The sequence below is a fragment of the Schistocerca cancellata genome, chromosome 8 (genome assembly GCF_023864275.1).
Source record: "Schistocerca cancellata isolate TAMUIC-IGC-003103 chromosome 8, iqSchCanc2.1, whole genome shotgun sequence".
NCBI lineage: Eukaryota > Metazoa > Arthropoda > Insecta > Orthoptera > Acrididae > Schistocerca > Schistocerca cancellata.
Genome location: NC_064633.1, coordinates 172,991,664 through 173,135,842, shown reverse-complemented (window position 1 = coordinate 173,135,842; position 144,179 = coordinate 172,991,664).

The window sequence follows — 144,179 nt, the reverse complement described above, 5'->3', positions numbered from 1 at the left end:
TGACGTCATCAGTCCCATAGAACTTAGAACTACTTAAACCTAACTAACCTAAGGACATCACACACATCAATGCCCGAGGCAGGATTCGAACCTGCGACCGTAGTGGTCTAGCGGGTCCAGACTGTAGCGCCTAGAACCGCACGGCCACTACGGCCGGTACATAAAAAGAGGAACACTTGTCAAAGAGGGTGTTAGGACGGTGCCGCTGGCCTCAATACGACATAAATGTAATTTCTGCTAGCCGAATTACCGGTTCGTAGAAACAGAGATAGCAAACGCTAGCAATTCATGAAAGACTACTTGCAAAGATTCGTTGGCCGTATTATATGAGGATCTAGGAACATGCTACAGCGATGTACATCTCGCTCTCATATAGACCACGAATTTAATTAATTTCAGAACGTACGGAAGCCTTGAAGCAGTCATACAACTCGCATTTCATACAATGGAAAGCGAAGCAACCATAATACGTCTAACAATGTTAAGTAGCCCCCGCCATATATTTCATTATGACTGGCAGAGTATAAGCATAAATGTGGAGGCAGATGTCTAATTAATTCAAGTCGAGCATAAATATGAAGGCACACAAACTAGCTGTGTCGCATGTAATGTTTATCTCCGTATGTATCTTCACTGACGTATCGAGAGCAAGAGAAACCCGAATTATTTAAACCTCTTCTCATGAGAGTGGGTAACGTGATTTAAGAAGTAATCCATTCCCCTTGGTAAAACATCAACGTTTCCGAAAGCTAATGCAGGTTAGGGTGGTGCGTGATGGTGTATGTGCCGATACTTTGAAATACGCTTCAAAACTGTTTGAGCCGGTAATGACAGTCTACTGCGTCGTACAGCATGAGTGGAAACCAGTTTTCCGTTTAGAGGTATAAAGAGTAAGTTAAGACGTGCTGCGTTTCCTGTTTGTATGTTTGTTTCGTCAGTTTCAGCTGATTTCAACCGCATCGCTGTGCTAAGGGCGTCGCAAGGAAACAGCTGAAGGTGACGGCTGTGAGGCGGTTGCTGCTAGGGTACACTGGGAACTGGAGACACAGAGTAGATGTCAATATCAGTGACGGGCCGAAGTTGGCTGGCTGCTAAAAGTTCCCCGGAAAGTTTCTTCTGCATCCAGAAGTGATGCCGCCGTTCAGTGCAGACTTTGCAGAGAACTACCACCGAGCAAACAGGACTGTTATACGACTGTGGTGTAGTATTCACGATGAGCTGTGAAGAAGTCTCTACCGCACAATACTTGTGCAGCACAGCAAATGAGTGTTGCAATCAAACATGAAGGTGTACAGATTATCCTATTAACATAAAAATAAAATTGAGGTCTAGAGGATAAGCAAAATGAAACCGAAATCGTAATGAAAGCACAAGCCGACACTATTCATGAGAGAATCACATATAGCCAGCGCAATTAGCATATACGTATACAGTGAGGTGACAAAAGTCACAGGCTAGCGATGTGCACATATATAAATGGTAGGGTCGTGTACACAAGGTATAAGAGGACAGTGCATTGGAGGAGCTGTCATTTGTACTAAGGTGATTCAGGTAAAACAGATTCCGACATGTTTGCGGCCACACGACGTGGAATGGTAGTTGAAGACCGTCATGCAGAAAGAGACTACATCGTACACAGAAGCACCAAGTCCGCCACTGTAATGGATCAAACAGCAGCTTCGCCGCTAGAAGACAGAAGTTATAAGGTAATTGAAGACTGATTTTTACGTACCCTGGTGACTTGTGAGGACTGGAATGAGATGGCCTCACATCAGCAGTCACCTGTAAGCTGGGATGAAGATCTGACAGCCGAAGACTGGCAATCTGGAGTCCATAGTTCGAGTCCGGGAGACTGGCCTTCCCCCGCCGCACCGCTCCTCTGGCCGACGCACAACACTGACACACGCGGCCGCTTAGAGAAGAGAAACACTGGGACGCCACATACAAGGTATCACCGTCCGATGCACGACTTCGTTCTCAATAATTAAACGGGTCACCGCACGAGGCGCGTCTCCAGTCAACTGGGCGAGACGCCGACACGAGATACACACCGCCAGGAGAAATCAGGCGCCGCCGCTGCCGCAGCAGAGGCTTCGCAAACGACACAGCTGCCACTCTCCCAGCCAGAACTTAAGGAAACAGTTGCACAAAACCTTTAATAAAAGTTGTCTTACGTAAAAATGCTGTTCCATTCTACCCCATACCCAAGCCAAGGAAGAACCCACCCTGCCCACATGTTGTTAAGAAAGAAAAAGTAATTGATTTAGTATTTTTCACCCTGCAGTAATGCTCATCCTGACAGTTGACTAGCATCAAAAGAGAAAACCCAGTTACAGTACCTAAAGATATACCTAACAAGAGGGCATGCATTAATATAGAAAATCGAAACTATCTGGCTTGCTTTGCGTGGTCAATACTGGTTTGCGAAAGAAATTACAATTACAGACATCATCCTGAGCGGTCCAGTACATACCATGTAGGTGATAATATTGGTTCCTGATATAAATTTGATGGAACAGGGCTCCCCATCAAGATGCAGGACGTACCTAAATTTGAGGGGCCGAATACCGGCATATTGGTTCTTGTTTATGGCCTGGAGAAGAAAAGCAAGTCGTATGAGCCAGACAAGCATACTGTTATCGGCCTCCTCCGTTTGTCAGAATTTTCCAGTGAGCAAGAGCTGCATGTAAACATCCCGCTCTTCTTTGAAGGTGATAATTATCACTATTTTTGGGTCAAAGACATATCCCGATTCCTTTCCTGTGAACTATCAACAAATTGTCGTGTAAAACATGTCTGAGGAGAAATAAGTGAAGCACCGTAAGCAAATATGTTTTATTAGCAGCGCATCTAATATACTGTGCTTCCAAGGATCCCGTATTTGCTATTATGCCTACTGAAGAAAAGTACAATAATGCTCACCACCAGGAGCGATGACCGTTTGCAGTGTATGCCGACTATGAATGCCTCCTGACTCCTGTGACCCACTGTGAAGGTGACCCTACAGCCTCACATACCACCTTTACAGAGAAACACGTACCATATGCGGCAGGGTACCAAACTGCATCGTCATATGATTCAAGTCTTAACCGCTACAGATCTTATGTTGGGGATAATCTCGAAATGTTTTCAGGGGAGTTTTATAAGCTGTACAGCAAGAATGTGCCCATGACCAAATCGAAGGAGAATGAAGAGTTGTTTAATAACACTGTTGATTGTCATATCAGTGGGCTGGCGTTAGACAGAAAAGCGGAAACTCCTCGTAGGGACAACTTTTATCTTACAGGGAAGTTCCATGGCGCAGCTCACAACGTGTACCAGCTACCAAGGCATATACCCGTTTTGTTTCATAATTTATGCTCCCTTTCTAGTTGAGCACTTGGAGGATTTCAGCTTGGAGAAAAATAAGGTCAGTGTCCTGCCTGAGAGCGTCGAGAAATACATTTCATTCTCCAAACGAATGATGCCAAAAATTACGCTTCCATGATACTCTACGTTTTATGCAGGCGCCACTCCAGAAATTCGCTGAAACTCTACCCCAGGAGGATATGCATATCACTCGAGCTGCATTTCCTGAAGAGGAAAAGTTTCATCTTTTGACTAGGAAGGGGGTTTACCCATATGAGTATGTGGATAGTATGTATAGTTCAGTGGTGTCTGACAGATGAACATCAGAGTGTCCAAACACGTACAATCCTTTCAGGTAATAGGCTGTATGCAGGGGATTATCTTGTATGATGGTCAGCCACGGACATGTGCAGGATGTAGAAAATAGGGCCACGTTACGTCCTATTTTCTCTGTCGCTGTTTTCTGAAGATCCCCACCAGTAAGGCAGCTCCCAAAACGATCGTCGCATCTTTGCCAGATATCTATGTCTGAGTTGAGTGTAGCCAAAAAGCGTAACTTCAAGATACGCCCATTCTCTCTCGAGCACTCCCCTTCGAAAACGACGATGTGGACCTCGCTGGCACCACCTCCTCTGATGGTGATGAGACTGACAGCCCTCCAGAGCTCGATGACTGGCTTGTCCACAATGATGGACATCGAACAAAGTTTGGTCTTTACCTATGGTTTTGTTCGGATGGGCACAACTTTGGACGATAAATGTCTTCATTTCGACTCTCAGCAGCACCTCCAAAAAAAAAAGTTGTGGTCGCTTAAAACTGGAAGAGGTGAAGCTGAACACCCTCCGGTGACACCCTCCTCCATACAGTGTCACGGGTAGTGGACCAGATACCAGATGGTGATCTCACTTTGCGCGCCCCAACAACAGAAGTGGCCACTCCCACTGTTCCCCGTGATCCCACCCGGCCGGCCGTTGTGGCCGAGTGGTTCTAGGTGCTTCAGTCTGGAACCGCGCTGCTGCTATGGTCGCAGTTTCGAATCCTGCCTCGGGCATAGATGTGTGTGACGTCCTTAAGATAGTTAGGTTTAAGTTATTCTAAGTCAAGGGGACTGATGACCACAGATGTTAAGTACCATAGTGCTCAGAGCCATTTGAACCATTTTTTTATCACACGCAAAAATGACAGATTCCATTGGAGGGTGGTGACGTGGATCCCACGGTTACAGTACCACCACCACTAGCCCTCAATGAGCATAACAGTCACCTGCCACCTGTTTCGATTTCTTGGGCTGACAACGTCAATAACAGAGCAGATTGGGATGCTGGCCCTCCCACCAGTGAGAATGCCCCATGGTGGCCCTCGACCCAGATTCCACCCAGTGAGCACCGCCACAGTGGCTGCACGGTATGTTTCATGCCAGCTATATATCGCTGAAGGAACCTCTATGCCAAACGGGGCAGCACACCCACCGCACTACACCAGTGCAACAATAATTCATCTATACACCATTCAGGTGTGCAGAGCCACCATTTACACTGCTGATGTCAACATTGCCCTCCTCCCTGAAGTGATCGCCAGCTACACACTCCTCATCCATGGTTCTCAGAATGGTAGCAGAGTGGCGATCCTCCTTCATGCAGCGCTTCCCACTGAAGATGTAGTGTACCTCCCTAAATCTATGGATATGGCCCTAGTACTTGCCGTACATGCGTAAGGGTGTTACACGTAACTGTAACATGTTCAGGGGTCCCCAAGTCCCGACATACACACATGTCACTCTCGACTAATCCAACACGTGTTAGATGCACTGGGTATGGCCCATGGCCCGTTTAAAAGTGGACCATCCCACGGCTTGGATCTACATGTGTCAACCTCAGCCCCTCCTCGATATCCGGAAAGAAGGAGTAGACGCGACGACCCTTGTCCCAGGAGTCCCATTCCCTTTGCCACGTTCCATTACGCCAGTTTTTCAGTCCCAGTCTGTCCATGATCTCTTCCCCAGTAATCTCCCGCACCTTATCTCCACTTCCTTTTTGAAGCCAATAGGAGGAAGCCCTATATTTTATCGTGATGTCATTGGGGTAGATTCCCATGACCACACACAGAGCTTCCGCAGAAGTCGTGCTGAATGCGCCAGTCATTCTCAATAGCGTGCTTCTCTGTCCGCTTCTAATTAGAGTTTTATTGGTTTGCAGCACTAATCGGTGTGCCCAGGTACTTGCTGCAAAGCATGCTATGGCCTCGAAGATTGCTATGTGATATGTCCGTAGTATCTTTAGAGGCAATCTGTACTGCATCGAATACAACCTGGCCAACTTACGCATGATTTTATCTATTATGAGTATCATGTGTTCACTGATATTTTGTTTTTCATCTAAGTGTAGGCCAAGGTAACGCGTAACCTGCTTTCTCTGTATGTTTACATCGTTTAGCTTCAGAATAGGATATCTCTTCAGTACTCCTTTGAGAAGTATGTAAACTGTTTTGTTTGCAGCGATATGAAGTTTATTTTTCCTACACCAATCGTCGATTTTCATAAGGAGTTGCGTGCCGTTTTGTTCGAGTGCAGCTCGTGAGTTCGCCGACGTCAGAAGTAGGAGATCGTCAGCATAAGCAACCACACCTCTTACACGGTGATCTTGGGCCGTAATATCCAAGAGGGACTCAAAAACGATGTCCCAAAAAATCTGGCCGCATATCGAGCCTTGTGGGCAGCCTTTACTAATACGTTTAACTACCTTTCTGGTGCCTCCTCTCCACTCCACTACTCTATTGCGACAATAGTCTAGTAGACTGTTATATAGAGATGTAGGTAGCTGGATCTCTCTGAGGCGAGCAAAGAGTGATGGCCACCATAGATTGTCAAAGGCTCCATCTACATCAATAAGTTTAGCTATCACGTACTTGTCACATGTGCTATTCGTAATTTGTAGTGCTTGATTGATAGCATCGTCTATGCACTTGTCCTCTCTGAAGCCATACTGGAAGGGTGAAAGGCCCGTAAGACGTCTTTGTGACTGTAGCCAATCACACAATAGCCTTTCCTGCACCTTAGCCAGTGTGTTTAATAAGCATTTAGGACGGTATGTTTTAGGATCAGTCGGGTCCTTGTCTTCAGACTCTTTTATAATTACCGCCTCAGCTGTTTTCCACAAATGTGGGATTCTACCTACAGTCTATTCATCGAGAGCTGGGACGAAACATAAACAGTGTCACGTGAGCGACTACGCTCGTTTCCAGAGAAAGCATTCGGTGATCACGTGATACGTAGGGGTGTGGAAAATCCTTGGCGCACGCTTTGCAGATGGCGGCGTTCGGCTGGCTGCCGAGCTGTCACAGCGGACTGTGATAAACCTGGGCAACAATGTACGAAATAAATTTAACAACAATGTTAAAACAATGTTAAACTGATTTCAGTAAGTCCCCACAACCACACACTCCAGCGTGGTGACGGCAAGGCAGCAGTCTTCTTGGGAGACTTCAAAGAGTGTGTGGCCTTGTACTCACTTGTCCACACGATGCACTGAAGAACGTCCCACACCTGTAGCTGCAGCTGTTTTCGAAACAATGTCACTCATCGACTGCTCTGCATGTAAAAGTTCCGTTATATACACATTAAGACTCAGAACTGACACGTCGACCTCGCTCGCTGAATCCGTGGATGACATAATGAGGACAGCCGTATGTGATGCTAATGATATAAGTGAATATATAAAATAAGAAACCATGTGATGCTATTGGATGTGCACATAAACAGTGAATGCTCAACGTGACTACAAACACATATACTTACTCTAATAATCAACAACTAGTCTTTCAAGCGTCTTTACAGATGAACTTAAGATATCGTGAAATACCTGCTGTACGACACCCACTAACGAGCTCACACTTGCAACTGAGGCGGCCACACTGACTGAGCGCCACGCCTGCGAACCGCACAATGCATCGCTCATAAAGGACAAACGGTTCCACCCATCGCATTCGAACAAACTACAAAATTAAATTCAAACATTTCTGAAACTTTTCTCGCTTACAGCCCCAGAAAATAATGTAAAGGGAAAAAGTTTGTCGCTTACTATTTTTCGGACGATGATTTGGTAACAGTTCTATATCAGACGTGAGATTTTAATACATTGCTTCACTATTACTGACTCAATGAGCAGAAAATTTGCAGACGTCATCGACATATAGTACTGAAGGTGTTGTGTCTTGACAAGACAGTCTAGACACAAGGCGAGGAAGCCGAAAGGGCACGCGTCAACTCACGCAGGCTTGCTTATGTCTGAAACAGGATACGTAATGAATGCTATAAAGAAAAGTACGTAGCTCCATGAATACTTAACTTTAATCCATCATTTGTATACAGCATTCTTGATGATACAAGTGAGACTCTCTCTAGATATGGTTAATGGCGCCTTGCTAGGTCGTAGCCATGGACTTAGCTGAAGGCTATTCTGTCTCTCGGCAAATGAGAGAAAGGCTTCGTCAGTGTAGTCGCTAGCAAAGTCGTCGTACAACTGGGCGAGTGCTAGTACGTCTCTCTAGACCTGCCGTGTGGTGGCGCTCGGTCTGCAATTACTGACAGTGGCGACACGCGGGTCCAACATGTACTAAAGGACCGCGGCCGATTTAAAGCTACCACCTAGCAAGTGTGGTGTCTGGCGGTGACACCACAGAAGGCAATTATAAAATTATTTTGCTGTGTGACACACAGTTTAGGAGATATGGCGTGATAAATATAGAGTAGCGCGAAATAACAACTTTTCCTGAAAGCTTAAATATTTCTCTTTTTGAGTGACAATAAATTTTAATGTAATGTAAATAAAGGTGTCGGAAGGTAGTTCTCGGATCTCTTTATCATGTTCAGGTGCCAAATTATAAAAAAAAACACAACTTTCATTGTTTTAATTTCTGACGCCCCTGCCTTGTACACCCCTCGACGGCAGCGCTGTGGTCATGCGCCTTGCCGTGTTTACAGTACGTCTCTTGTTTCGGTGAACGGAGTATAGGCTTAAAGCATCATCAAAGAATTTTGTAAGAAATGTCGTAATTTCGGTGACTGCCTGGTTTATTGTTTCTGGAACGATTTTATCTGGGCCAGGTGCTTGGCCACTCTTAAGTGGTGACAGTAGACATGCTGAGGTTTGACCTCTGGCTTTCTTTGACCATGAGGCCTACATCTGCAATGTCGCCCTCGCCAAGCAATGGGTGTGGCCGAGTAGTCACATGTGGAAATTAAACGTTGCCCACTTGACTACTCCTGACTGCCGATAGATAGTTGAGGATGGGTGGGCGCTCTATTGCCGACGTCGTCTCAGTTATCCATCCACCCTATACTTGCGGCTATCTTTCATGAAACTGGGTCTTAGTCATTGATGGGATATGGCAGATGTCACGACTTGACATGCTAGCACCATTGACTTTTCTTATACTATCTTACATGACAGCACCTCGATGGCATTCTCTACCGAGCATCAGGTGACGGTGCATTGTACTAAATCACAGATCATTTCATTCATACGACAGTGCTCGGAAGGGACCCTTGTCGCGTCCTGCACCAATTACCATATGCCTCATGAAATGCCGTCGATGTATCACCTCCTTGTGGAATGCTTCCATCCTCGTCAAGCTCTCCTACACAACCTCAAAAATGTGGAAAGACAACAATATACTATGCAATGCACCATTGGTCACGCTTTCCATTCCCATTGCACGTGACTGCACGTTGTTGTCCCACGTCACCTGACCTTAACTGAGGAGGCCACAGCACTCACCATATACACTGTACCGGAGGACGTGGCTCAACGTCGGAAAGACATGACCGCCGATGAAGTATTAGACGTTATCAAAGCAGTAGGCGACAGTAAGTCCCCAGGTCCTTCTTGAATTTTACACGTCTTAGCTGTCTGTTGGTACCTACTTGGACATCTATTTGTCGACGTCGATTACAGGAGCTGTCCTTGATGGGGTCTTTATCTCGGTCCCTAAACTGAATGGCGATTGCACGTCTGTGATTACTGGCCCATCACTGTATTCGACAGTGACATGAATATTTTCCCTCATTTGTAGGCATCCTGACTGACGAAGGTATCGCTATACGTCACGACCCATGATCAGACTTGCCTGTGTGGAGACAGCAACATTCATATTGTCCTTTGCCATTACAGGGGCGTGTTCGCACTCACTGGGTCGCGACGTATGCTTAGTGCACTGGCATCAGTTAACGTCAGTCAGGCTTTCGACCGTGTCGATCACACCCTTTTGAAGGCAGCTCTCCAGCACATAGGTTTTCCGCCTCGTATAGTAACAGCGGCAATGCGCCTCTTGAGCGGCGTGACTTCAAGAATACCCTGTAACGGACGCCTCACCTCTCCCCTAGCATCGAGCGCGCCGTCTGAAAGGGCTGCCTGCTTTCCACGATACTGTATGCTTTCGCGTTAGACCGCTACTCCTTGGACTTCGCTGACGCCTTGTGGGTCAATCACTGCACAGCCATCGCTTCTGTTGTATGTCCTAGGCTGACGATCTCGTCCTCTACCTAGGCAGTGAAAATGATGCCTACACGGCTCTGAGATGGGTAATGCATCGGGCAGTTCTCTTAAAGTATCCAAATGGCACATTCTGCTCATTGGTGAGGGCCTACCTGAGAGATGCGGTTCGGCGGCAACAAACAGCAGACATCTCTGCCCAACGATCAGTGCTGTCCTGACTCATCTCTTTCTTAGATCCCTCGACATTGTACAGTGAGCTCGATTTGTGGTCGTCTGCCATGCCTCTCGCATCCCTCACGTGGTAAAAGCTTTCCTGGTCTTGATTACCCTCGCATGACATATTCTGGTGCTTGACTTCCCACAGGAGCGTGGTGGGTTTGGCTCATTCCACGAGCTGGACAGAGTAGAGCACTTTTTATTACGTATCAACTAAAAGTCTGGCTCTGCTGCCCGACGAGCCTCAGCAGACTGCTTTTACAACGCTTGTTCCAGTGTCCATGTCAGCCATAGTCCTGTTACCAGACATTCCACCCCCCCCTCCCTTTTATCACTTTCGGCATTTCTTCTTGGAATTAAGTTACGTCCAGGATCCTTCCCATTTCCACGAGTCTACAGACAAAGACGGTACGCTCTACATTACAAATGCAGTGGCCCCAATCACACAGAACACAAGTTTACACAGATCATATAGTATCTTATATGGAAAGAGGTGCATGAAAGGCTTTCTCGATACCTCCCCCAATCCGTCTGGTATATCACCAGGGCCCGGATTTTAATGACAAGTCATATTCTTTTCTGAACTTTAGGGTGAATTTTAGAACAATTTACACACAAACCTAGACATTTTAGTGTCGAAAATTGTATTTTGATCGTGCATATAAAGTCATATTTCAACAGATTTTAGTAATAGGTCATATTGCGGCTAACTTTTAATATAATAGGTTATATTTCCGTAAACTTTTGCCAAAAATGCATATACCGTTTTTCTCGTATCTTAAAGGACACACGAATACGAAAATGAATATGTTGCTCACGAGATAATATTTAACGTGCTATTATGAAAGATAAACAGATAAATTAGTACACGGCTTGATTTATCAGAACTGTAGCAGAAAATCGGTGTACCGCAACAGTCGTTTCGCGAACACAGAACATTGTAGGGCAGAGTCGACAACTCGCTCTCAGAGCCCAAAAAGGCGGCTTCTGCCGTAATAATCATCGCAGTCGCACAGGTGTTCCCAGTAACCAGTCTGAATACAGCCTTTGCCTTGTTCAATATGCCTAAAGCAAAATGCTCCGACAGCGTGAAGTTGCAAAGATATGTTCGAGAATTTGGTGAGATGTTCTTTAGTACTGATGGGAAAATATTATTTTGTAAACTGTGTAAAGTTAAAGTTAGTGCAGAAAAGCGCTTTAATGTGCAACAGCACTGTAATACTGTTAAACACAGCTGCTGTGTGAAACGAAGAGCTGAAAATAACAGCAGGCAAACGCTGTTATTAGAACGGACAGGTCAATCGTCAACCGTGCAATCATTCTCCAAGGATTTTTGTGAGATGATGGTGTCCTGCAACATCCCATTTGATAAGCTAAAGAATCCACGCTTCAGACGGTTCTTGGAGAAGTACACATCACGTCCAGTTCCAGATGAATATACACTGAGAAAGAACTATTTATCCATATGCTACAATGATGTGCTCAACAAAATACGAATTACTATTGCTGAGCAAAAGGTCTGGCTGTCGATAGATGAAACTACGGATTTTAGTGGGCGATATATTGCAGATGTTGTTGTTGGTGTTCTAAAAGTTGATAGCCCTGGAGATATGTTCCTACTTACGTGTGAAGCTCTCGATAGAGTAAACAATTCGACGATTGCTATTTTGTTTAACAACTCTCTGAAGCTACTGTGGCCGGATGGTGTGAAAAGATGAAAAGAGACAACGTTTTGCTACTTGTAACAGATGGTACTTAATATATGGTTAAAGCAACCAAAGGGCTTCAGATTCTCTTCCCCAGTATGGTGTACGCCACTTGCCTTGCATATGCGTTGCACAGAGTTGCCGAAGAGGTGCGATCAAATTACCCTGACGTGGACAAATTAATTGCCTGTGGCAAGAAAATCTATGCGAAGGCTCCGCTACGTGTGCAGAAATTCAAGGAACAAGCACCTTCAACGCCCCTCCCACCTAAACCTGTTCTTACACAACGGGGTTCTTGGCTTAATGCTGCTGAGTATTACTGCAGCAGCTACACCGAAATAAAGACAATCTTCTATGAGCTTGATAGTGATGAATCAAGTGCATTCAAAATTGTGAAAGAAGTTCTTACAGATACATTGTCTCGAAACTTGGCATACATCAACGCCAATTTTTTAGTGATATCAAAAGGCATCAAACGACTGGAAGCTGTTAGCACGCAGTTATGTGAGGCCCTGAGTATTGTGCAACATGTGCAGAGTGAGTTGGGTCGACTCGTGGTCATGTGGCTGAACAAGTGAAAACCAAATTGCAAAGTATTCTCCAACGAAATCTGGATATTCTACACTGTGCAAAATTAGTGACAGTATTTCAGGGAATGCAGCAACATTTGAAGATACTGAAACAAAGCTGAATTCCAGTAACCTGGCTGACTTCAAATACGGTCCAGTGACGTATTGTGAAATGGAGAGGAGCTTTTCCAGGTACAAAACTATCCTCAGCGACAACTGTAGATCCTTGACAATGGAAAACCTGAAAATGCACCTTGTGATCCAGTGCAACTGCGCAGATACTGAAGACTGACATACGGTATTAAATAATGTGAAACGCTTTAAATACTAGGTAGAAATAAAAAAATTACTGTATAGATAGATGATCTTTTCACTGTACTTCGTTTTTAGAAAATAAAACATTCAGACATTCAAAAACTAGGTGCAAATTAGCCACAAACCCTACAGAAAGAAACAATATTACTTACAACATTTTGAGAAGTGAATTTTGTAATATCTTATGGTGAATAAAAAATTAAATAAACAAACAAGAATCCTTTAAATAAACTTCTATTAAGTCATATTTTATTTTTAAGGTCATATTTATTTAAGTTTTAGGTCATAAATGCTTGCATATTTCACTGTTTTTTAGGTAATTAAAATCCGGGCGCTATACATCACCGTCAATGGCATAGGAGCAACCAGTATCGCTGGCACCGCATCCGCCTCGCGACACACTCTTATGTATTGACTGTTGTGTGGACGATAGAGACGCTCACCAGTTCTCACGTCGCCCGTCAGCTGATGCCATGAAACTCGCGCAGAGTATTTTTCCTTTCCTTAGCCGTCATACGACTGCTCAGATCGCTTTCCAGACACTTTTATTCCTGCAACAAAAACTGACGCTGTTAAATGTATACACGTCCATACAGTCCGCAACCTTTTTGGACTCGACGGGAAAATATACAAAAAAAAAAAAAAAACAGTCGGTAGAGAACTTGCCTGTGAAAGGCAAGGGTGCCAAGTCCGAGTCTCGTTCCGGCACACAGTTTTAATCAGTTAGAAAGTTTCGTATCAGCGCACTCTCTGCTGCTGAGTGCAAATCTCACTCTGGAAACATCCCTCAGACTTTGGTTAAGCTATGTCCCCGCAATGTCCTTTCGTCGAAGAGTGCTATTCTTGCTAGGTTCGCAGCTGAGGTTCTGAGAAGTTAGGAAGGCCGGAGATGATTTACTGGCGGATGGAATGCTGTAAGGTGGGGTGCTGAGCAGTGCGTGGATAGCACAGTTGGTAGAGCATTTGTACGTGAAATTAAAAGTTCCCAAGTTCGAGTGTCGGTCCAGCACACATTTTTAATCTGCCAGGAAATTTAATATTTTTTTCTGCTCAGGATCATTCTTAGGTGACCGATTTGAGACAGCCATTGTTGGTTCTGTAATGAATTGTCATTTCATTTCTTTTGTACATGAATAGGTCTAGTCGATCACTAGCTAGAGATGCAGGAGAATTTCTTATCCAGGAAAATTCAATGGAATCAAAGGAATTCACGTTGGAATTTTCTATGGGGAAGGCATCAGGGAAAGTTGCGTTGCCTGAAATCCATGAAACTTCACCGACAGCTAAGCAGTGTGAAACTAGCGAAACTCGTAAAACAGAGGTAACCGTTGCACAAAGTAGATCCAGTATCGGAAATGTGGCACGTATTTCATTCTGGGTTAAAAAAAAATACTAGAAAAAGACGACCAACATAGAAAATGCGTGACAGAGGTATGAAAGTAGAAACACATAGGATGGTTCAAATGGCTCTGAGCACTATGGGATTTAACTGCTGAGGTCATTAGTCCCCTAGAACTTAGAACTAGTTAAACCTAACTAACCTAAGAACATCACAAACATCCATGCCCGAGGCAAAACACATAGGAAGCAAATGCTAGAGAGAGATAGGAAACTAGAGAAAAGAGATTGGAATGCCAAAGCAGACAGAAAAGAAGGGCGGGTATAGATACGAAGGCGGAGGCAGACACGAAAAAACCGAAACAGCTCGGAAAACATTCTGCGAAAATATGGAAAACCAAGAAAAAATTTCTGTTCCCAACTGTAAACAGTGGACAAACAGCGGGACAATGTGAACAGTATCGCAACCAGGATGGTCCTGGCTGAGTCAGATTTGAAGCAAGTTAAGGAAACAAACTTCTCACCATCGCAGAAGGAGCAGGCACTAAAGGAAGCTAACTCCTCGACATCTCAAAGAGTGCAGGCTCTTGAGGAGCAACCAGAATCTGTAACTACAGAAGTAGGTCGACTCTCAGAATCTGATGAGTTTACGAGCAGAACAACTGGAAAAATTGACATCCTAGTGGCTGACATGTTTCAGTTCGCGGCAGGGCCAGTGTGAGAGAATCTGCCCTGCATCGGGAGCTGTGTCCGACAAAAGCAGGAGTTCTATGACAAACATTTCCTCTCGCAGAGAATATACCTTGCTTATAGTGTGGGCAGGGAGCTGTACATCAAATGGCTCTGAGCACTATGGGACTCAAAATCTGTGGTCATCAGTCCCCTAGAACTTAGAACTACTTAAACCTAAGTAACCTAAGGACATCACACAGATCCACGCCCGAGGCAGGATTCGAATCTGCGACCGTAGCGGTCACGCGGTTCCAGACTGACGCGGCTAGAATCGCACTGCCACATCGGCCGGCGAGCTGTACATCAAAACCTGGATTAGGCAGTTTAAAGACAGCCTGCGAAACTCTTGGCCAATTCGGTAGAAGCTTGAGTTCATGATTAGCTCAACGTGCGGTGATGTAATAGTGAAATCATTATGTCACAAGACTCTGCACGATCTACTCAAAATTTGAATCGGAAGTGATGAAGCTATAATGGTTCATTTCTTAAAAATTGTTTTGACTGTTGTGACGGAATGTAGTAGAACAGTGATTTACTGCTATTGCTCATTAAGTTGTGTGGCAATGCTTCACCTGCCAAGTTATACAATTTCTTGAAAGTAGGGCACTAGAACACAAACGTGGCAGATACTAAGATATAAACAATAACATTTATTTAAAGTAAGGTAAAAATGGTACTTATCTTTTGCAGAGTTTGATGCGGAACAATTTATGTCCTGTGGTTAATACAGTGACGTCTAAATAACATCAGTGCCACTTGGCAGTCTCTAATATTTTCACAATGACTGAGTGTAGTTGTGCGGATCTTCGTGATTGTCATAGCACGTCTCGGCTGAAAGCTCGTCTTTATCATGCTCAGAGTATAGAGATGGCCCTCGTCAATCCACATTTTTTGTACCATTTCGAAGCAAGTTTATTGACTCCATTTCAGATTCCTATTATTTTCACAACTCCATGTTGCCGCTCCCTCACTTTCCTACTGTGTCCTTACTCATACGGGGCCTCTTGTCATAGTGTCTCGATCTGATTTCGCCAACCAGGCCTCTGATTTTGAGGTCATATGCTACTGTTGTTTTCCCCTTCGTTATTGCTCATGCGCTCAAGGTCCTTTGAGTTAACATACTGTCACCTTCTGCGTTATAATACCCACTCTATTACCTTCCCTCACATAGTCATCTACAGGTGTTAGTATCAACTTCATTGTCTCCGTATCACCGTTTTCCACACACAACAGGCATCTTTTGCGTTCTATTGGCATGGTGTCATTCGTAAATCAATCAGCTCACTACTACTATATGGGTAGTGGAGACGGTGATTCCGCTTTAGAATCTCGCTGAAGTACCCTCCATAGGTTCGAAATCGCGTTGCTGCCAACAAAAGAGCTTTTATGACGCTTAGATGCATTCTATTTTGTACTTTGTATAAGCCTCAAGGGTGCACAACAATTACCACGAGAGCCCAAAACGACACCGACTCAAAAACTCGACTGCCATGTATCAGTTCCGATCAATAGCCCCCTGATGTGCTCACAGATTTGGACCTTTTACTGCTTTCGTGCCACGTCCATCTGTGCGTCGTACTTGTCTGGCGAAAGAGTTACCAGTCTCAAAGAGAGATGTATCAAGTGTGGACTGCATTGGTTTCACCTTGTACTGGTGGAGATGGAATTTCTGGTGCAGATTGGTACAAAACATGACGCACCGCAGACACACAGTTCCGTTCCAGCACTCAGACATTTTACTTCAGGGTCTCTAGCTAGCTCAGTACAGCTTCTGCAGTTACGCGATGGAACACAGATCCACAAGTTACTCTGAGATGACAACATTCTGACATAGCAGTCACTATTTACAATGAAGTTGATACTAACACCTGTAGATGACTACATGAGGGAAGGTAATAGAGTGGGTATTATAACGCAGAAAGTGACAGTATGTTAACTCAAAGGACCTTGAGCACATGAGCAATAACGAAGGGGAAAGCAACAGCAGTATATGACCTCAAAATCAGAGGCCTGGTTGGCGAAATCAGATCGAGATACTATGACAAAAGGCCCCGTATGAGAAAGGACACAGTAGGAAAGTGAGGGAACGGCAACATGGAGTTGTGAAAATAATAGGAATCTGAAATGGAGTCAATAAACTTGCTTCGAAATGGTACAAAAAATGTGGATTGACGAGGGCCATCTCTATACTCTGAGCATGATAAAGACGAGCTTTCAGCGGAGACGTGCAATGATGAATAATCGGCTTGTCCTGTCATATCTATTAAAATTGATGCTCATGAAAATTCCACAACACAGGATTTCGGCAATCTCGTAAATGGAATATTTAGCTCTCGAGCAGGCAAACTTTCCCACTGTAAAGAACATATAGTGAGAGAAGCAATTAAAGGCAAGATTTTTGAGCGTATATACAGGTGGGGTTTTCTTTCGTGTGTCAAGGTGTGACAGCTTTCATTAAGTGCCTCACTATCCCGTATTTGACAGATGCTATACTGGGGAGGGATATTATGCGACATCATGCCGCATTTATTGATGCTTTTGCTCCAAATTTTGTGTACCCAGGCGAACTGAGTCACCTGTGCTTCAAGTGAAGAAGCCGACCAATTGATGGTACACTGATCCATCCCAGTACCAGCTTCTTATTTGTAAAGGTGTGTTTTTTACGATTTGTTGTGTTAAGAATTCAGGAAAAAGATCGAAAACTGCCCTCACTCTTCTTGAGTAATGAAATATTTGTTTTACAATGTGCACTGGACTTTTACTTCTCGACTGGGATCCATAACTGTGACACTACTTTCATTCCGATTAATACACCTTTTTGGTAATGATAGTGAGTTACAAATATCAAATTAAGAAAGACATGTTCACTGTTATGAAATCCGCTATTTACTCTCAAAAAGCGAACATCTGAAACTTTCATGTACATTTTTAAGTTATATGTCTGGATAAAAGATGATTAAAATTATCACAAAATTATTATATATAAAGACATTTGCAAAATATCTAGCGTTGACTATGGCAAACATAAACACATAGGAAGGTTTCTGTACGAGTTAAACGTTTATTATGTTTAAACTAGGAGAGTTGTACTTTTGATAGTGGGTACGAGGAGTGTTGGGTGGTAATGGTTTCCATGCTAAGGCAGAAAAGCTTTACAACCACTTGCGTACTGTACGAGTACGAACCACTTGATGACCTAATGCTTGTTGCGTGAAAAGATCGCTACTCAAGTTCAATGCAGATTTTTCTTAAAAGAGATGCTCTTATTTTAAGACTAAAGTCCTGCCACCAAGGCCATGTTGATTAACCGCCGGCGAGCACCTCTGTTAGCTGGCCATGGAGGTCGGCTTCATCCAAAGTGCATGAAATGATAGCGTATTTCTTAATGCTGTACTACAGCATATCGTCACACACTTACATGCTGAATGCAACCAGTTACAGACTGTACAAAAGACAGGTGTCACCCATGGCTCATTGTCCTGTGTGACATCCGTCTATATCACTGTACTAAGGTTCACGTCGTTACCACTTTTCAACCGTCGCATTACAGCTTTAGTTTTTGTTTCTTTATGTATCTCTAAGTTTACTTAAATTATGGTTATCAGTCTAATTCGTGGCTTATCATATCAACTCAGTGAGATTTCAGATGCTCTTTTTGAGGACTATTTACGTATCGTACTTGTCATAGTTACTTTATTATACTACTCTGTTTCCCAGTGCCATATGGTGCGGGAAATTCGAAATAATGAAACTTAACCTGTAACAAAGTAACCACAGTTACATATACTGAAGATTACTTATTGCTTAAAGAAGGCCACCTAGAACATGAGGAGACTTTTATCTACAGAGTAAAACAGAAAGCTAACGAAGGTGTACCTTAGGCATCGAATCTAGAACAATGATGGTAAAATTGGTCAACAAGATGTTGTACCGTAAATAAACTTTAACAATTACTGCAGAAGATGGAAAGTGGTTAGGCCACACAGATTATGAGGAGACTTTTATCTACAGAGTAAAACAGAAAGCTAACGAAGGTGTACCAGAGGCATCGAATCTAGAACAACGATGGTAAAAATGGTCAACGAGATGTTCTACCGTAAATAAACTTTAACAATTATTGGAGAAGATGGAAAGTGGTTACTGGATTTAGAAATTTTGTTTTGGGGAAGAACGGAGAAGTCGGAGTGTCTTGAGACACTGAAAAATGAGGATGTACACACAAGTGTGGGAGGAGAAGGATAATCCCTGGGTGAACCACAGGAATGTGTGAAAGCTCTCGATCCGCTTATGTGACATGGCAAAGTGTTGCTTCGGTCTATGAGGACAGCATAGCTGCTCTCCCACACAGGCGGCTTGGGTTCGATCGGTAGCACGAGAGACTTTGAGGATACAGCCCGATATGGCTTTGACTTTTTGCCTAGGTAAACCTAGTGCGATTAGGTGTTGGCGGGGAGAATGGAATGAGTGGCTGAACGTTGTGGAAATGAGTGACTACAGTGATCACTACATAGATATAAATTCAATAAAAACTAACCCTAGACGGTTACTGAGAAGGAAAAAAAAATATCAAAAAGAGAAAAATAGGGCGATTGCATGGGTGAAAATGTGCCCCCAATCAAAAAAGTAGTTTTGTAGTTACTCGTTATCAAAGGTTATACAATTAAAACGGAATTTAAAAATCAATTTCTTCCCGAGTTCTGGTGAGATTATTATAAACTAAATGTCCACGGACAGAGCTCGTGGAGCTCTATCGGCACATACTAGTAGAATTTCTATAAACGTTATACATTTTAATCTAAATTCCAGAATATGTATTCCGAGCATAAAACGCCAATTTTACACAGAATAAATAATAATACAATGAACGTAGTGGCTGCATATAAATTTAAAATAATGTATTTCTTATAAATTAATTTAGTTATATTTGATTTTCGTTTATTAATGGCAAAAATAAGTAAACTAGTGAGCTCAGCAAAAAACTGAGGGAAATAGCGGAAAGCTGACATTTTATCTTATTCGCCATACATTTGCACAGAGTAAGACTAACGTTTTTAAAAATGTATGGAAGATGAAAGTATGAGAATTTTTGTACGGGTAGTGCGAGGGCGTAGAAGGGTCCTCTTCTCTTGGGTCTTTCGTTTACAAGAACTGGAGAGTAGGGATATATATATTAGCGAGGTTTGGATCCTGATTCTGTAAAGTTCAGAAGCGCAAATGTACAAGTACCGCACTTGCGTCAGCTGCGAATGGTTAGAAAAATCTACAGTCATATGGTCGTGTGGACTTATCAGTGTTTCGACGAGTAGGCGAGGTTGCGGACTCAGAATGTCTCACTCTATTTGAGAATGACTGAACTCTGATACATTGTTGCGCATCTACGAATGTTTCGGACTTCCGATTTTTACTAGTTAGCAACTGTGGATATCTGAATTTCAAAACGCGCTACTAAACTTGGAATACTTTCCAGTAGTTGTACGAATGCTCTGCCGGTATGGTAATGCTGGCGTTACCTGCTATTAATTTCTGCTTTGGAATGATCACTGACACAAAACCACTCATAGGATATACTACTAAAATCTGTGCGCAGCGGACTATCTGAACGCGTGTGACCCTAGTAGTACTTGTGATGTACCAATCAGTAAGATGAAATAGCCCACAGAACCATAATTATTAAATGAACAAGCAATCCTGTCTATTGAAATGAAAAATATTGTTCTTTGAAAAGATTTATTGCAACAGTACTGTACGTGGAGTATGATGTCCCTACATGACAATTCAAAACAAACCCAGATCCCATAAAACACCTGTAAAGCACAATCATGTCAATAGTAACGATTTGTTGGCAGTGTTGACTTGAAAGCTTGGAATTCTGTATGTGCGCCCATCTCTGTGAGTATGAACATTGATGGTACCTGACTTTATCTGACGTGACAGTGACTGTGAAACACTAAACTCTAAGGCTGTACTATGTGCATTAAGTGAGCAACTGTTGCTGCAAGTTGAACGAACATGCAGCTGAGGGGATAAGGCAACACAGAAATTTATCTATATACCGGAGCTGCCAATACTCTCAGCAGAAAAAGCTGCCGTCATGGGTGAACGCCATGCTCAGTGTGGCAATAAATTGCAAAATTAGGAGACCAGGACGCCCGCCCTCAGACTGGAACGTTGGCCCCTGCCTGACTAATCTCTCTTGGGCGAGTTCCGTGCTGCATACAACACGGCATACCTGAACGAAATTCTCGTACTTCCCATAAAATACTCCACGGGGAGCACTTCGAAACAACTCGGACTGCTACTTGCATGTGACAAACTTTTGTACCACACTAACGAAGCAATAAACAAGCGTTCTGACTCAAATGGCTCTGAGCACTATGGGACTTAACATCTGTAGTCATCAGTCCCCTAGAACTTGGAACTACTTAAATCTAACTAACCTAAGGATATCACACACATCCATGCCCGAGGCAGGATTCGAACCTGCGACCGTAGCGGTCACGCGGTTCCAGACTGAAGCGCCTAGAACCGCACGGCCACACCGGCCGGCGATGCAATAAAACATCAGCGCACTGTCTTCCTCCAGGATATGGGCAAAATTCCTTCCGCCAAAAGTTACAGACGTCCTCAGTACATCTTCTGACGTCACCATCTTATTTCCAGTGACGATGTTTATTTTCAGTGCAGTTCGGAAATTACTTGGCATCTGAACCAGGAAGTCTCGAAACATAAACTGGCGTCATCTGCTACATACTGTCAGGCACCTACCCGTGCGGGACTATCTCTGACTCCGAGGAGAAGGGTTTAACAATGCTGGCAGTTATGGTTCTCTGAAAAAAGGTCATAGGCCATCTGACCCCCAAGCACCTGTAGATTCTAAAAAACTTTCTCTCCAAACAGGGAACAATTTTGAGAGAGCTGGCACATCGCCTGAGAGGATCTGCACTTTGAAAAAAGCACTCCAGGTAACACTGAGAACCATCCGTCCTTTGGCACGGCTGGTCTCTGGACACTTCCCCGTCGTCTCGGCTGTTGCTGGAGCGTCGACATGTGAGTAACAGCAGCCACCTGCCCCGCGCGGTCTCTTCTATTCTACCAGCAGCCGGCTGCTTTCTCCTTCCCAGAATTCCGTCCCATTAACGCGGCCTGGAGGTAACACTTCGGCCAGTACAAACGGATCACAAAATATTAGTCAACAGAAAGATGACTCAACATCTCTAATGACATAGTGCATCTAGATGCCGAGGCACACAGTACACATCACTGTCAACCCATTTCATTTAATGTGATAACAGTAATAAAAGGCCAAGGGAGGCAAGCCCTCGGGACCTGCCGTCTTTTAGTGGACTGGAACCACTCGTTAGTTAATGCGATATACTGCTCTAGTCTCTTAATGTAAAAGTTTGGGCACTGTCGCTGTCTTTACCTTAATTCTACGTAAAAAAGAATCAACATATTAGATTGCTTAACTGCAAATCTCTTTGAGGTGTAACCATTATTTGTTTTTCGCCATATTGGAACAATCTGCCTGACACTTTCTGCTATCGAATTTTTATTGAGTATTGTGACTAAAATGTTGGTTGACCCCATAACAAAATAACTGAAACTCAGTACGCATTCTGATACCCGTGAACAGTTTAGCATGGTATATCATATTTTTCTTATAATTATTATAACACACAATAAAGTCACAAGACACATGACTTCGTCAAATGTGAGGGTGGCCACAGCAAGATAGATGGAACAGAAGAATCTTTTTATAGTTACATCAAGCTGGAGGAGACACAGGTGAACATTCACATCCAGTGGACACTGCCTGGCGTTGATCTACGGCGTATCAGTTTCTGGTGCAGTGGAGGCAGCTGTGCATGAAGACCATGCGTCGTCTTGAGGCATCAAACTCTGTAAATATAGCGTCAGTGGTCAGCTGAATGTCAGCTCATATGCAGGCCAAAGCGACTGGTTTTCACTGCTGGCGGCGACTTGGAGGTGGCCAGCACCGCATTGTTTGTGACACTCCAAGGGACAAGGGCGGTTGATACAGCATGGTGGCCATTTGTGTGTTGGGCAAAGTTATCGTTGCGTAATGGCTCCAGTTGCAAGTGGGTTGAGCAGCAGGCGCCAGCAGTCGTATTTTGCAGCGGCAAGTGGCGCTCATGGTACGGAGCTGCTGCACGTGCGGCGCAGCAGACATGCACCCCTGGGTTCACCACACCCCACACAACTGCTATGAATCTCAGGCAGAAACTTATCATTCCATTACTGTAGAATAACTTGTCAGGAAGGGAGCCTCTGCACATGACTGCTGGCAGCAGTGGTCAGGAGAAGGTACAGTCTCAACAACACTGGGCTCCAGAGAGCCATGTAGCACTACCGGGAGGGAAGTCCGCGGTGTTCTGCGTATGGCTCTGCGGTATTGTACTGGTCTGCAGAAGCAATTCGAGCAGCCGTTGGCACATCGATCTGTTACAAGTCGCTTACCTCAAGGCCAATTGCAAGCCACATACTCTGTAGCGAGTGATCCAATAACCAAAAACCACCGCCGTTTGCGACTCCAGTGGTGTCATGCGAGAGCTCATTTGATGGCCACGTGGAGGTGTGCTATGTTTTCTGATTGCTTAGAAGGAAGCCAGGAGAGTGCCTGCAACCAGCCTGTCCACGGCCTAGACACACTGGACTTAGACCTGGACTTACCGTCGGGCTTGCGATTTCGTATAATAGCAGTAGCTCTCTCGTAGTTATCCCACGCATCCTGGCTGCAAATGTATGTGGTGACGTGCTGCCATTCAGGAACAGCATAACAGGAAGTATTTCCGCCCACATACTGCTGTTGTAACCCAAAGTGCACTACAGAGAGTCGACATGTTTCCATGGCCTCCCAGATCACTAAATCCGTCTCCAGTTGATCACCTATGGCACATTATCAGACGACAACTCCAGAGTCATCCATAACCAGCACACACGTCCTTGTTTCGACCGTCAAAGTGTCACAGACATGCAACTCCATCTCACGAACTAAAATCCAACACCTGTAGAACGTAATTTTTTTTTTCATCAGTCTACTGACTGGTTTGATGCGGCCCGCCACGAATTCCTTTCCTGTGCTAACCTCTTCATCTCAGAGTAGCACTTGCAACCTACGTCCTCAATTATTTGCTTGACGTATTCCAATCTCTGTCTTCCTTTACAGTTTTTGCCCTCTACAGCTCACTCTAGTACCATGGAAGTCATTCCCTCATGTCTTAGCAGATGTCCTATCATCCTGTCCCTTCTCCTTATCAGTGTTTTCCACATATTCCTTTCCTCTCCGATTCTGCGTAGAACCTCCTCATTCCTTACCTTATCAGTCCACCTAATTTTCTACATTCGTCTATAGCACCACATCTCAAATGCTTCGATTCTCTTCTGTTCCGGTTTTCCCACAGTCCATGTTTCACTACCATACAATGCTGTACTCCAGACGTACATCCTCAGAAATTTCTTCCTCACATTAATGCCGACATTTGATATTAGTAGACTTCCCTTGGCAAGGAATGCCTTTTTTGCCATAGCGAGTCTGCTTTTGATGTCCTCCTTGCTCCGTCCGTCATTGGTTATTTTACTGCCTAGGTAGCAGAACTCCTTAACTTGATTGACTTCGTGACCATCAATCCTGATGTTAAGTTTCTCGCTGTTCTCATTTCTACTACGTCTCATTACTTTCATCTTTCTCCGATTTACTCTCAAACCATACTGCGTACTCATTAGACTGTTCATTCCGTTCAGCAGATCATTTAATTCTTCTTCACTTTCACTCAGGATGGCAATGTCATCAGCGAATCGTATCATTGATAACCTTTCACCTTGTATTTTAATTCCACTCCTGAACCTTTCTTTTATTTCCATCATTGCTTCCTCGATGTACTGATTGAAGAGTAGGGGCGAAAGGCTACAGCCTTGTCTTACACCCTTCTTAATACGAGCACTTCGTTCTTAATCGTCCACTCTTATTATTCCCTCTTGGTTGTTGTACATATTGTATATGACCCGTTTCTCCCTATAGCTTACCCCTACTTTTTTCAGAATCTCGAACAGCTTGCACCATTTTATATTGTCGAACGCTTTTTCCAGGTCGACAAATCCTATGAAAGTGTCTTGATTTTTCTTTAGCCTTGCTTCCATTATTAGCCGTAACGTCAGAATTGCCTCTCTTGTTCCTTTACTTATCCTAAAGCCAAACTGATCGTCACCTAGTGAATTCTCAATTTTCTTTTCCATTCCTCTGTATATTATTCTTGTAAGCAGCTTCGATGCATGAACTGTTAAGCTGATTGTGCGATAATTCTCGCACTTGTCAACTCTTGCCGTCTTCGGAATTGTGTGGATGATGCTTTTCCGAAAGTCAGATGGTATATCGCCAGACTCATATATTCTACACACCAACGTGAATAGTCGTTTTGTTGCCACTTCCCACAATGATTTTTGAAATTCTGATGGAATGTTATCTATCCCTTCTGCCTTATTTGACCGTAAGTCCTCCACAGCTCTTTTAAATTCCGATTATAATACTGGATCCCCTATCTCTTCTAAATCGACTCCTGTTTCTTCTTCTATCACATCAGACAAATCTTCACCCTCATAGAGGCATTCAATGTATTCTTTCCACCTATCTGCTCTCTCCTCTGCATTTAACTGTGGAATTCCCGTTGCACTCTTAATGTTACGACCGTTGCTTTTAATGTCACTAAAGGTTGTTTTGACTTTCCTGTATGCTGAGTCTGTCCTTCCGACAATCATATCTTTTTCGATGTCTTCACATTTTTCCTGCAGCCATTTCGTCTTAGCTTCCCTGCACTTCCTATTTATTTCATTCCTCAGCGACTTGTATTTCTGTATTCCTGATTTTCCCGGAACATGTTTGTACTTCCTCCTTTCATCCATCAACTGAAGTATTTCTTCTGTTACCCATGGTTTCTTCGCAGCTACCTTCTTTGTACCTATGTTTTCCTTCCCAACTTCTGTGATGGCCCTTTTTAGAGATGTCAAATTCCTCTTCAACTGTACTGCCTACTGCGCTATTCCTTACAGCTGTATCTATAGCGTTAGAGAACTTCAAACGTATCTCGTCATTCCTTAGTACTTCCGTATCCCATTTCTTTGCGTATTGATTCTTCCTGACTAATGTCTTGAACTTCAGCCTACTCTTCATCACTACTATATTGTGATCTGAGTCTATATCTGCTCCTGGGTACGCCTTACAATCCAGTATCTGATTTCGGAATCTCTGTTTGACCATGATGTAATCTAATTGAAATCTGCCCGTATCTCCTGGCCTTTTCCAAGTATACCTCCTCCTCTTGTGATTCTTCAATAGCGTATTCGCTATTACTAGCTGAAACTTGTTACAGAACTCAATTAGTCTTTCTCCTCTTTCATTCTTTGTCCCAAGCCCATATTCTCCTGTAACGTTTTCTTCTACTCCTTCCCCTACAACTGCATTCCAGTCGCCCATGACCATTAGATTTTCGTCCCCTTTTACATACTGCATTACCCTTTCAATATCCTCATACACTTTCTCTATCTGTTCATCTTCAGCGTGCGACGTCGGCATGTATACCTGAACTATCGTTGTCGGTGTTGGTCTGCTGTCGATTCTGATTAGAACAACCCGGTCACTGAACTGTTCACAGTAACATACCCTCTGCCCTACCTTCCTATTCATAACGAATCCTACACCTGTTACACCATTTTCTGCTGCTGTTGATATTACCCGATACTCATGTGACCAGAAATCCTTGTCTTCCTTCCACTTCACTTCACTGACCCCTACTATATCTAGATTGAGCCTTTGCATTTCCCTTTTCAGATTTTCTAGTTTCCCTGCCACGTTCAAGCTTCTGACATTCCACGCCCCGACTCGTAGAACGTTATGCTTTCGTTGATTATTCAATCTTTTTCTCATGGTAACCTCCCCCTTGGCAGTCCCCTCCCGGAGATCCGAATGGGAGACTATTCCGGAATCTTTTGCCAATGGAAAGATCATCATGACACTTTCTTCAAATACAGGCCACATGTCCTGTGGATACACGTTACGTGTCTTTAATGCAGTGGTTTCCATTGCCTTCTGCATCCTCATGTCGTTGATCATTGCTGATTCTTCCGCCTTTAGGGGCAATTTCCCACCCCTAGGACAAGAGAGTGCCCTGAACCTCTATCCGCTCCTCCGCCCTCTTTGACAAGGCCGTTGGCAGAATGAGGCTGACTTCTTATGCCGGAAGTCTTCGGCCGCCAATGCTGATTATTTATCAAAATTTAGGCAGTGGTGGTGATCGAACCCGGGACCGAATACGTTTTTGATTATGTATCAAAGACGCTACCCCTATCCACAGGTCAGACAGATGTACCTAACCTTAGGTAAAAAAAGAAGAAATAAGCAAGACCGCAAGAAGGTCTATATATGTATATCAATGTTTTGTAGTGATAGGAATTTCTTTCAGGTTGCTGTTATTGTACTCCATTACAAGTCCCAAAACCACTGCCAGTCTCTCTAACAATAGTCTGTTTTTCCTCACAATCATACATAAATTCGTGATAATCTTCTTTGTACGCGGGTCCACAGCCTCGAAATAGTTTTGGAAAGAAAACATTGTCCGTTACGGGCTGCAAAATATTAAATTTATTTACTATTGGCCTATTCCGACTGTACAGTCATGTAATATGCCGCAATGTCTATGAGATGCCAATTAGGCCATCAGTCCAAATGTGGAGTCACACCTGGATATTAACATGATGTGTTATGAATCTGAGTAGATAATTTGTAATTCATATGATAGAATCACATACAACACAGCTTAAGTACGTACTTGACATCCCACCACTAAAATTCCACATTATTCCATACATAAACCTCAATGAATTCTCTCGGTACATCCATATGCAGACTAGAGTTAAACGTGAAATACATAGATAAGCTATGTTTTACATGGTTTCTCGACACGTACTACAAAATTGCTGTTCATACTCCATTCAGTTAGTGTTAATATTTATGTGTGGTTCCATATGTGGGCTGATTAATTTATATGTCACAATTGTAGCGTTATGTTGCATGGACGTAAACTGTATGTTGTTTGATAATGACTATACAGTCTAAACTGTCTGGTAGCAAATAAACGGAAGATTGTAGAACCCTTTAAGGAGAGTGTTTTCTTTTGAAAAATATATAATTTGAACACCGAATTAACGGTTTTGACCGTTACATTGTGGACTTCAGATCATAAGACTGAAATGGTAGGTCTTGTCAGAGCGTTTGGAAGTGAATGACGGTTTCATTCCAGGATGTGAAGATAATTTTTTACCCCAAAAACATCTAATTTCTGGTTTAAATACTATGCAGTAGTGCAGCGAACATAAGAAATACGTGGAAAGGTACTGCAAAAGTCGCCTACGTCTGCGTGAGAAAAGAAATTTGGTTCTTTCCATTGTTAGTGTGACAGTGGCACTGGAATGCCGGGTGACATTTTCCGGTCAGAAGAAGTTGGCTTTGTCTCTGGCGGCCACAGGTAGCGTCGTACTGGGAGAGGGCAACAGCTGCCCGGTTGTCCGCGCTCCGACTTCCGACGTCTGCTCGCTCTGCCGGCACATTCGGGACACGTACCAGACTCCCGGCGGGCAAGCCGAGTCTAAAACTGCTCACGTTTCCCGTAACGATTCTACATGCTGCTGCCTGCCGCGGTAGCGTTCCGCCGTGGAAGGAGACAGTCGAATTAAGCTACGGACTGCACGACACCAAAGTCTGATTGCGGCAACGGCCGCAAGTCTGCGGCTCCGGGCGCGCATCGTACGCTTCCTCTGTTACCTGCCTCCAGTATTCTGCTCACCTGCTCCGCAGCGCACGAAGGTGGGCTCTGCGTTACGTCTGGACCCTCTTAGTAAACGCTGATGACAATGGGAAATAGAACACAGATTCAGGCGCTCACGTAATGTTTCCATACAAGCGGCTCATTTGGAAAGCGAGCTTAAATATCTCGTACCGAAAATTCAAGGCCCCAGTATTGTAAAGTACGAGCTTTTTGCTCACAGCTTCACTCGCGTATGTATATGTCACATACGTTTGAAACACACAGACAAAATGAGTTCAAGATGATCTCCAAATTGACAAGCCCACCTTGGGGAAACACTTTACCACACAGCTTGAAGTATACCTGTTTCTTTTGCTAGCAATAATCTCGCTTTTCCCCCATCCCTCGAATCCAACCGACAGATTTCCGAAGCGTCTTTAAGGCATATTACAACTGTAACTGATTGTCGTTATGAAATAAACGACAGTCACTGGCAGCTGTATGATTACCTGCTGTTTTACACCATGTGACTCCACAGTCACCGTCAAATGTCAACTAATCATAAAATCCATGGTAAATGCCACAGCGGCTGTTTTAAGGCAATCGCAAAGAAACTTCCAGAAAGCATTCTCTTTTAATACCCTTATATTTTATAGCGTAAACAAACGAAGACACTTAATTTACTAACATTTTTAGAGTAAAGTTACTGTAAAATATTTAACAACAACAACAAAAATTGCTGATGGAACAAAACAAGAACAGGGCCATGTGCCAACCTCTCTAACATAAGAACCAGGCTAATTCTACCACTTACATCTGTAAATAAAGGGGTGTGGGAAGAAGAATAATAGTAATTATTCTACTATTATAAATATCTGGAAACTACTGTTTACAGATTTCTACAATAACTATATTATTATGAAAAGTCAGTTAGGCCTACGGAATTGCTGTGTTAGGAAACAAACTAGTTCAAGAACAGAGTCAAAATCAAGCACGTTTTTGCGTTCTTACAATTTTTATGTCAAAATAAATGCTTTTTATAAAGCTTAAAAAGTTACATTTTGTTTTAATTTATCACTATTTCATAAAGAAAATATTACACTTTTACAGTCTATAAACAGCTTCCCTGTTTACTGAGTCAGATTTTGGTAGAACAGAGTGTTTTCGTGATTGCGACAAGGTATCATCTTTTTTAAATCCTCGTTCTTCTGAGCTTTCAGTCTGACTGTTAGTTCAAGCTAGTGTACATATAAACCTTTTGTGGTGTCCATATTCACTCCTTTCTTAAATACATTTATTTGGGTGCACGTTTCAACTTCATTGAGTGTTTTTTATTGTAAACCCTTTTCCTGGGTTGGTTTTGAAAATTTTGATCCAAACGGCCTTGGAAATTTCTAACTTATTGTGATGAGATGTTATTTAGCTACGTTGGTGAGGTCATAAAAAGCATCATCGTTCTTCATAGTGGTTAGAAAACGAGTTTTGCTAATGGCATTACAAAAAACTGTCACAAGATCCAAAGGGACTTCACGTTTTTCCACTCTTTTTCTTTCTTCAACTAGAGCAAAGTCTCGGTCATAGGTTAAGAAGTATGAGTGTCCAGAGACGACATACATGTGGTGAACTTCGTCACAGAAATCATTACAGACCAAGTATATCCGTAGTAACAATACCATCTGATTTTTGTTTTGGTCGCAGCTGTTGCAGACCACACTATTAACTTTTTTCTGGGTAATTTTACTTTTAACACAACTCGCTATTTCGTTGCCTCCCATGACAATCATGCCCTCGTGCCAAAGAAACATAAAACTTTTATTATTATTTGCCATATGAAATCCCAAATTGTAACAAGAAAGTGGAAGTAAATAATACATTTGGCAGTGTGACTATGTTGGAAAAGAGAAAACCTGTTTTAAATCTAAGAATACTGTGCATGTATCACCTATAGGATTGGTAGAATATACACGATCACGCTTCATCTCTTCTCTAGCATTTTCAGCGCGTCTATGATGAAATTCTAGTGAAGTACGATGTACACCTCTGTTGGTTGAGTCATTCAAGATTTTACTTTTAAGCACATCACATGTGTTGCAGGTATTTTTCCTTGGGCGGTGAAATCTCAGTTTGGCAAAGTGTTCTTTTAATACTTTTTTGTAGTACGAATATCTACTGTTTGCATTTGGGTAAAGCGTAACAAATCCTCATACATTCTGCCATAACTTAGATCTTGGCTTAAAAACAGAATGGAACTTTTAGCCCTTGTGTAATGGCTTTCAGCCTTGAGGAAACTTTTGATGTGTTCAACAATGCGTCTTACGTCAGGAGCTGTATATTTCATTTCAATGGTTTTATCTCCTCTACGTTCAATGTAGGTAACATCACCACTATTATTTTCGTTTACCAAGGTTTCCACCATTCACCTGGTAATTTTGTGTATTTTCAGAAAGGATTTTTGCAAACTTGAAAATGTCCGCCTTCGTTATCAGGAACTGTATAAAAAACACTAGCCTGTCGGCGACTCTCCTCGGGTTTTTCGTAAGAACCATGACGCCTTCTTCTAACATTGCACACACTTACGTTTCCCATCAAATAAGAGTTCTGCTTAACATTATCAACTAGTTCGTAGAATTTAATGAATGTGTTTCATTTGTGTTTCAATGCAATGTATCTACATTGACAGCGGCACCGGCAAGAGACCTACAACAAACAAACAAGGAGAATTAGGTGCTTTAAATAATATGTGACTGCCACGAATAACCTATTTGTTTGCCACTCTGCACAGTTAGTAGGTTTAATATTGTCCAGGAATCAAGTCAAACATAACCTGACGTGTTCTGCATAATCTAAACGTAGGTTAGCTTAAAACGCCACAGAAAATTCATAATCAAGCGAATTTCTTCAAAAAAGCCTTAGTCCCAAGGCGTTAAAGTTATCATATACACTTACCTCATCAGGTGGAGGTTGTGTTTGTGGTACAGCAAAACAAATGGCTCCAACCCCCATGGGACTTAGCAACTAAGGTCATCAGTCGCCTAGACTTAGAACTACTGAAACCTAACTAACCTAAGGACATCACACACATCCATGGCCGAGGCAGGATTCGAACCGTAGCAGCAGCGCGGTTACAGACTGAAGCGCCTACAACTGCTCGGTCACAGCGGCCGGCTGCGGTACAGCAACTTTCTTATCGTTCTTATGTGGTTATCCATCGGCTCTTAGCTTCTTATTTATTTGGGAAACACTACCTTCACCCAATTTCCGGCATTTTCTTGTTTCATCCATGACATAAACCACAATAGTAAACACAACAGACAGGACTAATCACTGCAACTTCAACACAATCGAATCTCAAACTAAAAACAACAGCACAGGCACGCAGCCCGGATTATGTTGCAGAACAGGTAGCACTTAGCACCAGTAGCATTTGATTCCAAGTATTTACAAGTTTCACGGCTTTTTAAAACTCCCCTCCCCCCCACACACAACAACCACCCCTGCTCGTGGTATGGCACAGTAATTTTGTACAATTAATTACAAGAATAATTAATCACGTATATCAAAAAAGTGTCTGAAATTTCTCGAGAAAATCCTGAGTTTTACTTCTGTATTGCCTCCTTTTGCCTGCAACTTCCAGCTGTCTGGAAGGTCGGTGGTTCTTACGCCGACAGTGGTTCTTTCAAGATAGGAAGTGGGACTTGAAGCAAGATTGATTGAAATCTTTGCAATGGTTTATAAGGATATTGCAATGTATATACAATGATTTTTATAAATTTATAGGTTAATTTGATTGAGTTGGGGGATTTTGTTTTTGTAGCGATCTTACATGACCACAAGAGTGCGTTGTGGTAATGAAAACCATTTTGAATTTCAATGAATCAGTATATTGTATTAAAATCTTAAGATTAAAGAAGAGGTAGAATACGGCCAATTGAAAGGAATATTTGTTCAATAGAACAGTAGACCTGTGGGGATCGACACTCAAAATTTTACTATCTTTGAGGCCAAATGTGTAACGGTGGTTGTTACAAATCAGCTGTACTGGACTAATCATGTTCTATGTTGCTGCGAGTAGCAATAGGGAAGTGTGGTTAAACTGATAGTCCGCGTCTGTTTCCTTCCTGTATTGCTCACAGACAAAACTATCAGATTCGTCAATATTAGTGAGTGCATTACACTTTTCCCATATATCGTCATTTGACGGCAAGCCCAAAATCATTACTCAGAGTGAAACCGCTCATCCTCGAAGAGTATGCGACCGCACTCTTGGTTGGTACGATCACAAAGCTCTTGGCACCGTGGCAAACGGTGCCGCCGATGTACGTGTGTCAATGAAACAGAATGTATTGTTCGTCAGGCAAGGAGACCACTCCCATGCATTCACCGTACCACAAGTCTGCTTGCCTTGGAGTCCTTTTAAACATCATTCTAGTTGCGGCAGTTTGAAGTGGCTGTAGCAGGATGTAGCGGTCATCTGCTGCCATAGTTGACCGTATTCGACTACCTCCTTCGGGCAGTAGTGTCTGTGTTTCGGTACGGTTCCTATGCACGTGAAACAGTGCTGTGAGCAATACATAACTACTGGACTACACTCGTTACGCTTTGTCCTCCTTCCAGTTTGTCGACTATTCTTCCCCGTGTAAAGTCATCCAAATGTTGTCACTGGCCATGTCGCAACGAAGAAAACCACAATAGTCCACTGTAAATCCTCGCTGATTGTCATACACTGTCTTATCCCACTCCTTCAGCTCCCTCGTGTTGCAGGAGCAGTCCCATCTTGAGCTATAGTTATGCCAACCTCACACTACTAGACGTCGAGTCCCCTGTGAACGAGCCTAGTCCCACATTTTCATTTATTTGCACCGAGTACTAATATGTTACCGTACTGTATCAATCTTGTTCTTCAATCTTGTACAGCGGTGTATTTATTCAAGTAAGTTCAGTAACACATTGTTTTGCTTGATACGCCTTTAAATTTTAGATGAGCATTAGTTTCATGCCGTATTTGCTTGCCTTTTATTTCTTAAGGATTTCGGAGCAAAGGATGAGCTCAAGTTGTCCAACCTCTTTACGCTAGATGTATTTAATTAAGGAATGCACGCGACATGGTTGGTTTGTGTCGGTCTCCTAACGGTGGCACGATCGGAGCCACAACGGAAACTCGGAAGTCTCATTTTCCAGCACCTTCTTCACTGACAGCTGGTAGCACATTCCAGTGTCCCTCAATGATTGAAGAGGTTTGTTTAGCTTTGAGTTTCCTCTTTCTCATTTTTCTCCATGGTGTCTGAGTGGCACTAGGCAGTTGGACTTCTTCGTAACTTCCTAATTGTAGCCAACAGATTACAACATGAGCAAATTCAGAATGCGTAAAACAGATTATTACTAACCGTTCATTAATGAATGACGTTCTGAAGGCATCTATGCATCTCAGGTGGGTTAGTATGTTGCACACATCTTCCAGCAACAGACAGCTTCGGTAAAGACAGTTCATGTTCTTAAGCGCAATCGTCATACTCCGCCGTTGACACCAGTAAACTGTTACGAAACAGCTTCAGTGAGTGAGCGGGTAAGTGAAACGTAACGCTGCCCTATAAATTATCTTATGGTCTGTAACAAGAGTGTTGTCAGCAAACTTATCAACATGAAAACTGTAGGAACGCCAACTACCGGGCTGGAATCAACCACTGTTTTGTCAAGGTGCAGACAGAGAACACGTATGGCGTCTTTAGATGCAAAAAAATGTATTAAAAATTTTTCCGTTTATTACTCAGAATACAAGTCGTGGCCGTGACACCTCAGACAATTGGTGGCTACGTAATCTGGAGAAGTAACAGCTGAATCCAACAGCGGCAACAAGGCTGCGAGGACGCTGGATGAGCTCCGAATGGAAGTTGATGACGCCATGACACGGCGGATTTTCGCTCACTGGCGATCTAGACATACCCCGTTGGTAACGCTGACTGGTCATATCGGTCACCGCGACGTGTGTGATTGATTCACACGATGTTTTTGCAAGTACTCAGTCGCTCCCTCATCACTACCCGCGTTCTCCCATCAGGTAGACTCCGACGTCGCCTACCGTGATGTGCTGAATACGGAACCTGGCCCAACGCTACGGTTGGCCGTCAAATTCTTGAGACGCCGGTGTCTTAGGGCAGCTTCTGACCAGCACCGGAGTCGTGTTGGTCGACCCATGGACTACCCATCAATACTGGCTGATGTGCTGACTTCGGTACTGGACGCTGGACCTCATTATCCGCAGCTACGGATCATTGATCTTCTCATACGGCAGAAAATACATGAGCAACACTAGAACAATCTCGCACACAAGGTGTTACCATACAATAACTAGGGAACCGAGTGCGAACCACATGAGCACTATCGATCTTACTGATCAAGTGCGCTGGGCTAGATGGAGTGGAGTGTTAACGTCGTCGCCGAGGGGCTCCGGTCTGAGACGTCATTTATAATGACTGAATCTGTACTGCTCGAGTAGTCAGCTGTCTTCAATTCCGTTACATTTCCTTAGCTAATATCTTATAGTGTCTTCTCTGTTTAGTCAAACCCCTGCTAGACTATGTGGCGTCCTACCTAGTATCTCTTCTAAAATGTGAATTCGAAAGGGGTGACGGGATGCTTGAGTGGTGGCTGTGGACCAAGGCTCCGGGCAGCTCATGGCTGCAGAGAGACGCTGGGGCAATCTCTAAACATTGTATTATCCTTTGCCTCAGGAAATACAGGTGTCCGTCTTATCGGTCACATCAAATTCGGCTAACTTTGCGGTTTGCTCGCTGTGCTTTGCTGATGACACAGCCGAATTGCTCGTGGCTCAGTTGCGACAGGCACGGCGAGGCATGCTACTCCAGTAGCGAACTCTTTGATGACGACCTTCCGGTGACAAGTGGCACTCTCCCCAAGCCGCCCCGTTTTCCGCGATCGCGAAAAGAAGATATTGGTGGGTGGATGTCGTCTGCAGCAGCTGGGACGCCACCTCTATGGCTATGGGCAGGAGTCGACCGTGCTGCTGGAGACCTGGACCGCTGCTGGCTGGCTGTGAGTACCTCGAAAGCTCGGAGGGTCCAACTGTGCTCCCACCGGAGACTGGAACTATGGTTCTCCATCGGAAGCTTCGTCATCCAAGGCAGCTCTTACACTAAAGTTAGCTCCTGACTGCCCCCTGTTTATACTCGGTAGTGTGCATGCTCCTTTCCAAGTTATGTAATGACAGGTTAGCGCCAGTGCACTGGTTTCGGTGGTTGTTTGCGGCAAGAGTTAGTCACGATACCAATGAGCACGCCGTTTCGTCAACTCTTGCGCTCATGTCAGCTCAATATACTTTGCTACTTCACGTTGCGCAAAGTTATTACCAACAAGCCAGCAACTAACTTACGGGTACGGCTGCAATCCATTGCCGTAAATTCACACTAAAACTACCTTAGGCGGTGATGCCACTACATTACTTTCCACTTGGAAAAAGCCAGTGCCTGAGATGACCTCTAACTGCCGTTCATACGCATAGTTACATGAGTTTCTCTTAAGCACTATCTAGTCTATTACATGTATTCTATCAGTCTTCATAATAACATATATTATTTCATAGTACTCCACGCGTCATCCTGGCCTACTGTTACGAAAGCACTATGCATCAAGTATTCTGGAGTTCACTTCACCTCTCACGCTCTTGATATCCAGTTCACTGGGATTTTTAGCACTGATAGTTATATTGTTTGCTGGCTTTCCGCCTTACAAGAATGAAAGCAAAGCATAACAGAGCCAGGGCCGCTATGGCCTCGGTACGCTAACCTTAACGCCCACTGGTGACTCGCCACCATCACATCCTCCTGCCTCATTAAAACAGTCCTCCGTCGAAGTGAGAGACCTGCAAGGCGTCTATATTGACGAGGGTGACGAGATGCACCACCTCCAAGATTCCCACGTTCGGTAACTTGAGAACAGGGGTCGCCATCACCTTTCCTCCATTTTTAAAAGGCTGCTACCATAGATTGGACCTGTAATACACTTAAAATCAAACGACGTATCTAAACTGCAACAACATGGAACGGTTATTCGTTACTAATAGAAAAAAATTGTACATACTTCAGACGACTTCCTAGACCGCAACGCACATAGCACCTCATGCTCTGGCCGAATCATGTCTTTCTGTTTGTCCCTAGGGCTTAAAATCTTTTATTTCTTCCCTCAATTATCTTGGGAATTAACCAGAATTATATCTGGACAACTCTTAAATGGACTCAAACGCCCAATGTACATAGCTGTCGTTCTGGTGGGCAACTGAGGATGAACATTGGCAGGCCAGGTGATTACTACTACCTGATATGGCCATGGTACTTGATGATGAATTTCTTTGTCTTCCCTTTCGGTGTACATGGGCTAAACAGAATCAGTCATTGCCTCACTCCGTACAGAGGCAAACTCGCCATTCGCCTCATTGATTCCCCTTGCTTTTCCAAAGCTCTTGTATTTCTGAACGTTTTCATACCTTCTGAACTGTTCTCACTAATTCGTGCACTGATTCCACATTTCTTCTCTTTTCTACCTTTATCACGTCAGATGAAGACGGCATTTTTTGTCCATATACTATCTCATATGCAGACGAACCAGTATCCGTGTGGCCTTTTGAGGTGTAAGCGCAGACGGTACACCCCAGATATTCGTCCCAGTCTTAATGATCCGAGATTACATAGTAATCGAGCATGTTAATAATCGTTCTCTGCACACATTCTGTCGCTCTATTTGTCTTTACTTTCAGCGACTGACAAAGTTCCTACAATTGAGGTGACATAAAATTGGTGCCCTGGACGGTAATTATCGTTTTAAGTACACCAAACGTCAGAATTCAGTTGTTCACCAGCACCTGGGCCACCGTTGTCGCCTTCTGATTCGACATGGTAACAATTTCTACATTCTTAGAAAAATTGATATTTTGTCGTCACCACGTGTCTGTTCCCTGTTGGTGTTTCAGTGAACGGTCCATGACGTCAAACCGCGACGTAGAAGATGGGTTTGACGCTTCTGGCCATCTCTGCAGTTATATCTGATTCTGACCCAAAGTAGCCCTTTGCGCACACTGCATACAACTCCTCACATATTGTCTATGTCACTCCACCTTCCTGTCTACCAGAATCTCTCCGCCACCTTAATAGTTCCTCCTCCAACACTGCCTTCAACACTACTCATGGTCCTGACCTCGTTTCTCTACGCCAGTGAAAGTGTGGTCTGGCGTCACACGAAACTTTTTCCTATACAAATAACACTTAAAATACGTAACCCTGTAAACTACGCAAAAAATTTTCCATTCTGTCGTCAATAAACCCTTTCTGTTGTATTCAGTTCTCTTCCAATCGATTTCCTGGCAAATAAAGAGCACAGTCCCTAACAAGATGTGGTACATGCTAGAATAAGCTCCATTCAAAACTTTGGAAAACCAGAACCAGATGCGAGGTCAACACTTGTTTTAATTTGTCAAATGCTTCCAGACACTTCACCGTTCACTCACAGTTCACTCCTTATCGTAACATCCATGACAATGGCCGTGCTATGTCGGTAAATGGCTCTGAGCACTATGGGACTTAACATCTGTGGTCATCAGTCCCCTAGAACTTAGAACTACTTAAACCTAACTAACCTAAGGACATCACACACATCCATGCCCGAGGCAGGATTCGAACCTGCGACCGTAGCAGTCGCGCGGTTCCGGACTGAGCGCCTTAACCGCGAGACCACCTTTCTACATAAATTCGAGTTCCTTATAAAGGACTGAATTTCATTAAAGGTTTTTAGTGATGGAAAATCCTGCACTGCCTGTTCCAACCTTAGATCCTTAAGCACTTTGTCCTTACTAATGATTTGGGGTAAATATCTCACTTCCTTCAAACCAAATGACACTTCTCCACGCACAACTTCAAATGTACAGCTCACTACCTCTTAGATGCTTCCCATAGATAATGCCTAAGCTGTTTCATGCTACTTGAAAATATTATGATGTCGTCTAGGTGTATGGGACACTACCATTCCGGCCGAAGTGGCCGTGCGGTTAAAGGAGCTGCAGCCTGGAACCGCAAGACCGCTACGGCCGCAGGTTCGAATCCTGCCGCGGGCATGGATGTTTGTGATGTCCTTAGGTTAGTTAGGTTTAACTAGTTCTAAGTTCTAGGGGACTAATGACCTCAGCAGTTGAGTCCCATAGTACTCAGAACCATTTGAACCATTTTTTTGGACACTACCATGGTTTCCGACCCCTCAACACTCTATCCAAGATTCTCTAAAATGTTACAGGAGCATTCTGTAGTCAAAATGGCATCCTTGTATATTGGTAGTGGCCTCTGGACATGGAGAATGCAGTTTTCAGTTGATTCTGACTGATGATGACTGCTTTTCAGATCCAAGTTTCACATCAGCGCACACTCCACTGCAGAGTAAAAATCTCATTCTGGAAACATCCCCGACGCAGTGGCTAAGCCGAGTCTCCGCAGTATCCTTTCTTTCAGGAGTGCTAGTTCTGCAAGGTTCGCAGGAGAGCGTCTGTTAGGCCGGCCGGAGTGGCCGTTTGGTTCTAGGCGCTACAGTCTAGAACCGAGCGACCGCTACGGTCGCAGGTTCGAATCCTGCCTCGGGCATGGATGTGTGTGATGTTGTTAGGATAGTTAGGTTTAATTATTACTAAGTTCTAGGCGACTGATGACCTCAGAAGTTAAGTCGCATAGTGCTCAGAGCCATTTGAACCATTTTTTAGAGCTTCTGTTATGTCTGGAAGGTAGGAGAGGAGGTACTGGCAGAAGCAAAGCTGTGAGGACGAGGCGTAAGTCGTGCTTGGGTAGCTCAGATAGTAGAGCCCTTGCCCGCGAAAGGCAAAGGTCCCGAGTTCGAGTCTCGGTTCGGCACACAGTTTTAATCTGCCAGGAAGTTTCATATCAGCGCACACTCCGCTGCAGAGTGAAAATCTCATTCCGGATCTGAACTAGCTATCAACACCCCTTTACTCGGATTAACTTCCATGCCATTATAATGATCCATTTTCATGGGTACTATTCTGCCGCCATTACATTCCTGTACGTGTACAATACTGCGTTTCACTAAACAATCTCATGGATTCTGACATCATTTTCTTCTAATGGTTCGACAATACACACCGGGGTCACAGGTAGATGCGATCCCACATTGAACGAAATGGCTTCCCATTGGCACCAGAAACACAATCACGCGAATTGACCCTGAATGCCAGTGTACGCGGTTCTGTTGATTTGTTCATTTCGTTGAATGCCCCTTGTGACAGTTCTTCATAGACAGTAGCTTCCGGTAGCTGAAACTACATTCCACTAACTCCAAAGTTCACTGTTCAAGGTCAATCTACTCCTAGGATCATGTCATAACCCTCACTCCTAAGTGGTACAACCTCTATGCACTGATAAACTGGACCATTCCCTATTCAGAAATCAATATGCACTGAACCCAGCGGTATGACCTCTCCACCCCTCAACTCAACGCAATCTATATTGCGGCAGGTTCAGCTTCCTCTGACCTACTAGACTCTTCCTAGCCACAGACACATGCGTCCCTGTATAAAAAAAAACTTAAACGTCCTGGTTATTAATCCTACCACTGAACATTCCATCTTTGTATATGAACTTGTAGCAGAGAAATTAAACGGAAACTCGTGGACGCTGGGCTCTCTCTGCCATTTAATTGCTTAACATTACAATATCCACCCCTCATCCACCACAATGCTGCTTACGACCTCTACTCCTTTTCCCTGATGGCTTGCGTCATTGCTTCTGCATATGTCTTTTACGACCACACTTATTACATATTATGCTAGTTGAGAAGACTGACCGCTTATCACGTACCCTGCTGCTGTGTCTTGCTTCCTCATACCGAATCGCCAACTGAATAGCAGAGTACAAATCCGTCGCACGCTCTTTTCTGGACCTATTCGCTGGCAACCCCTTCAAAAAGACATCGAGAGCTCTCTGCTCGGTCTCTTGTACCACAACCTTATTTGCCACAGCACTTGACCCAATTCATAAATGTGCTCGCTCATTTCTCTTATCCTATCTGCGAATTTATCCACTGTTTCCTCTTGCCTCTTTACCATTGCATTCAACCTTTCCCGGGAGTTCCGTACGGTATTCTATTTCTTATATCCCTGCAACAATCCTTCCTTCAACCGTTTAAACTCCATCGCCTTTCCCAAAGGCCTTACACCGTCTCACACACATTTTAGCTTCTAATGCTAACCGCTACTTAGCCTCGTGTAACAAGAGATTATCGGTCCACCCATTCATGACAGACGACTTCCCCAGATGCTCTAGAAAGGAACACGTATGCTCAGTATGCTCTACCTCAAAATGACACAAACAGCCCTGCGGAAGCCGGATATGTCTCCTGCTGTGATACCTGATGCAACGGCAACTGCTCGCCCCTGGCTGCAAACTGATTACTTAAATTCGTATTATCCGCTGTCAAATGAGATTTTTTTTTCAATAAAATCCTCACCGCCTCAGGTTCCGACATGACTTGCGTGCTTCACTCTGCCACGGAATTGCTTCACCCTTCAGCATCGGAAATCGTAAACCACACAACCACGAAAAGAAAAACTCTTCCGCCTGGGCATGTCACTACTTCTTACACATACTACAGTTAACCAGTCAAATGCACTATTGAAAGCCGGCTGCTGTGATCGAGCGGTTGTAGGAGCTTCGGTCTTGAACCATGCGGCTGCTACTGTCACAGGTTCGAATCCTGCCTCTGGCATGGATGTGTGTGATATCCTTAAGTTAGTAAGGTATAGGTAGTTCTAAGTCTAGAGGACTCATGACCTCAGATATTGAGTCCCAATAGCGCTTAGAGCCATTTGAATCATTTGAACCATTGAACACCAAAAATTAATCCATATGTCTCACAATTTAGACACTAAAAATTGTTTCGTATTGTGAAACTACGGCAGGTATAACGTGGTAATGCCACAAACTCAGTACAAGGCTCTAAATAGCCCATCAAATTACACTGGCCTTGTCTTACAGATACCAAAGAACCATTGATCTGATTCCTATTTCTGTGAGGGTGTGGAACTACAACAGGTTCTTCACACTACAAATCTGACTAAGGTTCACAACAAGATAATAGTTAAATGCTTCTTGGTACTCTTACTTAATAATCAACAACCGACACATCGTTGCAAAAAGAAAACAACCAGTATGTAACTCAGCACCTCGCTTATCTCCTACACTTTCCCAAACAAAACTGTTCATCACTCACCAAACTTAGCGACTATTGCGACTGCTGCATCCGTATAGCTCTGGTAGATTGTGCAGGCGGCAGCTCTGAACACTGAGCAGCAAAGGGGACGCACACCACTCTGACACCTGATGAAATCGCATGAAGTGCGGCAGTGCTGGTTTGGAGGCTGTGTGGCGGGGCATAGGGCAGATCACAGCTGCAGAGAGGCGCTTCGGCAATATGTAAACTTTCTTTTTTTTTTTTTTCTTTTGCTTCGGGCGGTACATGTGTCTGTCGTCCCGTTCACATCGTCGAATGCCGGTCACTTGACAGTTTTGTCGCTCTGATTTGCTCAAGACGCAGCCGCGGTACCCGTTGCCCAGTTGTGACTGACATGTCGAGGCACGCTACCTAAGCAGCAAACGCTTCCATGACGAGCCTCCGGTGGCAAGGGGCTCTCACGCCACGCCTACCCGTTCCCCGCGAAGGCGGAAGGCGGATGCTGGTGGGAGGATGTCCTCTGCTACAGCCGGGCTGCGACTCCCCTGCCTCCAGGCAAGAGTCTACCGTGCAGCTGGAACGCTTGGTCCGGCCCGCTGCTGGCTGGCACCTATTCTCTTGCGAACTCAGAGCGTCGAACCGCGCCCCCGCGTCAGATCGGAACTGTGGTCCTCCGTCGGAAGCTTCGTCGTGTTGCACAGCACCGTCGTCCAAGACAGCTGTGACACCAGAGAGACTGGTATCACTTAACTGCCCCTGTCTGTAATCAGATGCGAACGTATGGTTTACGGATGCCCCTCTTCAGGCCGCGTACTGAAACAAATTGGATTAGCGCCTGTGCGCTGGTATCGATGGCGTTTTGCGTTCGTGGATACTCGCAGTTACACTGAGCACATCATTTCGAGAACTTCTGCGCCCATGTTGGCCCGACATGCTTTGCTACTTCACGTTGTCAGAAGTTGTTATCAACAAGCTGCAATCGACTGAAGGAAATTCACACCAAAACTACCTTCAGCGATGACGTCGCTACAAATGTTACTAAGCCGTTCGGTCTTTTACCGATTCTTTGCTATGCTCTCTCGCAGTCTCGCTCAAGAGCTTGCTTTCTTCCTGACCGAGTTTCAATGGTGAAATGTTTTCGCTTCCCCGCTGGCGGCTTTTGATAACTCCACGTGATTGAGTAATGTCGACTGTTCCCACTTAGAAAATTTTTTCAATCATTTCGTTACTAATTTGTCAAGCAAAACTCCAGTCTTCGTCGGTGTAGAGACCTAAGTATCTATTCACAGTGTTCGGCTAATATTGGCAGTATCTGTTTTAATGATCTGATCAACCATACGCTTTCCATTTAGTAACATACAATTGAAGTATAAGGGAGTATTTTTTGTTCTGTTACAACAATTCATTACCTACTAAATTAGGAGTTTAGTTCTTCCCTCTACGTTGACGACTGTCCAACACCGCTAGGAGCAGATGATAGAGTGAATAAGCGCCACTCCCGATGGTTCAAATGGCTCTAAGCACTATGGGAGTTTACATCTGAAGTCATCATTCCCCTAGACTGAGAACATGTTAAACCTAACTAACCTATGGACATCACACACATCCACGCCCGAGGCAGGATTCCAACCTGCGGCCGTAAAAGCAGCGCGGTTCCGGACTGCAGCGCCTACAACCGCTCTTCCACAGCGGCCGGCGCCACTCCAATTACGGCAGCTTTGTGCCGTAGAGAGTAAAGCAGCGCTTCCATTCAAATATTTCAGAATAATTGACCCTAAAAGGAAATTTGTGAGTATACTTTGATTATCATTTTGAATACAGTCACGCCAAGTGGCGATATTCTTAAGATGTTGTCATTGTAGTAAGCACTTGATGAATAATACTCGTGTATGCCATGACGACATTTAATCTCCCGTCAGACCGAGAACACCCGTGGCTATCACAGGTTGTTGAATATACAGGAGATGTCGACCACAGCCCCGATAATGTCATGACCAGACGATCAATGCAGAATTTAATGTACTTTCTTTATAGCAATTTTTGTTGAATTTCCTTCGATATATCCGAATTGACACTCATTGATTCCATAAGGAGTTGTGCAGCGAAGACTCAGAGCAACTCTTCTAGGCTCTTCCCCGATATATCCAAACGACATATAGGGCGTTACGATTCAGGATTCATAGAGTACTTGTTAATCATTTCTTATTGACAGTAGGCTAGTTACATGAAATAACCGAAGCAAATCTAAATTTCATTAGTGCAACTACTCACAGGCACACACACACACACACACACACACACATATATATATATATATATATATATATATATATATATATATATATATATATATATATACACATATATATACATATGTGTGTGTGTGTGTGTGTGTGTGTGTGTGTGTGTGTGTGTGTGTGTGTGCCTGTGAGTAGTTGCACTAATGTAGTAATATATATATGGGGATGGTCTCTTTTGCTGTATCAAAGGATAAGTCGACATTCCAGTAGCAGTATGCTGGCCACAGCATTGGTCGCTGTCAGAGGGAACACTTCAGGCTGAGCTCTGCCCCTGTGGCACACAACAATTGAGTCCTCTCTCTGAACCTGAGAAAATGTAAAGATGGTTATAAATTCATGATGGCGGCAGAGTGCCGACCACCTCAAGCGTCGAGATGGTCAGGCGACAGTCTGTGGGTCCTGGCCCGGCAGTGCCAGCGGTAACAGCGTTGTTCAGCACTGTTTGGTCCATTTATATTCATTATGACACTACTTTAGTAAGACAATATTGGTCCCACGACAGGAACTGACTCACAGCAGGCGCCAAAAAATAGCCTAGCTGTGCCGATGAAGTACTTGGCTGGACTGGGGGTTTAAATGCAACTGTCCACCACTGACAGCATGGAAGATGCATTCTACTACGTCCCTCCATGTGGATGAATCCTCTGGCTTGAATGGTAGCTTCCCAAAAGTTGATCAGTGTCTCAGACCCAGCCGTCGTGTCACAAAAGGGGATGGCGTGTAAGTAGGCACAGGGCCAGGGGCCGCGCTGTTGAATATACCAATGACAGGAGTCTATCTTGCATAAAAATCAGCTGTGCTGATAGAGCCTGAAAGTAACGAGTAGTGGGGTTAGGTGTCCCATGCTACCAAGAGCATCAGTTGCTTTAACCTCATCCCGTCAGGGTATCGTCGTTCTGGAAATCTCTGCTGATACGAACTCTGAGTGCCACGACCGTAATTATCTGCTGATTCTTACAGCAAATGACAATCTGCCAACTCTACATTTGAATGCACCTCCATTGAATTGAACAGGAAGCCAAATCCTCAACACCAAACAATTGAGGTAGCGTGGTTTATGATAGAGGAGAAATGAAGTTAGTCGCATATGAACAAAGACAATGAAGCGACTCACGTGTCAACATGATATTAGTTCAACTGGAACAACAAACGATGTAGGTGAATCTCAGAATCACAATTTAATGTGCATTATAAGCAAACGTAGTCAAGAGAGTAGTTTGACCACCTCATGTTAGAAAATGTATCGTGTAATGCTGCCACGTTCGGTTTCTGTGTGTTTCCATTGATTAATATGATTATCAAGATATGTAGAAAGTGAACTCTAGCATGAAAGTAAAGTGTTTCTGTACCCATATCCATATTACACATATTATTCCTCTGTGTGTGAGAAACATTTCCCGAAATTCTGGTCGTACCTCTTTGTTACGCCCTATATGTTAGACTTGTTTTACACTTCACATTCTCCACATCCAGTTGTATCGCTGCGCTAATGCACACGATACTCTTAAAGCCTGTACTATGGTTAGTTGATGGGCTTCACCTTATAAGAAAGGATTTTGGTACATACGTTGACCGCGTGTACCTGAATGGAGGCAAATCGGACGTACACCCACTCCGTAAAAACAATGATACGTCAAGCAAGTCTGAAGTGCAACTACACATTAGGACGGACAAGAAACAACACAGCAGATGCTACCAATTTGTTAATAATACGGTCGCCAGCCTAATTAGGCATTAACTGAGTTTCTTTCCTGTACAAGTGGATGTATGTTCAAGCATAACCATCCGTAGTAACACTGCGCTATATGGTAAATTTTAGAACCAGAAGAATCTACTGAACTAATATTTTCACTTTCTGTACTAATATGGACAAGCTATAAATTCACAACAATACACTATAATGCTTACTACAAACATTGTATTGTCTATTGATCTGACTGAAATCGGGCATAAGTTACCCTAGAAATAGCACTTTCTAAATACACATACAAGGTCAATTTTGAGAAAGGTAAAATACTGATAAATTAAGTTTTATATTTATTTTAACTTTGCTGGTCAAATCAGTTCAGTACACTTCAGGATTCAAATGAATAGAAAAGAAAGAAAGGAGGGGGAGGGGGGACCCTGAAACTGTTATGATCACTGTAGTGAAAGTTTGATTATTGAAAGCATTAAGCATTCAAGATTTCCAATATATGCGTTACTACCCTTTTTGCCTTATTTCCTGCTCAATTAACTACCATTATTTTTGTCTCAAAATAATTAAGCTTCATTACTAAACCAATTTCAACATTATCTTCCAACTTTGTCAGACCTAGTTTATTTACCTATGTATTCGTTAACAACAAAGTTCTTTAAGCATCATTCTAACATAGATGGGCCTGCAGGTAATTATTATTAACATAAAATTTAAATCTTCATCTCGGGACACTCGGATTGCACAACATGTGGAAAGGACCCTGTCTAGGTTAATTGTGAGGATAATTAATTGACAGGACAGTTCTGGTAAAATTTAAGTTGTTATTGAACAGTATGTAACAAAGTAACACTGGTCCACACGAATACAGTACTAAAAGTTTCAACCTGTTCGTATCGATGCGGCGGTCGGCAGGCGGCGAGATGGCGAGACACAAAGCACACATACAATCACAGCAACGGCTCTTGAAATATTGGCACTTTTCATCTTCATAGCGTCGCAATACTTTTCCATTTAGTGCCTATGGAATATTGCCATGCTGTATTGGCGTCGGAAACGGCGCATCCGAGGCTCAACGAAATCACGTTTTCCTGAAGAGCCTCCTCGATCTAGAACGTGTTTCTCAGACCGATACCCAACTCCGACTACTACTGCTGAGCCCGTTATGCCGCACAGCGCCCGTGTGCATTTTCCCGCGCTCGCCTGCCTCCACCTTTTCCTGCTGCCCTACAGACAGGGTATTCACCAAAGGTTTTACATTCTACATATCCTAATACATTGCCTACGTATGGACCAGGCGTACAATTACAACTTTCACATCTTACAATAGTTTCAACATTAGTTACACTTCACTTTGATTACAACATTACTTGAAATTTGACATAAACATTACTGTTCACATCGAAAATTGTTTACAGTTTCTTTAACATAATGGCATGAAACAAAAAAGAAATGAAATCAAAACATCGATTATACTAACTTATCGAAATTCAGAAGAAAAAATTTATTATATGTACCAGAGTATAGCGTTGTTGTTGTTACACAGTCCACGGGAAACACACTTCAACAGCCACCATCTCACGGTGTATCATTGCCTCTAGACTTAGTTCATTACCTCACATCACTAAATTTTTATTCCTAGTTTGCACTACGTTGTTTTTACTTTTTAGCCCCGTAAGTAGTTGTGTTGTTTCACCTCATGAGAAGGGCAGTGGGTATCAGGGAGTAATCCTATCAGCGTAATCTTGGTAGTCTTCCCGAATGAAAATTTCCATATCTGTCGTTAAGCTACCTCTTGAGTTAGTCTACGCAAACAACACCTAATTGACCTATGAGAAGTCAGTTATATTAAGCCACTCTATTGCCCTGTCATACCCCATAGTAATTAAAGAAAAGTATTTGCAAAAGAAAGGAGCCGGTGCTAGCATTGCTGCTGTCACATTCTCAGACGTATTAATCGTGAAGAGCACCATTATTTTGTGGCTTAATGAAACTATTACATCTTCATAAAATAGATTCCCTAAGACATAGTTGATCTTCACAATACTTCAATAATGCACGAAATAATTCATCGTCTATTAAAATACATCATAATAATAAGCCTAAATCATCATTGCTGTAGTAACACCTCATAAGAGATCCTCAAAGTATCATAAGAAACCTTAGTACTTCAACTGTTAGTAACCAGTCACCCCGAGAGATTTGGCCAGGGGCCCCACCCCACAGAGCTCTCCAAAACCTGTACTATTACCTGGGCCATAGTCCATTTTCAGTTACCCTCCAGTACCCTTAGTTCACCCCTGATACTTTTTAATGTTTCATAATACCTAACACGTTCACCTTAATGTGAAATCTCTAGCTTGGACAGATATCATAAGTGGTTTTTATGCTATCATGTTCACTCTAGCTCGTGAGACCTGGAGCAGTTTAATGATTTCAAATCTAACGATCATTTCGCATCGGCATAGTATCTCAGCATATTGCCACTTTGAGTTAGCGTCGCTCAAAGGCAGGAAAGACAGGAAATCCTAAATATCCGATTCTGTTTGGACACTTAAATCATGTTCTACTTTGTCAGTACTGTACCATCTTTTGAATTATTCTCATCATCCACCTTACATCTGGGAATTAAGTAGCATTACCTAATTATTGCCCTGGTGGTCGTCTTACCATCAGACTATCCCACTTCCTTGCACATATTTACTAAATAAGCAAAATAAGTACAGCAGGGTATCAATGTTATCTACTAAATAGAAAGCTTTGAAGTTCATACTATTTATGTTGCCACAATATACGCTATAAGCAACGTAAGTCTCACATACAAGTTCCCGTAATCTAAGTCATACCTAAACAACGTATTAACTATTCCCTGTATTCATTCTATTTAGCAAATACCTCAAGAAAAATTAATTACAAGAAAAACATTACTGCTGTACTATTAATCTTTCAGTTTTCGGGGAATCAGTGGTTTCTCACATCTTAACCGCGCGCTCTCTCTCCACTGCTTGGCACAATGCCCTTTCTTTCAGCATAAGCAGCATACTAAACGGTGTGATACAGTGCCTGGCGCTCAGAGCCTTGATAAACTGCGCTGTGTGCTTACCACATGTGTTGACGTTTCACGCTTCGTGGTTTTGCCAAATGTTACAACAGAATAGATATCCCACACAGTGAAAAATAGGACAGCAAGGATCCCAGTTATACCCGGACACAAAGATACAAGGATCTCAGAAGCGAGAAATTCCAAGTCTGAGCTGGTACTTACATATGCTGCTGCTGTCGAGGTCGAATCACCACTGTTTTAGCCATCTGCTCCTGTTAGCAGAAAGATGAGGGCCTTCTTGTTCCCCATCGAATAATCGCTCTTCATCCTATTCCACTTCTGACTCCAGATGCATATAAAGATAAAGAAGATTAATCGCCGACATCGAGGTCTTTGGCAACAGAGCACAAGTTCGAAATTAGTCAAGGATGAGGTAGAAAATTGGACATCCCCTTTCAAAGGAACCATCCTGGGGTTTTCGTGGAGCGATTTAGTCAAGTTATAGATAACCTAACTCAGAGTGGAGGATGATAGGACATGGATCTGAAGAGTGGACTTCTGGAACTTCTCGAATGCCAGTCCACCTCACTTGGAATTCCACATGAAAGGCTATTTAGGATGTCAAACTGGAGACAGATGGATATGGGAGCAGCACAACGAGGCAACTCAGAGATAGATGAAGTAATTTATTGCCTTTTACTTACGTTCGTTATCTTCGATAATTGTAGCACTGTTTCCTGGCGATAACGGGAAATACATCAACATGGCATCTCCCGTTAGTTGACCTCCCAGGCTGGCACTGTCGGTGGTAGTGCAGATTGTGCGTTGACGTTGATGCGGTTTCAGAGGATTCATGACCTTCTCAGCTGCAGCAGGCTGCCTGCGGCCTTAGCCGCTACCATAGAGATTACGGCAGTGCCACAGTGACGAAGTGCAAAGGAATCCTTAGATTGAACCTCGGCTCATGGTCGTAGTCCCATGAAGGTGGCAGACTGCAGACCTGTCCAAGAGCCCCGGTGATCCGGCAGCAATTCGAGTTGCTTCGCCGTTTCATATGCTCTGCGTAATATATCAATGGATTTCCCTATTTGTAGACAATATCTTTATTAGGGTGATCCCTCCGCTCACATACTTTTATTACGCCACCAGGCGGCATCCAACGTCGCGGTGGGCAGTAGTGGTCACAATGTGTCATCATTGTACAGTGCACACTGCTTATACACTAAGCGTTAAACACAATGAATATTAATTCTGTTTTATCTTCGTTGTCAACATTTACGCTACGGCAAAAGAAAAGGGTAATTATTGTGGACATGAAATGAGTGGTAAATTTGATGGAACAGTAATTGCGGACAACTGTTTCAGAGATACTATAAACGAATCGTGGAATTCGCTATACTAATTACTATAGCGTCGAGTCGTGTTATCTATTTATCTATGCGCCGTCAACAAAAGATATGCAGTTGCCATGTTGCACGTGTGCTGCCCGCTCCAGCTTCAGTAGGGGTGAACATTTTTCCAGTCAGCCGGTGAGCTACGAATTTGGCAATTTCAGTGTTTTTAAACAATGAGTGCAATGTGTCTTATCAGTTAAAAATCTTTAGATGTATTCTTCCTGTATCAAAAATTTCAGTGCATGATTCATCACGGTGGACTGTACTAGACCATTGTCAATTGTGAGCAGGACAATTCTTCACACTGGATCCAATCACTTTGAGTCAGTCATCACATTATCTGCACCAGATTCATGAAGCAGATTCCTCTGGTGGGTCGCTTCTGAAAGCTGACAGTGCACTTTCTGATACATTTGATCCAGAGCTAATCACAAGGGAAGAAAGGTGCTGTGCTTATTGCATGTCTTCGGGCACATACAGCATGATGATAATCCTACGGTAACAAGGTACCTGGAACGGCTTACCCTTCCGTCCTTCTCAAAGCCAGAAGATGAAAACTAGACGTTGTTATTAAAGACGAGTATTATTCAGAACGTGGAATAGATGTGTTATAAGCTTTACACATAGATTTCGATTCAAGCATGGATTAAAAAATAAAATAAAATACACGTACGGCTAGAGAGAGAATAATGATATTCGTTAAATACAGCCTGGAGACAGCTACAGATAAACGCGCTGTTTGTATTGTTTTAAATGGAGCTATTTGCAGAATCATGTATAACACAAAGTACATTTGAAAAACCAACTTCAGTTAATACCTTTCATATTGAGGGATCCACATGAATTACGACACTTGTAGCTGCACACTTTGGTAAAATGTTTATCCTCTTTCACTTTGGTGCAAATATATTGGTACAAAAATACAAAATTTAGCTTTTGACAAGTCTGAATGTCACTTGTAATATGTAACAAAGTTGTATATAGTTTTCGTTAGGCTAGTCGTTGAAAGAAAAAAGGAATACGGACTCAGTGCTTCTTTCTTTCTTTAATAACCAGTTTATGGGATTAAATTATAAATCGGTGTTACGTGGGTCAATGTCGTAAATAATATTTAATGTAGAAAAAGTTCCTGTTCTAAATGTAATACTTGAATTCTGATAAAACGTGCTAAACTTCTTTCCGAATGAGTAATTCCGGCTTAATGTTGAAATTTAGTTACATGTTATGGATCAGTTACATCTTACGCTACGATATGTAGCTGTTTCAACCTTCGAAAATCACTCATAGAATATGATGTGCTGCAATTGAGTGCAATAATTTTCCCTATCGTAAGAGAAACAGATTGCTGGATAATAAAAGTGTCACTGCGTAAAAGTTTCGATGACGCATAGTTATTAACTATTAGCTGCTGAGTTTTTATAAGAGAACTACATGAAGGACTAAATGGGTGAGGAGCACAGACTTGCGAAACATCGACGTAGTTTCTGGCCCAATAGGGTACGTCTGAAAAGTTTTTTCATTAGGCAGACTATGGAAAAATTCCATGAATATGAAATTAGCCTGTGTATGCGGTATCACGAATCAATACAATTTCCACTGGTGAAACGTTCCAGAGATTTCTGCGGTGTTTCTCTCGGCTAGTCAGGGCTGAACGGCTACAGTGGGATTGCCGATAGAGGTGACTTACAGCGACGTGTTCAGTTGTGAGGCTCACAGCTCATACACTTCACGTGGCAGCGCCAAACCATCCTCTGCACCAGCACGAAACCAGTCATTGTGACCGACAGGAAACCTATGTTTTTCAAATACATAGTACTTCGCTTTTAATAAAAAAGCTGTTTTCGGACATGGAAACTTGGCAATACAATTTCATTTCTAACTCACATTAAGGTTTAATATAAAACGTGATCTTTTCTTGAACATGATATTTTATCCTTCGCTGAAAATCGTCGTATAATTGTTATAAAATCTCACAATCAGTTTTTTCTGATTTTATGCATGCTAATCACCTTCACTTCGGTTAAGGAGCGAGATATATCAGGGTAGTCACGTGATTTCTGATGTCCTCCCCCAATAAATTTCTCATATGGTCAAACAAAGGGAACACTGTGAGCAAGAGATGTAGCCCAAATGTGTAATCGCCCTTCTTTGAAACTGGGGATGACCCACGTCCATTGGCGTGATGGCAGTATGCGGTTGCACCATCCTGTTGGATGTAACAGAAAATTAGTTTCGGGTACTTGTCGACTTCTCCGGTATTGGTGCAACAAAGTGCTGAGCATGTAAATGTAACGTTGAACGATTACTGTCGCAGTGGTAATACTATCACCTACAAAAAAAATGCGGTCCACTAAGGTAGAGCAGGCCATTTGCACACCAGGCTGCTAAATACGAATTATATGAAGATTTTCATTGACCTCCCCATTCAAATTAAAATGATTCTGATCACTCATGTTGATTGTTGCAGTACCGTTAACGCATTCGAATGGCAACGTCCTCTCGTTGCTCATAATCTGCAGTTGAACGCAACTCTTTCACAGAACTGTACGCACCAACTCAGCACTTAGCCTTAATTCACTTATGTGTCTTCGTGCTACAAACCTCGGTCTCCAAATCACTTCTTCTCTAAGTATCTCGAAGTTTTCGAGCGGCCTTGCAGTCTTATTGGGACAGGGTAGCTTGTTTCTTTACGATTATCTCTTTTCATCTCATCTGTGAACCAATATGAGGATCGTATTGCGGATGGAAACGGCACCTCGGCGGCAAAAGTTAACATGCACGTTCGGAATGTGCTGAGTTGCTGTTGAAGATGCATCAGTTCACACATATATACCATACCACAGGTGAACAAGCATCTCCCGTCGGTCACTTTTTTTACTGCATTTAATTTACTGAACATGCTTCACCACAATATTTGTTACTCTACAAGTTTAGATACCAATATAAATAAAAAGGAAGTCTAATTACAACGAGTTGCAGTAGAATGAATGAAAAGCATTCAGAGGAGAAAGCTTTTGCATAATTGATGTTAAATCCCTTCGGTCACTACTTTCATTACTTTAGTTGCAACAGCTACTTGAAATACGTAATGTTATTATTCTTTTCTTTTTTCATGTGACAGCCGATGTAAGCCAGTACGAACTGCACTTATCTTTCTCTAAAATACATTTGTCTAATCTGTAGTTGCGGGTCCGGGGTAATTGTAGTCACTTTATTTACGAAATCGTCCTATACTGTACACTACAATTCCTGCGTATCTGCGCATAGAGTGATTGTGCTTCCGGGATATTCCCTTTTAGCAAGATTCAGAGATTGGACGGGCAATTAAGAACCATAGGAGACTAATTTAAAATAGCTTCATCTACAAAGTTCAGTGAATACTGATATACAATGAATGTACCAGAAACTGTCGTACATCCCTCCTGACCACAAACTCGTTTTGGTAAACTTAATAAAATTTAGAAAGTTATACCGGACCGCGATATTAAGCCATTGAGGTACCTAGGCACAACTAATGGTACGACATCACTATTCCGAGGGCGGAGAAATGATATACCCATAAACGGGATTTTCTTAATTTGGTTCCTTTCGATATTTTTGTGTCATGAGTGACACGTTCTATATTTCTATAACGTTCTCAATAGCAGTGCAATCTCTCGCTCCTTTTAATACTCTCTCAGTTTATGCTTCTTGTAGATGGACCGCTTCAATGCAATGCAGCGATTCTTTTTCCATATTCCCATGACTTTTAAGTCGTCGTTGACTTGTCTCATGCAAGTGTTCCGTGTTTCATATTTTGCGACCGTATATTCTTCTGTAATATGTTGTCGCTATCTTCCTATGGTACCCGAAAGTCTGGCTGCTCTTCCATTTCGTGCTTGGTACTAAGCAGATCTTCCTTTCAACTATGTATTCTAGCTTCATCTTGCGTTTTAGTGCACAGATGCACGTTGAAACCTTCCGTTCCTTTTTCTATAGGCAGATACCGGACTCATACACGAGATGATCGTTTCCGTTGCATTATCGCGATTTCTCTAATTATCACCTAGTGATGTTGCAATACGCGTTTTTCAGTCGTTTCTTATTTTCGCATATTGTTCTTGAAAATATTATTTCTTCTGCATTACTAGCAATATCTCTATTGAACCCTTGTTCGTTCATGGTTTACCTGTTATTTTCTGTCTAGTCACGGGAAGTTGTCAACATTCGTCATCAGGTGACTTTCAGTACACCAGTTGATCTCTGTTGAACAGAATCGTTGAAGATCCACTTCCATATGAACTCATGTTTCTATACTCAAGATTTCCAACAAAGAGATTCGGAACCAGACCACGTCAGCTGTGTCTTCCAATGACTCATTCACCAACCTTAAGGAAAACAGACGCCGAACGCTACTTCCACAATCGACAGAAGCATTAATCTCAGAAGTCATTCGATGGCCATCAAAATGTGAACGACAGCTGCATCCTGCGACGATGATAGCTGTCTACTCTAAAGTAATCAAATTGGAAGGAATCTTCCTCTGCACTGATGAAGTGGGTGGCAATAGCCTCTGTGAAGGATCTCATTGTGTACTGTAACAGTTTGTCATCCCTGTTGCCACCTGAGTTTCAATAATCAGCACAGGCAAATCGGAACCGGTTTTCTGCTTCCGATAATTTATCGTCATCAATTATGATATTGAGCATGACTTTTCTATTCGCCAAGCCCGCATTCTATAGCTGAGTCTGCTTAAGTTGATCGCTGACAATTGCAGTACGAGGGGCGCGGCACCTTCGCGGGCCTATCTCAGCCAATAACGTAACGCGATTTTGTAAACGTCTCTGTGGCGACGCCTTACTGTGGTCTGAGCTATGTAGACAACTACTGTTTGCATCTGGAACGTTAGCACTTCGCAATTGAAAGCCAGCAATAGCGTCGCAAACTGTCTAGGATCTTCCTACACCGTGTCGGCTATAGAGTTGTTGTGCCAGAATCTTTACTTCTTGCTTCTACGTCGCCTGTCTTTGGTGATCGGTCTAAATGCAATGTACCGTCAATGTATCTTTACCATTCCGTAAACCTATGAAAAAGTAACAAACAGTTATGCAATGCCACACACATGCACCATGATCAAATCAACTCCGTCACCCGAACTACACTCCTGGAAATGGAAAAAAGAACACATTGACACCGGTGTGTCAGACCCACCATACTTGCTCCGGACACTGCGAGAGGGCTGTACAAGCAATGATCACACGCACGGCACAGCGGACACACCAGGAACCGCGGTGTTGGCCGTCGAATGGCGCTAGCTCCGCAGCATTTGTGCACCGCCGCCGTCAGTGTCAGCCAGTTTGCCGTGGCATACGGAGCTCCATCGCAGTCTTTAACACTGGTAGCATGCCGCGACAGCGAGGACGTGAACCGTATGTGCAGTTGACGGACTTTGAGCGAGGGCGTATAGTGGGCATGCGGGAGGCCGGGTGGACGTACCGCCGAATTGCTCAACACGTGGGGCGTGAGGTCTCCACAGTACATCGATGTTGTCGCCAGTGGTCGGCGGAAGGTGCACGTGCCCGTCGACCTGGGATCGGACCGCAGCGACGCACGGATGCACGCCAAGACCGTAGGATCCTACGCAGTGCCGTAGGGGACCGCACCGCCACTTCCCAGCAAATTAGGGACACTGTTGCTCCTGGGGTATCGGCGAGGACCATTCGCAACCGTCTCCATGAAGCTGGGCTACGGTCCCGCACACCGTTAGGCCGTCTTCCGCTCACGCCCCAACATCGTGCAGCCCGCCTCCAGTGGTGTCGCGACAGGCGTGAATGGAGGGACGAATGGAGACGTGTCGTCTTCAGCGATGAGAGTCGCTTCTGCCTTGGTGCCAATTATGGTCGTATGCGTGTTTGGCGCCGTGCAGGTGTGCGCCACAATCAGAACTGCATACGACCGAGGCACACAGGGCCAACACCCGGCATCATGGTGTGGGGAGCGATCTCCTACACTGGCCGTACACCACTGGTGATCGTCGAGGGGACACTGAATAGTGCACGGTACATCCAAACCGTCATCGAACCCATCGTTCTACCATTCCTAGACCGGCAAGGAAACTTGCTGTTCCAACAGGACAATGCACGTCCGCATGTATCCCGTGCCACCCAACGTGCTCTAGAAGGTGTAAGTCAACTACCCTGGTCAGCAAGATCTCCGGATCTGTCCCCCATTGAGCATGTTTGGGACTGGATGAAGCGTCGTCTCACGCGGTCTGCACGTCCAGCACGAACGCTGGTCCAACTGAGGCGCCAGGTGGAAATGGCATGGCAAGCCGTTCCACAGGACTACATCCAGTATCTCTACGATCGTCTCCATGGGAGAATAGCAGCCTGCATTGCTGCGAAAGGTGGATATACACTGTACTAGTGCCGACATTGTGCATGCTCTGTTGCCTGTGTCTATGTGCCTGTGGTTCTGTCAGTGTGATCATGTGATGTATCTGACCCCAGGAATGTGTCAATAAAGTTTCCCCTTCCTGGGACAATGAATTCACGGTGTTCTTATTTCAATTTCCAGGAGTGTATACAAAATACGCATTTTTTCAGCAATGTGACGCGAGTATTCAGACACAATAGAGTCAGTTGACTGCAGCAAGCAAAATTGCTTCAGCCCATCATGTCAGGTCCTCCGTGGCGCTTCAGCACACATTTCTCCAAGTATATGAGCGTACATGCCTATTTATAAGACTAATAGTTCCACCGCACAGTCAAGTACCGGCACGCTGGTCGGGAACGTTAGAGCAGAGAGGGCTAGATGATGTCAACCATATGCACGTGGACCGACCTCTTTCTAGGACGACAACCCGACGGCAGCGCTCCCGACACGAAGAGGACATAAGTGCCGCGCCGCTGTTAAAGATTAGCGTGTTCTGCCACTTCGACAGTGGCATCAAGAACAGGCACTTTTATAGCAGCTGTTTAGGAACTGTATTACTTCTCTTGTGTTAAGAACTGTAAACAGGGTGTTACAAAAAGGTACGGCCAAACTTTCAGGAAACATTCCTCACACACAAATAAAGAAAAGATGTTATGTGGACATGTGTCCGGAAATGCTTAATTTCCATGTTAGAGCTCATTTTAGTTTCGCCAGTATGCACTGTACGTCCTCGATTCACCGCCAGTTGGCCCAATTGAAGGAAGGTAGTGTTGACTTCGGTGCTTGTGTTGACATGCGACTCATTGCTCTACAGTACTAGCATCAAGCACATCAGTACGTAGCATCAACAGGTTAGTGTTGATGACGAACGTGGTTTTGCAGTCAGTGCAATGTTTACAAATGCGGAATTGGCAGATGCCGATTTGATGTATGGATTAGCACGGAGCAATAGCCGTGGCGCGGTACGTTTGTATCGAGACAGATTTCCAGAATGAAGGTGTCCCGACAGGAAGACGTTCGAAGCAATTGATCGGCGTCTTAGGGAGCACGGAACATTCCGGCCTATGACTCGCGAATGGGGATGACCTAGAACGACGAGGACACCTGCAATGGAGGAGGCAATTCTTCGTGCAGTTGACGATAACCCTAATGTCAGCGTCAGAGAAGTTGCTGCTGTACAAGGTAAGGTTGACCACGTCACTGTATGGAGAGTGCTACGGGAGAACCAGTTGTTTCCGTACCATGTACAGCGTGTGCAGGCACTATCAGCAACTGATTGGCCTCCACGGGTATACTTCAGCGATTGGTTCATCCAGAAATGTGTCAATTCTCATTTCAGTGCCAATGTTCTCTTTACGGACGAGGCTTCATTCCAACGTGATCAAATTGTAAATTTTCACAATAAACATGTGTGGGCTGACGAGAATCCGCACGCAATTGTGCAATCACTTCATCAACACAGATTTTACGTGGACGTTTGGGCAGGCATTGTTGGTGATGTCTTGATTGGGCCCCATGTTCTTCCACCTACGCTCAATGGAGTACGTTGTTATGATTTCACACGGGATACTCTACCTGTGCTGCTAGAACATGTGCCTTTACAAGTACGACACAACACGCGGTTCATGCACGATGGAGCTCCTGCACATTTCGGTCGAAGTGTTCGTACGCTTCTCAACAACAGATTCGGTGACCGATGGATTGGTAGAGGCGGACCAATTCCATGGCCTCCATGCTCTCCTGACCTCAACCCTCTTGACTTTCATTTATGGGGGCATTTTAAAGCTCTTGTCTACGCAACCCCGGTACCAAATGTAGAGACTCTCCGTGCTCGTATTGTGGACGTCTGTCATACAATACGCCATTCTTCAGGGCTGCATCAGCGACGGAGGTTGGATGTATGTATCCTCGCTAACGGAGGACATTTTGAACATTTCCTGTAACAAATTGTATGCAGTCACGCTGGTACGTTCTGTTGCTGTGTGTTTCCATTCCATGATTAATGTAATTTGAAGAGAAGTAATAAAATGAGCTCTAACATAGAAAGTAAGCGTTTCCGGACACATGTACACATAACATATTTGCTTTCGTTGTGCGTGAGGAATGTTTTCTGAAAGTTTGGCCGTACCTTTTTGTAACACCCTGTATACTGAAAAGATTCCTTATGTTGCACGTCGCCCTTTGCTTGCGACACATGATTGTAAATTTTTCACAGTATTGTCATTTATTTTCTGTAAATAAAATTCATTAACAGTATTTACTTGAATTGTTGTCTAGTGAAGTGAGAAAGCAAGTTTTCTAGGCACCCCGTATTCTGCGAGTAGGCAGGATACAAGATAATATTTTAAGATACACCTATTGTTTGCGTAATATATTATTCACCTACTGTAGACACCTTTTATTTATAATATGAGCGAATCTTTCCGGCATACTTACAAGTCTTGCTTTATTTGCTACAGATATCACCTCTTCGATTCACCAAACTCATTCCCTGCATACAGTAAACACAACTACTGGCTTATCTGCACGTAATAGTGCCAATAAAATTAACCTGATTATATAGTAATTAAATTAAATTGAAACTACGCCAGTTTACGTATGTATTAGGAAGTTGAAAGAGGTCGCTTGAAAAATTTTAGAGATCGTCGTCCTGAGTAACAGGACTGGTATGTGAGTTTATTAGCAAATAAAATGTTATTTAATCCTCATCAGGTGGGTACCGTAGCGATTGGCTGTTGATTAAAACGATACTTTTATAAACATGTATTGTATGGGTAATACTTTAAAATTTCGATGCATGTAACAGTATATTCATTACGGCAAAAGAAAGCGTATTATTATCAATAAAATACAAGTGGTCAAAATCACAATACCAGGAAACACATTTCAGAGGTTAACTTTGAAGGATTATATGTTCGTAAGCTGCATGCCTAATTCATTGGCATAGCTTAGTCCAACGGCTGTTTGCTTGCTCCTGAATAATAGGGAAGCATGAGAAACAGAATGCATTGCATACACGAGTGTTACGAATCTCGCATTCGTGTTCTTAGGTAGTCGAACGGTAGTGCTGTCACATGACCCAACACATAAAGAAAAGTGTTACAAATCCGCTTAATTAATTATTAGCCTATGCGAAATCACTAAACAAAATATCCCCACGTTGCTTCAAATAATTGAATAAAAGCAGTTTAGTACTTTTTCGGATGTTACAGAGCAGGTAAGTTGATCTACGGACACGTGGTTCAATATGCAAGGAAAACTACGTTAGTTTACGTAATCAAATCGGAAACTAAAAAAAATCAATAACAATATGCATTATAAAAGTAAATGTAAAATGTGTGTCCTGCTAAAACGCAGAAACCAGTCCCGATACGATCAAGGGAGTTATAAGATGTGGTGGCCCTCCAACCCCCATCAATAAATAAGGTTCCTGGTTTTACCTCAAGGACGTGATTTCGAAGATGTAAAGGCTGGGAAGTTTCGCTCTCCAGAAATTTCCAGAACAGTCCACAACATTCGAGAGTATTTGAGAAAATTTCATGACATTCGCGAGTATTAGAGAGCATTCCACAACATTCCAGAATGTTCCGAAATGTTCATTAATGATCCGGATTGTTCTGGAATCTTCGGGAAGATTCCAGAACGTTCAGAAATGTTTTGGAATGTTCTGGAACACTGTGGACCATTAGAAGCCTTTTTACTGTATTCTGGTGTTCGCTACTGGTGGGGCTACCCGTTGGTAGGATTAAATAAGGCAAGATCCGCCATGGGTTCGAATGTCACTTCCATATCAGTGACGTAGGGAGGAATAGAAAATCTACTACAGTGAGTAAAAAAAAAACTAATAGTGAAGTGTGCGTACTCAAAATGAAACATTCAAAAATTATAAATAGAAACTAAATTGTGAAGAGTGGGTAAAATGTACGTATAGGTGGAGGAGATTTTTCCAGTTCTGAAGCAAAATGGCGAAAACAAAAAGAACAGATAAAACCCGACACAGACGAAGAGCGCAAAGCACGTTTAATTTCCCAACGAACGTCAATGAGCACCATGAGATGCAGAGAAGCAAAATGAACGGACTGAAGAATCGAGAACTGTGACACAGTCTTATAATAGAAGACTGCGCACTCAAGCCAGTCATAAAAATAGCACCCTACGAGAAGCGTGACGAGGACAAGTAAATAGTACAACTTAACGATTGGTGCATTCCACCGAGGGAACAATACAACTATCACAAACACGTCGTAATGGGACAAATGGATAATATCTGACAATTTTGTAACGCGAACAAATTCAGTACAGAAACATCAGAATTTTGTTCCATGAGTGAATAACTAGATTACCACCACTAGAAACACCTCCGCACGAATTTTTACTTTTCACGACCAGGGAAACTCCAGAATGAAAATCATAATAGCGTACAACGCTTGCTTCCAAGTCATTTCTTTCGGTGTCACTCCGAACAACACTAACGGAGATGAAACCGATTATGTTTTTTCAACCTGGATCAAATCTGTCACAACATTTACCATTACTACCACTGCCCTACGAAGACTATAAATTTCTGCAAATATATTTAATTGGAATTGATGAAATAGAAGTTGATCAACGGTACAGAATTACAGCACCAGTGGAATGAGATGAAAAGTAGTCCAAGGTGTACAGGGGATCTGAAAGAAATACAGTGAACTGATTCACATATTCAAAACATGCTAGACGGAATGAAAAATGGTTCAAATGACTCTGAGCACTATGGGACTTAACATCTGAGGTCATCAGTCCCCTAGATCTTGGAACTACTTAAACCTAACTAACCTAAGGTCATAATACATATCGATGCCCGAGGCACGACTCTTACCTGCGAGTGTAGCGGTCGCGCGGTTCCAGACTGAAGCGCCTAGAACCACTCGGCCACAGCGCCCGGCTCTAGACAGAATGATTTCTGATGACTATAAAGTTATAATTAGAGCCGACAAAAGATCACCTGGAGCATACGAATGTCGATTTAACGCATCTCAGATAGACGAAGTCGCCATCTTCATTGTGGTCAATGAAAACACGAAAATAGTTCAAAAGGCTCTGAGCACTATGGGACTTCTGAGATCATCAGTCCCCTAGAACTTAGACCTACTTAAACCTAACTAACCTAAGGACATCACACACATCCATGCCCGAGGCAGGGTTCGAACCTGCGACCGTAGCGGTCGCGTGGTTCCAGACTGTAGCGCCTAGAGCCGCTCGGCCAACCCGGCCAGCTGAAAACACAAGCCGTGACATTATAGCGTAACGAAGAAGAAAGGACTACAAGAAATGCAGAGACACATTGCTCATATGCTACGCGCCAATATTCATTAATGTTCCTGCACGGAGACGACGGATATCATTTATCATTTTAATGTGAAACAAATACAACCTGAAACTGGCGTAGAAACAACTAAAAAGTCACTTCGAAGGCGATCAATGCTTACCGCTTAAATATCAGAGACAATGGAACATACAATCACATTATCAACACTCGCCGTTTATCCGATCAATTCCTGGTAGATAGGTACGCATCGGAACGGATGCTTTATATAAGGCTGAATCAGAAGAAAGAACGCACGGAAGGAAATATCCAACATCGAGACACAATCGCAAATGACAGAAACATTGACGACACTGAAACAATCGTTATGTTACCCTCATCATACAAAAAAAGTCCGGAACACATACATGAATACATTCAAGATGCCGTGACCTACATAACAAATTATGGACGATCTGACCTTTTCATAACGTTCACATATAACTCCTCGTGGACAGAAGTCAAAGAACAGTTAAGGTAAAGAGAGCCCCATGCAGCGCCATGATATAATAGTCCGAGTTTTCCAACAAAAAGAGATGACATGTAACTGAAGTCATGAAATACCACATTTCTGGAACCGTTAGACGCTAGATGTACACAATCGGATGGCAAAAACGAGGATTACCTCACTCACACAATCTCATATGGCTATAAGACAGATATCAGCTCACGAATATAGACATCATCCGAGCTGAATTTATCAATCCACTAGAGGATCCGGAACTGTACGACATAGTAGTGAAAAACATGATTCGCGGACTATGCGGACCATTAAACCCCTATTTGCAATGTGTGAGTGATAGAAATACCAAAACCACACTTGGACGACACACACACCAGAATTAATGGCTATCCTAAATACAGAAGACGATCAACCAGATATGGTGGCTTCACAGCAAAAATACGAAAAATAACTGGAAGTAGATAATCAATGGATAGTACTATAACACACTATTTTCCACAATGTTGCAAGCACACGTAAACGTAAAATACTGCAATTCACTGAAAGCCACCAAATGTGTCTGCAAGGAAGTCAAGAAACGTGTGTATACAACTACAAAATAAAGACGTCCTCAGCCGGCCGCCGTGGCCGAGCGGTTCTAGGCGTTTCAGTCCGGAACCGCGCTGCTGCCACGGTCGCAGGTACGAATCCTGCCTCGGGCATGGATGTGTGTGATGTCCTTAGGTTAGTTCGGTTTAAGTAGTTCTAAGTCTAGGGGATTGATGACTTCAGATGCTACGTCCCACAGTACTTAGAGCCATTTGAACCATTTTAATTAAAGACGTCCTCCTCAATTCCATTTTAAAGTGGACGGGATTACTAGACGAATTCAGCTACTATTACCAGACTGATATTACGAAAGACGTGGGGACATGCCTTCAGTTCTATTAAATGTTCGTCATCTCTCCAATTTTTTTGCGTCTCGGGGAGCTTAAACGGCCTCAAATAGTGATGCCAGTTGGCACACTTTTGACTGATGCGTCTCACAGTAAGTAAAGAGGAAAAAATTTAGCAAAAGGAAAAGCTGTGGAATGGTCGTTATAGTGCACCATATTTACAGGTGTTACAATTAAATAAATTCGAGTTACGAGGTCTTTGTATTATTTGGTGAAAGTAACGGAAACGTACAAATGATTAAACGTTCCAAACGATCAATCTTTTAGGTGCAGAGGATTTTATTAAACCATAAGAAGTAAGATGAGAGACCTCTTGTGACAGTGGCCGGAATAAACTAAATGATGTGGCAACCGATGCGTTCTTATATCTGAACGTGTCACATGAACAAAAAACAATAGTAACACAAAGCTAAGATAGTTCTATTATTTATAGACAGTAGTCTATGGCGTTTATTTTCGTAGAGTTTTTACCATTTTGATTAATACAAGATGCATATGGACCTGGCATTAGTTTTGCGCTTAACTGTTGATTGCTTTACTGCATTATAAACAGATATGTCTAAAATATGTTTACCAAAAATATGTTTAAGTAGCGTCGTAGGGCTAGTGACGTAATTGGTAACAAATACAGGAAGATCTAAGTAGTAGGAGTCCTGAACCATTGACCGACGCTCCAAACACAAACCAACAGTCGTCGACCCCTGGTCCATTTGAAGATGAATACACAAATAAGAAGCAGACACTAACAGCCGCGCACTGACATAGTCACTCAGACTCCACATACGTACCAACAGTCGTCGACTCCTGATTTATCTGAAAATGAATATATGACAAGAAGTGCAGATTAACAAAAGAAATTTCGCCAGTCCTCACGTACATGAACATTCTCTTACGTGTGACAACCACAGCACATTTATTATATCCAACATGTCTTTTTCTTTATGCCAGTCCATCTACGAAAGAGATGGAGGGCTGCAGGAAAGCCCATTTCAGCTAGCAGTTGCAGTCTGTGCTATTGTGAAACCATTTCTTTAGGACAGCTGGGTGCTTATTTAATTGTGTAGCATTTTCAGTTGCATGTAGATGGATAGTTGAGAGAAAGATGTCGTCGGTTACGTTTCCTTTATTCCAAATCCCGGCATTTGTCATACTGCTGAAGGAAAAGTCTCTTTGTCGAAAATACCCAGCTGGGATTGGTTGCCTGTCCTGCAGCTTATATGTCTTCATGTTATCTCTATGGTCTTGATAACGTTACATTGTGATATTGTAATTTGTTGCTATAGAAAATTTCCGTCTAATTATGTGGAAAAATCTAGTTGATGTAGCGAATACTGTCTTCTTCTGTAGGCGTTGATGGAAGTACTTATGATCAATTAGCTATTCTTTCTATATCAGGCTCCTACATCATCGCAAATCCTTGTAGGTGTTCTTGGTCTGTTGAAGTTCCCTAGTAATGATATCCTCGTGGTTGTCGTCAAAATGTTCGGTGCTGCGGATGATCGTGTATTTTTTCGTGTAAATCGCGAAATATTTCAGCCTTCTCCGTTTCGTCCGCCGCGATGTCGTCATAGATTTGTAAAGCCGATTCTTCGGTGACAGTTTTCTCATGATTGTCTTTAATTTATTCTTAAAGAGAGGGGGTAGAGGGAGACAAGTTCTCATGACTCACGTTTCAAACTGTTTGCTCTGAACTGGTGAATCTCTAATCTAACTTGACTATTAAGACGCTTCCATTTCGATTTAGCCCATTCCTTAAGTTGTCGTTCCATTTGTCTATACAAATTTCTTTTATCCTTCAGTAGTTTAAAAATGTGTGTAGTAAGTCTTTCATTACGTATTGTAACGGTTTTCTTTGGTGCCTTGTTGGTGACAGCAGACTGTATCGTTTGGGCGATTACCTGGTTAGATTTGTCAGCGTATTTAGTAGCATTAATGAGTCTCAAACTGGGCTATTTACTTGAAAATTCTGTTCTGAAAGTCTCGATATTAAGATCTCTGAAGTCGATGGAAGTTTTTCTGTTGTGTTTGTCATTTTTGACGCGAGTAACAGCTGCTATCTTTGTGATGATGGAAAGTGATCGCTGTAAGTGGTGTTACATATTCCCACATAACTGCAGTGACTAGTAATTATCGGTGTGCAAATAACGTGCTCAGCTACGAAGGGTCCACTGTTACTGGTGAAAACAGATGAATTATATTCTAGGAGGATCAGATTGTCATTCACAAATGCCACGAGAAGACCGCCGATATTGTTGCTGGTTTTCTCGCTAAAAACAGTGGATCTGTCATTAAGGTATACTGCGCTAATTGCTGGGCCATGTGTAGGATGTAATAAAAGAGATGCAAATTCGTCACTTGCGAAGAAGATTGGTTTCCTATATTTTTGTACATTTTCAGGGCAATTACTTAGTGGGTGTGTCTTTTTTCTAGTAAATCAGTTAATCAGTTGCTATAGCGTGCAGTTATATTGTGTGGAAGATGGCGACCCCTCCCTTGCAGACATATTCCTCTGCCTGTTTTGGGTTTGTCTAACCTGTGGCGGCAGCCGCTGTGGCCGAGAGGTTCTAGGCGTTTCAGTCTGGAACCGCGCGACCGCTACGGTCGCAGGTTCGAATCCTGCCTTGGGCGTGGATGAGTGTGGTGTCCTTAGGTTCAAGTAGTTACAAGTTCTAGGGGACTGATGACCTCAGCAGTTAAGTCCCATAGTGCTCAGAGCCATTTTTTGTCCTTGCCGAAGGAACTGGTGTCGGCAATAGCAATAATTGTAATGTTTTTCTCTCGTACCGATTTTTCCGAGAGCTCTGTTTTAGCTCAAATACTATTTGTATTGATAAAATTTATTGTTGCAGTGTCTTTTTTGCACATGAAAGTGGAAAAATTACCAAATTTTCCGATGTAAATGTGTATGTTGTGACGTCAAAGGCGTCCACAATTTCTGAATACGGTCGGAGTAACTTTCTGAAAACTGTTTTTACAGTTTCAGTAATGAGGGATTTATGTCCTGGAAGAATACTGAGTAATGCTGTGGTGAACGCACAGAGAAAGTTTTCAGTTTGTGAACATTATTGCACCGGGTAAGTTGGTTCATCAGTGCTCGTGATCTCTGCTCTGTCCACGTAGATAGTTTGGTTCGGCCTTTCTGAGCAATTGGGATCAGTAGCGAACTGACTCAATTGGAATTCCTGAATTTAGATTTTCCCTTTCAGAATCTTTTTTGCAGCTGAAAATCAGGTAAGGTGCACTCTGTTTCCAACATCTGGAGTAGTAGGGAAACCTGTGCGTCACGACACGCTGCATTCTTGCCCAATTTATTCGAGATGGCGGCGATGAAGTAATCCAAGTTGTCGGCATGTAGACTTAGCAACAGCGCATGACGTCACCCAAGATGGCGGCTTTTGGTGGGAAAATAGGCCAATTGTGCTACATTCATTAACCTAACCCTCGAGAAAAAATGGCGGGAATTTTAAAAACTGGTTCAAATGACTCTGAGCACTATGTGACTTAACTTCTAAGGTCATCAGTCCCCTAGAACTTAGAACTACTTAAACCTAACTAAACTAAGGATATCATACACATCCATGCCCGAGGCAGGATTCGAATCAGCGACCATAGCGGTCGCGCAGTTCAAGATTGTAGCGCCTAGAACCACTCGGCCACCCCGGCCGGCCGTGGGGTTTTTGAATTTTCGCAGGAAAATAGACCAATTGGGCTACGTCCACTAACATAAGCCTCCAGAAAAAATAGGCGGAATAATTGAATTCCAGCAGGATAATGGCGGGCTTCTCATTATTATTTATTACCATTTATTATTGTTTACGTTAATTTATTGTCATTTATTATTATTTATGTTCATTTATTATTATTATTCATTATTATTGATTACCATTTATTAACATTCATTACCATTCATTATCATTTATTATAATTTCTTATTATTTATTACTATTATTATTGGCCTACCTCCACTAGATAGTTCCCACCAAATTCAAATTCCAAAACGATTTATTGTCATTCATTATTCATTATTAATTATTACCATTTATTGTTATTTATTATTCTTGGCCTACCTCAACTAACATAGAAAACTACGCCATGTTCAAATTCACACGCAATAATCTCTGGAAAAACGTACTTCTATTTATTATTATTATCATTTACTATTATTTATTAGCATTTATTATCATTTATTATTATTTATTCATGGCGGTCGATTTTTGTGGCAAGAAACCCAATTCCCTTACATCCATAACAAAAAATCTGTCAAATTCAAATTGAAACACCTACGAAAAAAAAAGAAACCAATTGGGCCATATCCAGTAACCTAAGTCCACCTCATCCTACGAAGTTTGAATTTTTCGCTGTCTCTTATTGTTTCACTCCTAAGCTAAGAAAATCGAGTCAAATAATAATAAAGTGCACTTTTACTAACGTAAAGCACCTCCTGCGAATTCGTGGAAAAAGGACTGAAGTCATAATTTCAAACAGTACCGTCATCACTTGTTTCCCACAGAGTTATTACACCTGCTAAAGGTCGCAGTCCAGCCGCCACGAGGTCCCCAGTCCAACTGAATTAGTTCATATGGTCGCCGCCGACCCGCACCGGACCGCGCGCCACCGGCAAGCGAGTGGTCGCCTCACGTGACAGCCGTAGGGTGCGTCAGAGACCGCTGCCGGTCCAGCGGATGCTCACGTCACAGCCTATTGCCACCGACTCGCTTCGCAGGCCTGCGTTGGTCCAGCGATGCAAACATGTTTTCGTGGACAGTGGAGTCCGCCCCCACCGACCAGTTGGCGCCAAAGCTGTTCGCTGGACAGGTTGGAACCTGCCAATGTAGCCTTCATAACGGTCGGGTGGTTTATCCAGCACCTGGTTGACAAAGAATGCCCCGCCGCACGTTTGGCGCCAAAGTTTGCTCGAGAGTAGAAACCGTCACAACAAGTGGTCCAACACATGCGCTCGCCACGACGTCCCTCGCTAAGTTAATTGATCAACACACTCTCATTATTCAATCCACATTCTGCACTTACCTAATCGAAGATCGTCGCGAAAACACACGCCCATACATGTGAGCCTTCGCGCGCGCCGTGCTTAGTACCTCCGCAAGTGAATGTAACGAAGTCCCCATGACTACTTAATTAAATTGATCAATTAATTAAACTCTCAGATGCGGAAAACTTCCACATCCACCTAGACTGGGAATCAATTTTCACCAGTGCCACGCCCACTTGGACTTGGAATGAAATAGTTAAAGTCGCTACCAACCACCATGGTCCCTTAGCGACCCATGTTCGTCCGCTAACATGTACCAATGTGTAATGCCGTTTACTAAGGTCCACCAACCTAAATTAACGTATATCACAGTTTTTCAATACAAATAAGCCAAGTTTGAATTCTGATGGTCAGTTCGTGTTTCGCTAGCAACACAAGAAAATTGTGGCAAACGAATCCACCAACCCAAGTCACCTGTGATGATTCAAAACCGTTGGCTTTGCCTCTCTCACACACCACGAGCGCGAGACCGCTCACGTCACAGTCTAGACCTTTATACTCGCATCGGACATACTCCTCTGTAAATATTCTAGCTCAACTATTGCACGAATACTGCTGTTCAATCGACACGGTCTAGGTCGTGGGCAGAGCACACCCCCAGTACCTAAGCCGAGAACATGGCTTGCCCCAGCTGTAGTTAACCGCTGAGAGACGGAGATATGCAGCGATCACATCCCTCTCGCTCTCGTAGCTACTTGCCTCAGCAATTCGATCTAACAAAACCTCCAAGTAGAAGAAATAATAACCAACTCGAACTCTCTCATATTCTACATCGTCCCACAAATACTTAACGTACATTTTATTTATGCATCTAGTATATCTATCACCCTCAGACCAAAAACACTCGCCCTGACGGACCTAGTGTCATGTTGCAAAGTCGGCAGACACGCAAACTGAGGCGTGCATGTACACAGATATACAGAAAACAGAGCAAGCGCTCTCCGAATGTGGAGGTGACTGGATAGGCCTGGGTTACATTTACAGGCAATTTTAGAACACAAAACGATAGCTTGTGTCACTGTCGCATGGATGGATGGGACATAAAATCGAAAGAAATGCGAAAACTGATTAGCGCATAGGTATAAACTAACCTAATATACACCGATATGCGGTGAAAATGAGTACATACTTGCTTATCTTCTGGTTCGCAGGCAGCAATTTGTACATGGTGTCAAGTATGATGCAACAAGAGGAATGTAGGAAAACGATGACATCGAAGTGAGCGGAATAAGGAAGGTAGTCAATTTTTTCTCGTTGAGTTCGTATTATAGTGAATGTTTACTGAGGTAGCAGTGATACATGCGAGTTGAATTCTGTATTTGATGCTTTTGAGGAGGACAGAGAATCATTTACGTCTAAACTTACTCACCTCTGTGTTAAAGGATAACAGAGAGTGTACAAGATGATCGATTGAGACAGAGCTATAACTAGGTACGATTTAAACGGTGACTCATTTATTCTAGAGAAAGACAAGTTGCTGAAGGTCGATTTTTTCCCAGTGTTCTATCTGGAAGCTTTAGTCACGTGATATAGACTGCAATCTAGTCGTATGCAGCTACAATGCTTTACACATGATACATTGGATGATTTACGTCAAATGTGTGGAACTACGTTGTGTGTAAATATCACTCCAATATCGTTCTTCTTAACTGTATGCTATTAAATTAAGGCACTTTGAGATCTGTTACTGTAGATCGATATGGTGTGCTAAGCTCCAAGACTTGGTTACATCTCGAGAAATGTGGTGCACTTGGAGTGGTTAGGGCTAGAAAAGTTCAATTCAGTCAAGAGAGGTGAAGCGTATCTATATACTTCTGCTCGGTTGAGGATTAATTGGGTAGCGATGTTGCGGGGCAGGCTGGTCAATGCTGAGGTGAGGACGGTCTTTTAACATAGGAGTGAGAGATTGCTCTGTGACCGCCATACGCAGAGAGATTGATCGAGTACTATGAGCAAGGCCTCAGAAATATGTATTGCGTTGTCTGGTATAATTGGATCGTTTTTATGTGTTCAAGAATTAAGTGTGAATGGAGGTACTGAGCAGTCATCTATCAATGCTCGCAATGATACTTGCAAAGTAGATGAGGTATGGTTTAGCTATGATACTGAAATTAGGAAAACATGCTGTCGCATGATTGGCCAGTGTCGGACTTGCTGTTAAATTTTTCGCGATATCAGCTGTGATGGATAATATTACAGTAGATCTGTGGTGTATTATCCATACCATCCGTGCATTGGATACCACGTTATGATTGAGTGACAATGCTTGTATGAGTTGGGGAACCAATTTTGGTTGATGGACCGCAACTTCTGGGGTTGCTAGCACCGAAAACGGTGATCCCGTACTTGTGCGCAAAATGAACAATCACTAGGGAAGGAAGGCTGAGTTATCAACTATTGGGTCATTGCGACATATGAGTTTAAATGTACAGGCCGTCAATCACTTTCAGGGGGTATGTTTTTCCCGGACTTAAATTGCAGATATCAGATGCGTAAAGATCTGGAAATGGGATCAGCTGAGCGATGTGTAGGGTGTGACTAAAGCCAAGTTGGAATTTTACTATAGCCTGCAGGTTCGGGAAAGGCGACACGTTTCGCAATGGGTGCAGCCATCTTGAATAATGGTAAGTGCGTAATCATCTGACGTGATGACAGAGCGCTCTTGTGCTTGTGATATTAGCTAAATACGAACTTGGAGCCGTTTTTGTTAGGTAAACGAATTCTATGATCTTCTGCCAAAATTCAAACTCCCTACCGAAATCGGACATCTTGAATGAGGTCCTCTGCTGGTGGTGATGTGTACTAACCCAATTGGACTCCGGACCTCGTGGCGAACACATGCACATGATATAAATAAATAATAAATTGTAATAAATAATAATAAATGATGATAAATGATATTAAATAAGAATAAATAACTGGAGCAGCTGTCCGAATGCAGAGAGCTGTTGGAGTGTATCGATCTGTAAGTGTTAACTTTGATGTCCTCTAGACGACTGAACAGCGAAGTAATAGTATGTGTTGAGCGGGTTTGGTGATCACGTCAGAATTTGAGAAGATGATTTTGGAGTGTTATTCGATGGGATGTAGATTGTTCGGTTGACTACTTCTACACATTTGATTCCTTTATTTAGTTGAGTGAAGATCGATTGTGGTGTGTTGGACACACGCTTGTCTGTTCTCTAGACCTTGGACAGACCTTAGTTGACGTGTAATTTATAGCCAAGATCTCGAATATGTTAGATGACTGAGACCGGTGTTCGAGAGTGGAAATATCATTTTGCGTATGTTTGTTTCTAGTTAGTCAGTGGTTTACACCATGCTGCACATAGATGAAGTTCAGCGTTAGTAGAGAAAGAATTTGAGGTCTATATCTTGGGTATTATGAAGAACTAATGATCGGTAGGGTGTAGCCTAGTGCATGATATTGAGAAGTACAGATAAAATCGTGTAATATTATGGGGAAAGTACATGTGCTCTTGCAGTCTATGAGTCTGAGGTTGTTTGTAGAAAGGCGAACAGACAAGGAAGGAGAGAGAGAGTAAGGCGTTTGTGCTGAGAGGGGGAGGGGAAGATACTGAATTTGTAAAAAGAGTTCTGAGGGTGACTTAGGTCCGTTGATGTAAGAGGGAAGATTAGCTCTGAGTGTCGGGTCTATAGAGAGAAAGACCAGGTTGACGGTGCTTTCCTAAGACTGGAGAGCATTAGGGTGTATAGAAGCTGTGGGTATATGATATTGTTTTCGCATGCTGTATATATATACTGGATAAGTACACTGTTTTGTGTCAAATGTGTATATACTGTATTGTAAAGTTAATGTGGTATCCATTGTGTAGCGTGTGTATATATGGCATTGTAAAGTTAATATTGTTTATGTTATCTGATGAGTAGAGAGGAAGTCGTAAGGACGGTAGAGATATTTCCAGAGTAACAGGGGTCAACAGAGTGTATTTCTGATACTTAGCTCATTGTCGAATGACAGTCAATTGAGACCACGATTGTAACATTTAACTGGAAGTATAATGAGATCAACGACTTCGGTGTTTGAGAGAGCGAATATCATTTTATGGTCTGTATGTTTCTACTTAGTCAGTGGTTTACAGGATGCTGTACTTCGAAAAACTTAGGTGTGTTCTTGTAGACTATGAGTGTGGAGATATTTCTAGAAAAAAAACGAGAAGGCAAGGAAGAAAAGAAAGTAAGGCATTTGTGTTGAGGGGAAGCGATCATCGAATTTGTGGAACAATTCTGAGAGGGACTTCTGTCCATTGATGTAGAAGGGCTGATTACCGCTGAGTGTCTTGTGTGTAGAATGAAACAGCAGGTTCACAGCGCTTCCTTAGGAATGGAGAGCATTGGGGCATATAGTCGGTGTTGTAAAGTTACTGTGGCTTACATTGTGTGGGGTTGGTATATAATGGATTGCAAAGTTACTATTGCTTGTGTTATGGGATGAGCAGAGAGGATGACCGTGTGTGTGTGGGGGGGGGGGGGGGGGGGTAAATAGAGTTGGCTGTTGAGGTAATTTAGCGATCTCTGTAAAAGTAAGCACAGAAAGCCTCAGAAAGAAAAGCAGGATGGTACTTCGATAACGGGTCCTTAGGAAATTAGGTCTGTAAATTCGATAAGAATGAATAAGAATGATTAATCCCTTGTTCTGGGATATGGGAGGAATGAGAAATTTTGCGTACGTTGAAAGCTGGAGGGGTAGGAGAGAACAAGAAAGCGAGCACTAACTATTTCTGGGAGGGGGTGGCACTGTACTATTGGGGAGACGTTGACTAGGCTCTAATTTTTTTTTACATAGTATGATGATCGTTTTAGATTGTGAGAGGAGGGCAGTACTGGGATGCGTGTGGACGGTGTGTGTGTGAAGTCGCTCTCGGCTATACTGACAACAGACGTGAAGGTGGAAATGTGTCGCAACTAGGCCGGTAAGCAATGGAATGCGGCCTTAACATGTGTGTTGGACCGCACTGAATTAGGACGGTTACAGACGACGCCCGCGGCCTGACTTCGATAACCATGTTCGGCGTCTAGGTGATATGAAATTCTCAGGTGTTAGGTGTGAATGCGGCTGTCATCAAGTCATGATTGAGGGGTCGGACAGAGACCTTTGAGTGAACTGAGAGCTGTCGGACGTGTGACTTGGTGTGCGACAGGTTGATTGCGGATGTCTATTGAGTTATTTAGCTATGCGTTACTTGGACCGATTACGAGTACTGGAGATGTTTACAGTTATGTGTACTGAATTATTTAGGAGCAGTTTGATATTGTGCACTGAAATTAGGAGCTGTTTGCGTCTCTGCCGACTGTGCAACATGACACCAGGTCCGTCAGGGCGAGTGTTTTTTGTCTGAGGGTGATAGATATACTAGATGCATAAATAAAATGTGCGTTAGGTATTTGTGGGACGATGTAGAACATGAGAGATTCGAGTTGGTTATTATCTCTTCTACTTGGAGGTTTTGTTAGATCGAATTGCTGAGGCAAGTAGCTACGAGAGCGAGAGAGATGTGATTGCAGCATATCTCTGTCTCTCAGCGGTTAACTACAGGTGGGGCGAGCCATGTTCTCGGTATAGGTACTGGGGGTGTGCTCTGGCCACGACCTAGACCGTGTGGATTGAACAACAGTATTCGGGCCATAGTTTAGCTAGAATATTTACAGAGGGGTATGTACGACGCGAGTATAAAGGTCCAATCTGTGACGTGGGCGGTGTCGCGCTCGTGGTGTGTGAGAGGCAAAGCCAACGGTTTTGAGTCATGACAGGTGACTTAGGTTAGATGCTTCATTTGCCACAATTTTCTTGTGTTGCTAGCTAAACACGAACTGACCATCAGAATTCAAACTTGGCTTATTTGTATAGAAAAATTGTGATATACGTTAATTTAGCTTGGTGCACGTTAGTAAACAGCAGTACACATTAGTACATGTTAGCCGACGAATATGGTCGGTAAGGGGCCATGGTGGTCGGTACGGCCTTTAACTATTTCATTCCAAGTCCAAGTGGGCGTGGCACTGGTGAAAATTGATTCCCAGTCTAGGTGGATGTGGAAGTTTTCCGCATCTGAGAGTTTAATTAATTGATCAATTTAATTAAGTAGTCATGGGGACTTCGTTACATTCACTTGCGGAGGTACTAAGCACGGCGCGCGCGAAGGCTCACATGTATGGGCGTCTGTTTTCGCGACGATCTTCGATTAGGTAAGTGCAGAATGTGGATTGAATAATGAGAGTGGGTTGATGAATTAACTTAGCGAGGGACGTCGTGGCGAGCGCATGTGTTGGACCACTTGTTGTGATGTCATGGCGGATTCCACTCTCGAACAATCTTTGGCGCCAAACGTGCGGCAGGGCATTCTTTGTCAACCAGGTGCTGGATCAACCGACCGACCGTTATGAAGGCTGCATTGGCAGGTTCCAACCTGTCCAGCAAACAGCTTTGGCGCCAACTGGTCGGTGGGGGCGGACTCCACTGTCCACAAAAACATGTTTCATCGCTGGACCAACGCAGGCCTGCGAAGTGAGTCGGTGGCAGTAGGCTGTGACGTGAGCAGCCGCTGGACCGGCAGCGGGCACTGCCGCACCCTACGGCTGTCACGTGAGGCGACCGCTCGCTTGCCGGTGGCGCGCGGTCCGCTGCGGGTCGGTGTAGACCATATGAACTAATTCAGTTGGACTGGGGACCTCGTGACAGCTGGACTGCGACCTCTAGAATGTGTACTAACTCTGATGGAGAACAAGTGATGACGGTACTGTTTGAAATAAAGACTTCGCCCGCATCTCGTGGTCGTGTGGTAGCGTTCTCGCTTCCCACGCCCGGGTTCCCGGGTTCGATTCCCGGCGGGGTCAGGGATTTTCTCTGCCTCGTGATGGCTGGGTGTTGTGTGCTGTCCTTAGGTTAGTTAGGTTTAAGTAGTTCTAAGTTCTAGGGGACTTATGACCACAGCAGTTGAGTCCCATAGTGCTCAGAGCCATTTTTTTTTAAATAAAGACTTCAGTCCTTTTCCCACGAATTCACAGGAGGTGACTTACGTTAGTAAAAGTGCACTTTATTATGATTTGACTCGATTTTCTCAGCTTAGGAGTGAAACAATAAGTGACAGCGAAAAATTCAAACTTCATAGCATGGGGTGGACTTAGGTTAGTGCATATGGAGCAATTGGTTTCTTTTTTTTCGTAGGTGTTAAAGATTATCGTGTTTGAATTGGAATTTGACAGATTTTTTGTTATGGATGTAAGGGAATTGACTTTCTTGCCACAAAAATCGACAATCTTCAATAAATTGTAATAAATGGTAATAAATGCTAATAAATAATTGTAAACGGTAATAATAATAAATAGAATACGGTTTTCCAGAGATCATAAGTGTTAATTTGAAGATGGTGGGATTTTCTACGTTAGTGGAGGTAGGCCTATAACAATAAATAATAATGATAGTAAATAGTAATAAATATTAATAACTTATGAATGATAATGAATAATAATAACGACAAGTATGGTTTGCAGCCATTATCGTTTTGGAATTTGAATTTTGAGGGAATTTTCTAGTGTAGGTAAGCCAATAATAATAATAAATAATAATAATAATAAATAATAAGAAATGATAATAAATGATAGTGAATAGTATCGAATGTTAATACATGATAATCAATAATAATGAATAATAATAATCAATGTACATAAATAATAATAAATGATAATAAATTAACATAAATAATAATAAAAGATAATAAATAATAATGAGAAGCTGGCCATTATCCAGTTGGAATTCGAACTTCCCCCCTATTTTTTCTGGAGGCTTAGGTTGGTGGACATAACGCAATAGGCCTATTTTCCTGCCAAAAGCCGCCTTTTTGGATGACGTCATGTGCTGTTGCCAAGTCTACCAGCCGCCATCTTGGATGACGTCATCGCCGCCATCTTGAATAAATTTGGCAACAATGCAGCGTGTTGTGACACATAGGTTGCCCTGCTACTATTTGGGCTCCCTGCGTTTCGGAGGTGTACTGAAAACTTGTATTTTTTGCATTGTGTGGGTTATTGTGGTAATGGGTTGGATACTTGAATTTCATGTAGTACCTAGTGTATACTGTAGTGGTGTGCAAGAGGCTTTTCTGGTTTCCTTGTGATCAAAGATGATGCTTACTTTTTAATAGAATTGTCAGCCCTGCATCTTTAGTTCCTCTTCGACTTCCTCATTGGTGACGCTGTGATCGACAATTGCGATGACGACTCTTAGAAGGGTTCCATTTGATTTAAAGTCGGGTTGTGGTTAGTTGTGTGAGTTATTATTGTCTTGATGGTTGCTTCCTTCAGGTCTGCAGGTAGCGCCACATTTTTTTTTCCGAGGTCAGGTTGGTAGGTTGTGAGTTCGACACAGTTCCTTCTGAATTCCAGGTCCGTCACAAATTCCACAGGACTGGATTGTTTTAATGCTATACTTTGAGATCAAAAGAATCTGAACATCTGGCTGAAAATGACTTGGGCGCTCTCCATCGATAATGCTGGAATTCAATATGGTGTTGGCCCCCCTTAGCCTTAGGTATTCAAAAGTGGGGTCTGCCCGAAGTCGGCGTTCCAAAACATCCCGATGGCGTTCTATAGGAATCAGGTCAGGACTCTGTGCAGGTCAGTCCATTACAGGGATGTTATTGTCGATTGAACACTCCACCACAGGCCGTGCATTATGAACAGTTGCTCGATCGTGTTGAAGGATGCAGTCGCCATCCTCAAATTGCTCTTCAATAGTGGGAAGCAAGAAGATGCTTAAAACTTCTGTGTAGGCCTGTGGTGTAATAGGGCCACGCAAAACAACAACGTATGTAAGCCCTCTCCATGAAAAGCACGACCACACCATAACACGACCGCCTCCGAAGTTTACTGTTCGCACTACTCACGCTGACAAATGACGTTCACCGGGCATTCGCTATGCCCACACCCTGCCATCGGATTGCCACATTGTGTACCGTCATTCGTCACTCCACACAACATTTTTCCACTGTTCAACCGTCCAATGTTTACGCTCCTTACACCAAGCAAGGCATCGTTTGGCGTTTATCGGCGTGATATGTGGCTTATGAGCAGCCGCTCGACCATGAATTCCAAGTTTTCTCACCTTCCACCTAACTATCATAGTACATGCAGTGGATCCAGATGCAGTTTGGAATTACTGTGTGATGGTTTGGATAGATGTCTGTCTGTTACCTCTTCAACTGTCAGCGGTCTGTCAGTCAACACACGAGGTCGACCTGAACGCTTTTCTGCTGTACAGATACCTCCACGTCTCCCCTTTACTATAATGTCGGAAACAGTGCACCTAGGGATGTTTACGAATGTGGAAATCTCGCTTACAGACACATGACAGAAGTGACACCCAATCACGTGACCACGTTTGAAGTGCGTGAGTTCCGCGGAGCGCCCCATTCTGCTCTCTCACGATGTCTAATGACTACTGTGGTCGCTAATGTGGAGTACCTGGCAGTAGATGGCACAGTACACCTAATATGAGAAACGTATGTTTTTGGGGGTGTTCAAGAATGTTCAAATGTGTGTGAAATCTTATGGGACTTAACCCATGCATGTACCAATGTCAGTACGACGATATCGGCAATTACGACACGTGATCATCAGCACTTCACACGGGAACAGTGGCACAGCCTTGCGTGATCTGATGATTCCCAATATCTGTATCATGCTGATGGGAGTGCGCGAGTCCGTCGTCTTCCAGGGAAACAACTCCTTGACATCTGTGCTTCGAGACGGAGACAAGCTGGCGGCGCCTCGATTATGCCGTGGAGAACATTCGCGTGGTCGCGCAGTGGAGCTGGTGCAATGCACAACGACGGCCAAGGAGTATCCTAGACTGGTTGCAGATCACGTACACCCCTTGATGATTATTATTTTTCCTTTTCCCGGCGCAGTGTCATTTTCCAACAAGATCAAGATCTCCATCTACATCTACATCCACAGTCCGCAAGCCACCTGACGGTGTGTGGCGGAGGGTACCTTGAGTACTTCTATTGGTTCTCCCTTCTATTCCAGTCTTGTATTGTTCGTGGAAAGAAAGATTGTCGGTATGCCTCTGTGTGGGCTCTAGTCTCTCTGATTTTAGCCTCATGATCTCTTATCGAGATATACGTAGGAGGGACTCCTCGGTGAAAGTATGTTCTCGAAACTTCAAAAAAAGACCGTACCGAGCTACTGAGCGTCTCTCTTGCAGAGTCTTCCACTGGAGTTTATCTATCTTCTCCGTAAAGCTTTCACGATTACTAAATTATCCTGCAACGAAGCGCACTGCTTTCCGTTGGATCTGCTCTATCTCTTCTATGAACCCTATCTGGTACGGATCCCACACCGGTGAGCGGTATTCAAGCAGTGGATGAACAAGTGTACTGTAACCTACCTCCTCGGTTTTCGGATTGCATTTTCTTAGGATTCTTCAAATGAATCTCAGTCTATCATCTGCTTTACCGACGATTAATTTTATATGGTCATTCCATTTTAAACCACTCCTAATGCCTTCTCCCTGATAATTTATGGAATTACCTGCTTCCAGTGGCCGACCTGCTATATTGTAGCTAAATGATGAAGGATCTTTCTTCTTATGCGCCATTTCACAAGGAGTGTGATGGAGTGGCCTTAGGAACACCGTGGTAAGTCCCAATTGATATGGTGGCTCCCCAACTCGCCAGATTTGGCTGACCGATTACATCTGGGACGTGATAATTGAAAGAAGCACCAAAACGGTAGTCCATTCCCTACCCTCACCCCCCCTTCCCCCCGAGAATGAGACTTCACACTCCTGTCTTTACTCCCAGGCAGCTCATTAACTTAATGTGAACCAATACCTGTAGAAGTTGTGGTAAATCTTCTTGAGGTGGATCTAAGGAATTCGGCTTACAAACCGGTATCTTGTTAAGATAGGTTCATTAGAATACCAGCAGATGCAGCCAATCTAGAAAGGAGGCTGCTTAGAGATTACTTGTGCGACACATCTTAGAATGCCATTAAAGAATGTCCATTTAAGAAATCATTCTTCCCGTATTCATACGCGTTTGGAAAGGTAGAAAAGTCTAAAACAGTGATAGAGTCGTCAAAGAGTAGGAAAAAAAACCTCTTTAGATCTTTCTGCAGAGTTGTCTGAAAGTTTTAACAAAACAATATCTGATAGCACCACTCGCAGACGACTTCAGGAGGCTGGTCGAAAAGGCTGTAAAGCCAGGAAGAAGCCATGGCTTTCCCACAAGAAATAAAGGGAACGGTTTCAGTGGAATATGAAACACCAGACGTTCACCGAACGAGGTTCGTCAATTATTGTGGGGTCTGACGAGGCAAACATAGAAGTAGATTTGTGAACTTCATGCTGCAACACATAACATTTGGGTAGAATACAAAATGTATTAGTTTAAATATGAAAGAATTCCCTTTCAGATTATTGGCACACTTGGTGTGACGTGCGTCAGTCGCCAGATGGGCGAGGAATATAACCTATGGTGGGTGGTACCTACTATAAAACACGGCGGGGGGAGCACCATGATCCGGTGCTGTACGAATGCTGCGGGAGTGGGACAAATGGTCGTATGTGAAGTCTGCATGAATTCCACAACGTACATTGATGTCCTAGAATCTGCTTTACTGCCCTCTTTTACAACCCTTTCCGACGATTGAAACAGGGGAGACATTAAATTACAGCACGATAACACAACCTGCTGTAAACCAGTCGTCAAGCGACAAGCTTCGTGAAAATAACATCAAGCTTCTGGACTGGACTGCCCAATCAATGGACCTTAACACTATAGAGCATTTATGGGGTTTCTTGAAGCGCGAAGACTGGCGGCACCCAATAGAGTCAAAAGAAGAATTTATAGACCGCCTGCTCCTTGAGTGGAACGCAAGAATTGCTGAAGATTGTAAAAAGCTAATGTGGTCTCCACGAAAAATAATTTCTGCTGTAATAAGAGCAAAAGGTGGGCCCACGAAATACTTATTTCGTGTTAATAATAAATATTATAAGCTTTTGGCCAAGAGTGTATCTATTTGTGTGCACATGTAACGATTTTCGTCAGATTTGGATAATTCCTTCGCGGTGCGTCGTTTATTCTTTTCTTTCTCCTTGTCTTAACGTGTATATAGTATCTCTGACTGAAATAAATCGAAACACGACATTCAGTTAATGTCACTTTAAGTTACAGATCTTAATGAAGATGTGTCGAAATCTTTTCTAGTAATAACCTCTTCAAATGTCCCACAGAACATTATTCTACATATAAGACGTTTGATGCATTGTTTCATCAGATTCAGTTACTAAGGTTTAACGAGAATCATTGCAGTCGACGCTAGACATGACGCATGGGAAGCGATGGGACACAAGAACAGGAAAGTATCTGACGCGAAATTATTCTGCCTAGGAGCAGAACACTAATGCAGTCGTAGTGTGTACCCATTCATATATCGGATTCTCAAAGAAACCTTGCCTATAGTGGTAAATGTTTCTATAAGAGCCACTCAAATGAATCGGAGACAGCTGGAGAAAAGTAAGTGAACTGTTTATTGTTCCAGTTACGATGCGAGTGAGCAAACGTTATGTTCCGAGAAGCCACATGATATGTCCTCGTTGCTAAAGATAAATTTGTAGAAGTTGGCCAAAGGGTCCTGTCGCCATAGGAATTTGGACAGTCAAGCAAAAGATTTATTGACACAAGCGCCCATTAAATAAATATATTTTATTCAGCTTGTTTTTTAACTACTAAGCTCACGACAACTTGTGGCAGCCCTGGCTAGCTATAAGCAGAGGCGTGGCACGGGCGTTCATCTATGTATATTGAATCTTTGCCGGTAGATCTTTCGATCAACAGGCCAGTGTAACGTTCGGCACCAACTACTAACAGTGAATTAATCTCGTTCTAGGAGACTGGTGCTCAGGTGCCCGTTGCTTGTAACACAGTACTGGTCGTATTCATTGGTCGCCAGCCGGAAGTTCTTCAAAAGGTTCAAATGGCTCTGAGCACTGTGTGACTTAACTTCTGAGGTCATCTGTCGCCTAGAACTTAGAACTAATGCAACCTAACTAACCTAGGGACATCACACACATCCATGCCCGAGGCCGGATTCGAATCTGCGACCGTAGTGGTCGCTCGGCCCAGACTGTAGCGCCTAGAACCGCACGGCCACTCCGGCCGGCCTGAAGTTCTTCATTGGATAAATCATCCTACTAGCGACCACGTTCAAAGCGCCGCTCGCGGTACCACAGGAACCTTCATCGAGGCGTCGGCTCAGGCAGTACCGATTAGTTAAGGTATTACAGTTTCAAAAGTAATGCTCAGCAAGCAATGTACAGATTCATGCTTTGAAGTCCATCTTGTTTCACATGATCAGTTAACATTAATAGGAACACTACGTTTAAGAATATCCCAACTATGTGTAGAGCATTTTGCACGGTGCCATAAAATGTCCCCGATTTTGTTCCAGTAGTTATCTCATGCACCCCAGCGAGATTAAGTGAGTGACTGTTACTTCGCTCGAACACTGCTTTTGGGTTTATATTAAAAATATCCAAAATACGTCTCTGAACACCAGTAATGTATCCAACTACTTATCGTATTCCTGTCCATAGCAGTACTCCGGTTTTAGAATGTCTCCTTGCAATTTTTCGTTAGATGATTTCCCACTGTAATAAAATGAAGTCAATAAACATCCCTCTACTGTGATTCTAAGCCTTCAATGCGTACATAACGCAATACTTGAGATATTTGTTCGGTATATGGTTTGTCTGGTGAACTATGAAACATGACAGAGAAATACTTAGTCTTAGAAATTTTCTTAAATATCCCTATTCCCATACGATGACCAAACAGATTGATCAATTCATTTTGGATTCGTGGAGAAAGATAAGACATAAGATATAATTTGTTTCTAAATTTTTTGATAATGTAACAACTGGATCGCATTCGGCAGTTATCACTTCCACAAAGACCTTTTGAGTAACCAAGTATGGGTAAGGACTGTCTGGCTAAATATAATACACAATCAAGAATTGTTGTTAATACATCTTTCCATCCCTCAAATGATTTACGTCGCTCTAATACAACGGCGTCATCGTTTGTTTCACATTTCCGAAGTTGCATTGCAAGGTTTTTCCAGTATTCACATGCTTCGGCATGATAAGTTCTTTAATGATCTATTACTCTAAGCATATGCTTTTTCCATGTTTTAGAATTATGTGATTAAATAGAAGAATTTAACCCTTCATCATTTAACAAAAAAAAACCGCATGCGAGGAAAAAAATACATCCGTAGATCACATTTCACAGGAGAAGAGAACAATCTTAAGACTCTCTCGCCATATGAATCCAATCCTTAGAAAATGACCTGTCTCTATTAATGCTGAGAGAGTGACATTTATTCCGTCGGCCCTCTCGCAACAAAATTTCGCTTACATTTTCTGGGCAATAACTGATACCAGTGAAACATTCACATCAGCCTACTATGCGCGAGATTATCCTGCACAGACGTTGAAGCATTTCCTGCGAAAGTCGTCTTTGCTTCTGTTGAACAGCTTACGGACACTGGATTATAGGAACATGTAAATTCTGGTGACCTACGGAGCTTCCAGCAGTTTTCAGAACGAATCTGTCAAAACTTCCAGTTAGTTTAGCAACCTATACTTGCCTTCCTTTCGACTTTCTATGTACTGAGCACCAGATCATTTTCAAACACATTACAGATGAGAAAAATTGTGTAAGATATTAAGCAGCTGCAAAAAATTCGTACAGAAACTAATAAACACACACAACTAATAGGTAACTGACGCACCCTACCCTCCTACCCCAAAGAACCAAGGACCTTGCTCTGTCGGTGAGGTCGGTTGAGTGCCTCAGTGATGCAGATTGTTGTGTGGTAGGTGCAAATACAACGGAGAGGTATCTATTGAGAAGCAACATAAACATGTGGTTCCTAAATAGGGGCAGTAGAATTTCCACTAGCTGCAGGAACAACAGCCTGAATGATTGATGATTAACATTGTAACAAAACAGTCTTCCTGTGCTGGTACTGCAAACGGCTGAAAGCAAGGAATAAGAAGCTCTACTATTTCATTAAATGATGATGGCGTCCTCTTGGGTAATATATTCCAGAGGTAAAATGGTCCCCAGTTTGGATCTCCGGCAGAGACTTCACAGGAGGATGTCGTTATCAGGAAAACAAAACTCCCGTTATACGGATCGGAGCGTGGAATGTTAAATCCCTTAATAGGGCATTTAGGCTAGCAAAATAGATAGGTTGAAGTTATATATAGAGGGAATTAGTGAAGGTTGGTGGCAGGGGGAACATAATGTGTGGTTAATAGAATACGGGGTTATAAATCAGACAGGGGTAATGCAGGAGTAGGTGTAATAATGAATCAGAGAATAGGAATGCGGGTAAGTTATTATTGACAGCATAGTCAACGTGTTATGGAGCCAAGATAGACTCAGAGCCCACACCAACCGCGGTGATACAAATTTATATACCAACTATCTCTGCAGATGATGAGGAGACAGAAGAAATGTACGATGAGATAAAGGAAAGTATTTAGATAGTTAAGGGAGATGGTTCAAATGCCTCTGAGCACTATGGGACTTAACATCTGACGTCATCATTACCCTAGAACTTAGAATTACCTAAACCTAACTAACCTAAGGACATCACACACATCCATGCCAGAGGCAGGATTCGAACCTGCGACCGTAGCGGTCGCTCGCTTCCAGACTGAAGCACATTGTTAAGGGAAACGAAAATTTAATAGTCATAGGCGACTGGTATTCGATAGCAGGCAAAGAAAGAGAAGGAAAATTAGTAGGTGAATATGGACTGGGGGAAGGAATAAAAGAGGAAGCCATCTGGTAGAATTTTCCTCAGAACATAATTTAATTGTAGCTAACACTTGGTTTAAGAACCTTCAAAGAAGGTTGTATACGTGAAGAGACCTGGAGACACGGAAGGTTTCAAACTGATTATGTAACGTTGATACAGAGATTTCGGAACCCAGTTTTAACCTGTAAGACGTATCCAAGGGCAGATGTCAACTCTTATGACAATTTATTGATTATTAACTGTAGAATGAAACTGAAGAAATCTCAAAAGTGTAGGAAGTTAAGGGTGTGGTATCTGGATGAGTTCCAAGAACTAGAGGTTGTTGAAAGTTTCAGCGGGAGCATTAGGAAATGGTTGACTAGAACAGGGGACAGAACTACCGTAGCAAATGGGTTGCTTCAGGAGATGAAATAGTGATCACAACACAGGATCAAATATGTAAAAAGACAAGGTTTAGTGTAAATTCTTGGATAATACGAGATATTGAATTAGACCAATGAAAGGAGAAAATATGAAAAAGCAACAAATGAAGTAGGCGAAAGGAATCACAAACGTCTCGAGAATCAAATTTACAGGAAGAGCAAAACAGCTAAACTAGAATAGCCAGATGGAAAATGCGGGGGTTAACAAACATATTTCGCTAGGGAAAGGTAGATACCGCCTACCGGAAAATGAAAGGGGCCTTTGGGGTATGAGTATCAAGAGCTCATACAGAAAACACGTCCTAAGCAAGAAGAGAAAGCTGAAAGGTGGAAGGACTTTATAGACGATCTATACACGAGAGGTGTATCTGAGGGCAGCGTTATAGAAATGGAAGACAACGTAGCGAGGATGAGACGGGAGACACGACGCTGCGAGAAGAATTTGATAGAGCACTGAAAGGCCTATGTCGAAACAAGACCTTGGGAGTAGACGACACTCCGTCAGAACTACTGTTGGCCTTGGGGGACACAGCTATGAACAAACTCTTCTATCGGCTGTGCAAGATGAATTAGACAGGAAAAATACCCTCACACTTCATGAAGTATATAGTAAATCCAATTCCAAAGAAAGCAGGTGTTGAGAAGTGTGAGTATTACCTAAGTATCAGTTTAATAATTCGTGGTTGTAAAATACTAATACGAATTATTTACAGAAGAATAGAAAAACTGGTAGAAGTCGACCTCAGTAACGATGAACTGTTGTGTAGTGAGACAGATCCAGTATGCAAAATCTGTAACCAAAAGTTTGTTTCAGTGTCCACATATGATCATGAAACATGTGACGCAAGGATGTTACAACCAATAAGGGAAATTGCCTAGCATTCTATCAAGACGTTAGCGCAACTAAATGATAACGTTTGGTCTCCTTTGAATCAGGAACAACAGTTATTCGTTGCTGCAAAAGAGGAAGCCTTGACAATTCTGTGTAATGTCAATAAGCAAACAGAGGTGTTTTCAAAGGTACAGGGCAGATAACATTTTACGGAAAATGTAAAGGGTATTAAACACAGGTGTTCATACAGTCCGAAAAATAATAACAATAAATATGACCAGTGAAGACACAGTGCAAGCTTTAAACACGGGGATCGACTACAGTATTATAAATACGGAAAAGAGGTACATTACTGAGTTACATATAGACATACCGCATTATATGCGGAGTCCATGGCCTATCCTGGCCTGCTGCCTTCATACTAAATTAATTCTGATTCACAATCCTCACAAGAGGCATCAGATTACGTTTTTGTGATGAAACGGTTATTTCATCAAAATTTTAGCAAAAATCATTCTCCGAGTTTAGATATCTTCATGGCATCTAGATTGAACAAATTTTACACTTCAAAAGCACTCAAAAACTGGTAATTATGCACTAATTACAGTGCATAAAAATTAAACTCTCAGTCACTGCAATAATATAATGTTTTTAATGGCAAACAGTTGGGGAAAGTTGGGTTTTGAGATTTAAGAGATATGATTACTCGAAAAACCATGTTACCCCGAACCAGAAATCTAGATTGGGAAAAAAATTAAATGTTATTTGTCTCCAAAACAAGAACCAATGTGTTATTTTATGGTATTTATTCAATTCAGCAGTTGGAATTATATAAGGATAAAGTATTTTAACCCAAAATATTTTCGTTGTAAGGCTAATATACAATTGTGGTTTTTGTGTGGCTAAAAAGCTTTCTGTGCTATTCTCACCAGTTTCTATTCTAGACAACGTAGAGGGTATGTTCGACTGGTTGTACTAAACAGAACTTTCACGACCTATGCTATGTTACTATGTTTCTCACGAATGGTGCATTACACAAACCATCATTGTAGGTGAGGACGAGAAAGTGCATCATATTCTAGGCTAGAAAAACCATGATTGGAATTGTTCACTGGAAAATGGTAGTTGTTATTCCACTACGCTAGATTCGTTACTTTGGTACAAAAATGTGAAAATTTATATTATGGTTAGTTTTGAGTGGGTATCATTCGCCGATTCTGCTAGATTTTCTGTTTTTGATACAGGTGTTCTAAACAGTATGTGCTGAAGTGTGAATCTCAGATATTTGTGAGAAAAAAGTTTGTGTATTTGCTATATGCTACAATACTGCGCTACCGAGTCATATATTTCAGGTAAAACACGTTGAATTATGATGAAAGCTTGATCGACAAAGCTGTATACGATACGGCACTACGGTATCTGACATTGCAAATAATATTCGGTGAACGGTGGGTTTAGCAAACGAGCTTACATCACCTGACGTTATTCAGAATTTTGGATGATAATTTGTAAGAAACAGCTTGGGCACCAAAGTGCCAACTGTTCCTCCAGCGCACATTGTCTCCTCTACCAACGGCTGGTGAATGGAAATGTCACAGTATTCTGATCAGCCACCAGAATTTAAGTAGATTCACTTAAGCAATGACGATAATTGAGAATGAGTGTACTATGATGTCGATGTCAACCAGCGTATAATTAGATCCAGCCTACATGCAGTTTGCACTATACTCGATGTTAAAAAGAGCACTGTAACGTGGTATCATTTTCGAGAAGCCAGGGCTAGTCACAGCTATGTAAGCAACAGGAGGCATTTTGCCACAGAATTATCAGTAAAACACTAGTTGTAGATGAAACTAAACTGTAAACTATAGGTTGTAGATTTAGTACTAAAACTTAAGCGTAATTCACCGTTTATAGATAAGGCAGAGGTGTTAATGTAACGCACTAAAATTGTAGGTTTAGGAAAATTGTTAATGTGCCGTATTGGTTGTTATTGCATTACGAAACTGAAATTTTAACACACTAGAAATGTTGATGTGTTGAAACTATCACGCATGTCATTTCTTGTATCACACAGGTGTAGGCTGCACACGTACATTCAAGGAATTGGGGGATGACATTTCAAGTATGAATACACACGGGTAGAACATGTCCCTTAGAAGGCAATACAACATAAACCGGAATAGGTTAAGATCGCAACCATGAATATGGACTAGACATCTATTATAATCGACACAATGCATTTATAAATGCTAATAGGAGGTTAGCAGCAATTCTAAAAAGCTTTCATAAGAAACTTCAAGTGACGATAGTTTCATTTCTGCACAATCAACGGAACATAGCCTCTACTACTTCTAAAATTGAGGACGTAGATTTCAAGTACTATTGTGAGCTGCAGTGATTGGCACAGGAGAGGAATTCGTGGTGGTCCGCATGAAGCAACTCAGAAGACTGATGACTCAGAAAAAAAGGTTTAAAATCAAAACTTATGAAAGTATAATAAAATGACAATTACATTTTTCTGTTATATAGTGCCAACAAAGAGGTACGGCGAAATCTTCAGGAATCTGTCCTCACACATAGAGAAACAAATTATATTTCGTGGAGGCCAGAGTCTCCAATTCTTCAACACATTGGTCGTCTACTTTGAAACCAAGTCTCATCAATGAGTGGCCAATTGGCACTAAAATGACAGGTGACACATTGTTGAATAAACCACGCAAACTCGGGCACCTGTACAGGAAAATCACCTGTTGATAGTGCCTGCACACTGTATGTCCACACTGTGCCTGCACACCCTGATACCATTAAAGTGGTTACTCATGTAGCTCTCGCCAGACAGCCATGTGTTCAACATTAGTTGCTGCACCTAATTATGTTATGCTGAAACTAGTGTTTTCGTCAAATGCATGGCGATGTACCTCCTCCACTGAAGTGTCCGTGTGCTTTTAGGCCACCCCCAGTCGTGAGTAGTATGCTTAAACGTCCAATGCTCCCTAAAACGTTTAATTTCTTCAGATATCCTCCTGTCGTGGAGCAGCGTCGTTCTAGAAATCTATTCCTTCACAATTGCTGAGCCCCACAGCCATTTCCATTCACTAACCCATACTGCAAATGAACATCTGAGTATACATCCATTGCAATGAACAGGATAACCAGTTCATGATGAACATTAACAGGCTGATGATAAATGCTTGATGCTGGAGGAGCTTTGAAGCTATTTGTATGTCGACAGAGGCAGTGAAGTGAGTCAGATTTCGTCATTATGATCGTTCAGTTGAAACAACAAATACTGGCGATGAACCAAAGAATTACAGATGACTTTAGATTGTAACCGAATGTAACCTAGACAGTATTTTGAATATTCACTATACAAAACCTTTTTATGTAAAGCTGGTAATTTCGGTTTCTCCGTGTTTCCCATAATTAATCTGATCATTTAGTTAAGTTGTATATCTCCAGATTTATTAAGATTCAATAAATGGTTCAAATGGCTCTAAGCACTATGGGACTCAACATCTGAGATCATCAGTCCCCTAGACTTAGAACTACTTAAACCTAACTAACCTAAGGACGTCACACACATCCATCCCCGAGGCAGGATTCGAACCTGCAATCGAAGCAGGCGCGTGGTTCCGGACTGAAGCGGCTAGAACCGCTCGGCCACCACGACCGGACAATTAAACAGTGCAGCAAGAAACGTAGTCCATCTGTCATAATGAGCACAAGGAGAAGTCTCTTTGTATTAAAGCACTACCGATGAAGACAGAGCTGCGACCAGGCAGCGTGGGTGTAGTATCATGTTGCAAAGTGGCTCCGAGTGTTAGTAGGCTGAGTCGCTATTACCAGCTCCTCTATGTTGTGGCGGCAGAGGGCGCTCATGGAGTCGACCCACTCTAGGTGTGGCTCAGTGGGCGTGCTCCATTGGGTCCACTGGATCCCACACGACTGCTGTCAGCGTTGTACTTGCCATTCCATCACCAACCGTGGAACACTTGTAGGGTGGTATCGATACGTGATACCACACTAACATGAAATAATGTTTCTGGACCCCTATTTGCATAATACAATTTATTACAGTATGTGTGAGGAATAATATGTTAGAGTTTGGTCATTTCATGTGGTCACACCCTGCATGAGTATTCTGTAAATATGTATTTATTTGTACTACTATTACTATTGAGCACGTAGGTAGTGTCTTAGAACCCATAAGTTTTTTTTCCTAGCAGATGGTGGTGGCAGAGGAGCTTGATTGAAGGTCAAATTTCACCCAAAGAGCAGGTAACTTTGCCACTCAGTAAGACCTTACCATAACAGTACATGCGGAGCACAGGACTACAGACAATAACGAGAGAAGATGAAATCTGGAAGTGTTTGAGGATATGTGATACAGCATTAGATTAAAGGATATATAACACTTTAAATGTGAAGTGAAGCATTGTAATAAAGATCAGCTGAGAAAAGAAGCTTACGGAATATTCTTACTAGAAGGAATATTAGGTTGTTTGTGTTTTACGATCATTTTCACTGGAAGGAGTAATACAACAGGAAGACAAAGAGTGGTTCATGTTAAGTTGGTTTATGCAACAGATATGAAAACATTAAACCATTTTCGTTTATCTAATTGAAGGGTTGATTAATACTTTCAATTGAAAAAGTTACATTAATGTTAAAAAATATATCGGTTGTATTTTATACAGCAGGAAAGCGATAAATACGAGAGAGCTGGGGTCTATAAAATTCAGTGAAACACGTGCAAGGTAAGCTATGTAGGCCAAACTGGTACGACCTTTAAAGTACGTTATAAAGAACATAGCGACGCTCTCCGGCTTAATAATTTCGAAAAGTCAGCTGTAGCCACGCATACTTGCGAAACGGGACACCCCATGTTGGGAATAGATCAGGATCTCATTATTTTACATAGACAGGACAAAGGCAAAAAGCTGGATCTACTAGAACAGCTGGAAATTACGATACACAGCGTGGATAATCAGAACACGCTGAATGAACAGCTAACTGGTGATACAAGTAACTTTTTCAAACATTTCACTGGTTTCTTTTAGTAATTACATTTTTAGCAATTGGCAGGATACCATCATTTCACGAGGTCCTTGGAACATGTATACGTTATGTGTTTGTATAGACATCTCTGTGACTTCCTTGTTTACTTGCGCGTGAGCTCACTCGCGTTTCAGTGCCGTGTTTGGCTACGTGGTATGTGGTATCAACGAAGACGCACGGGCGGTTTACGACGATAGAGGAGAGCCATGTGGTTACATGTTGAACACCATAGGCGACACCATTTTAGAGTTTTTTTGTATTTTGACGACTATGTGGAGATGCAACAAAGAAAGTAGCCACGTTGTTTTAATTTTATTATCAATTTTATTGTGCCTTGTGCATGTTCCATTTTAGCGAGTTTTAACAAGTTCTTTTACTTTTTATTATTCTGATAATGGAAGCTTGACTTCCGAATCGCGTCAATCTTAGTGTTTTACACTATAAACAAGTGGTTGAGCCGATATATTCTTTAACATTGACATTCACAACCACGACCGCTCATCCAGTATGGATAAAATCAAAAATTATATTAATGAAGAGTGTACCCAGTTTAAAGATTAATGCATAAAATGTGAAAAACGAGACGTACTATGAAATATTCGTTAATTCTTGTATCCTATTTGAATTTCCGTACTTGACTCACGTCATGGTCTTCAACCATGTGAGATACTGTTCATAAACTGTATGTGTTGTTCACATGGACATTAGAAATATACAAACGTTAAGGGGATGCACAAAATTTAGTTTTAGAGAGAAACACAATACCGTCAGACAGAAGCAGCGAATAGCTCCGTTGAATGTAAATTTGTGTCTTACTTATGCAAAAGGTTGCGGAGGTGATACATCTTAATTAGAAAGACACTCGTTCAACTTTTGCAAGTAAAATTCAGCTCCTTATTTTGCTCAGGAATAATAGTCGTTGACTACAAAGTCTTTAGAGAAAAGTACTAACTCTTTTGCGCTGAAGTGGAAAAAACATAATGGATGCAGCCCCTGGTGAAGAATGCAGATTAGTTTCACCGGGAGGAGTACTGGAACTTGATAAAATGCTGGATGAGATGACATCATGCAACATAGTTAACTTTAATATGAGTATGGTGCCGATGTATATCTTTTCAAAACTAATTCATCATCTGTTCATTTCGAAAGTCACAGAAAATAACTTCAGTTTTCTGTTAGGATTAGTTTCTTTATATCAGTATAGAACGGTTGCGTTATGTCTACAAATGCGAAATTAATTTATTTGTGTAGAAGCCGTCTTTCATCCAGAAATTTTCATCACAAAGGAGCGAGTGTATTGGCAGTTTGTCAGCGATTGCCAGCCGATGCGTAATATGAACTCCCTTTATTGTTCCCTGAAAATAACAGTTTTGAACCAGGTGTTCAACACGCTGAGTCATCACTCAGAGTTGAAAAACTACTCTGATACCTTAATTTCCTTCGTTACTTCTATCCGGGGTCAGCTATAGTCTGTATCATCTCCTGCACAATTCTTTTCCATTTTGGTTGTATACACTGCCTCATATTTTGTATTGTTGATAATTTGTCTACCTACCTAAAACGTTCTGTATTTTTAAGCTTCATTCTTCTAATGATCAAACATGTTGATATCCGCTTACCACTGTCAAGTATTGTATTATCTTTTATTTACTGCGATTGCCATTTCGAATATTACTCAGTTTCAGGCATAAATTTCAAATGCAAATATTCTTACAGACATGAATGCAGCTGCTAGATCAGTCACCATGTGAGTAAGGACGATCTACCAGTCAAACAGTGCGCAAATAAACACAAAACCACATAAAAACCGCCAGAGTAACCTATTTTCTCACTTTCGTACTCGCTTGGTGTTCGAAATATTGGCTGTATTTATAAGAAAAACATATTTGTTTCTGTCCCCAGTCACATTTTTATTTTGTGTGATGACTATAGGTTTAGATATTAAGTAACATACGCCATACTAAGCTCAAAACAACCACTTAAAAATACTTTTCACTGTGACTGGTAACGTTTGATATAAAGTGCAACCTTAAAATGTAGGCTGCAGCTTCTCCTTGGTGCGCAGTCGTGAACTCGCTTTTCCAAGCAGGTGTGACTGTATTAAAAGTAAAGATAATGATAATCTGTATATGGAACGTTTTCAGCCGGTTATGTGACCGAGCGGTTCGAGGCGCTTCAGACCGGAACCACGCGACTGCTACGGTCGCAGGTTCGAATCCTGCCTCAGGTATGGATGTGTGTGATGTCCTTAGGTTATTTAGGTTTGATTAGTTTTAAGTTCTAGGGGACTGATGACCTCAGAAGTTAAGTCCCATTGTGCTCAGAGCCATTTGATTTTTGAACGCTTTTACTTAACACCGGCTTTGTTTGACCTTCAGATTTAAAGGGAGTGGAAGGGCTGACCCAATAAAGTGAACATTTCATTTCCAATGTGTTTATTAACTGCCAAAACAACATCATATGAAAATTGGCAGGCAAGATTATGTACGAAACATGCATTACATAAATTCAAGTTAATAAATCATTAAACAAAAATCTCCCTCAAACATTGAGAAACGCCACCCGGCAAAATATTTAAGAAACTCTCTCATTGCATAAAATCACTAATAAACTAATAAATCATTAGCAACGATCTCATATAAACGTTGACAGAAGCCACTAAGGCTGAATTTGGCCATACCTTTAACCAAACAACTCTAGTTGAGACACGTTATTTAAGACCCTTCCAATTCCAATACTTTAACATTCCATTTAAAATAACAGTGGACACACAGCCTCAATTTGAACATGAATACTTAGAAAATATTTATTAAAACGTAACTTGGGCAATATTACAAATTACTAGACTAGAAGACCTTGCAGAGCGAACCACGAAATTATTCAAATACCCATTGGCTTGTAAGATAGGCTTTTAGGGCATAGAAAGTTACAACTTTGTACAATCATAAATTTGTAACAACAGAAGTAAGGCCCAAGCTTGTAAGGCCGTAGTTTAACCATGGATGGTGGAACCGATTGAGGGAAGTAAACTTAACTTCGAACCAAGACGTGGCTTCGTTTGCAACCCCACGTCGAGTAGGCCACCGAAATGCGAACCCAGCAAACGCTACCGAAGAGGAACACACGAGCTGAGGCAAAGTCCACCGCCATTAAGTCAAACTTGTTAAACAAACGGAAGCTCTGTGCTTAGGTTGCCCGCTGCCTCAGCTCACTGAAACACAGACCACACCCGACAACAGGAGACCAAAAGAACTTTTTTTAATTTTAACGTTCAAGAATGACCAGTAAATTAAAACTATAAAGTCAAGGCTCAACAACAACTAATTTCATTCGCAAGTCGTTTAAGTGAAACAGTACCTGATCAACAAGCGCTAAGAGTGATAAATGATCTGGCTCAAGAGAACCGACACTCACTAGAACTTAATGACAGACATTTTGGCCACCTAGAGTGGCCCTACAAAACTCAACACGGTAATCTTTAAAAATAAAAACTCATATTAACCGCAGTGGAGATGTTGACATGGATTAACCGATATCGTAAGCAAATTAAACACTTGTTAGTAATAGCTAACGAACAAACATTCTGCAAATACATCAATATTACGCGGAAGCAGAGCACACGCTTAGTAAGAGCCATCAAATGAAATCGAAGACACATAACATCATGCGTCCGGCAACGTCTTACTATACCAAGAGCGACCACAATCGTAGTTAACTAAGCGCTCTTAGTAATTAGATTACTTAACCGGGTGTCTTGACGCTGGGGTGATTTTGCAAAGATGTCAGACCATCACTTCGCAAGACCTTAACAGCGTGTCCCTCCAAGGAAACAAGCACATCCACAGCTCACGAGGGTTGTCGGAGAATCCACAGCACCGGCCAACTCCGCCTGCAGTATATCTACGTGATAACCGACTCCCGGCCTCAGGTACGCCGTCTTCGCTTCTGCCCGCCAGCCAATCGCCGACTTGCGCACCGCCGCCTTCCGTTCTCAAAGCGTTGTTCCCCTTATTCACGGTCGGCACTCGCGTATGTCCCGAGCCGGCCTAAGCCCAAGGTACTCTGTACTAGGAAATCGATCGTACTCATGTCAGAGATACTACTGGCGCCGCTCCCGCCACGGCTCGGTAAATACATGGAAACTATAGTCACTCTATGTACAGAGGTTTTCTTTAAGTCTGCTTTACATTTATGATGTTATTTTTTGAACGTAGGATGGCTGATGATAATATTTGTTACGAATTATTTTTTTCTGAACGTGTTGGTCTGAAGGTAAGATACACTAGAAGTTTCATACGCAGTAATAAGAAATCAAATATATTTTGATAGCAGTAACAGGAAACGAGCATTATTACTAGAAAATTTTGTTAATGCCTTCTTTATAATGCCCTCTATGTATAGCTACAGTAAAAAAATTAAGAGATTGAATTATCGTTTCTTGCTCCCTTTTTGATTATAACACTACTGGCATATCTCTTCTTCAGATAGGATTACGCTTTTTGGTCAATTTCCTGATTGTGATTTGGTCTTCGATCTCGTCTGTGTACTCCAAGTATCTGTATTACTTCAAGGAGCTGGCTTGTAGTGACCCTCTCACAAGCTTTTGGCGTAGTCTGTGTAAAGCCATATTTATTTCCAATTAAGTTTCCATTAGCACTCTCAACAGCACACGAGCCTCCCATGTCCCTACTGATTTTCTAAATGGAAACTTATCTTAATCCAAGGCCTGCCCTATCACATTCTCCAAACTTTAGTAATTATTATGATGTTCCCTATATATGAAATACGACCGATCACCCTTCGAAAACTATTTGTCCCTTCTCGTATGTTGCAGTTCTTTGTTAAATCAGTTCCCTATTTGATAGATGATACTGAATATTGTACTCTATTTCTTAATTTCGACGTCAGCTGCAATTTTATCTTTTGCCGTTTATATTATGGGTTGTATCCACACGGTCTTCAACTTTATAGATTATATTTCTCATCAAAGATGTGCAGCTAAAAGAATTTAATAAAACCAGGAATTTGCATCAACTCCCGCAACACAATTAATTACAACATTATTAAGGAGTACTATAAACTACAAGAATACTACAACTGGACAGTGTATAAGTTAAGTAAGAGTTGTAGTGTTCTTTAGTTTCCTGAACGATTGTAAGCATTCTTGGCAGTGGCTGAAAGTCTGTACTTCGTGCCTTCAATGCGTTCAATACGTGCTCTATTGGGTTCCAATTGCAGGAGTACAAATCACAGAGCTATAGATGTGCAAGATTGTCTTAGGCGGACGAGCATTATTGGTCATGATGAATTCTGGATGGTTAAATCTTTGAAGAGTGACACATGTGCCCGTAGGGTATCATCTGCCTAACCCTGGATGTTGTGAAGAACATGTTCATCCATCACTAATAACCCTGTCACTCCTTCTTGACACCGAACCTTATATGTTTTCACAAAGCCCTCTCTATTTTACTGGCCTGGACTCTGCTTCTAGCTATACGAATGTACGATGGGAATCATTTTGCTAACCGAAGCGACTTACATCTACAAGAGACAGTACTCTGCAGTTTGCTGGGGTATACTTGATGAAAATAGGAAGAGCTGACGGAACATCTGCTGAAGCAGGAGAGATTAAGTGGAAACTTCGATTGAACAATGGCAAGTGAACAGCTCTGTACTAGGCCTATCTTAATTATTGCCATGCACAAATAAGGTATTATTAGCGCTATTAGTAGCAGGTGGTCTTTGGAGGAAACGTGGGGGTGCGGTCGTGTCGTTAGCTCTGATTTCGTCGGTATTAGCTCCGATGGCGGCCGCAGTGAAGTGTATATACATAGCAGTCTCACTGCGGTTCGCGCGGCAGTCTGTTTATCGGTCTCGCAGGCTTTCACGACAGCCGACGGGATCGGAACTTATACAGTAATTTGCTTTTTTGGTGCTCAGATTGACATTCTAGGGCATTTATGCCTTAATTTTAATTTTCTTAGCCCATGGAATATGTCTAGTCAATCACAGTTGTTTCATAGGCCACATTATGCTGGCAATATGTGCTTACTTTGCTGTTTCATTCGTTTTTTGTCTGTTAGGCCCAGTTTACCCGCTGTGAAAGAATCAGAGGACCTTTTTATGCTTCACCCGCTAGGCATCTCGCATGCTACTTGATAAGGTTGTTGGACTTCTTGCACGACTGGTACTACTTTATTGTATGAAATTAAATAACTTAATCTTCATTTGTATGGGCCCACACATTATTAATCAATATTTTGAATAATGCCTCTTTGTTTTCCTATTTACTTATAATTTTTATTTTTCAAATTTTTCTTTTTTTTTTGTATCGTCGGGAGATGGGATTTACATCCTGCAACATGCGTCATTTGTACGATTTTATCGAAACAAAGGATTTCTCAAGTCCAACTGTAGCGGATTTATCATAATGAAAAATATATCAAAAACTTAATTTATTTCTTCCTTGTTGAGCACCACGGTTTTTCTTCCTTGGACATCTAATACCATCAGAATGACTGAGGGGTGGACAGAGATAGTAATGTAGCAAAACTTTATTAAGACAAAATATTTAAAAAATAAAAAGCAAATGAATAAACGGTCTCAGAGCACTTGGACTGGGTAGAAGCGGCATGAATGTTTCTGCGCGGCTTGCTTGGTCTCTCAGATCTGACCAAAGTATTGAAGTGGCCACCGGCAGTTTAGATTCACCTGCAGGGAAGTGACATTCTACTGCATCTTGGGTTCTTCTTTCATCCTTAATCTCGAACAGTGGGCAGTGCGTGGCATATGACTGGCAGCTGTAGATGGTAGAATGACTCGCCGTATGTGTTCAGGCCGACAGAATTGGTGTCAACGGTCCAGTAGCCAGGGGTACACGGACTACGAGTTCACCGTTCAGCTAGCAGTTTATAGGTGACCACACTACAGAAGCATCACACGAGGAATCGGAGTTCAGCCGGATATATACCATTTGAGAATGGTTCGAAGCACCTTTCGAACAGTGGACCACAGGATATTCAACTGTCGTGACACAGCAAGCGCACTACCTGACGATCGGGAACTCTGCGCATCGTTGCCTGCCATAGCAACAGCGATTTCATAACCCGTTGTGCAACCGGTCTGTGGTGTCTTCCCGGAGCGACACCCAGTTCTCCAGTTGACTCATAATGTTCCGCACAGCAGGTGGAGAAAGAGGGTGCTTCCGAAATCCTTTCAGCTGCAGCATTACTGTTGTTTTAATAATAGAGCTTCACCAATAATGCTCTCCTCCTTTTGTCCAACCTGATGTTGACACGTCAACAAGTGCGCTGTGACCGGTCAGGTGTGTGAGACTTTGAATTACGATGACTGATCACGTCACCTGGTGGCCTTAGTTGGCGCTGAGACGCATGGAAGTCATGCACCCCATAATCTGGGCGTCAATGGTAGCAAGTTTGGTAATCGGACAGTAATTAATTTTCGTATTATAGTGTTAAATAGGAGAAGTTAATAATAACCACCCGGTACTATTTTTACTGTTTGGTATTTTATGCAGAATAAATTAACAACTAAATTCTCTATTCATCGACGGCTTCTGTTCCTCTCTCGTGTATCCACTAAAGCGCCACACAGCGTGCAAAGGAAGTTCATTCCACAGGTAAGAGACGCAAGGCTGGCTTCAGAAAAGAAAACAAAGTCGAAGGTTCTTGAGAATAGGCGGTATACTAGAGTGAAGCAGAGCAAAATATGGAAAGGGGAAAAGGAAACATGGAGCAAAGTAGAGTCAAAGGATCACCGTTAGCACCAAGGGAAAGTGCTGACGAAACACTGGGTATCAAGTCTTGAAGTCCCAACACAAAGTCACACTTTTAGTGAGTTTCTGTGTCTCCAGCCGCAAATTTCCATCGAGTGTGTCCACCCAGTCTCGTCACTCAGCCAAAAAACAGTTGTCTTCTGGCAATGTTTGCTCAGTCTCATTTCTCCGCCGAGATAAAAGTCCTCTCCACTTTCAAACCCGCTTGTTTAGTGGCATATGTGCCCTATCTTCAATGGTGAGTTTCTATTGTCATATCTTGACTTTGATTGACGATATGTGTGCCATCCAATGCAAGATTCCGCCTGGGCTGTTCTTCTTCTCTTGAAACCCCGTTCCACGGGAATGCCAGCTGGTGACGAGCCCCTATGTCAGTCATATACCTTTCATAGCAAGGTCTCTCCAGGGGGAAACAGAGCACAGAATCCGCGTGGCGTAACGGCAAGGGTTGCACTCGCTGTTCATCATACGCTTCATACGTGTCGGGGAAGCACGCGCTCGGCAGTTCCCTCACTCTATATCACTCGGTGGCCCTGCTGTGTGTCTACGGAAACACAGGCTCTGTACAGCCTGATCACAAAGTAATGGCACTAATGGGCCCGGCAAGAGTTGCAATGCACTTAGAATTAGAATTTGATTTCGGATGCCGATTTTCCATGTTGTCTAGGGAGAAAGTTTACGTTGTATACCTGAGATTGAGGAAGAACAGCCACAGTGACTGATGACTATGGTCGTGCATAACGAAAATTGAAGTGATAATAGAATAATGAACGTCACACAAGATCACTGGCGTAGCTGTAGAACTGTAAATTTGAGTGAACGGATAGCGGACGAAATAATGCTCGCATCAAGATTGCTGCTAAAATGTCCACGACATTGAAATATACTTTCGACAGAACAAATAAAAATGGTTTATGTCGAGGAGAGCCACAACACATTAGAAAATGCCAGGTTTTTTATAATTGGCAGAGAAAACGTCAGTCCAGCTACAATATTGGCTGGTGTGTGTAAATCTAGTAAATAAACTAATAGGACTGGTGACAATTGACTCCAGTAAGTGAGATGACCAGAAAGATGAAGAAAGTGGAAGAAGTTATGGTAAGTAGAGATGGACATTATTCGAATAAATTTCTGTCCGCATAATTATTCCAATATGTAAATTTATCACACAAATTAAGTTGTGATCAAATTATTTGTAACTTAACCAACGAGTAACGCAGAATGCAGCTACATTTTCTTTGTTAATTTCTTCTACCGAATTCAACTACTACAGTTCTTTCCATTGGCTCATTACGTTTCCTGTATGATAATTACTTTGTTGTCTTGGTTAATCAGAAGAGGACCACGCCTACACGTGGTGACCAATTTCGTTCAGATATGTGGTACGTGCAGAGCTTGGCGAGAAATAAAACTAACAGAACTTGGAACTCCAGATAGATAACTGTCTAGAAAATTTTTATCCCGTGTCGGATGAGACATGAACCATTTATGTAAAACTTAGTACTTGGAAATTATGTGCCCTCAAACCTCTGGCAAGTTACGTTAACGCAAGTACCTTTAAAAACTACGATTACTGATTCCGAACTGCTTATAACTGAGTGTAAATCAATACTGCCATTCCTAATTTTATTTTACTTATCATGCTGCATTACCCAATTGAACTTATGTTCTCTTCCCGAAAACATGGCTCACTGTTACGCAATGGCTGAAGGCCTGACAGTACATGTATTACCAAAGCTATCTTTCAATCAGTAGTGGAGATAAGCTTGATGAAATATTTGTAAATGAATAGAGAAGTACATCGGCATTATAAAGAATCATTTTAATGACACAAAGAGACAGTACTAACACACATCATAACCTTCGCTATCACTGTCACACAGCATAAAACTTACTATTGTATACATCCTTCTAATTACGTAAGAATGTCTCTTTTCCTTTCTTAATGAAATGCTCTAATGTGGAGGAATGACGACGTTTTTGGAAGAAGGTAAGATGCATTAAGTTCTATTTGGTACTAGCGCTAATCGCAAAGAATTGTAGTATAAAGATTTCATTGTGTCTATCAGTACTCAGGTATTGGTATTGTTCAGTAGCACATGACTGACAATCACCCTCGATATCACATGTACATGTTGTAAGACACAATACTTCGCGATCAATGCCTGTAACAAATAGAACTTTATGGATCTTACCTTCTTAAAAAGTGTCGTCATTCTATGAAATGTAGTCTGAATAGTTTTCTATCCTAAATCACATCTGCGAACATCTCAAATAAAATTTACTTCTGTGCAGCACCTCTTCCATTCAGTCTGCTCTCTCTATCATGACACACTCTCTGAACCCTAACTGTTTCCGAATCTGCCCGCTAGAGATCTCTTTAGCAATATCTGGTATCCAATGAACATGTATCACTCATGTGTCCAGGCATGCAATCATACTCATAGTGTTAAACAACCAAAATAATCTGTCATATATACAAAGTCTCATTTTTCATGGTTTATATTTTATAATCATATCCCATCATTTGTTCACCTTCGAAGTTCACCTGTATTTCTGTCCTTGATAAAAGGAGAATTTCAAAAAACTGGAGGGAAATATAATAGGTGACGAAATGAAAAAATCGAATCGCAAATTTCGAATGATGTTATGACGTACATGACATAAAAAGAAAAAAACTTTACTTTGAATGTGGTTACGAGTTGAAGCTAATTTGGAATCTCAGAGACTTATTTGCCAGAAATTACGGAAGAATTTCTCAAATGTGCTGAAGGAGATTGCATATTGAAAACCGCATCTAGATATTTTGAAATTAAGACGATTTCAAGAGATGTACAGCAGCTATATCCTGTTTGCATGTTTAGAACATATTTTTATTTAGTGTCACAACGGCAAATCTTCGATACTTAAACAAAGGTTTTGATGACGTCTTTGAAATAAGAAATTTGTTCTGAAAAGTAATTTAAGTGCAACATAAAGTACATTCGTTTAATACATGAGTATTAAATGTTATACATGAGTAATAAATGTTATTAGATTTCGTATTTATTTGTTATTTTCAACACTGTTTATTCCCACACGATGAATATGTGTTTCTGTTCATGTAACTGAATAACGTTTCGAATCATATTCATTGATTATTATTGATGTATATGCACACTACCAGTTCGCATTCTATGTGCAGTTGAATGCAAGCGCATCATATCTGCATGGCTATGAACGAACGATCACTCGACTGTCATTAGGTGTGGCAGCATCGGTAGTACTTGGCAAGTTAAACGCTAAATACCTGCGTGAACACCACAAGGATCGTGCACGCGCTTGTAGTGCTCTAGAAACAGTGGTCACCGCCACTCATCAGTGTTGTCCATGACTCGTGTCTTGACGAAGGGTTTCCACAGAATGAAAAAAGGGCTTAGCGGTTTTTTTTTGTGCGTAATGCATGTCAGTCACACAGTCGTTCGGCGCTGTCAGATGCAAATTCGTTATCATATCCTCTTGACGCTGTGACAGTAATTGCACCTTGTTCCACCTCCTCTTGTGACGAACACCTCCAGTTATCTTTACTTGTAGTCCTAACAGCCATATGTAAATGCTTCACCATGATTTCGAGCAGAGTAGTTTGTATGAAATACACAGAACCCTCCTCCTACAGTGTTCACACAACTCACTCTCAAATTTACATATCCAGTTTGGTTCTTCCCTTGCAACCTGGAATTGAATAAAGTGCGTTATCACAACAGGAAAGGCTCCTTTCCCAGATGGGTAGTAACGTTCTGGTTTGCAGTGTGATATTAATTGAAGCTTATAATGATAGCTCATCTTTTGCTTGACTGACGATATTTCATTGAGGTTAATGGGCACCTGCGTAAACAAAATATTCATTTCTTTCGAGTTCCAATTTTCTTCTGTACAATGGTGCAGTTGTGCTGCAGTTGTGGAGACAGTAATTCCGAAAAGACAGAATTTCTCATGTTCACACTCTGCTGCGTAAGTGTAAGCTTTATTTATATGAATGTGAAGGGTGTACTTACGAAAAACCCCTGTGTTGAGAAGACGCTTGTCAACTTCGGCACATAACTTGCACGCTTCCTTACCGGATTTAATAAAACAATACGCCGTTACCGCATGTGACTGATTTTTCGCCGTACCCAATACCTTAAATACCATGTAAAGGATTTCACAAATAGAGTATTGTAGAAATACTTATTTCTTTGGTACAGGCTACCTATATAGTTGTACTGTCCACATTTAATGTATTGCACGAATGTAAATACTCTTGCTGCCTTGCTCAAAATCGTAGCATGTAGAGTAATAAGGTAAAAAGAACAGGAAGACCACCGCCCTCATATACTACATAGACATCAAGTCTTTGTAAGAATCAACATGTGTGGGCTAACGAGAAGCCGCACGCAGTTGTGCAATCACGTCATCAACACAGATTTTCTGTGAACGTTTGGGCAGGCATTGTTGATGACGTCTGGATTGGACCCCATGTTCTTCCACCTACGCTCAATGGAGCACGTTATCACGATTTCCTACGGGATACTCTACCTGTGCTGCCAGAACATGTGCCATTACAAGAACGACACAAAAGTTGGTTCATGCACGATGGAGCTCCTGCACATTTCAGTCGAAGTGTTCGAACGCTTCTCAACAACAGATTCGGTGACCAATGGATTGGACCCCATGTTCTTCCTCCTACGCTCAATGGAGCACGTTATCACGATTTCATACGGGATACTCTACCTGTGCTGCTAGAACATGTGCCATTACAAGAACGATACAACAGTTGGTTCATGCACGATGGAGCTCTGTGCACATTTCAGTCGAAGTGTTCGTACGCTTCTCAACAACAGATTCGGTGACCAATGGATTGGTAGAGGCGGACCAATTCCATGGCCTCCACGGTCTCCTGACCTCAACCCTCTTGACTGTCATTTATAGGGGCATTTGAAAGCTCTTGTCTACGCAACCCCGGTACTAAATGTAGAGACTCTTCGTGCTCGTATTGTGGACGGCTGTGATACAATACGCCATTCTCCGGGACTGTATCAGCGCATCAGGGATTCCATGCGACGGAGGGTGGATGCATGTATCCTCGCTAACGGAGGACATTTCGAACATTTCCTGTAACAAAGTGTTTGAAGTCACGCTGGTACGTTCTGTTGCTGTGTTTTTCCACTCCATGATTATTGTGATTTGAAGAGAAATAATAAAACGAGCTCTAACATGGAAAGTAAGCTTTTCCGGACACATGTCCACATAACATATTTTCTTTCTTTGTGTGTGAGGAATGTTTCCTGAAAGTTTGGCAGTACCTTTTTGTAACACCCTGTATAAGTGCTGTATCTATGATCAAGATGGTTCATAAAACTCTTTTCGTCTTTTCTCCTGTTATTTTCTTGGAAGAACGCTTGGTTGATACGACCTGTTTACGAACTCGTTCTCTCATTTTTCTGCTCATATTACATTTTGCTACCTTGGGAAAAGGAAGTGTTACCAATCCTGGAAAAATTATTGACTTTTCAAGAATTTTTAAAGAGGCAGGTGAGGCAATTTCTTCGTTGTTATTTCGAATTCTGATGTGTTTTAGACCTTTAGGTGAGTTTTCGTGCACGAATCATCATCTTACTAGACGGAGCTACGTCCTTAAGTTAAACTAAGAATTCCTGACTTTGTGTTTTTTTTTCATTTTAGGTCTACGGTTAAAACATACTGCACCGTTCCATATATTATTTCAAAATCAGCTTCAGATTATTCACAGCAGAGACAACAACAGTCATTATTCCCTATAGCGATATGTAGACAGCTCAATTGTTTTTACCTGCATAGTGCGTCCCTCAGTATTACCTGAATACGAAGTTTCTCGTAGTTCTTCGCTGCACAGTGTACTTTATACTTGTAAACTTTGCGTTGGTTGTGGCTAAGCAGTATCCTGTGTTATTGCAGTGCTAGTCGCTCAAGGTATGAAGGGAGTCTTCCGCGGTCTGGAAGGTGGGAGATCAGGCACTGGTGGAATTAAAGCTTTGAGGAGTGGTCATGTCATTGGACAGATCAATGTGAAGAGTACTTGCTCACGAGAAGAAAAGCTCTTACGCTCGAGAGTCAGTTCGGCACACACATTTAATCTGCCCGGAAGTTGCTCTAGGTTTATTTAGATCTTCAGGTAACTGTTACTAACAGATTTTAATTTACTACAAGTATGTTTTCAACATGCAACGGCTACATGACTTCATTGTCACGCTACCAGTTAATCACACTGAAGAACTGATGGTAGAGTTTCGTTTGGCATATGAAGCATACACCTCTTCAGTCAGCTTGGTCAGTCTGTAGGAAATATTAATTCGAAACGTATTTAGGCAGATGACGTTATAATGTTATCAACATATGATGAAGTTTCGAACCACGTAGTTTTATAGGTTGAAACCGTTTTAACGCCTATTTCACGGTAATTCGTGAGGCACTGTGAGTTGTAAATTCTTGTAAGCGATGAACGTCCATCCCAATATACATCAGTACTGATGTTGTATCACGTTAAAGGATGGAATGATGAGGATACGGAAACATTAGGAAGATGCAATATCTAATGAAGCTGGCCCCAAATTCGACCGACAAAATTTCTGAAATCGGTCAAGTGCGTTTCTTGAGGAGTTGGGCTAGCTAAATGGAAAATGTGGTCTCCAGAGGGTCGCTCCAGAGTAATTGCATTTCTTTCGATGTCTTGCCCATTTACTTTTGTATACATCTACATCTATATCGCTACTCTGCAGATTACACTTAAGTGCCTGGCAGGGGGTTCATCGAACCAGTTTAAGAATAATTCTCTGTTGTTCCACTCTCGAACAGCGCGCGGAGAAACCGACCACCCCATTTTAACATCAGAGCTCTGATTTGTTTTTTTATTGTGATGATGGTTTCTCCATATGTTGATCAGCGTCAACAAAACTTTTTCGCATTCCCCCGCAGCAGTACTCCAAAAGAGGACGGACAAGCGTAGTGCAGGGAGTCTCTTTTCTATATCTGTTGCATCTTCTAACTGTTCTGCCAACAAAACGAAGTCTTTGCTTCACTTCTCCACAACATTTTCTATGCGTTCTTTCCCATTTAACTTGTTCGTCTTTGCAACTCCTACGTATTTAGATGAATTTACGGCCTTCAGATTAGATTGGGTTGTCATGTTACCGAAGTTTAACGGATTCATTTTAGCATTAATGTGACCTCACACTTTTCTTTATTTATTCACAACTGTCAATTTTTGCACAATACAAATACCTTTTCCAAATCGTTTTGCAGTTTGTTTTGATCTCAAGACTTTATTATGCGATAAACTAATCATCTGTAAGCAACCTAATGAGGATGATCAGAGTGTCTCCTAAATCGTTTACATAGCTAAGGGACAGCAGAAAAACTATAACACTACTCTTAGAAAAAACCGAAAAACGCTTCTGTTTTACTTCATGACTTTCCGGAAGTCACTACTAATTGCGACCTTCTCGAAACCAGTGGCATATCTGAGATGATATTCCACAGTCATGCAATTTGATTACAAAGCCAGCCGGCCGTGGTGGCCGAGCGGTTCTAGGCGCTTCAGACCGGAACCACGCGACTGCTACGATCGCAGGTTCGAGTCCTGCCTCGGGCATGGATGTGTGTGATGTCGTTAGGTTAGTTAGGTTTAAGTACTCCAAAGTTCTAGGAGACCTCAAATGTTAAGTCCCATAGTGCTCAGAGCCATTTGAACCTTTTCTTTATTACAAAGCTGTTCTGAGAAACTGTGTCAAAAGCCTTCTGGTAATCTAGAAATGCGGAATCAATTTGTAATCCCCTGTCAGTAGCAGTCAAAACTTGGTGTAAGTGAAGAGCTAATCGTGTTATATAAGAACGACGTTTCCTAAATCCGTGCTGACTATGCGTCAATACAAAGTTCTTTTCGAGGTACTTCTCAATGTTCGAACACAATATATGGATTGCACTACACATGCCTGCGCAAGTACAGATGTTGACAGCGTGAGCTGGGTCTCATTGACGGTACTTGATGTTGACAAGAATAACACCCACTTTACGTCGCAGCCTGCCAGTTTGCTTTCTGTACAGCTCTGTTCTGCCTCGGGTTTGTTTTTCCGGTAATGTTTGTTGTATGCTAACAGTAACAAACACCAGCACGGACAGGTTTACCGAACACGTGTTCAACGATATGTGCCTCGTCTATGCATTCACTGTATGCAATGTACTGAGCTGTTCTCGCAACGACGGCAACGACATGGAGGTGAAAGTGTCGTTGTTTTGTCTGAGAGTTGTTGCGCCACTCTTGTTTTGTATTGTGCGTCTTGGTGATCACATGCTGCAGGCTCTTAAATTTTGCCTGTGGATCACAGTACGAAAGGTAGCAGGAGTAACAAACCGAATAAGTAACAACTGTACACTTAGTATGTAACAAGCCACCGGAGACCATGAATAGCAAGTACGGAAATACTCCGGAAATATATCCGAAAAATTGTCGACGGACCTCGGGTTCAGCCATTACGTGGAAGAGTAGTAAACAGTAATTGGAAGAAGTGGATACGTGTTATAACAGTTAAAAATTAAAATAATATAGCAGCGTTATTCTTTTATTATCTTTTAAACACATATTAACTTTTCCAATTTTTCGGTCCTTTTGTTTTCCTGCCTATAGGTTCAGGTGGTCCTCAGACTAAGAACACGTTTGAACACTTGTTAATGAAACCGATCGTTAATACGGCTGACATTTACGCAGAAACGGATATGAAGGAGGAAATATTCTTAATCATTGTTAAGAATTACGTTATACGGTTCACAAGTTGGCTCCAATAATTTCGACCTTGCATACCCTCGAAACATTTTACAGATAGTAAGGAAGTGCCGGTATCAGAATCAATACTTTCGTGAGAATACAAGCTATTAATACTGACTTGAGGGAAAAATTACGTAGAACACAAATTACTAGTCGATCACTTTCTGAGATTCATATATTTCCACTTGCATTTTTGCTTCTACCTTAACACTTACAAGTTTTGCATCTTATTTTGTTCCAAAGTTTGCTTTCGAATATCTTACTATGCAGGATTGTATTAAGTGTTTGACTACAGCTAATTTTCCTCCATAGCTATATTCGCTATATAAAAAGGACTTAAAATTATCAGTAATGTATTGTCGTAAAGGTAAAGTATTTGGTATTTCATTTGAAGTTAGTCTCCTACGGAGAAGGAAGCATTAATTCTGCGGGCGAGTGAAACCCCTCTGCTAAATGAAAGAACTAAACTCGGGGACGGCTCTAACATGTCGCTGAGTTCTTCATAAGAATGTCACACCTGACAGTTTTCATTATAACTTTCGGAAGTTTTATTCCACGAATGCCGAGAACGCTTTCTCCTTTTTTTTTTCTTTGAGTGAAAGGAATTCGTTAGAGGTTTGTTCCGCTGGAAGAGACGTTTCTAAATTAATCGCAGCCAAAGACTGAGCGACAAGTGAAATATGCCTACAAATTGATGTTGAATGACTGGGAAGCAGTATGTACGTTCGCCTTTATAAAGATACGCTGCCCAGCACAATTGTGAAGTACGTGCCCTGCCAATACTGAGTGTAAGCAATTGTTAGAAAATGATATGATATGTAAGTGTCGTTAATACATCATGGAGTTCTATAGATGAACGTGTCAATGTTAAATAGTCCATTATTAATTCATTCAGTTAGTTTTCATAAAGGTGCGACCTCTGAAAATCTTATACTGAGAAAGAGGTTTTACCAGGACAATTTAAATTTAAAAAAAAGGAATTTTTTCGTGTCTTGTTAGTTAAGGCCCACACGCCTATACGTTACTTCTGCAGAGGTAGCAATGTGCGGCGTGAAAGGAGTTTGTAGTTAGGAAAGGTATGTCTGCCTAACACGACAGGACCGGCTTAAGGTCGCACTTGTGATCTGCTGGGCTGCTGTTCAGCAATACATCACTTATTTTTAAGTACTCTTTCATTTCTAATAGCATATGCAAGTAACGTGAAGTAGCGTTATATGCCACTACTTTAATCTTAGGGGAGAACATTTTTCCTTCAGGCTGCTAGTTTCAATAAATTCTTTGTTTAACATTACTAGCAAACTACCGCGTACTTTCAATTTATCGCAGCTTTCTTGTTCATCCAGATAAAGGCACTGACTTAAGCAATAACATATGCTTTTCTCCGTGATTTTTGAATCTCTATCTGTCCATAAATAAATTAATGAACGAGATAAAACTGTCCCTCACTGTGGCCCACATAGTGCATCTTAGTTGGGAATCAAGTCTAGGTAGTAAGGTGTATACACTCAATGATTCTGGACTAGCTCACTTTTTCTCTGAAAGAAAATAATTTAACCAACATAATAATTTCATAAACACTGTTGCTCCCTAGAAGAATAGGCTATATCATGCCAATAATTAGTTGCTTCAATTTAAATTATCGTCGGGTAGTAGAAAGACCCGCGTTGAGCTGGAAAGTGATTGTACACAAAGTTTCAAAAAACAGTAAACAAAATTTTTCATTCACGTAAAATATAATGAGAGTATATGAAGATAGCAACTGTTCCGAAGGAACAGACACCAATGAAGACCATGCAGCTTCTCTAAAAATAAATGATAATTAATCGAAACCCTTAGCTTCCAACAGGTGTCGTTGGTATATCTCAATGGGGACAGCTGAAAATGTGTGCCCCGACCGGGACTCGAACCCAGAATCTCCTGCGTATATGGCGCTCTATCCATCTGAACCATCAACGGCACAGAGGATAGCACGACTGCAGGGACATATTCCATGCACGCTTCCCGTGAGACCCACATTCCCAACTGTCAACATCCTACATTCGTAATGATCCTAAAGATTATTTGCCCAGCGTGAGATCCCAGGTTCGAATCCCGGACGGGGCACACATTTTCAGCAGTCCCCATTGGGGTACATCACCAACACCTGTTGGAGCTGAGAGTTTCCATTAATTATCATTTCTTTCTAGAGAAGCTGCATGGTCATTATTGGTATCTGTTCTTTCGGAACAGTTACAATATGCATATAGTTAAAAGCTACCCGGCCACTGACCTTCTTCTGTGCGAATGCGCACACTTTGCCTGAACTCTTACGGGAATCGTCACCGTAGTTGGTCCGAGTAATGAGTGAATGGGCAAATATCCTTTAGGAACATTACGAATGTAGGATGTGGACAGTTGGGAATGTGGGTCTCACGGGAAGCGTGCAAGGGATAAGTTCCTGCAGTCGCGCTATTCTCTGTGCCCTCGGTGGCTTAGATGGACGATGGCACGGTAAATCGGCGTGTTCGATAAGAGGGTTAGCTGCCCTCTGTAATAAAAAAACACTGAGTTAATGGATCAACGACGAACTGCAACGGAGGTCTTGCGACGTCCGCACCGAGCAGATGAAAAGAACGAAAACGAACAAAATGTGATTACAAAAAAAAAAAAAAAAAGGGATAGAGCTTTCTGCCATGTAAGCAAGAGATCTCGGTTTCGAATCCCGGTCGGAGCACACATTTTCAGCTGTCCCCATTGAGGTATATCAACAACACCTGTTGGCAGCTGAGGATTTCGATTAATTATAAGTATTCAGACCTTTTAAAATTATATCACTCTCTGTTTAAAATAGTGCGTAAATATCTCTCTCTTCATCTCCTTTCTTCGTAAAACAAAATATATCACTGGATGAAAAATAATGTTCATACTCTCAATAAATCAGTTGACTACCCTGAGGTAAGTAATATTCCAATCCATGAAAAAAGTCTTCTCTTCCACTCAACAGCAGACATTTATTAATATGTATGTATCTTGAAGACAGTGGTTAACAAGACTGAGTCTCAACATGTTTTGATTCCATTAGATAAAAGTTATAGCGGTTTCATAATTTTTTTCTGGTGCTCAAAAATGGTTCAAATGGCTCTGAGCACTATGCGACTTAACTTCTGAGGTCATCAGTCGCCTAGAACTTAGAACTAATTAAACCTAACTAACCTAAGGACATCACACACATCCATGCCCGAGGCAGGATTCGAACCTGCGACCGTAGCGGTCACGCGGTTCCAGACTGAAGCGCCTAGAACCGCACGGCCACACCGGCCGGCTATATTCTAGTGCTGCGACAATGGTCGAATGTTACAGGGACCAGCCAGACCTACTCTGAGGAATGACGGCCTTCAATGCAGTGCAGATGGTGAACAGATATTCAGTAGCGTAGATCGGTTTCCAGAGACGTGACTCATTCTCCCAGTTATCAGCCATTATATGAAAATAAGCAACAAAATATCCATAGGTAAGCAGCAAACATATACAGGGCGAATAGGAACCCCGTTGCACAGTTTCCGAGACTATTCAGGAATACCTCCTAAGTATTTTAATGTAAATGACCCACGGTCTCTGGCGGCTCGTTTAAAAATTATTGCAGGTCTTTTGGTATCCCCACTGCACAGAAAACAGAGCACAACAGCGCAAATGTCGACGGTATGTGCTGTGTGTCTTGTTTCGAGTCACTCACGTTAGCTGCTGTTGACAACAATTTTGCCATCCTCACATCGTTACCGTCAAGTTGGCAATCAATACTACTTTGTTATAGCTAGGGTTTTGTTTCCAGCAGTGTTAGTCGACGTTAACAGAGATACACAGTAGTTCTATGAATAGGGTTACTAATGAAGAGTTGGCCGCTATCCATCTCGTGCATCGGTTCACTGATAGGAATGGAAGACCGGAACAACGACGCTATGCTGCGTAGTTTCAGTACCGGCGGCAACGACGTCACAGTACTTTTTGCATCTGTACATAGGCATCTCTGAGGAACTGGATCCTGCCACTTTATAACGGGAGATAATGGCTGGGTAAGGTACGCTAGAATACACGATATGGAAGAGAAAGTGTTACAGCCGACTGGTGACAGACCTGATTCTAGCAGTGGACGCGTTATACGAGCACTGAACAGAAGCCAATAACCTGTTTTACGATGAACAACATCTCTACCCGAATCATCCACAGAGAGTGAAGTCATTGTAGCTAGCGAGTGGCGTTTGCAGATAGGCTCTCACAGCTATGAACAGCAAGAAATTTTCGTGCTTCGTATTGCTTACAGGCAATCCTATATTTAGAGGGAATATTCCAGATACTGTCTACGGTCTAAAGACGAGCTAGTTGTTGCTTAACGGAATACAGGCGCTGCAGCCTAGTAGGCGACAGTGTTAAACTGTTGGAGCAGTCGATCGCCTCCAGCGGAAGCGTCGGGATGCTTTGGTACAGAATGTGTCATTTTGCTGTTTCCAATGCCTTGAAACATTTTTCAGTTATGTTTATCGTATTTTATGTCCCATTAAATGTTACAGCAAAGCATTTTTTGTTAACACTATCTCGTTACCGATATTCCACAGTTTGTGTCGGACGAACTATCTATCGCATAACTGGGCGTGAGCTACTACTATTCTAAGCGTTCTTATCCAGTTGGTCTAAATAAGAGGTACACAGCCAGCTCCAAATGTGGGCTATACCAAACTTACATCTTATTCTGGTACACCTGATGCCAAGATGTTGGCTTACGATACATTTTATTTCAGGAAGCCAAGGAAAACGCCGAAGTATATTAGAAAGAATAGCGGGAAGTGCTGAGCTGAAGAGGTCTTAGAGAAAGGTTTTATTCCTGTCCGAGAAAAACGATTGTGGACACTGATAGCAGCAAGGATGATTAATGTACCTCGTACTAAACTCCAAGCGCTAAGTAAAATGCATCATATGACTCCAATTGTAGCAGCTCGTAATTGACTATGGAGAAATCCCTCTTTGGATGCAGAATTTGATCAACGGCTTGTTGAATATGTACATATCACGGTGCTAAAATTCTACGGTCGTACTAGGGCAGATCTGAGACGGATGTCATTTCAACTTTCAGTTCCAAATAGTCTGAAAACTCCTCTCAAGGTAAATGACACTGACAGAGCATGGATAGATATTTTTCTGCATATACACAAAGATTGTTTATCATTTCGTAAACCTTGTGGAATATGTTTTGCAAAAGCACTAGGGCCTAACAAAGAAAACATTTAAGCTTTCTTTAACCATTTGGAATTGATCTACCAATAGCACAATTTCACTGTAGAAAGAATATTCAACGTGGGTGAAACTGATCTTTCATTTGTCCAGAGCAAGATCCTATACAACATAAGGAGAGATGGAAATAAGGAAATAATAGATTTGACTTCGCGGATAGAGGTTCTACAGTGACAGTTATTGCTTGCGTGATTGTAGCTGGGCAGTTTGATTCTCTTAAGGTCCATGAAAGGACATAACACACGTTCTAATGAAAGGGTATTCCCCGGGCTCGGTAGGCAGGGCTTACCCATCTGGATGGATGCGAAGTAAACTGTTTACAGAATGGATTGCTCACTTCATTGCGAAATTCGGCAGGAAAGAAGAGTCACCAACTCTATAGATTTTAGATGGGCATTCTGCTCAAGTACAGAACATTTCATAAAATATTGTGATGTTGTTACTTTATGCTGAACCACACATACTTACATTGTTCTGAAATCGTGTCATCTTCTATGTTTATGTTTAGCTTACACACTGCTGGTATGTATTTCTCAAATGTAACGTCGATGCCTGATATTTTGGCGCTCTTCTTATAGCTGTTTAATAGCATGTTCGAAGTACCCAATATTTGGACCCTACCGAGCTAAACCACAAATTTACAGTCACTGATAATTAAGCTTTTTACTACCACCTTTATTTCGACCCCGTTTATTTCAACCTCACTGTCAAAAATATAGCCTATTTTAGAGTTCCTTTAAGGTGTATTGTATTTGAAATGTTCAACAACCTTGGCAGTATACATTTTAATGAAAGTGGTATTCTGTTTTCGGACCATCTCCTCTACAACAGAAGGCACCTTCAGCTGTAGGAACGGCCATGTGTGGGACGGAAATGGAAAAGTCGTAAGGCGTCGGTGACCTGGAATTCCCAGGTGGGAAGTTCGGCCGCAAAGTGCAAACTCTTATTGAGTGCGATGCCATATTGGGCGACTTGCGCCTCAAGAATTCGGATGAAATGATGAGAAGAGCACAACACCCAGTCCCTGAGGGGAGAAAATCTTCCAACCCAGCCGGGGATCGAACCTGTGCCCCTGCGCGTGGCTTTCCAACGTGCTGACCGTTCGGCTAGTGGGGCGAGTTTTGTATGGGATGTAGGAAATCTACACGAACTGGTATGTTGATCCTACTGACAGATGTTTTCTGTGAATTTATAGGACGGTACTTTCAACGGTTTCGTGACGGGACTCTAACCACTTCCCGATTCACTGAATGGGAGTTATGTACTAAACCATCCTTCAACATGTCCTCCCACAGTTCTCAGAAGACATGCCTCTGAAAATATACATGGTTTCCAGGGGCACCGCCAAACTGAAGTATATGCAGTTTGGACGACAATTGATTGGTAGCGGTGATCCTGTTCCATGGTCAGCTCGGCTACTAGACATGACTCCAGTGGACTTCTCCTTCTCGGGCATGTGAAGAGCCTAGTATACGAGACACTGGCTGATATTCCCATGGAACAGATTGTTAGGTTGTTAGGATTATGGCATCACTGAATGAGTACACACATAGCTGGAATTTTTGACTGTGTGAGACAATCGATGGCACTTCACTGTACACTGTGCCGTGACCATGGTGGTACAAATTCTGAACCAAATCTGTAAGAGAACAGGTCAACAATCGTTACGTGCTGTACTATACATTGATAGAACAAACTGAATGCACAGTCATAAAACCGTCTCGTAAAATGGCGTGATTAGAAACAATGCAGTAAACTGAAGCCATACATTTGACAAACTTCTATACTATGTTGTTGCGAGGCTATTAGAAATAATATTTAGAGGTTTGTTTTTAAGACTGTTGATGAACCAATCTAACATGGAAAAATTACGATTTCTGAAATTGGTGGCACTGTCAGTTTTTGTTTTTGTTTTTTTTTATTATTTTAGATCATATATCACGCAGCATTTACTTACGGCGAACTTTATCTGTAGGTGCGAATTTAAATTGTGTTGTTTTTAAATTTAAGTACATGATAAACAAATTCGCAACACTATTTCATTAACCAAAAGTTCCGTTTTAAATTATACTCTAATGTCATTTGATCAACTAACTGAAAATGTGGGGTTCAGCATTCCGAATTTGTGGGGGGAACAGAAACAGTAAAAGTCAGTGTCTCTTCAGAAGGACACCAAGTATTTGACGGAAACGGAGAACCGCATAGCACTGTTGTCAACAGATAACAGCGTCTTAAATGTCTGTGGAAAATTTACACTACTGACCATTACAACTGCTACGCCTAGAAGAAATGCAGATGATAAACGGATATTCATTGGAAAAATATATTATACTAGAATTGACATGTGATTACATTTTCACGCAATTTGGGTGCATAGATCCAGAGAAATCAGTACCCAGAACAACCACATCTGGCCGTAATAACGCCTGTATACGCCTGGGCATTGAGTCAAACAGAGCTTGGATAGCGTGTACAGATACAGCTGCCCATGCAGTTTCAACACGATACCACAGTTCATCAAGAGTAGTGACTGGCGTATTGTGGCTAGCCAGTTGCTGGGCCACCATTGACTACACGTTTTCAATTGGTGACAGATCTGGAGAATGTGCTGGCCAGGGCAGCGGTCGAACATCTTCTGTATCCAGAAAGGCCCCTACAGGACCTGCAACATGCGGTCGTGCATTATCGTGCTGAAATGTGGGATTACGCAGGGATCGAATGAAGGGTAGAGCCACGGGTCGTAACACATCTGAAATGTAACGTCCACTGTTGAAAGTGCCGTCAATGCGAACAAGAGGTGACCGAGACGTGTAACCAATGGCACCCCATACCATCACGCCGTGTGATATGCCAGTATGGCGATGACGAATACATGCTTCCAATGTGCGTTCACCGCGATGTAGCCAAACACGTATGCGACCATCATGATGCTGTGAACAGAATCTGGATTCATCCGAAAAAATGGCCTTTTTGCCATTTGTGCACCCAGGTTCGTCGTTGAGTACACCATCGCAGGCGCTCCTGTCTGTAATGCAGCGTCAAAGGTAACCGCAGCCATGGTCTGCGAGCTGATAGTCCATGCTGCTGCAAACGCCGTCGAACTGTTGGTACAGATGGTTGTTGTCTTGCAAACGTCCCCATCTGTTGACTCAGGGATCGAGACGTGGCTGCACGATCCGTTACAGCCATGCGGATAAGGTGCCTGTCATCTCTACTGCTACTGACACGAGGCCGTTGGGATTCAGCACGGCGTTCCGCATTACCCTCCTGAACCCACCGATTCTATATTCTGCTAACAGTCATTGGATCTCGACCAACGCGAGCAGCAATGTCACGATACGATAAACCGCAATCGCGACCTTTATCAAAGTCGGAAACGTGATGGTACGCATTTCTCCTCCTTACACCAGGCATCACAACAACGTTTCTCCAGGGAACGCCGGTCAACTGCTGTTTGTGTATGAGAAATCGTTGGAAACTCTCCTCATGTCAGCACGTTGTAGGTGTCGCCACCGGCGCCAACCTTGTGTGAATACTCTGAAAAGCTAATGATCAGCATATCACAGCATCTTCTTCCTGTCGGTTAAACTTCGCGTCTGTAGCACGTCATCTTCGTGGTGTAGCAATTTTAATGGCCAGTAGAGTAATAAGTCACTTATGTTGGACGCAAGAAAGATTTCTTATTTAAAAGGCAACGTTAGTGTTGAGCTTAAAATAACGACTGAACACGTTTACTCTAACAAATGAGGAGTAATTTTTAATCAAAGATCAAGGAGATGTAAATCGAAACCTCATAGCTGATTCTGAGGGTACGAGTTGTAGATTCTACGACATTTTTAAACCTGACTTTAGTGGCTGAATGTGTTAACAAAGAAATCTTGTTTATAAGTTTAATGTTACAATAAAGTAGTTAGAGAAAGAGCAGTTTTTGGTTGTAAACTACATTAAAAACCGTAATTCATTCTTCTGGAACCAAACCAAATTTTGATGTGTCCCAATTCATTACAGAGACCAGTAGATACGAAAATATTAAAATTAACACTGCGATTTCTCTACACACCTCTCTGTGAAGTACGTAAGGATGCCTAGTTTTTATTTATTCTGTTATGTTATAAAAGCATGTGCTACGTCTCAAATCTAATTATAAGTTTAAAATCAGGCAAAAGACCTATATCCATATTGTTTTGATTTTCATGTGCCTCCCTAAAGAAATATTGAAAACTGTTTCCGCATATTACAGGCATCCTCAATGTTGTGAAGGTTTTTTCACAGAAATAAGGGTGACTGCGGCATCAAACCGATTACATCACAACTACATAATTACTATAGTCTAATACATTCAGCGGCGACACTCGTTTCTGCGAAACTTGCTACCGTGGGACAGCATGAGCGACACTAGCGCTCCAAGCGGTGAGAATGTAGACAACCACATGCGTCATAAGGATATTGTTTGGTTTTAGTCCCTTTTCTACGCGACTTACGAAATAGTTGTTATGTTTTGCATTCCAAGCGTTAGTAAATTTTCAAGAGACTTGAGTACTTATGAAGTAAATATAAAAACACACGAATGTCACTGATCCAGTGACATAAGATACAACTAACTCATGAAGATGTACGTTGGGATATGTGTATACCTAATGCTTATTCCGCTGAATGCAAGCGATTGTAAATACACGTTTTTATGCATATATGACAAGCGTATAGTCCTTTTGTTACGTTATAATAGGTACTTTCCTTGCCACTTAACGTTGTTATGTGGAGTCTCATTATTCACACATTCTCACTTTTCACTCGACTTTCTAACACACGAAACTTTTTTGTAAATGTAGTTACTTTTGATTCGAAAGAGAATATGTTGAAAAGTGTATCCGTTTGTAGCTCAGATGCAGCAACAAATGTATTGTTCTTTTCTTCTGTGCTGCGGAACAGTTTATTACTTTGAAGATTTATTATCCCCATCGATATGGTTTTTCGATTACCCACAGTTGTGGGGGCTTACTCGGTCCGTTAAACAGGTCTGCGTGAATTTTCCTACAGCTGCAGTTGTCGAGAAGAATTTGTTACGTTAAATAGGCCTGCGATACGATTCGCTGATGACATTGCTATCCTGAGTGAAAGTGAAGAAGAATTAAATGATCTGCTGAACGGAATGAACAGTCTAATGAGTACACAGTATGGTTTGAGAGTAAATCGGAGAAAGACGAAGGTAATGAGAAGTAGTAGAAATGAGAACAGCGAGAAACTTAACATCAGGATTGATGGTCACGAAGTCAATGAAGTTAAGGAATTCTGCTACCTAGGCAGTAAAATTACCAATGACGGACGGAGCAAGGAGGACATCAAAAGCAGACTCGCTATGGCAAAAAAGGCATATCTGGCCAAGAGAAGTCTATTAATACCAAATACCGGCCTTAATTTGAGGAAGAAATTTCTGAGAATGTACGTCTCGAGTACAGCATTGTATGGTAGTGAAACATGGACTGTGGGAAAACCGGAACAGAAGAGAATCGAAGCATTTGAGATGTGGTGCTATAGACGAATGTTGAAAATTAGGTGGACTGATAATGTAAGGAATGAGGAGGTTCTACGCAGAATCGGAGAGGAAAGGAATATGTGGAAAACACTGATAAGGAGAAGGGACAGGATGATAGGACATCTGCTAAGACATGAGAGAATGACTTCCATGGTTCTAGAGGGAGCTGTAGAGGGCAAAAACTGTAAAGGAAGATAGAGATTGGAATACGTCAAGCAAATAATTGAGGACGTAGGTAGCAAGTGCTACCCTGAGATGAAGAGGTTAGCACAGGAAAGGAATTCGTGGCGGGCCGCATCAAACCAGTCAGTAGACTGATGACAAAAAAAAAATACTTACCGTACTGAAATCCATTCAAGTTTCCTTCGTTCCACATATACTGATATGTCTGGAAGCGTAGTGAACAAAAGTTAACTTTTTTCAGTACCTATAAGACGTCATTTTGCAAAAGATCATGTCTTTCTTTTTTTACAAGGCTTTTCAGTTCTTAAAACAAGAATAACACTGTTCAGCACATATATGTAACAGTCAAGAGATCATAAATAAATTTTCCTGTACTGTACCGTTTCATACCACTGTGTCCGTACGAAATTAAAGAAAACAAATGTGGTGTCATCTTCTTTTTGCTACTGCAATCTAGTGCGCTGAGGATGCTCCCGTTTGTAAAAACCATTCTGCAAATAAAAATAAACAATTACGAGTCGCTTTCGCCTTCACAAGATCCTATCGAAGACACCAGTACCAGTTGCTGGCCGCTTGGAGAGCTGCTATCGCAGAGGGTAACATTGCGACCAACATGGAGGTAAGAATAAGGGGAGATGGCGCTACGTATCCCAGCCGTACTACGTTTTGAAGCCATGGGGGCGTGGCTCGCTGCCATGACACTCTGACCAAAACATTGCCAGTGTGCTATAGCGCTGCTTGTATTACAGACGCTAATTGCACCATATACGCATGTAACCTCATCAGATTGGTTGTTTCAAAGTTTTTGTTTAAAATAAAATCTCGTAAAGACGAAATTCCGCGTTTCTTCTGATTAAAAATAGTTTTTAATGTAATATTACGAATAGCTAGCCTTCAATGTAAACGATACAATTTTGTTAATTCAGTAATAAATGTATCAAAAACTACATAATAGAAACTGAAAACTAAGTTAGCTATACCCTCCCTCCAAAGCCCCATAAATACATCTTGTTTGTAATACGTACTGGGACATTTCAGTTACGTTACACTACTGGGAAACACTGTTCATTACCACCAATATTTACTGAAATACGGTACATAGAATGGCGAATCTACACAGTGTCCTGTTTAGGCCTATAGGCCTACTTTACGCCAGTTAATGTAGTGTTAGCTTTTAATTTGGTACATGATGAAGACAAAGTGAGTTACTCAACACTTCGATTATCGACGATACGTACGTATTATACTGAAACGTGAACTTGAAAACTAAGAATTTAATTCTTTGAATTAACATACCTTTTGCAAATGTTTTGGGTGTGTAGGGAGCCTTACTGTTGAAAAGGAAGTTCGGTCTATGTCCTCTTCTCGGAAATGCTGAGAACATATAGTGCTCCATTTAGACGCACGCCAATTCTTCCTCCTCACGGCATTCTCCCACAGAGCTTTCCGACTTTCATTTTTAGGAAATCTAAAATCATACAGGAGAAAAACACGCTATAGTACAAGTACCGATGTAGCACACGTTCATTCACAATGAAGTTGTAAAATCACACTTAACGAGACAGCTTACACATGAAATGTTATTCCCTTCGATTTCGCATCACAATCAGAACGATTCGTACATCCGAACACCACACAAGTCACCATAATAGCGCAAAATCCTTCCAAAAGCGAGCGACAAGCCTATGCACACAAGCTTACAGCAGCAATGTTTTGGTCGGATTGAGATGGCTACCCTCGGCTTCACATAGCTTCACAGCTGTGACGTCACGGCGTCTCCCTCTATTCCTACCTCCATGGCAACCAACCTGTTCAAATTTCATAGATTGGCTAAAACACGAGTTACAGCGCTCCTTGCGGCAGCCTACATTATCTCGGCCGCCATATTGACGGTGGTCAGATCAGTGAGAGGAACCAGTCTCTCGTTTGTGTCGAAGGTGAACTGCTTTATTTGGTTAACAGTTTAATTTTCATTTGTATTTGTTTAGTGAAATACAAATTGAACATGGCTAATGTGTGTTTAGCGTTCAGCTTCATGATTCGAAGTGACAAGCACTAACGTAGATATGGGCTGTAAAAATGAACCAGGACCAATTGTATTCAACTACGAGCTATATGTGCTCAAATCACATTGAAGCGAAATGACAAAAATGATGTGAGCCGCTCTTTGTTCCAGAAAATCCCAACTATCTTTAATTTTCCACAAAGTTTGCAAAAAATGTATGGAAACATACATCCTGGGCCCAGGAAACGGACATTCGACAATTTGAGTCGTCACTGGCCCATAGTAGGTCTGTAACTTAATTATTATCCTGATTTTATATACAGGGCTATTACAAATGATTGAAGCGATTTCATAAATTTACTGTAGCTCCATTCATTGTCATATGGTCACGACACACTACAGATACGTAGAAAAACTCATAAAGTTTTGTTCGGCTGAAGCCGCACTTCAGGTTTCTGCCGTCAGAGCTCTCGAGAGCGCAGTGAGATAAAATGGCGACAGGAGCCGAGAAAGCGTATGTCGTGCTTGAAATGCACTCACATCAGTCAGTCATAACAGTGCAACGACACTTCAGGACGAAGTTCAACAAAGATCCACCAACTGCTAACTCCATTCGGCGATGGTATGCGCAGTTTAAAGCTTCTGGATGCCTCTGTAAGGGGAAATCAACGGGTCGGCCTGCAGTGAGCGAAGAAACGGTTGAACGCGTGCGGGCAAGTTTCACGCGTAGCCCGCGGAAAATTGGCTCATGCCACAACTGGAGACCGACAGCGCCGACTTCATCTGTCAACAGGATGGTGCTCCACCGCACTTCCATCATGATGTTCTGCATTTCTTAAACAGGAGATTGGAAAACCGATGGATCGGTCGTGGTAGAGATCATGATCAGCAATTCATGTCATGGCCTCCACGCTCTCCCGACTTAACCCCATGCGATTTCTTTCTGTGGGGTTATGTGAAAGATTCAGTGTTTACACCTCCTCTACCAAGAAACGTGCCAGAACTGCGAGCTCGCTTCAACAATGCTTTCGAACTCGTTGATGGGGACATGCTGCGCCGAGTGTGGGGAGAACTTGATTATCGGCTTGATGTCTGCCGAATCACTAAAGGGGCACATATCGAACATTTGTGAATGCCTAAAAAAACTTTTTGAGTTTTTGTATGTGTGTGCAAAGCATTTTGAAAATATCTCAAATAATAAAGCTATTTTAGAGCTGTGAAATCGCTTCAATCATTTGTAATAACCCTGTACTTTGCCGACAGCCTTGCCGCAGTGGTCACACTCGTTCCTGTCAGATCAACGACGTTAAGTTCTTTCAGGGTTGGCTAGCGCACGGATGGGTCATCCTCGGGGTCTGCCAAGCGTTGTTGGCAAGCGTTGTGCACTCAGACCTTGTGAGGCCAGCTGAAGTATCACTTGACTGAGAAGTAGTGGCTCCGGTCACGAAAACTTGCAACAGCCAGGAGAGTGGTATGCTGACCACGTGCCCCTCCATATGTCGTCCATAGACGGGTGCCAACTGAGGATGACCTGGCAGTCGGTCGGAGCTGTTGAGTCTTCAGAGACCTGTTGGGACAGAGTTTGACATATTTTCATACAAACAAAAATACCGTTTCTATTAGCAGACCATAACGCGTTTCGAAGTTTACTGGCCGGCTGTGGTGGCCGAGTGGTTCTAGGCGCTACAGTCTGGAACAGCGCGATCGCTACGGTCGCAAGTTCGAATCCTGCCTCGAGGAGGGATGTGTGTTATGTCCTTAGGTTAGTCAGGTTTAAGTAGTTCTAGGTTCTAGGGGACTGATGACCTCAGCAGTTAAGTCCCATAGTGCACTGAGGCATTTGAAGTATATTGCGTCATTTTTAGGGGCTACCCGTCAAATTGCATTGATTTACGATCAGTTTTTGAGCAACAAGAAGTTATCGTGAATGGACGGAAATGTTTTTAGTTGTCTTACTGTTTTACCACCATCGGAAAATTTATCCATGTTTCGACTGAAACTTTCTTTGTTGCTGCCAATGTATGCAGAAATCATCACTATTTAATGTTTTGTGGTCAGTCAATGTGAGTTTCACATCAGGCGGCGCCTTTGGCTAGAGGTAAAATAGCGAACTGGAATTCAGTTTGCTTAAAAAATGGCGAACCAATACCTACTCTACGAAATTCGAACTAGATCTCTGTTTTTAAATTAGACAGTGTTATTACTTAGTGAGAAGCCACCGAATACCGTGACTCCCTTACACTAAAATACTCATAATGTACCGCTGAAAAACCTCTGAAAGTTTGCTGGTGGAATTCTGCCTCAGCCTGTTCTTCAGTGCACAGTAAAACTTGTAAAATGCTAAGTACGTGCATCTGGTAGCCTGTTACGAGCAGTAAATGTCACAATTAGCTTTGTGACACTCAGAGACCAGAGCACGTGAGAGAAGTTTCAGAGCGTGTGTGACCGGCGCCCAAACGGCGCCCCAGCGCCAGCGCCAGCGCCGACGAGCGGCGCTTTACATCGGCTGAGCCGGCCCTAGCCTAGCACAGCCGGCTTGTGCGGAAGGCCGGCCTCACAGGACGGAAATTAGCGCGGGCGGCCGGCCCGCCTGGCGCCCAGACGGGACGAGGAGAGGGACAGAGCGCTGGAGTGTTGGGGGAGGGGGCTGCACAACGCGCCCTGGCGATTATTTCCGTTCCGTTCTGCCCCGCTTCAATTTAATAAAAACATTCTATCGCAGAAAAGAGTTCGCGGGGGAATTTAGAGCGTCTGCTCCACACACACTCACACACGCGCTCCCCAGGCAGCGCGGTGGAGAATTAAAAATGGCCGCCTCACCCTCTCCCTCTCTGCCGCACAAATCGGAATTGTCATTGTTTTCTTTCTATTTACTACTGTTTCTGCCGTAGCAGTGTCTGGCGTGAAACATAATGTAGTTTGTTCGCCATCTTTTTTACAGCAGTCGGAGAATAAAAATCGCTGCCACCGGATGAGTCTTCCGTCACATTTACGTTGCGAGGTCAGGAACGAAACTAATTCGTGGGGTAAGCTTATACATGTTGTTGCTTTTAATTCGGTCGTCAACATTGTGCATAACTTGTCATGACTTTCCATTCCTGTTGCTTGGTACCTACGCTTTTCCTTTCAGCGTAAATGCTACTACTCACGTGTGTCCTAAACACAAGTCCTGCACCTGCTATTCTTTCTGTGTACCATTCCACCGATAATATTTATGAGGAACGACTCTTGTGCGAGGGGCGTTCAGTAGTCTTTTCCTTCTGGAAGCGGTTGGATTTTTTCAGGCTTCCAGTACATCAAATTATTCCCCACTCTTTTGGTTACAAAACCCAACTTTTGAAGATATTCTTCGTTCAATGCGACGGCCTTACGCCATCTTGCTGGTAGGGCTTGTATATCTGTTTGGTACCACACTGTTGGTCAAAGCAGGAACCAACGTCTTGCTGAAAATGGCTTAACATCTATGGTCATCAGTCCCCTAGAACTTAGAACTACTTAAACCTAACTAACCTAAGGACAGCACACAACACCCAGCCATCACGAGGCAGAGAAAATCCCTGACCCCGCCGGGAATCGAACCCGGGAACCCGGGCGTGGGAAGCGAGAACGCTACCGCACGAACGTCTTGCTGAGTCCATAACCTCCCCAACATGCATGTATTGCTTCCCGGAGAGTGCATCCTTCATTGGAGCAAACAGATGTTCCTTAATTGCTATTTATGGTCTTCTGTTAGGCTGCAAGGGACCCATCGGACCTCTAAGAACCCCAACTGGTGGACGAGTGTCTCAGCACTACCATGAGAGACGTCCAGCTGAGCAGCGATTTGTATGATTGTGATCCGTCGATCATCTCGAATGAGAGTGTCTGCACATTCCAACATAGCAGGCCAGCACGCAGGAGATAGGACAGGTTAGCGTGACGTTGTTGCGATCATAACAGAGACGTCGCCAAATGACTCCCCGTGCTCTTGTTCACTGCCAGGTCTCCGTAGACATTATGCAAGTGCCTATGAATGTCTAAGATCCTATGGTTTGCTGCCAAAACAAACTCACTGACAGTTTCTCCACCACACACGCTATTTTGTTAAGCTACAAACAGCGCCGCCACCAATCGGAGCTTCATGGAACTATAGGGGCTGAAGTGGGAGTATTCCACAGTTTCTCACAACAAATTCCGCATTTTTGTGTTGAAATTGGCCGGGAAAAAGAAGTGTTGCATTATTTATTCAAAACCCCTTGTAAAATAGCAGGACTATATATAGTCCAATGCACACGCGGTCAACTATTAACATCTGGCTTAAAAACGACAGGGACAATTGTCCTTTGCTAAACATAGCTATATTCGCAATAACAGATATACAGTGAGATCAGGGAAACTTTAAATTTCCTTCTCCAATAACTTTGATTTATAAAGGTCTTGTCATTACTGTGCTAAGATGGCAGAGATATTAAAAATAACAGAAACAACTTTAACAGGAAAGAGGTTGGACAGAATGTGGTCAAGATGAGAGCCTGAGTGCCAAACAAGGCAAACAGCGCCAGTTCTTCTCCATAAAAAGCTACATAAAACACCTCGTCGTATTCCATGATCTTAGGTGGCGATCTGATGATGTCCCGACCCGACAGTTGCGTCGATACATATCAGCTGCTCGGCTTGCTGAGCTTTTTGAAGTTTAAAGCTGATGTCTAGTTGTTTATAGTCTCTTATGATGCTGCTAATGCTCGGTAAGTGTTTAAGGAGGCCAAACAGCCTAGGTCATCAGTCTACTATTGACCCCCAGGACAGAATCAGTGTACCGCATCTGTCTGTGTATAGACAAAATTCTGTGTGCAAGTGTGAGAAAGTGTTTGCGTATCCTGTACCTTAGGCAGAACATGGGAACCAGCTCGGTATTCACTCAGTACTATGTGGGAAACCACCCTAAAGCCACATCTAGGCAAGCCAGAACAAGAAAAAGTCGTCGTCAATCTGATGACCGAAATCGATCCACGGATGCTGTGATGAAACAACCGCTGTATCATTGTGAGAGATCCAAAGGCGAGTGAGTGTGCTGGGACATACCACAGTTCAGTAATACCAACGCTACGTCATCATAACGCGGATGTGCATAACAGACAAAGAACTGTAATTTAATCCAAGAGTGAAAATAAAAGTTAAACTAATTCCAGATCTTGTCAATGTGTACTTCAATATATTAATGTTAACACAGTTATATATCGGGATGATCGAACGAGTATGTTTCGCTAACGGCGCCACACAGCTAAACAAGAGTTCACAATGTGCAAATGTACGTTACAATTAAAAGGTACAAGACTCAACATGATCAGAGCAATATTTTTGTGAAAATCGGGTTTTTTAAGAAAAATTGAAGGCGCTGAACATTAGACTCAGAAAAATCCAAATTCGTATATACCCTCGGGTTGATACAAAAAACATTCAATATATGACTCCATTAAGCTGCCTCTATTAGTCATCAAATTATTTAGTAAAAACCGAATTAGGAACGAAAATTTACTTATTTATAGTAGATTAAGTATCACTTGTAATTGTTATAGAAATTTCTAATTACAGCACATGATTCCATTCATTAAGTAATATAACTATACGAAGCTTCGAGACTTTATTGTAAATAGCAATCATTACAAGTAATCTTAAAGAGTCTGCCCAGAGATCATGTTCTAGTTCCGGTTCCGTTCTAAGAATTCTAGACGGCAACGTTTAAATCCAATCGACCTTAAACTTTTTCGGTAACTAAAGCAATCTTCACACTAATTATATAAATGAAAATTGTTAACTGTTACACAACAGTGATATTAATTAAAACGTATCCGGAAAATGGCTTCTTTAGATAATGCTACCCGTGCTGAAGGCGGTTGATAGCAGATGTTCCGTTACGCGGTCCGCTGCGCCCATATATAAATACAGCCAGACAGGCAGCGAGAAGAGAGACTTCCCATCAAGATGTCAATCTGTCCTCGTCACGCCTGCTTCTGTTAGGCCTCTGATGACGTCAGAGCCGGGCAGCCACGAAAAGCGATTTCGGTAAAAGTAGGAAGTGAACTCTCGAGGACTGTACACCGTCCTGGATCGTTTACATTTCGCGGAAGTAACTGCTTGTGTGCCACCCATAATATTTTCAGCGGATCCCATAACGTTGCCAAAACCACGTTTCAAGTGATAAGATTAATTTCCACTTTTAAGGTGAGCAATTAAGTTTGGTGATTACAAGTCAGGGCGATAGACCATTTTGCTTAGAACTCACCGTAGATGTGGCCTCTGAACTGTTAACATTGCTGTTTCCGATAGGGACATTATTATTATTGTTATTAGCAATATCATTATATTTTGTGGGTGTCAACTTTGTTCAATATATCTATCAAGTAAAATTCAGAACTTTTACGTGTAATCATAGTTGCTGATCCCCCTGAGTAAATAGCAGGTAGGAACTTTTTCTTTCAGTAAATTAAACGAGTAGTGTGGAGGTGCAGATTGGAAATTATGGTTAGTATGTTTTCCATCGCTTTATGGCTGACCGCCAAAAATAGTTTTAAGGTCTTGTATACGGCGAAGATTTTATTTACCGGTCGCCTCACAAAGTAGTCGAGTAAACACGCGCTGATACCAAGGAAAGCATGATGATATCTCCAGCCTTAGGAGACGAAACGTTAGGTGCTGAAATCTACTAGGGGCCAACAAGGCCGGCCGGTGTGGGCGGGCGGTTCAAGACGCTTCAGTCTGGAACCACGCGACCGCTACGGTAGCAGGTTCGAATCCTGCCTCGGGCATGGATGTCTGTGGTGTTCTCAGGTTAGTTAGGCTTAAGTCGTTCAAACGTCTAGGAGACTGATGATCTCAGATGATAAGTCCCATAATGCTCAGAGCCATTTGGTTCAAAAAGTAACACAACACATATTTTTTCGGAAGTAGTCTCGTTTTGTCCAGGAATCCAGTACACCGTTTTATTCTCCACTCTCTTGGCTACAGAAAATTAATTTTCAATATAATCTCCATTCAGTGCTTCTAAAAACTAGCGTAAACAGAGATATGCTAAAGCATTCTACAAATTCGAATTTGAGATTCTATCTACGGATTTGTCACAAAATCCTAAGCAGTTTTGAATTTACGGTAAGCCACCAAAAAGATCTAAGTCATCTCTCCAGATACTCTGCTACCATAATGGCAAAGGAATGGAAGATGACAGAGAGGAGACTCAAATATTAGATGTCTGTTTCCAAAACAGTGTCACTGAAGATGATTTCACACTAGAGTTTCACTTAAATCTTCACACGATCGTCAAAGCGGTAGATATCAAAGTAAGTGAGCATGTTTTAGAAAAGTAACTGAAATTGCTCCACACGGGATATGTCAACGGATGATTTGTGATGCCAATACGATTCTACATAGTACGCGAAATAATTTTCTACTCGTCGAAACCACTGGAGGAGCAACCGTTCATAATAATTGAAAGAAAGCACAGGTTTTTCCTCTTTTCAAGAAAGGTCTTCGAAAATACATAGAAAACTATAAGCCTACATTTCACATGTCTATACGTTTCAGAACTTCGGCACATGTTTTACACTCGAATATTATTATGTTTCTGGAGATCGAAAATCTCTGTGTAGGATCCAACAAAGGTTCCGGAAAGATTGTGTGAAACCCAGCTCGCTATGCTATTCCATGAGGTGCCGAAAGCAGTAGCTACCAGTCACCAGATTGTTATGTTTCTTGGATTCCGAAAGGCGTTAGACCCAGTTCCACACGGCCAGTAGCCAGTCTGTCAGAACAACGAGTGGAGATTTACGTAGATTCTCTCCAAATCCTATTCTTGCGCTAGTTATATTTGTAACTAATATCTACATTTCCGGTCTCGGAAACTGACATTAGGCCGGAAATGCGGTGTGCTGACCACATGCCCCTCCACATCCGTACAAGTGACGCGTGTGGAGTGAGGATGACACGGCGGCCTGTCGGTACCGTTGGGCCTCCATGGGCTGTTCGGGAGGTGTTCAGTTTAGTTTCTTTTAGTATCTACATTCCGTGCAGTGTTAACGTATTTTCTGGAAAATACTCTCTGTCCATGTCCGCACATTGCGTGGGCACTGAAGTTAAGCTGCGGAAAAGTCGGTGTAGCTGTGAAGCAGTGTGTAAATGCTCGTGGTGACCTAGTGGGACAGGGAGAGGGGAGACTCGCTTGCTCACTGTTTAACGTGAAGACGCACAAAGGCATGAAAAACTTGATCACGTTGCGAGAATCCACCTTCTCTCACAATAACCACCACCGACCTTACTCCACTCCCCACCGCCCCCCAAATTCATTCATTATAAATCCAGAACATAACTTATTCCTCATTAAGGCTCTCCTGCACTTGGACGTTGTACACAAATTTAATTCTCGATCTTAACCAACCTCATTTAACGATAAACTTTACTTTCATACAAGTAAAACACTATCATTAGCTATCAGTCATTTTAAAATGTCCTGAATTGCAGCAACTGGTAGGACGATGTCATCTGAAGAGTGTGGCGCCAAACCAAAGTTGAACTTTACACAGAAACCACAGAAGAATATAGTCTTTGCATGTCATACCGACGAAAGAGGAACGCCAGTGTAGCCGCGTCTCCAGCGTCTCCTCCAGGCCACCGCAACGATCCGCCTACGAGTACTTACAGCTGAAAAGAAGATCGCTCAGCGCAGTTCGAAGCCAACGATCAGGACGACAGCATCGTTTGAGATACGCGCAACTGTATTAAGTGTCTCAGGCAGAACAATACTGACATTACATCCATTATTATTCAAGTAAAGAGTCTTGTAAATTCGTGTGCATCAGGTAATACTTTAATATACAGAAACATTTGCGAATCCTTTAATTATCCAAAGTTGACTAAATCTCCATATCCATATCGTGATAAAGTGAACTATAACTAAATATTCAGAGAGAGAATGACAGCTTCCCAAATCCAGAGACGACCTTATCAAATGTACATGTAGTTTAAAATATCCTGGAATAGCTCTTTAATTGTATTTTGTTTGAGAACAAATGCTGGAGCGGCAGTGTCTGCTGCTGTCCATCTCTTGGTGCTTCTCCTCACTGCGAGCTAGGCAGAAGATAGTTTCATTCTTTGTTGTGTATTGTATACTGATCACAAATGTGTTGCGATGAATGTGACTGTTATTTATTGTTTTCAAAATTTCCTTGTACTGACTCGTTTTCTGAATATTTTTCCAGGAATTAACGTCGGAGAGCGTGAATCAATTCGAACGTCTTAATACGGTGATGCCACTGATCAGAAACCATTATAGTACCTGTAATTGCGTATTGCAGGCTCGATGTTTTTTTTTTCTGCGAAGTCCAGTATTACTTTTAAGAGCCATTTTTCTACAAATTCATCCTCATACTCAAATTCTTAATTTTATTTTCACTGTCACGCCTCAACGTACCAACGACGGAACGACCACCACGAGTTAAGCTATTTTTCTCAGTTTTCATCAGTGAATTGTAGTTTGCCCTTTCTCAGTTTATTTTCTTTACTTATTTCCAACAACACACGGAAATGCACAATAGTAACGGTAGATTACAAAATAATATTTTATATGCTGTTGATCCACTCGGACTTCTCCAGGACTAAACCAGAGAACATACTGATGTACTGGTGAGTGTTTATTCGTACGGCAGAAGAATTAGTACAAGAGAAAAAATTAAGCATGACATTTCAGTGGTTAATTTAAAGGAATTTACTTTTCTGCTGTATTATCTTTTCGCTAGAGTCGGAATTTTCGCGTTATTTAACATTAAATATAACATGTATCCCTACCGTAACCCCACGCTCCGGTCACATTTTTTAAGACATTCCCCCTAGCACTACACAAAATCTTAGTGGCTACACGAGTTATTTCGTCTGCTCCATCTGTTTCGTCTTCGTTGACTGGGCCAGATTTCCATCTGCCGCGCACACCATTACAATTTCCTTATTTATGACTGTTTTATAGTCGTATGTAAACATAGGCTTCTGCGGCCGTTGTCACAGACAATAAAATTCTTCTGGATTCAGGACCACATTGTCAACCATAAAATTACGATATGTCGGCGAATATTGCAAGACGCCTTCTCCAGCGTTTATTGGTAACATCCGGAAGAAGGCGTCTTGCAATGGTCGGCGGAATGTCTGAATTTTATGTTGACAATGTGGTCCCAAACCCAGAAGAATATTATTCGCTGTTTCATAGTTATCAGCCAGCATATGATCCACTTCTTTAAGCACTCCACCCAGCTCCAACTCACTTCCGGTGACGACTGTTGTGTTATCATCAACGGCGGTTTCCCGTGTTTAAATAACAGCTTCCACATGGAACGAGATTCTGGCTTAACTTCTTAAATACATTGCATTTATAATTAATACCGAAATCTGTTATAGGTAAAGCTATACGATAACTGCTACAAAAAGGTGCAAGTAAACATGTGCCCTGAAGCACGCCGTTTGTACAATAACGTGGCTCTGTGGTAACGAGCCTCCACCGACTTCAGTACGAAATATTGTCGTGATTAGTACCCACGGTTTGGAAATGTAAACTTTTCCATTATACCGTCATCTGACAGGGTTCAGATATCACTGATGGCTCATGCTTGCAGAACGTTATGGATTTATAATGGAGCACTGACACATTTTTCTGCTGACGTAAGACTTCATGTGAGGCATCAGTATTGTCCAAGATGTAGAGGATGAGCAGGGTCTGTACCAAGGTTTCTTACACCACCTGGCAACACTCTTTTTAATTTTTCTGTCAATGGTCAAATCAAAAGTGAGGTGTACAACATTTCAGATGAGACGGTAGAAGAACTGAGGCAGCAAACGGTTCTTGAGACTAGCAAGCCGATCCTCAGGTGTTTTAAGCAATTCGTAACTCACTACGGAAGCGAGTGTAGTATTAGACCAATACACGAAACGTCACAGGGGACACCTCATTCATCTGGGTCGAGTTGGAGTTAACTGTAGCACGTAATATGTTGAAATCCCATTGTCTTGAAAAATCAATGTAGATTCCTCCGTCCACGACTCGAACCTACAATTGTCCCTTTCGCTGGTTATGTTCTTACTGACTGAGGTATCCAGGAACGACAGACAAACCACTCTCGCACTTCTACAAAGGTTGCTCAATAAGTAATGCAACATTCTTTTTTGTTGGCCATTTTCGGTTCAAAATATGCGAAATTTGTTGTGGCAATCGTGGAATATTCCCACGTCAGCCTTTGTAGTTTCGTGAGGTTCCAATAGGTGGCGGCGTTATATGCTTGGGGTCTGTAACGGAGGTGGGTTCCAAGCAGAGAGCTGTTACTAGGTTGCTTTTGGCGGAAAACCATATCATCACAAATATTCATAGGCGCTTGCAGAATGTCTGCGGGGACCTGTCAGTGAACAAAATCTCGTTGAGTCGTTAGGCGAGGAGAAAACATTGCCAAATCTGTCCGCATCTCGCGTGCTGGCGGGCTGCACACAGCTGAGACTGCTGCAGTGTTGGAACATGCAGACACCATCATTGGAGGTGATCGGCAGATCCACAATCCAACATCTCGCAAACACCTCGATGCTCTACTGGACGTCTCAGTCAGTACTGTTGAACCACTCGTAAGCAAGCGAGATGTCGGCTTCGACGTCGACTATGCGGGCAATAGGCCCTCCCAGTAAGGCGACGTAAGGCCGTCGCATTCGACGGACATTATAATGAACAAAGTGTTTGTAGCCAAAGAGAGTCGAATAATAAGGTATACTGGAATCTTGGATATAATCAACATGCTTTCAGAAAAAAAAGTGTTTTGCATTCGTATTGAGCGCACCTCGTACTTCTGTGTCCCGTACAACACATTTTCTTGGGTAGCCTACGGGGCTAGCATTCATGAGAGAACGGATTTTGCGCGGAAATGCGCTACACCAATTCTAGGGGCTACCTTTGTGAATAAGTGCTTCACAGTATAGTGAATTGGGCATTTTTTTGAAATTCTTTCAGGTTATAACCGTATGCACTTCTTGGTAATGAATTCAGAGTGGTGTTTTTCTTGGGCATAAACCTGTTCTCTGAGTCCAGTTCCATCGTACGCATTCAGTGTGGCAAGAAGTTTCATATCCTTACACACTCTACTGAAGAGCTTTGGAAACAGTCCTCTTACATGTGGTTCCGCCATTAGCTTGAATATCCTTTCTTGAAGGAGCGATATTCCCTCAAGTTACGCAGCAGAAATTTTGAGAGGCTTGAGAGGTAGGAAAGAGGTACTTCTGAATGTACGGCTGTGAGTGAGAGTCGTGAGTCGTGCTTTGATTGCTCCATTGAAAAGAGCAGTGCCCGTGAAAGGGAAGATCCCTCTTCGAAACCCGCACAGCACACACTTTTTACTGTCAGAAAGTTTCAAAACGCCATATATTCCGATTAACTGTGGAAGATTAATTCTAGCTATTATATCCTGATAAGGTAAGCAATGGGTGAAAACCGTGTCCAGTTATTTTAAGAATTGGTCTAAAACTTCACGTTCCTAATACGTTTGTACCTTCTAGGGTGATATACATACTGAAGTCAGTGATGGCTCATTACAACGCACTCGAAAAACACCTCGTTTGCCGACCAATATTTGCTCGAACATTTTAGCTTATATTACTCTCCCCTGTTTCAGAGTTTGGTATTAACGGTAATACACCTTGTGTCGAAATTGGTTACTATTATTTACAAAGAGAAAATTCCGTTTTCAGTGCTTTCAGTTTTGACCTTTTGTGTCCTCTTATGAATGCTGAATACTCCAGACCTCTACACATAACACTGAATTGTCATTGTACCATGCCATCGTCAACACTTTTATAGATGTAACATGTATATATGTAGATACTCAATGATGACACTTAATTATTAGTTGTCATGCATGGATATATATAATTAACGAAACATTGTCGCCCTTCAGACTTTAAATGGGTGGCAGAATAGTGGCACTACAGTTTAATTTTGTGGGCAGGTAAGATACACAGGTAGTGAAAGTCAAAGTTACCACAAGTTCTTAGTTTATTACAAATGCTGACATAAACGTGAGTAGTAATTGCACTGAAGAACAATGTAAACATATTTAATCGTCGTATTCCTCGACAAAGATTTTCACAAGTAGGTGAAGCAAGTAACTACGGTTGGCGGAGATTCGATACAAATAACTCATAGGTAAAGCTACTGCATCCCTAGCGTGACTGATCTGTTTTCGCACTCAGCGACAGTGGTTGCCAAAAATATCAGTTTTTAACGTTATGCGTGCCAGAAGATCGTATTCCTCCAACTCGGGAAGGAAATCTGATGTTCACTGAGCACATCGTGACCTATATTAACCAAATCCGATGGAAAATCTTACCATTTTTAACAGTGTGTTTATATCGACCGCCAATGCTGTTGTTGACTCGTTAGGTGCGGTTGCATATGGACAGCCTCTGGATCATCCAAGGTCTGCTCTAGCCCTGTAGCACTGTCGAACACGATGCCCGTGAAATTCGGGAACATCCCTAGCGCCAAATTTACATTTGGAATTGCAAGTGAAGTAACGACTTTTCACTCTGAATCTGAGAGCATAACTCGAAATTTTTGTCCTGCGAGCAGAGGACTAACAGTCTCTTTGGTGCCTCCTGTACTCCTTCGTAATATTCGCCAGTTCATGACGAGCCAACAGAAAGAAAAAAAAATTGAACATTAGAAATGTCCTCCCACACAATATAAGTAAACTGACTGTGCGCCCGACAAGAGAGCGTCCCCCTCTTCTCAATAATTTTCCAAATGTATTACGTCAGAGCATTCCGCCCAATGAAATTCCCAAATTTATCTCTCTGATGGCAAAGTGACTTCACCTATAAAAAGGAAATAGTTTTGACTCTGTACTATTGGTTACTCCACGATGCTCATTATTTAACATACCTGCATGTTTCACCAAACCTCCATAGTTTCCTATTTGTTCCTTTCTCAAGTGCCCGTCAGCAGCTATTTTGGGGCGAGAAAGCTACGGTCTCACACTTAATGAAGTCCTCACTCCACTCCACTGTTCTGCCGAGAGCGTAGGATCATAAATGCCTTCCTATTTCTCCTTGTTGCTTTCACCGAGTCCAAGGTGCACAGCTGTGCATTGTCTTCGTATTGAGTCCACCTCCCCATCACACCCCCCTCAGATTTAGTTATAAGTTGGACAGTGCATAGGCCTTGAAAAACTGAACACAGATCAATTGAGAAAATTATGAAAAAATAAGCAAAATATACAAACTGAGTAGTCCATGGGAAAGATAGGCAACATCAAGGAGCGTGTGGGCCAAGGAGCGCCGTGGTCCCATGGTTAGCGTGAGCAGCTGCGGAGTGAGAGGTCCTTGGTTCAAGTCTTCCCTCGAGTGAAAAGCTTAATTTTTCAGTTTATGTGAAAAACTCTTATGTTTTCATCACTTTTTGGAAACCTAAATCGGGCAAGGTGGAAGAACCTTCTTACCCATTCGCCAAGTTTACAAGTTAGGTGGGACGACAACATATTCCTGTCATGTGACGCACATGCCGTCACCAGTGTCGTATAGAATGTATCAGACGTGCTTTCCTGTGGAGGAACCGGTTGACATATGACCTTGCGATCAATTGTTTTGGATTCCCATTGGGGAGGCAAGTCCTTTCGTCTACTAATCGCACGGTCGAACGCTTTTGCGGTGCGGTCGCAAAGCACAGACACTAAACTTATTACAGTGAACAGAGACGTCAATGAACGAACGGACAGATCGGAACTTTGCGAAAATAAATAAAGTAAAATTTTCACTCGAGGGTAGACTTGAACCAAGGTCCTCTCATTGCGCAGCAGCTCACGCTAACTACGGGACCACGGCGCTCCTAACTTCACATCATCCTTGATGTTGCCCATCTTGCACATGGACTACTCAGTTTGTATATTTTGTTATTTTTCTATAGTTCCACACAACTTCTTCCTGTTTTCTCGGTTGGTATGTGTTCAGTTTTTCAAGGCCTATGCACTGTGCCAATTTATAACTAAATCTGAAGGGGGTGCGATGGGGAGGTTCCCTTGTTAGTACAATACTACGGTTTATATTTACGACCAAAGAGCCGACCGAGTAAAACTGTGAGAGTCGGGTACAAACTAGAAAATAATTAGCAGGGCAGGTAGACAATGACATATATCACCACGAGGATTACAGTATGCTACTTTCCTTTATCAGCAAGTGGTTCCATGGATCCACGGTGCGTCGCGGTGGTTACTGAGTGGTGCCGATGAAAGCCAGGTAGATGAGGGCAGCCGGGCCACGATCCGGTCGTCCGGCACGAATGTTGCCAACCAGCCGATGGGCCGTCGACCTGCTCTTTGTAGTTGACAGCTGACTCCGGCGAACTACTCCGGTATCTTCGCTCTGCGCAGGCCCTCCTTGCGTAGCTAGTGGCTAGTGGCTAGTGACCGCCTCATGTCGCGATTCTATCGCCCATTCCCTTCGTGTCTTCTTTCCTCGGGCCAGCGAACCCGTATACATATCGGCAAGTAAAGACCTTCTAATGACAAAACACACAGATATCAACTCTTTCTCACTGAAATTGACAATGGGGCCCCAAAAAAATGGCTCTGAGCACTATGGGACTTAACTGCTGTGGTCATCAGTCCCTTACAACTTAGAACTACTTAAACCTAACTAACCTAAGGACATCACACACATCCATGCCCGAGGCAGGATTCGAACCTGCGACCGTGGCGGTCACGCGGTCCCAGACTGTAGCGCCTAGAACCGCACGGTCACTCCGACCGGCAATGGGGCCGCAGGACGTATTTTCATAAAGTATCATCCCCTATATCACCTCTACCCTTGAGTTAGTGGCGCCAGACAGAACAGTCTACTAACTTAATGGCACCAGCCGGCCAGTGTGGCCGAGTGGTTCTAGGCGCTTCAGTCTGGAATCGCGCGACCGCTATGGTCGCAGGTTCGAATCCTGCCTCGGGCATGGTTGTGTGTGATGTCCTTAGGTTAGTTAGGTTTAAGTAGTTCTAATTACTAGGGGACTGATGACCTCAGATGTTAAGTCTCATAGTGCTCAGAGCCATTTGAACCATTTTTTTAATGGCACCACGGATCACTGTCTGTCTGTAATGTTGGTAGCACAGCCAAACGCAATTCTCGAAAAATTATTCCGATAAAGCACTGATGTATTTGAGATCAGTCAGGAGACAATGAAATGATGCGAATACGTGGCTAGCCTCGGATATAAAAGACAATGTCCTGACTGACTGACTGACTGACTGACTGAGTCATCGTCGCTTCGCTAAGGATATAAACCTGAAATTTGCAGAGCGTGTTAATGTTATACAGTATGCGTCGTGCAAGAAAGGATTTTACGAAATTCCACCTCCTAGAGGGTGACATAAGGGATGAAACTTTATGAAGATACTTCGCTATTAATGAATTTTGTAGCTAGACCTGAGATAATAGGTATTCGGTATCTCGATCTGAAATAAAGAAATAAGAGTTTCAGCCTTTCTGGAAATTTAACCTTAGTAGGGGTGAAACAGAAGTTGAATTTTTTAAGATAAATCACTATTAAAGAATTACTTCAGTACTTTTGTAGCTAAATATATGAAGGTTGTTATTTCACTCCTTTCTTAGTATAAAGAACTGTGTGCTAGGGGATGAAATTTACGATGGAAGTATCACCACTAGAACGCATAAGGCATCATTAACTAAAACTTATGACTTCAGCTAACAGAATCGTTTGTTGGTCAGAAGCACATACGGAAAAAGGCCATGCTTCTATGGCCTCAATTAGTATGAAAAGTATAGAATATGCTGCAATTTGTGAACAACATAAAAATTTGATTAAAGGGACACAAAATCTGAGCAGACCATACAGTCAACAGGAGTGAAGCGTCGGGCGCTAAGATAGGCTTTAATGCAAGTAAAGGAATACATTATTTGCGAATCAAATTAGTTCTATTTACATTGTTGGCATATAATTTGCATGTGAAATGTGGATAACGTGAAAGGTGATGTAACTCTCAGTTTTGACGTCTTTCACCCTTCTACGCCTGTAGTTGTTAATACAAGTTCCCCACAAGTCACGCATTGATCTCGCAAACTGTCTACCTTTTCAGAGACTGTGGTGTGCCTGATACTTATCTGAAAGATTCCTGCAACATGAAAACAAGGGTCTTACTTGGTGGCAGTTTTGTTAATTCCTTTGCCTCGTCTGGTTATTCGTTGGATATGATGCTCAGATTTACACTATAGACATTACATAAGACAAGATTTGACAGTGTCTAGTTCGTTAGCAAACAGTACTAATTTAAATACTGTGATGGAAACTGTACACAACTGTAGTCGACACAATTCATTTATAAGAATACTTTTTAACTCTTGACTCACTCATTCAGTCCGCCATTGTCAGATAATATCAACACAAACAGAAAAATAAATAAGCTTATGAGTTGGTAAAGGATCAAATTCCAAAATTTTGTCTGTTATGCAGCAATGATTACTGCAAATACCAGTCTCATGAGACCAGTTTCTCCTGACATAACCGTGATATGCCAATGGGCGAAATTGCTTAACTCACTAATTCCCGCGAACAAAACTATTCTTAAATATTTGCAACTGCCACTGTTGCATCACAGCAGTCACTTGTGAATTAGTAATGCGAAAGTCTGCACGATACAATATCCTTCAGTACTCCATGATAAACAACTGTCGAAGGAGGCAGCTAATTTTCCAGAATCCTACTTAATATGACACTTAGCTTTCAATTACTGCATTAGCGACCATCACTGTACGCTGTATCCCCATGGATTTACCTGGGTATCTTTTACACGTCCCACTTTACCACGTGTGCTAAAGCTAGTATACACAACCCTGATGTGTCTCCCATTTGTATCTTTATAATATACGTCATTTGTAACCCAGGTAACCACAAATCCTCATTAGAACAGATGTAAGGTTCACAAATGAAATAATCAATGTGAAATATCAGTAATTTTATTGTTTATTAGGCAAGTGAGGAATAGTAGAACAGATGTATCCATAAATATGTTCAAGAAATTGGAAATTTTGACTAACTAAGACAGAAATCCATACACTGTTCTTGTCCTGCGGTGCTTATCAAATTTCCTTTGCTTTTTCCTTTCGTTTGAACGAGATCTGCACATAAAACCGTTACCAACGATTTTCAGCCGTCCAGAAGCATCTTGTTTTGGCTGAGTCTTCATTCGTTCAGGAACCAAAATCAGAGATCCTCCTATTATATTTTCAATACCTAATTTCACAAAAAAATTTCTCAGTCTATTAGAATTTGATGACCTAAAGGTAATGGAAGGCATTACGAAATGTTTTTTCAGATCAAGTAGAAACAATTGCATCTGTGAGTCACATTTTTTGTTCGAGGAATACTTTCTGTAAAAATCTTGTAGAAACCTACTGGTGACCATCTTCGTGTTCTCCTTTTTATACTGCAATTAGAACCCAACTTATCCACATTATCAACGTCCCCTTCTGTTCTCTTCTAATGACGTATAGCACCTGACGTTGAAAGGGTACCAGAAGTGGATGCATCATAATGCATTGTGGATAAAATTAGAACTGCTTTCACCTTCTTTGGGATATATGAGAACAGAGAAACACTATCTTCACTGACACCTAATAGAGATGAGAGTTCTTGACGTGAAGAGAAAGATAAGGTTTCTGAGGTGTATGGGGTTTGTTTCTTTTCACAACTCCAACTATGGACAAATCCGAAGTTATCAACAGCCTTGCTGATGGCAGAGTACTAAAAAGATTGTCAGTGACTATATTTCTGACGGTAAATTTGAAACGGTAAGGTAAATCTTTTACAACCCTCTTCCATTAGTTTATCTCCCAGGAGCACATTTGTCTACAGAAATTTGGTCAGATAGGATAAGAATTTCATGAAACACAGACCTGAGCAATCTTAAAGCCATATTTGGCTGACTCTGAGGGCACGTATTTATTAAATCTCTTGTTTCATTTCTAGCGAGAAAGCTTCTCATCAGGAATGAGGCAATCAGTAGGCTCATAGTTTTTCGAAGATCTGAATTTAACATTACAAATATGTCAGATATTGCAAGCATTCGTCACTTTCAAACACTCGATCCCAATGTTAACTTTGCCAAATCTTACAAATGTGCTTATCTGCTAAAACCCGTTGAGGGTAAGCTTGCTCGGTAGAATGGGATGCATTTGTTTTTCTTAATTCCTCTTTGTGTTCACTGGCAGATAAGTGTTATGAAAGCTATAATCAATACACTATGACGTATATCAAATTCTTCCACGCTTTCACTGACTCTTCCGAACTGATGTTATTTTATTGGGTAATTTCCAAGAATGATTGTCTATCGAAGTCGTGGGGCCCAAATGATACATATCGAACGTGCGACCGAATTCGATCATGCGACCCCGGTGGCGGGCGTTGTGATCGTCATTTTTACCTGTTTTCCGTTGTTCCCTTACTTGCTCTAAATTACATATCTCTGCGAATTATTTGTGAGTTGATATGGTAACTCAGACGATTTACGTCGTTAGTGAGTGGGATGTGTGGTGTTCTTGACGTTTCTTCGGCGGATTCTCTCACATGGAAGAACCTAATTCCAAGTTTATGCAGCGTAGAAAATTGTTCGACATTTTGTAGCAAATATGGATTACTACCGGATGAGAAAAGAAGGGAATGTGTAGACTGTGGTGGTGCGAAATACGCAAAACTTCGTAAGAACAGTTTCGACGCTGAAATACCGGTACAATTTCATTGCGGACAGTACGAAAAACGAACGCGTATCAGGAAGAATACATGGTTTGTCTCTTACAAATTATCCATCCACGCAACCGTAATGGACTTTCACATGACGACAACACCGACGACGAGTAAGGTAAGTCGTCTCCTTTTCAATTACAAGTATTTTTGTAACTCTCTCTTGTCGTTGCTGTAGTGACCAACGTAAACATACACATAACGCCCGCCAGAGTCGCATGATCGATTTACGATCGCACGTTCGATATGTATCGTTTGGGCCCCGCGACTTCGATAGGCAATCATTCTAGGAAATTACCTTGTATTGTATTATATTAAACCGGGGACCCAGAAACGAAGGAGAGGCTCCGTGCCACCATAGCCCTCACTGATTCACTACGCCATAACAGGCCACAGCAGTCCACCCACCCCACCGCAGCCGCGCACTAAACCCATGGTTATTGTGCAGTTCGGCATCCAGTTGACACCGCCCCCCCCCCCCCCCCCCACCCCCGGAACGTCTCACACCAGACGAGTGTAACCACAAATGTGTACGTGGTAGACTATGATGGTGTACGCGTACGTGGAAACGTTGGTTGCACAGCAATCGCTGACATTGTGTAGCTTAGGTGGAATGAGGGGAACCAGCCCGTATTCGCCAAGGTGGACGGAAAACCGCCTCAAAAGCCATCCAGAGGCTGGAAGGCACATCGGACCTCGACACAAATCCGCCGGGTGGATTCGTGCCGGGGACCGGCACGTCTTCCCGCTCGCGAAGCAGCGCGTTCGACCGCGTGGTCAGCCGTACGGGCACTGATGTTATAGTGTGAGATATACACTAAAATGTGTCTATTACGGAACGAATTTTTTTACACCTGTTGGACAAGTCATCTCCCGCAAAATATTATGCTCTTTCAACTTTCCTGCCCAGATCGATGCTCCTGGTCTTTTGCTCAATCTTTACCATGTAGAATGCCTGCATAAGACACTTTCGTTACACTGGTTTCGTCCGTTCTGTCATTTTCATCGTTGTTATTGACACTTGTCTCTCTTTCTACTTCAACATCACTACAAGCATCAACAAAATCTTCAATATTTGAAGCAAGTGCATCATGGTTATAGAGACAAGTATAATTATTTGTGTATGGCGACAAGAGTTAAAGTCCAGTGTAATATATATCAAATATTGTAGAGATGTTTATCATGTAGCCTTGAAAGAATTATGAGACTATTTTTCTAAACATTGTAAGGAGACTGCCAACCTTACATTTGTTTTCAGACTGCTTTCCAGACAGTTGGCCGTTCCAGTTGAACGTACCCCTGTGCATGTGCTGATGTAACTGACTGATCAGCAATATACTTCCAGGTTTACAGACAAATCATTTTACGTTACAACGATCCAAGACGTCTACATTGCTATTCTCAGTAGAATTTTTCCTGTCTCCATAATGTGATTGCAAAAGTGCTATAATATTATGCTCAACATATGTGTGTGAAAGTTTTTTTTCAATTATGAAAGCAAACAGCTCACGATTACCTGGAAACCTGAATGCAAAAATCTGAGAATTTGTCTGTGTCCGTCTGTATGCCGACAATTTATACCAGATAAAAATTATACTCTCAACACTCAAAAAATAATTAAGTATTACAGAAAATTTTCTTTTATTGTGATCTTTGTTGTTGACAAACATGAAATGTAAAATCAAGTCGCCTACTGTGCGACTGCATTGCAATTTCAATGCGGTGTGTTCACAGATTCCCCCTCTTGCCATTCCTCTCTCTCAGACAGCCTGCGGTGACAGTGGAGGAATCGTGCATATAGGGTGAGCGACTGCTGTCTCACTCGTACCATGGTACGGCCCACGAACCAAACTCTTGACCTTACAGATTCGTAGTCGTGGGCCGGGGAGCCCTAAAATGAAACCTGCAGATGAAAAGCAAAATTTCTACTGAATACTCACGCTCTGCTACAGGCACGTCTGTATTACCTGTGTTATGGAGGTAGGCGTCATCGGTAAAGATCGAATGGGTATATAGGTCTCAACTCAGCTTTCTGTTATCTGATCCCGACAATTCATGGTGTCACTTCACCTTTATCTCCTGCCCAGATTTCAACATTTACCATCAGTCCGTTTGTCATATACTCGAATAGAACTACGACCTTCTTGTGATCTAATCCCTGGGAGATTTGTGCCTTTCTTCTTGATGCCTTGTTGCCCCGAGTCCAACTCGTCACCAATCACTGTGACTCCACTGGACTACAGCTAAATCTCCCAGATGACAATAATCAGATCTTTCTCTAACTTCAAAAGGTGGCGGATAGCTGTACGTCAATATTCACTGAGCATGCTGTTTTAATACATCTGTGTGAAAAGTTCCAACAGGGTCAGACGTGCCCAGTAGCCCTCATGTAGCTACACCATTTTGTGTCTGTAAAAACGACATTTTTGTATCCTAAAAATACAAAAAAGGTCGAATAAGTATGACTAATCAGCAGATCTCACAGACAAGGAAACACTGGAATACTCTTTTTCGTATAAAGGTATTGGTTTCGTCGGCTTTAGGCCATCTAAAGACCAACACAAAGATGGTAGTTGGTGGCTGTGAACGGAACAGGCGCTACTCATCCCTGAACGCTAACTGCAGTAATAAATAAACCGCTGTACTTCGAAGAGACATGTTCTCAAAAATTACCTATACAGTGTTGTATGTTTATTTTTCTCTCTTTGAATCGTTTTGTGGGTGTCCTTTTATTTCAACTAGGAAAACCACATGCTTTCTGCACATTCATTATAATTTTATGTCGACGTCTAGTATTTATATTGTGTTGTAGTACGAGCACGTGTGTCACATTAACTCGCTTCGATGTTTACAAGCTACTATTGTCCCTTCTACAAATTTCAGCTGCTGTATGTGGTTTGGAAAAACGTTTCACATTAATTACTGGGTGAGTACATACGAAATTCATGTGTTAGTTTCGCTTTTTTACTGAATGACCCGTTTCGTCAAACGAATTATTTGAATCTGTACAGCCGCGACGTAAATATAGTTCTTACAGAGGCTACTATTATTTTGTGATAGGTGTGTTCTGCCTTTGTTATAGTTGTTCTGCCGCTTTTCATTTATTTTTCCCCTTTGAACTGCTGTGTATATTAAATGCATTCTAGTTAATTAGCGCTATTTTAGAGTTTGTAACTTTAGTTGGTCAACATCGACTCTATAAAAAAAAAAACCTTGGAGATTACAACGTGGCAGTAGTTTATGAAACTCACTAAATGTTATCCCGGGCAGCTCTCTTGTTATATTTTAAATGACTGTAATTTTTTTGAGAGAACAAGTATTTCTTGTGACATGGCACATCCAGCAGTCAAAAGAGAATAAACGAGCGTACATTCAAGTTACTTGTTTACTGTTATGAAAAAGAAAAAGGTGAACACTGTAACATCAACAACGCAGCGCTCTTTTTAGCACGTTCTCGGTCGCAGGATGAATTAGCTAATTTTCTTAAGCAGCAGAAAATCGCCGTGACCACTGTCGAACAACAGGAAGTTCCTGCGGATTGATGTCTTCCGAGGGTAACCGTAATACGTTACCAGTAATACTTATGTTATGCCGTGGATCCTGTCTCCTCTAGAGAAAGTACAGGATCCACCTGTATGTGAGTGGCATGTCAGCTATGGAGATAGAGGCGCTGTGCGGGAACGAAGCAATTAGGAATAACTCAGTGTAGGTGTGGGATGGGTAACGGGGAGGAGTGTTGCCTCCTGGAGCTCTTTTCAGACTTCTGTCTCTGTCAATTGCAAGAGCAGGAGCTTAACGTATTTCCTTATTCCATTTCTAAATGGTAACGTTCACTTTCTTGTGCAGCACTCTTTTTCCTAAATTACAAAAATGGCTCCAGAAAAGAAAGCTCTTCCGAGTGTTTTAAAATGTTGCGTGGTACAGATAGCTCATGTACCTAGGAGAAAATTCGAAATTGATGGTGCTAGTGCAGAGATATTCATGTCTGTACTGCGTGTAAAGATGAATCTGTTACATTACAACTGCGCCACTCACCAAAAATCAGTGTGTGAAATCTAAGTAGAAGTACTATCAGAAGTCAGTTAAAGGTAACACATTCTGAAAATAAAATTGTTAAGACATCAAAGGAAAGCACAACATTTCCAAATATCACATGTTCCATGGTAGAACATCTGCTTCCCTCTCGAGATACAACATGCTGCACGACCAAAGAAGAATGGCTTAATCGA